The sequence below is a fragment of the Bos taurus genome, chromosome 1, assembly GCF_002263795.3.
Source record: "Bos taurus isolate L1 Dominette 01449 registration number 42190680 breed Hereford chromosome 1, ARS-UCD2.0, whole genome shotgun sequence".
NCBI classification, from domain to species: domain Eukaryota; kingdom Metazoa; phylum Chordata; class Mammalia; order Artiodactyla; family Bovidae; genus Bos; species Bos taurus.
Window position 1 is genome coordinate 148,288,265 of NC_037328.1, and position 131,631 is coordinate 148,419,895.

A 131,631-nucleotide genomic window follows, 5' to 3' on the forward strand; every position below is an offset into this window, starting at 1 on the left:
AATGGTTTTTCAGCAAGAGATAGTCTTCCAGGCTGGGCTGGTGGCCAGAGAAAGGATGCCCAGCTTTCCTTGTCTCTCCATTAGTGTATAAAGAGCCAGGCCTGGAGGACTAAACCATGTAGGGTTCATACAGGAGGGGAAAGGGACCCAGAGGCAGGAAGGAGGTCAAGACAAGTGCTTTGGGCCATTCTGGCTACTATGACAGAAATACCATAGACTGGGTGACGTAGTGAAAGTGAAAGTCACTCAATTGTGTCCGACCCTTTGTGACCCCATGAGCTATACAGTCCATAGAATTCTCCAGGCCAGAACACTGGAGTGGGTAGCCTTTCCCTTCTCCAGGGGATCTTCCCAGCCCAAGGATCAAACCCAGGTCTCCCGCATTGCAGGCAGATTCTTTACCAGCTGAGCCACCAGGGAAGCCCTGGGTGGCTTAAGCAACAAGCATTTAACGCTCACAGTTCTAGAGGCTGGGAAGTTTGAGATCAGGGTGATATCACAGTTTCTGGAGAGAACCCTCCTTCTGGCCTGCATCCATCATCTTCTTGCGTGTCCTCACACTTTGGAGGGAAAGAGAGGAAGCTCTGATCTCTTGGTCTTACGAGCACACTAATCTCATTATGGGGGCTCCGTTCTCACGACCTCATCTAGACTTAACCACTCCTCAAAGATCCAAAACCATCACTCTGGGGAGGTAAGGTTTCAACCTATGAAATTTGTGAGGAGGGACGCAAATATGCAGTCTAAACCTACAAGCCAACAGGTACACAATAGTTCAAGTGAGGATACCCACCCAGGATGGAGTTCTGGCCTCACTACTGGGTCAGGCTATGACGGAGTCAGCTTACAGGCTACCCTGCATTCCAATCCTGGGTCCAGACACGTTACAAAATTTGGTTGCACAAAAACATGATCATTCTGAAGGATGCCTTGAAGGTCAGCTTCGTGGGGCCAGTTTGAGAATCAGGCTCAGGGATCTGCAGACAGCAAAACAGAGAGAGCAGATGTATCCCAGAGGTACTGCCTGAGCATGAAGAACAGACTGTCACTTCCCCAGTTCCAGGCCGGAGAACTCACAACCCAAAGCCATCTTAGGGGAAAAGCCAAGAGAGGCTATTGGGCAAATTTCACTTTAAAGGAGCTATTTCAACACAACTGAAGCCTTTTCAATTAAATTGGATGTGACAAGATTTAAACTGGATAGAACCAGAAGCCAAATTTTGCCTAATAACCCACAGGTGGGTCCAGAGAAGGATCAGGTCACACAGCCAAAATGAAGGCATCACATTTTCTCTGCAGCAGGAGTTAAACGGATGCTGCTGTACAGCAGCCAAGCCTGATTGCACACAGAGGTATGTTTCATCCTGACAACAGCCCTCAGGCATCAGTGCTTATCCACATTTACAAATGAGGAGGAGGAGGTACAAATAGATATAAACTTTTCGTGGTCACAAAACTAGTGAGTGGTGGTGTACTAGGACCCAAACCCAGGTCAAGTTCAGTTCAGTCACTCAGTCGTGTCCGACTCTTTGTGACCCCATGGACTGCAGCACGCCAGGCCTCCCTGTCCATCACCAATTCCCGGAGTTTACTCAAACTCATGTCCATTGAGTCAGTGATGCCATCCAACCATCTCATCCTCTGTCATCCCCTTCTCCTCCTGCCCTCAATCTTTCACAGCATCAGGGTCTTTTCCAATGAGTCAGCTCTTTGCATCAGCTGGCCAAAGTATTAGAGTTTCATCTTCAACATCAGTCCTTACAATGAATATTGAGGACTAATTTCCCTAACTTCCTAAGCCTCTTATCAGTCTCCATCAGAGGGCAGACAGACTGAAAATCACAATCAAAAAATCACAGTCACAGGTCAAGGTTAGGGCCCAATCTAGAACCCATGCTTGTAATCCATACCCCACATGGCCCCTGATCAGAGTATAACTAAGCAAAAAGCTCACATCATCAGGAGCCCATTAAAAATCAAAAGGAAGATACCATGTGAAGCTTTTGTTGCAGGAAGAGTGTTGCAGGAAGGGGGACCCCCTTTCAGGGCCTGAGAGTGGGTTTTGTCTAACACGTGGAGACGAATTATCTGAGGAGACACACAGGCTGACATAGCAAGAGACTTTCATGGGAAGGAGCACCCATGCAGGATAACGAAACCCAGGACAGCTGCTAGCCACGTGACTCACAGTCTCAGGGTTGATGGTATTGGGATTCGTTTCCAGGTTCTTTCTGGCCAGTCACCTTGTTTGGCCCATGTTTGGTATGACTCAGGGTCCTTGCTGGTGGCTCAGGCCTCTCTCAGCAAAGATGGATTCCAGCATGAAGGATTCTGGACGGTTGGTAGGACATATGGACTGGTATCTTCCCTCCCTGCGGCCCCTCCTGAATTCTCCCGGGTAGTTTCCAGTTGCAGCACCATGTCCGGGACCTCTTTTGGCGAGATAACTCATGCAAGTGGTTATCATTGTGCTTGGCCAGGTGGGCAGTTTCTGTTCAAAGTTTCCCTAACAAATTTTCAAAAATACACTACCAGCCAGCAAAGGTACATAACTTCAAAGTGCCTCGTGCCTGGTGACACGATCCAACCTCAAAACTTAAAAATAAAAACAAACCTAAAAAATATACATATATATATAATCAGTGGCAAAAATTAAAGACGAAATGAACAATGAAGAGAAAAGGAATGTTGGAAGAGGTTGCCTGTGAGAGTTGTATTTTTAGGGAAAGAAAGGGAGAAGAATGATTTTTCTTCCCAAGACTGGATCAAACTCTGAGGTTTGAGTAAAGAAATGACCTTCAGCCATAGCAGAGAATAATAAAAGACAATTTCCAGTAAGTATGCTAGCTCGAATTAATGACTTACTTTTATTTTTAAGCTCAATTCAGTAGAGATTTACATGCATTAGGTTACAATGATTAACATTTGAAATCTGACCTTGAAATAATCTTTACATTGTAAATTCTTAATGATCAAAACAATGTTCTCAGTGATTAAAACATATTAGAAATTAATTATTAAAAGAGAATAATTGCAAATACACATTCCTAAAATCTCAAGGCTTTTAAACCATTTATACAAATGACTGAACATTTTTTACATTTACAAAAAAAAAGCCTCCATCTGATTCTCATTTTCATTGTCAATCCAACAAGAAAAATAGTACCTCTTTGCCTCTTCTTTTCTGTCATCTTGCAAACTAGAAATGAACTACTTTTGATCCCATCAAAGCCAAAGACGGAAAGTTGTTCCATAAAAATCTGTAACATTAAGGAATAATCCCAAGAACTTTCTTAAGATTAATAAAAGGTCAGCAGTCTTGATGATCATTTGTCTTTTTAAAAAATCACTTTAGAAAACAAACAGTTTAATAACATACAGTCAGGACACAGTCTTCCTGCCATACCAAACAACCACGATCGAGGCTCAAACTGGTAACAGGACAAGTGGAATTATTTAGCAAACTGCATTTGCCTGAACACTTTTTTCTGAGTAATAAGGTTTCAAGAAATAGTTATATCTCATTACATAGAAAAAAAAATTCAACCAGATATTGGTTCCATGTATTTAAGCAATCTTTCCCAATGCCATGGCTTTCCTTAACTTGAATACGCTTATCCCGAATAGATTTCCTTTTGATAGAAGGAACCCCCAAATGTGTACAAGCTGGTGCTGACTGTGGCTTCCACTGGCCAAGAACCAGGACGAGGGTCTCTCAGATGCACTGGCCTCCCAAGAGCTGGTCATACCTGGCCAGCTCTCCTGGGGAGATGAAAGAACATCCCCTATGCTCTCCTTGTCCTTGGGATCCCATCAGAAGTGACGATGTTTCATGCAAAAAAAAAAAAAAGAAAAGATAATTTGCTGGGGCATTTGATATATGCCCTTTCCTGAGTTGTTAAACATTACTTTTAGTAATTTACTTTATATTGATCATTAGCATATCTTTTCCAAAATAAAGGGGTAATATTTAAAATGCTACCTTTATTAATTTTTTACTGTTAAATAACAAATTATCCAAGCTTAGTGGTTTAAAGTAACACAGATGTATTATTTCACAGTTTCCATAGGCCAAGATTCAGCACATTTTAACTGGGTTTTTTGCTCAGGATTTCTGCTATGGACTGTTTGTGCCACCTCAAAATTAATATGTTGAAACTCTAATCATCCAAGTGATGGGATCTTTGGGAAGTAATTAGGATTAGAAGAGTTCAAGAGGGTGGGCCCCCATGACAGGATTAGTGCCTTAAAAGAAAAGGAAGCGACCAGAGCTCTCTCTCTCTTGTGATTACACAGCCACATGCAAATCAGGAGGAGGGTCCTCACCAGACACGGAAGCCACCAGCACATGGATCTTGGACTTCCAAGATCTGGAACAGTGAGAAACAAATGTTTGTTGTTTAAGCGACCCAGTCTGTGGTATTTTTGTTATACCGGCGTGAGCTGACAAAGACAGCCTCGCAAGGCTGAAACCAACTTGTTAATTGATTAACCAGGTGCATCCTCATTTGGAGGTTCAGTGATGGAAAATCCACTTCTAAGCTACCACAGTGTGGTGGCAGAATTCATGGCCTTTCGGCTGTAGACACAAGGTCCTCATCTTCTTGCTTACTGCCAACTGGGGGCTACTCTCAGCTACCAGAGGCAACATTCAAGCCTTTGCCATATGGCCTCCTCCACACGACCCCTTACACTTCAAATCTACCTCTTCAGGAAGGACTCAGTCCCTTTAGAGGGCCTGACTTAATCAGGCCTGATTACTCAATAAGTTAACTGATTTGGAACCTTTAAAATCCCTTCTCTTATGCCATATAGCATTACCTAACATGATATTCCGGAGAAGGCAATGGCACCCCGCTCCAGTACTCTGGAAAATCCATGAATGGAGGAGCCTGGTAGGCTGCAGTCCATGGGGTCGCTAAGAGTCGGACACGACTGAGCGACTTCACTTTCACTCTTCACTTTGATGCATTGGAGAAGGAAATGGCAACCCACTCCAGTGTTCTTGCCTGGAGAATCCCAGGGACGGGGGAGCCTGGTGGGCTGCCGTCTATGGGGTCGCACAGAGTCGGACACGACTGAAGTGACTTAGCAGCAGCAGCAGCAGCAGCATGATATTCATAGTCTTGTTCACACTTAAGAAGAGAGGGGTGTTGGGACTTTCCTGGTGATCCAGTGGCTAAGACTCCACTCCCAATCCAGGCGGCTTGGGTTCAATCAACCCCTGGTCAGGGAACTGGATCCCACGAGCTGCAACTGAGAGTTTAAATGCCACAACTAGGACCCCGTACAGCCAAAGGAATAAATTTTTTTAAAAAGACAGAGAGGGAGAGGGCTTGCCTGGTGGCTTAGCAGTAAAAGAAAAAAATCTGCCTGCCAATGCGGGAGACGTGGGTTCAATCCCTGAGTCAGGAAGATTGCCAAATAGAAATTTAAAAAAACAGAGAGAGAGAGAAGGGTGTTATATAGATTATGTACATCAGGGAGCAGGAATGTGGGACTGCCTCACAAGTCTATGGTTTAGATTCTCTGGAGAACCTTAACTAATACGCATGGTCATTGTATGAATTACAACTCAGGGCCTGCTGTATGTCACTCCAAACCCAATCAGTAACTTTATATTATCCACTGTCTTGCAGTGAGCAAAAATGGCAATCCCTTGAGGGTTTTTTAATGTCCATGACAGCTAAAGGGCCCTGGAAGAGCTATATTCCACATAACCTTGAAGCTGTACTTGATTTGCTTTATGCAGAATGCAGTGAATGTGTAGTCTCTCTTAGGATACCTTACTATAGGTGTTCTTTTATATATATATATATATATAAAATTTATATATATATATAAATTTATATATATATAAAAATTTATATATATATATATATATATAAAAATTTATATATATATAAAATGGGGGGGAAAAAAGAGAAAACAGGGAATGCTCCTGTTGCAGATGATACAATAATAACTATCAGGTAGAAATTTTCAGCTGCAAATAACTGAAAACCTAGCCAAAGGGGCTTAAGCAATAATAAAGACGTGTGTTACTTCAAATAATAAGAGACCTGGGGAGAAAAAGGGAGACTCCAGGATGGATCATTCAGTTGCTCATAATGAATGTGGGTTCTTTCCTTCTTTATACTCTGCCATCCTCAGGGTGTTGACTTGGAATGACTCCCCTCACAGTCCCAAAGAAGTTGCATAAATCCAGGCATCATGCAGAGATGATAACATCTAGATGCACAAAAGGACTATTCCTTCTTACTTGCTTCTCGTAACATTATAGAATGAAAGCTGAGGAGATCTGCATTCTGCTGCAAAACACAGTGAAAAGCACCAGTACTTTACAAGGTCTTAAGTCTTCCTAAGAAAAGAAGAGCAAACACTTCCAAACTCATTCCATGAGGTCAGTAGTACCCTGATACTGAAATCAGGCAAAGATATTACAAGAAAACTATAAACCAATATCCCATATGAACAGAAAAAACAAAAATCCTCAACAAAATATTAGCAACATATGAAAAGGATTATGCTCCATGATCAAGTGGGACTTATCCCAGGAAGGCAAGGTTAGTTGATATGAAAACCAATTTGCGATCCCATGGACTGTAGCCTGCCAGGCTCCTCTGTCCATGGAATTCTCCAAGCAAGAATACTGGAGTGGGTTGCCATTCCCTTCTCCAGAGGATCTTCCTACCCATGGATCAAACCTGGGTCCCCTGCATTGCAAGTGGATTCTTTACTACCTGAGCCACTAGGGAAGCCCACAACATAATACACATTATTAAGAGAATAAACGGATTGAAAGCAGGAGGAGAAGGGGGCAATGGAGGATAAGACAGTTGAATGGCATCACCTACTCAATGGACATGAGTTTAAGCAAACTCTAGGAGACAGTGAAGGACAGGGAAGCCTGGCGAGCTGCAGTCCATGGGGCCACAAGAGTCAGACACGACTTAGCAACTGAACAATGACAAGACAATAGAAGACAAAAACCACATGATTAGACGTGGAAAAGGCATTTGGAAACCCTCAATACACTTTTATAGTAAAATCATTCAAAAATGTAGGAGTACAATTGAACTTTCTCAACCTAATAAATGCTCTACAAAAACCCACAGTTAACGTCAGGCTTAATGGAGAAAGCCTGAAAACTTCGCCACTAATAGCAGAAACAGACAGGAATGTCCCCTCGCCACTTCTGTTCCACAATGTACTGGAGGTTCTAGCCAGCAAAACTAGATAAGAAAAAGAAATAAAAGGCATCCAGATTAGAAAGAAGTAAAACTTTCTCTCTTTGCAGATGATATACAGAGAACATCTTAAGAAATCCACAAAATAAATGGTTAGAGTTAATGAAGAGTTCAGAAGGCTGTAGGATGCAAGATCAGTTTACAGAAATTAACTGTGTTTCTGTATATACAGGGTGATGAGCAATCCAAAAGAACCCTTACATTTGCAATAACATCAAAAAGAATAAAATAGGCAGGAATTAATATAACAAAAGAAGTATAAGACATACACAGTGAAAACTACAAAACATCATTGAAAGACATTTTTAAAGATCTAAACAAATGTAAAGACATTTCATATTCACAGATTGGAAGACTTAACATAGTCAATAGTCATAATAGTCAGTTTTATGTGTCAGTTTGGCCAGGCTATAGTTTCCACCTATTAAATCAAATATTAATCAAGGTGTTGCTATGAAGGTATTTTTTAATAAATGTGATTATTGTCTATAAAGAGTTAACTAAAGTAAAGGAGATTATCTTAAATAATTTGGTGGGCCTGAATCAATCAGTTGAAAGTCCTAACAATATAACTGAGGTTTCCAAGTAGAAAACTGATTTCCTGGTGGCTCAGTGGTAAAGAACCTGTCTCCCAAAGCAGGAGACGAAGGTTCAATCCCTGGGTTGGGAAGATCCCCTGGAGAAGGAAATGGCAATCCACTCCAGTATTCTTGCCTAAAGAATCCCATGGACAGAGGAGTCTGGTGGCTCCCATGGACAGAGGGCTACATTCCATGGGGTTGCAAGAGTCAGACACAACTTAGTGACTAAACAATAACAACACTCCAAGTAGAAAATATTCTACCGTGGTCTGCAGTTTCCGCTCATGTCCCAGGGTTCTCCCCTGCCCTTTAGACACCCTGGCCTACAGATTTCAGATTTGCCTAACCAGTCCCCACAATTGCATGAGTCAATTTAGGGCTGTGTGTGTGAGTGTGTGCGTGTGTGGGTGAGTGTGTGTGTGTGTGTCTTGTCAGTTCTTTCTCACTAATAGAACCCTAACTGATATAATGGTTATACCTCTTAAATTCTCTACAAATTCAACACACTCTCATTCCAAATCCTGGCTGGCTTTTTTTTCAGGAATTGGCCATTGATCCTAAAAATCGTATAGAAATTCAGGAGACTCAGAATACCCGAAAAAATCTTGAAAAAAAAAATTTGGAAGACTCACATTTTCCAATTTCAAAATGTACTACAAAGCTACAGTAATCAAAATAGTGTGATCCTGGCATAAGGATAGACATTATAGATCAGTGGGAAAGAACTGAGATTCCAGAAGCAGACCCATACACTTATGAGCAATTAATTGACTTCCAACAGGGTGCCATGGCAATTCAATGCGGGAAAGAATAGTCTTTTCAACAATTGGTTTTGAGACCGTTAGATATTCATACACAGAAGAATGAAGTTGGACCCTTGCTTCACACCATATACAAAAAATTAGTTCAAAATGGATCAAAGATGTAAAAGCTAAAACTATAAAACTATTAGAAGAAAACATAGGTGTAAATCTTTGTGAGCTTCAATTAGACACTGGTTTCTAGGATATGGCATCAAAAACACAAGCAACTAAAGAAAAAAGTTGATTGAACATCAAAATCAAAAACTTTTGTGCTTCGAGTGAAAGCACTCAGTCATGTCCGACTCTTTGCGACCCCATGGACTACACAGTCCATGAAATTCTCTAGGCCACGATACTGGAGTGGGTAGCCTTTCCCTTCACCAGGGGATCTTTCCAACCCAGGGATTGAACCCAGGTCTCCTGCATTGCAGGCGGATTCTTTACCCGCTGAACCACAAGGGAAGCCCTTGTGCTTCAAAGGAAAGTGAAAATAGAATGGGAGAAGATATTTGTAAACCACATATCTGCTAAGGGTTGAGTTTACAGAATATACAAAGAGAAGACTTATAGCTCTACAGTAAAAAGACAAACAATCCAATTTAAAAATGGACAAATGACTTGAATAGATATTTCTCCACAGAAGATACACAATGGTCAATAAGAAACATGAAAATTTGCTCAACTCCATGGTCATAAGGAAATGCAAACAGAAAGCACCATGAGATACTATTTCATATTCACTAGGATAGCTATAATCGAAAAGACAGACAAAACAAGTGTTGGTGAGGACGCAGAGAAACTGCAACCCTCATACGTTGCTGGTGGAGATTGAAATGATGCAGCCACTTTTGAAAGCAGTTTGGCAGCTCTGCAAAATTCCACTCTACATATTACCCAAGGGAATTAAAAACATATATTCACATAAAATGTTGTACAGAAATATTCATTGAAGCCATATTCATAACAGCCCAAATGAAAGTAATACAATGTCCAATTGATGAATGAATAAACAAAAATATGATATATCCCTATAATGGGATATTCTTCCACATAAAAATTAATGAAGTACCGTGTGTGTGCACGCTCAGTCACTCAGTTGTGTGCAACGCTTTGCAATCCTATGTACTATAGCCTGCCAGTCTCCTCTGTCCATAGAATTTTCCAGACAAGAATACTGGAGTGAGTTGCCATTTCCTCCTCCAGGGGATCTTCCTGACCCACGGATTGAACCCTCATCTCCTGCATCTCCTGCATTGGCAGGTGGGTTCTTTCCCACTGAGCCACCTGGGCAGCCTCAGTGAAGTACTGATAGATGCCAAACCATGGATGACCTTTGAAAACATTATGCTAAATAAAAGAAGCCAGTCACAGAAGGCCAGCTACTATACAATTCCATTTGTATGAAATGTCCAGAATAGGCAAGTCTAGAAACAGAGAAGATTAAAGGTTAGAAGGGGCTGAAGGGAGAGGAAGTGGGGAGTGACTGCTAAGGGACCAGGTGTTTCTTTTGAGGGTGAGGAAAACTTTCTGGGATTAGACAGCACTGATAGTTCTACAGATTTTGAATATACTGAAAACAACAGAATTGGATATTTTTAAAGGGTGAATTTTACATGTGAATTGTATCTCAGTTTTTAAAAGTACAGCAAGAATTTGAAGTTCCTAAGAGTGTTCCCCCAAAAGATATAAGGGGAAGGGGGTGGAAAGGACGAGTGTTGCTAAGGTAATGAGAAGTAGGGGCTTCTGTATGCATGTGGGGTGGTGGGGGAGAAATGTTTGTTTTGCAGGAGAACTAGCGGAACAGAACCCAAGACAGAGGTCACAGAGAAACCAGGAAGGGGCCTCGGGGAAGGAGGGAGGAGTGGAAAGGTGTGGAAGCAACTTAGAAGGAAGAGAAAGGCACTCCTCCGAAGGACAGGACCCTGTGGAGCGACCTGGTGGCCCAAGGACTCAGACCGGAGAGAAGGCATGTTTGAGGAAGACAGTTCTTCTGGGCAAAAGAATGAGAGAAACAGAGCTTTCTTAGGAGCCACCTTGAAGTATATTCTTGTATCCATTTAAGATTCTTCTAAAAGCTCTAATAAAGACACAAAACTTTTGGGGCTGTGCTTCCTTACACAGCACAACTCAGGGCAGGATGTGAATACAAAACTCCTGGAGGATGCACTCTATCTAAACTATTATGAGTCCTAATTGATGGAATTTTACTGCATAGTCATTTAGAAACAGTTTCTGGACTCACTGCTCTTCTGAAGGTGAGCAAATCAATCTCACTTACTAAATGTGTCAGATGTGCAAAATGACAAAATAAGAAATACAGATGAACTGACTCCCCGACAGGCCTGGCTGGAAATTCAATCCACAGCCTCTCCATCCTAAATTCATTGTGTTTCCACCCACTCTTTCTTTAAAATTACTCAGTAAAATGTTGGACAACATTCCCCAAAGTCTCAAAGGTCTGCACATTCAACATCCATTTTAAAAATATGTAAGACATGGGCCTTTTTCTTTTCCTGTATTCAAAATATAGAGTTTATGCTCTTTATATATGGAGCCCAGAAAACCTGTACAGATGAACCTATTGGCAGGGCAGGAATAGAGAGGCAGACATAGAGAACTGACATGTAGACACCGTGGGAAGGGAAGGCTGAGACGGACTGGGGGAGCAGCATGGACAGGTATACAGTCCCATGTGTAACACAGGCAGCGAGTGCGGTGCAGCTGCACAGCACAGGGAGCTCAGCTCGGGGCTCCGTGACGACCTCGAGGGGCAGGGGGAGAGGCTCAAGAGGGAGGGATATATGTATACATACAGCCGATTCACTTTGCTGTGTAGCAGAAATGGACACAACACTGTAAAGCAGTCATATTTCAAAATGAAAGAAAACAAACCATAAAAGTACGCTCTTGTAATTAGAGGATGTAAAAAGTGTGTTTCTCCTTGGTAGTCACAGCGTCAATCATGAGAATTCACACTTTTGTGTGCAAGCGTTTCTCATACGTGATAAATGACTTCATTTTTGTGTATTACTGGTTATTTTTCAGATACATTACAATTGTGGGAAATATCCATTAGTTAGTATTTATCAAAATTTTGTTAGAAGGGCTGATGCTGAAGCTGAAGCTCCAAAACTTTGGCCACCTGATGCAAAGAGCTGACTCAATGGAAAAGACCCTGATGCTGGGAAAGATTGAAGGCAGGAGGAGAAAGAGATGACAGAGGATGAGATGGTTGGATGGCATCACTGACTCAATGGACATGAGTTTGAGCAAACTCCGGGAGTTGGTGATGGACAGGGAGGCCTGGCGTGCTGAGGTCCATGGGGTTGCAAGGAGTCGGACACAACTGAGTGACTGCACTGAACTAAACAGATTAACATTTTAGGGACTGATCAAAGTGATCAGGGTTTTCGGAATATAAAGGAAGCACTTGTGCTCTGAAGACAGTGAAGACATCTAATAGATCCTTGGCAAGAGAACAGTAAACAAGAATTTGGGGCCACCTATTACTGTCATTTGTTCTCTGTGAGTTTACCAGTCAACTCTTCACTTTTACCTAAAAGCAGTTCCAAACGCTAAAAAAGTCAAGGGGGGAGTATAAATGCAATCTAATGTTACAATAAAAATTCACCACTTAGATTATATCTGTGGTTCATCTTTGCTTTCCGTTTCCATCTTAATTTTTTCACTGGTGTCAGCACGCATTTCCTAGTTATTCATAGTAAATATTTACTACATTAACTGTTGAGCTTTGCAGGCCTGCGGGTCTTTGTTGCAACAATTCAACTCAGCCATTGTAAGAACAGTGCAGCCATAGACAATATGAAAACGGATGGGTATAGCTGTGCTCGTATAAAACATTTACCAAAAAATGAGCATCAGGCCAGATTTGGTCCATGGACTGTGGTTTGTCAGCCACTGGTTTACACTATGTTGTTTTCGTTCAGTCACCAAATCATGTCCAACTCTTCGCAACCCCTTGAACAGCAGCACACCAGGCCTTCCTGCCCCTCACCGTTTCCCGGAGTTTGCCAGCTTCATGTCCATTGCACTGGTGATGTCGTCCAACCATCTCATCCTCTGTCACCCTCTTCTCCTTCTGCTTATACTATACTGCAATCAAAAGTCATGATTTATGCTTTACAGTTGATACAGCTATTGTTGAATGATTATATTTCATATTTCTCCTAGTTCAGGGAGGTCATTTTTTTCTTTTCTTTGCACATTGCCAAATTATGTGGCAATGTTACATCACAGATTTGAAGGTGACACGCTTCAGTGGGAAGCAAACACGGTGATATAAAGATAGACATTGCTCCAACTCTCCCCAACTCTGTACTACCAGCTTTCTCTATCCCTCCAAGCTGTAGACACAGAGTTGAGCTCCCACGAAAACGAGATGATGGGGAAGGGTAGAACCATTTTCGGGTGGAAGCTGCGACATGATGATCAAACCCTCTGCTTCTCTTCCGCAGTTCTTAACTTCCGAGAGGATTCTGCATGGCAAGATCTGGGGAGGCGTGTTCTGAAATTGAGTGTGCTTTGGATCGGGAGCCAAGGTGGGGACCCAGGGCATGAAGGGAGCGCTGGTTTCCCCCAGTGTGATAGCAGGCCACAGGTCACAGGTCACAGGCCCTCCCCGTGTGCTCACCCTGCCCCTCCCTGATTACAGATGCTGGAGAGCCTGCTCGTTACCTTGAAGTCTTCTTATCCTAATCCTAACCTGTTCTCTTTCTCCATGACCCACTTCAAAAACCTCACCTAGAACTCCTGAGGCTTACTTTCCACCTCTCACAGGAAAGTCCTCTCTGCTTTGTTCTGCTCGCCCATCTCCAGAAAATGTAGCTGTAATTCCCGTTTCCACCGCTGTCTCTGGCTGGAGAAGAACCTTATTTTTCAACAGGGAGACGATCTTGCATATTTAAGTTCAACCTTCACATTATCCCAGGCAGCTCAACTTGTGAACAAATAACTTGTTATTAATAAAAATTTAACAGCTCTGATATAAAATTATTCTTTCCATAATTTAGAGTGGATTTAATGTTAGCCCTGAAATAATGTCTTCTGGGTTTTTTTGGCCATGCCATGTGACATATGGGATCTTAATTCCCCAACCAGGGATTGAACCCAGGCCCCCTGCATTCGAAGCACGGACTCTTATCCACTGGACCACCATACCTGGTCCAATGTCATTTTTTTTTTAATCAAGAGATAATGATACACCTTAGCACATGGAACTCTGCTCAGTGTTAAGTGGCAGCCTGGATGGGAGGGAAGTTTTGGGGAGAATGGATACATGTATATATACGGTTGAGTCCCCTTTACTGTTCACCTGAAACTGTCACAATATTGGGTTTTGTTTGTTTTTGAGGGTTTTTTTTTTAAATTGAAGGATAGTTGCTTTACAATATTGTGTTGGTTTCTGACATACATCAACATGAACCAACCATTCAGTTCAGTTCAGTTCAGTCACTCAGTCGTGTCCGACTCTTTGCGACCCCATGAATCGCAGTACACCAGGCCTCCCTGTCCATCACCAACTCCTGGAGTTCACCCAAACTCACGTCCATCAAGTCAGTGATGCCATCCAGCCATCTCATCCTCTGTCATCCCCTTCTCCTTCTGCCCCCAACCCCTCCCAGCATCAGAGTCTTTTCCAATGAGTCAACTCTTCGCATGAGGTGGCCAAAGTACTGCAGTTTCAGCTTTAACATCATTCCTTCCAAAGAAATCCCAGGGCTGATCTCCTTCAGAATGGACTGGTTGGATCTCCTTGCAGTCCAAGGGACTCTCAAGAGTCTTCTCCAACACCACAGTTCAAAAGCATCAATTCTTCGGTGCTCAGCCTTCTTCACAGTCCAACTCTCACATCCATACGTGACCACAGGAAAAACCATAGCCTTGACTAGCCGGACCTTTGTTGGCAAAGTAATGTCTCTGCTTTTGAATATGCTATCTAGGTTGGTCATAACTTTCCTTCCAAGGAGTAAGCGTCTTTTAATTTCATGGCTGCAGTCACCATCTGCAGTGATTTTGGAGCCCCCCAAAATAAAGTCTGACACTGTTTCCACTGTTTCCCCATCTATTTCCCATGAAGTGATGGGACCGGATGCCATAATCTTCATTTTCTGAATGTTGAGCTTTAAGCCAACTTTTTCACTCTCCTCTTTCACTTTCATCAAGAGGCTTTTTAGTTCCTCTTCACTTTGCATGAGGTGGCCAAAGTACTGGAGTTTCAGCTTTAGCATCATTCCTTCCAAAGAAATCCCAGGGCTGATCTCCTTCAGAATTGACTGGTTGGATCTCCTTGCAGCCACCAAGTTTGTGGTCATTTGTTACAGAATTCACAGGAAACTAATACATATGTGTTGTGGCAAGAAAAAAAAAAAAAATGATGATGCAGCACAGGTCATCAGCTGTAGGTTTTAAGGGAGAGAATGAACAGAACCTCATTACTGCTAGTTCAGGCCATTAGGAGAGCAGATTATTAGGGCCTGAAGAGTCTGTCTGCAGTTGGAGCATGATACCAAATACCAGGTACCAAATACCTAGTAAAGTGGGTACCAAACGCCAGGTAAGGAACTAGGCTCTGTTCAAAACCAGTGGCCAGGAGGAAGAATGTCCAACAGAACCACCAAAGAAAGTACACGTTTGATTAGATCCAGGGCATGCGTCAGCAAGCTTTCTCTGCAAAGGGCCAGATAATAAATATGCTCAGCTTTGTGAGCCATCCTGTCTCTGTCACAACTATTCAACTCTACTACCATAAACTCTGCCACAGACAATTGGTAAAGGAATAGATCCAACAGAGTTACAATAAAACTTCTTTAACACACACCTGGGTATATGCAAAAGAAGTAAAAGCAGAGATTCAAACAGGTACTTTCACATCCAAGTTCATAGCAGCATTATTCACAATAGCCAAGAGGTAGAAACATCCAAGTGCTCATCCACCAATTTACAGATAAACAAAATATGATATATATACAAACAATGGAATATTATTCAGCGATAAAAAAGAAGGAAAGCCTGAGACTTCCCTGGTGGTCGAGTGGTTAAGAATACACCCTCCAACACAGGGGACCCTTCCAATGCAGAGCTTGATCCCTGGTCAAGGAACTAACATCCCACAGGCGGTGGGGCAATGATGCCCCAGCTGGAGAGCCTGCACGTCCTGACTACCGAGCCTGCATACTCTAGAGCCCGTTCGCCATAATTAAAGAAGAAACCCACATGTCACAACTATAGAAGCCTGTGCACCATGACGAAAACCCAGCACAGCCAAAACTAACTAAAAAAAAGAAAGAAAGAAAGAAAAGGCAATCCTGTCACATACTACAACATGGAGGAACCTTAAGGACATGATGTTAAGTAAGCCAGACTCAAAAGGACAAACACTGCATGATTCTATTTATGTGCAGTATCTAAAGGAATCAAAATCTTAGAAACAAAAGCAGAATGCTGGTTCCAGAGACAGAGGGGAGAGGGGAAAGGGAGGCATGATTCAGTGGGTACAGAGCTTCAGGTTTGCAAAATGAAAAGGTTCTAGGAATCTGTTGCAAGACACGGTGAATATAGTTAACACTACTGCCCATACATTTTAAAAATGGTTAAGATGGTAAATTGTATGTTATGTTTTTACCACAATAAAAAAAAAAAGTGATGATACAAGGTAAGTTCTGGAGATCTAATGTCTAACACTGTGACAATACCATACGATGTTCTTGAAATTTGCTAAGAGGGTGGATCTTAGGTGTCCTCACCACCAAAAATAATAATAATTTTAATTTTAAAAAAGATGGTAACTACATGAGGTCATGGGTATGTTAATTAGCTTGATTGTGTGATTCTTTCATAATGTACATCCAATCATCGTTTACATCTTAAATGTATACAATGTTTAATTATCAGTTATACCTCAATTTGGGACTTCCATTGGAAGGACTGATGCTGAAGCTGAAACTCCAGTACTTTGGCCACCTGATGCAAAGACTGACTCATTGGAAAAGCCCTGGATGCTGGGAAAGATTGAAGGCAGGAGAAGAAGGGCACAACAGAGGATGAGATGATTGGATGGCATCACTGACTCGATGGACATGAGTTTGAGCAAGCTCTGGGAGATGGTGATGGACAGGGAAGCCAGGCATGCTGCAGTCCATGGGGTCGCAAAGAGTCGGACACGACTGAGCAACTGAACTGACCTGAAGGTGGAAGTGAAGTGAAATCACTCATTTGTGTCCGACTCTTTACAACCCCATGGACTGTAGCCCACCAGGCTCCTCCATCCATGGAATTTTCTAGGCAAGAATACTGGAGTGGGTTGCCATTTCCTTCTCCAGGGGATCTTCCCAACCCGGGGATCAAACCTGGGTATCCCGCATTGCAGGCAGATGCTTTACCATCTGAGCCACCAGGAGCTAGCAGTAAACAACCCGTCTGCCAATGCAGGAGACATCAGAGTTTGGGTTTGATCCCTGGATGAGGAAGATCCCCTGCAGGAGGGCATGGCAACCCACTCCAGCGTTCTTGCCTGGAGAATCCCATGGACAGAGGAGCCTGGCGGGCTACAGTCCATGGGGTCGCAAAGAGTCGGACACAAATGAAGCAACTTAGCATGCATGTGCGACCTTAAAAAGCCACCAAACGATGGCGTTTACACTCTGCTGTGTACCTAAGGGGGCCTGTCTAATACAGTGTGAAGACTTACAGTTTGGGAGCTGGTGAACATTCATTTCCGGGCCCTCAGATGGTTTGCTTCTGCTCTCTGGGCCCCAATGTGATGAGATGATTCTCATTTGCTGGTTACAAGATGCCCTGTACCAGAAAAACACATAGCCACCAAAGAGCACTCAAGAGAGGGCATTCCTGCATACTGACAGCCACCACTATCCTCAGGCATATTTTCACCCAGAGGAATAAACATCCTAGTAGGAAGAGACATGAAATGCGAACCTTGAAGTCATAATTCAATGTCTAAGGACTCACAAACCAGTTCAAGTTTATTAGATGGCTAATAAAAATAAATCATGGTCATGTTTTTAAAATGACTTCCCATGTGTTGTGGTTACTTCTTGGGCACACTGTAAATTAGCTGTGAAGGGCTACTTCCTGCTGGGACTTTTTTTTTTTTCTCCCTCAAATATAAAGGGTTATAAGGCTAAAGAATGCAGACGCGCATCATGTCTGCAGAAATCATTAAAAAAGATCAAATGTAATATGTACTTTCAACATGGACAACGGGCTTTGAGATTTTCCATTCAGGCAGCCTCGAACACTGCCTCCAGCGTTTGCCAATTACTTCTGACAAATACCATTTGGGCCTGAGTGATGCTGTAAGTGAAATAAAACAGTGGGAGGAAAAAAAAACAGAGCATGATAAAAGGCATTTTTTTTTGGTCTGCTGAGAACTTACTGTAAGTTATCCATTCACGGGGGAAGGCCTTGCTTCCTGCCAGGGACGGGCCCCATGCGATCCAGAGTTCTAAGGTGACTTTTGTTTGACAGTAATAGAAAGAGAAGACAAAACTCAGTTTTAAAGTCCCTTGAAAGGGAGTCCGCTCTTTTCTTCCCCCCCACAAAGGAAAATACTTCTATAAACAAAGGAAGGGATGGCAGGCACTGCCGCAACCCCCGTTCTGCACAATATGAACTAATGGATGAGAACAATGCTGTGAAATCAACCTGTCTCGGATCTGAGTGTGGAGCATGTCAGAACCTGCAGGGCACCAAGGCCGGCATTTAGGGGGCAGCTGACTGGTCCTACCCGCATCCTATCTCTCCCGAAATCTCCTCCACTTCTGAGGTCTTTCCATCCCAGAACCCATGGGTGGCCTCTGACACGTGAGGACCACATCCACCCCCATGACCACCATCACCTTGGTCTTTAAGACCCCAAGGAAAGTCGACCTTAGTGCTGAAGGGAATCAGAAAGTAGCTCGTGGAAATGGCCAGAAAGAAGCTGGATGGGTATAAGGGCTACCCGGAAGGGACTTCGCCTCCTGCTCCCCTGGGCTGGGCTTTCCCCGAGTATCGAAAGAACAGTACCCAGTGGGGAAGAAATCCATTCACACGTGGCACCTGTCTGGTGCAGTGCTGGCCCCTAGGAAGCATGCACTCCCTGGAACTCCTAAGTTAATGGCATAGCCCAGTCTGAAAAATCCCCGGACTCTTCTAGTCCAAGCCCCACAGCCCCTAGGCATCACAGTGGCTCAGCGAATTCAGAAGCACACTGCTGCACTGGGATCTATTCTTCCCCTGTGAACACGAGCCTCAGAAAAGTAAGAAAGGGAGACTGGGATTCCGAGGCTGATTGCCCAGCTGCTCCCAGCAAGGGGTGTGGGTGAGGAGCTGGGTGGCTTCTATCAGGCCACCTCCCCTGGCACTTCACAGGTATTTGAGAACTTCCATCCCTCAAACTCAAAGGGGCAAAACTGTGATAATCACCAAGAATCTGGCCTCCAGGGTCCTCCCAGCAGAGTCCCTGGGCCCTGCCTCACTGTCTGTAGGTGAGTGACTCCAACAGCAGCCTCATGTCAAGGATGGGCATCCCCTAGCTGTGCCAAATATCTGCTGATGGTCAGGCCGACTGGTCCAGAAGACTGGGAATTCTCTACCAAAATGGCCTGAAGTCTGCAGACAGCCACACTTCTGTTTTTGTTCTGTTTGTGTTGTTGTTGTTTTTTTTTTTTAATGTATTTATTTATTTGGCTCTGCGGGTACTGGGTTGTGGCATGTAGGGTCTAGTTCCCTGACCAGGAATCGAACCCAGGTCCCCTGTGTTGGGAACCCAGAGTCTTAACCACCGGACCCCCAGGGACGTCCCCAGCCACACTTTGAGGAACTGCTTCTCTAACTCTCAGCAGGTCCAGGGAAGGATCTGAGACTGAATTTCTCAAAAGCTCCTTGATGCTGTTGGTCTGCAGATCACCTTTTAAGAACCAGGGTCCTAAGGCAAGCGACCCCAGTAAAAGATGCTGAAAGGGCTTCTTTAGCTTCCTCAGGGACATTTTTGGTGGCAGAAGCCTCCCCCATAGATTCCTGCCAACAAGGAAACTATAAAAGATGATAGATTCCAACAGCTGCTCACTGCCAATATTTCACTCCTACTAGTATGCGAGATGCTGCCTTCTACAGACAGAATATTTCTTCTTCCATACAATTTCTGCTGATGGCTGTGTCCATGTGAACCACGGCTCCCAAGCTGGGCTGCAGTGGGGCTCCCTGGCCTGAAGGATGAACCACAACAATCACAAACCAGCGCTTGTCATCCCAACCTGAACACTGGGTGCAGTATCGGTTTTCCAAATAGCTAGCTACCTCTGGTAAGGAAACTCCAATCAGAGACACAGTCATCTATAGTTTTCTCCACTCTTCCAATTAAGGGAGAAAGCTTCAATACCACAGTAAAGGCCTCACCAGGTCATGCTAGCATGCTCTAGGCGAAATGCCCAAGAGAAAGCAAACACCCACTCAAGACAAGTCTGTGTGTGTTAATCACTCAGTCCTGTCCGACTCTTTGTGACCCCATGGACTGCAGCCCACCAGGCTCCTCTGTCCATGGGGATTCTCCAGGCAAGAATACCGGAGTGGGTAGCCATTCCCTTCTCCAGGGGATCTTCCCGACCCAGGGATTGAACCCGGGACTCCTGCATTGCGGGCGAATTCTTTACCATCAGAACCACCTGGGAAGCACAAGGCTGGGATATGTATAAATAGCAAGGGGAGTGGAAGGGAAAGAGGAGAAGGCAGAAACCATGACGATCGGAGCTCCCCTGGTCTGCAAGTTGGATTCGTCTTGATGGAAGGACAGGTCATGGGTACCCTGGGAAAGTCCAGCAAACCAAAGAGCTCATTTCAAATGAGACATCCCCTCCCCCGCCACACCCCACCCCCACTGCACAGTCACTAGGCCACGCTGTGCTGGGTCACATCCCATGCCCGGCCTTGCGGGGTCTGGAACCTGTCGGCCACCTGCAGATTCAACAGTTCAAGGGCACCCTGGCGTTGTTTTCATTCCACTTTGAAGCTCTGTCCTCAGATCAAACGTGGGCCTGTAACAGCAGACGGGCAGCCCTCCCCTGCTCTGGGAGAAATGGCTCCTTTCCAGCTCTCCACCGAAGGGACCGATTTCTAATTCGAGAAGCATCTGGCAGAAGAGGAGACACAGGAGTCACCAACACCCCTTTCCTTTGTGTGGGTGGTCAGTTTAAACTCCTTCAAAGGACCCTTGATCTGTTTGCCTGCATGTCAAGACCTGTCTACCAGCCGCCAGTGATGATGGAAATTAAAACCTGTGAGCCGGTGCATGAAAGATTCTTTCCTTCTCAAAACAAGTCCCAAATATCGACCTCTGTTTACAGCTTGTCTGTTGGCAGAGACCAGGCAGTTCCTGCCTCTTATCACAGGCCCCTCCTCTCACCCCCACCTCGGAGGGCGCCACACCTGGCCAGGTCCCTTCTCTAGCAGCCCTCACCTTGAACTAAAGTTTATCTGCCTGTGTTTCTCACCAAAGGAGATCTAGGGGCTCACAGGAGAATATGAAGTCTAACTTTATCCCAGAAGCAACGCACAGAGCAGTTTTTTGCCTTGTCTGGATCCTACTAACATCTGAAAAAAAGAACACACACACACACACACACACAAAAACCAACACGGTTGCCTGATTTCCACGGTAGCCTCCTGATCTGAGTCAGCATTCTCAGTTGGGTGGGCCTCGTGTGCCATCTAGTGTTCACAGATAGAAGTGTCTCAAGGTCATCGCAAAGTCCCCTACAATCAGAGATTCGGTTCATATTTTTCAGCCACCAACCACAACACTCGGGACACTCACTGGTGCAGCTTGTTTCCAAGGAGATGCGTGAAAAGAACTAAAGTGTACTGAGCACCTGTTCTAATCTGACCACCCTATTTAACCCTACTGATGGAACCGAACGCTAAAACATTTGTGCTTTGGATCCATCTGCGTGCCACGTGGATTGGTATTATATTTAAAAAATACTTAGGCAGCATAAACTTGTACAGCGGTATAGCAATTGGCGCTCTCTGTCCTGCCTTCCCAGATTACTGCAGTTATAGGTTTGAAAATCCAGAATGTTCCAGCTGGGAGAAGTTAAAAGAGTTTGGTCCTGTAGCCAGGAGACTCCGAGAAGGAAGTTTGCTGAACGTCAGAGTCACCTGGGAGCTTTAGGACCCCGAGGATCTCGGCACACTCCAGGCCAGTTCAGTCAGACCCTCTGGAGTGGGACCCCAGCCTTCTCAGTACTGAAAGCTCAACATGTGAGAAGGCGGTGACATCAGCAAGAGGGAGGGCTAGGAGGCCCCAGTGTTTATCTCTTCATAAAAACAGTAAACAACTGCAAACCGACTGGCTCAGGAAAGCTCTGGAATACAATGACAAAGCAGGCAAAACCCTGCAGAGCTCAACACGGGGATGGTCACACGGACAAGAACAGGAAGTGTTTCATGTGTCACCCCATGCTCGAGACAAGAGCTCGAGTGCTCACCACACGCAGGACGGGAGCCACGGCGGCCTGGAGCCCTGCTCTCAGTCTCTGCCCAAGCCTTGTGCCAGTACATACAAGTCAGCCTCTGGGTCCCGGGTCACACCTGACCATTCCCAGCCGCGCCCTGCTACCACCCCAGGCCCCACGCCTCGGTCCCCGATCGACAGTCTGAGCCATCACTGCCGAGACACACTGTCCTCGCTCCCAGCCCTGCCCCTGGGGCCCAGGTCAAAGCTCTGAACTGTCCTTGCCAGAGGCCAACTGTCATCGCCCTGAGCCCTGGTCCCTGGATCCTGCCACCAGGCTTTAACGGGCCACCACCAGGTAGGTGGCCCTCCACGGCATGGTTTAGCAGAGACATCACTTTGCCAACAAAGGTCCGTCTAGTCAAGGCTATGGTTTTTCCAGTAGTCACGTATGGATATGAGAGTTAGACTGTAAAGAAAGCTGAGTGCAGAAGAATTGATGCTTTTGAACTGTGGTGGTGGAGAAGACTCTTGAGAATCCCTTGGACTGCAAGGAGATCCAACCAGTCCATCCTGTAGGAAATCAGTCCTGGTTGTTCATTGGAAGGACTGATGTTGAAGCTGAAACTCCAATACTTAGGCTACCTGATGATGCAAAGAGCTGACTCATTTGAAAAGACTCTGGTGCTGGGAAAAGATTGAAGGTGGGAGGAGAAGGGGACGACAGAGGATGAGATGGTTGGATGGCACCATGGACATGAGTTTGGGTAAACTCCGGGAGTTGGTAATGGATTGGGAGGCCTGGTGTGCTGCAGTCCACGGGGTCGCAGAGAGTCAGACACGAGTCAGACTCGACTGAGCGACTAAACTGAACTGAACTGAACCAGGTAGGCGCTATCACCATCCTACAACTGCCCCTCAACTGGAGCCAAAGTTGGGACTTTGATCCACCATCTGGAGGCTGGGTGGCGACTGCACCCTGCACCCCGGGGCTGGGGACCTTGTCACTTCAGGACCTGAGCCTCTTCTGCACCAGCACTACCACCCCCGCCAGAGTCACTGTGGAGAGACCCCAGAGACCCGGACTTGGGGCCACAGGTGGTCTGCACACACGCCCACACCTTAGACAGCAGTGTCTCTGCCTCAGCAAATGGCCCCAGGGCTCCAGGTCCACTCCAGGTCTGCCAGCACACCAGATCACAGCCGAGAGGGACCCTGTTGGCTAGAAGCTCCTCCCATGGGGAAAACAGAACAGAAGACCCAGCAACCTTCACCTCCAAGGTTCCCAAAAGCCTTCGTTGCCAATGGTACCCAGAGGAGGACTTTCACACAGAGGACTCTGGCCATTTGCACCTCTCTGACCTGAGCCAACAGAGCTGCACAGGGACTACGCTGCTGGGCCCAATTTACGGTCAGGTCTGGCCAACACAGGGCTTCCGTGATGGCTCAGACGATAAAGCGTCTGCCTGCAATGCGGGAGACCAGGGTTTGATCCCTGGATCAGGAACATTCCCCTGGAGAAGGCAATGGCAACCCACTCCAGTACTCTTGCCTGGAAAATCCCATGGATGGAGGAGCCTGGTAGGCTACAGTCCATGGGGTCGCAAAGAGTCAGACACGACTGAGCGACTTCACCGCCCAACACTTCACATCAAGAGTCCATAGAATGATAACTGCAGGAAGCCCTGGTAAGACCAGGGCTCAGAGTTAAGGGCACAGGCCTCCTCTTTGCAGCCAACACCCCCTGAAATCCCCGAGGGGCTCAGCAAATACACATTTGTGGAACCGCACCCCCATCCCCTCGAGACTGACTCAGTGGGTTTGGGCTGGGCTCCTGCCCCCTGACGTTTCTGACGTGAGTCAGGGGACCCATCCTGACAAACGTGAGCCCTGCCTGCCTGTGGCGGAGGGCACATCACCCCACACTAACCTGTCCTCTGTCATGATCCTACTCTCTGCAGAGCCTGTTTCCTTTCCTACAGCCGAAGCCGTGCTGCGTTCAGTCGTGTCTGACTCTTCGTGATTCCCATGGACCATAGCCCGCCAGGCTCCTCTGTCCATGGAATTCTCCAGAGAAGAATACTGGAGTGGGGTTGCCGTTTCCTCATCCTCCAGGGGATCTTACCGACCCAAGGATGGAAGCCGCATCTCCTCCATTTCCTGCATTGGCAGGCGGATTCTTTTCCACTGAGCCACCTGGGAAGCCCAGGTTTTCTAGAAAATGTGACTCGTAACACACCCTCTTGGGGTCAGTGTGAAATCAGGGGCTCTGGTCTGAGCTTTCTTGTACGGAGGGCTCTCTGTCAAGGGGAGGTGGTGGTCCATGCCAGGAGGGAAGGTGCTCAGCAGCAGAACCGCAGAACCCAGCCCTCCATGTCCATCCCAGGGAGACCATTCCTCCCTGGGAGACCATTCGTCCCAGGGGACCATTCGTCCCAGGGAGACCATTTGCCCCTGGGAGACCATTCCAGCTGCGCTTGGCTCGCAGGAGGCTCTGATAGGGTGAGGGGAGGTGCCCACAGAAGCCGGCCTGTGTCTCACCAACAGTCGTGCAGCAGGAACCTTAGGAGGGTGGGGGTGGAGGGACTCCTAGCTGTGTGACCCCAGCTGTGACCTCTCTGAACTTCCGCTTCCAGATTTACAAAACCAGGAAGGTACTACCTCACAGATGGTTTTAAGGATTAAAGAGAGTGATAAACATCGTGCACAGGGCACAGGGCCTAACAGTGCCAGGGCGTTACCATCACCCTCAGGTTGACAGACTCTAGGCCTGGCTTCCCAGGTGGCTCTTGTGGTAAAGAACCCGCCTGTCAATGCAGGAGATGTGAGAGATGGATCGGGAAGATCCCCTGGAGAAGGAAATGGCAACCCACTCCAGTATTCTTGCCTGGAAAATGCTATGGACAGGGGAGCCTGGCAGGCTACAGTCCATGGGGCCTCAAAGAGTCAGATACGACTGAAGCAACTTAGCATGCACTCAGTCCTGCCTGTGAAAAAGTGTTAGCTGGGCATGAAAAGACGGCCAGAATTTTCCGATAAATACTAACCCTGTATTTTATTTATTCATTTTTTGACTGTGCTGGGTCTTCATTGCTGCCCACGGGCTGCCCACAGCTCCAGTTGTGATGCTTGGGCTTCTCGATTGCAGTGGCTTCTTCCGTTGCAGAGCAGGCCTCAGTCACTCTGGTGCACCTTCTTAGTCGCCCCCTGGCATGTGGGACCCTCCCAGACCAAGGATCCAAAGTGTGCCCCCTGCATTGGCAGGCGGACGCTTACCCAGTGGACCGCCAGGGAAGTCCCTAACCCTACATTTTTAAAAGTAGTTTTATTGAAATATAGCTTACATGCCATACAATCCACCCATTTAAAGTGTATAATTCAAAGGGTTTTAGTATATTTAGTTGTGCAATGATTACCACAATCAATTTTAGAATATTTTCATCACCCCAAAAAGGAGCCCCGCACTCTTGAGCTGTCGCCCTCCAATCCCTCCAGGACTCTGCCCCGCCTTCAATCTCTAGTCTACCTCCCACCTCTAGGGGGTGGTTTAGTCACTAAGTTGCGTCAAACTCTTGCGACCCCATGGACCGTAGCCCTCCAGGCTCCTCTGTCCATGGGATTTTCCAGGCAAGAAGACTGGAGTGGGTTGCCATTCTCTTCTCCAGGGCATCTTCCCGACCCAGAGATCGAACCTGGGTCTTCTGCATGGAAGGCAGATTCTTTACAGACTGAGCAACCAGGGAACTGCCCCCACGTCTAGGGATTTGCAGCTGGATTCTTCTCTTCAGCATGATGTTGTTAAGGCCCATCCATGTGGCCTGTGTCAGTGCTCCCCCCTTCTCTGGTGAGTAACACTGGTAGACCGCATTTGTTGATCCATTCATCCACTGACTGCCATCTGGGTTGGGGGCTGCTACGAACATTCATGCTCGTGCTTTGACGTAGACATACGTTCCCAATTCTCTTGGGTTTGCACCTAAACGGGGAAGTGTTGGGTCATAAAATAACGAATATGCTTATTAACTTTCTGAGCCACTGCCAAATTGTTCCCCAAAGCGGCCGCACCCCTTTCCTTTCCACCAGCAGCGTACGAGGTCCCGGCTTCTCCACATCCTCCACACCTGTTGCTACCCACCCTTAACACTGCTGTGCTAGAGGGTGTGAAGCGGTGCACTTACATTTTTATTAAACCGTACTCTATTTTTGTGAGCAGTTTTATTTTTAATTTAGTCATAGCCTAGTGTTAAAACTACATGGAACAGAAGGAAATTAAACAAGAAACCAACTCCTCAAGGAAAGGTTACGACAGAATGATAAACGACAGAAACGTCCTCTGCAAGGTGAGAGGCAACAGTCCTGGAGAGAGCAGATGGCGCTGCTGTACAGGGTACACGCCACTGCTGCCTGGGTACGACACCTGTGCGCACAGTACATTGCTGCCTGTGGTGCACTCACACTGCTGTGTGTGGCACACTGCATTACTGTATGTGGTGTCACAGTACTCTATGTGATACAAGGACACTGGTGTGTGGGGTGCGTTGCACGGTTGTGTGTGCTGTGACACTGTCTGTGGGACGATGACACTGGTGTGTGGGGTACACTGTCTTGTTGTATGTGGTATGAAATTGTTGTCTGTGGTGCAATCACACTGGTGTGTGTGTGTGTGTGTGTGTGGGGAACACTGCACTGTAGTGTCTAGTATGACGTTATTGTAGGTCACACCGGTGTGTGGCACACTGCTTTGCTGCCTGTGCTGCGACGACACTGCTGTGCGTGCTACACTGGCGGGGATGCAGAAAAGTACATCAGGCCTTCCTCCTAATCTTGTTCCCTGTAACTCACACGTGACCTCCTGGATCTGCAAAACTAAGCTCTTTTCCAGTAAACTCACACAGTGGCATTCCTGACAAAGCTCCACATTCAAACGTCAGCTGATAAACCAGAACAGGTTTTGTTATACTTCCTCCTCGGGACAACGCTTACTGCCCGACATTGATCTATCAGAGAATGTAGCTGCTGTTTACCAACCGAGGGGCTAAAGTAAACCCCTCACTTCTGTGCCAACGGCTCCTTCAAGGGGGTGTCCAGGTGCTTCAATGAAAGCCGTCTTCACGGAATCACAGCCCTGGTTTCCCGAAAGGTCATTCCCAGTCTCCACCTTCAGGCAGCAGCACTTAAAGTGCCCTAGTCTGAGGCGAGCCTCCTCTATGTCTAGCTTGAAAGATTCGAGCAACGCCTCGAACCATCCTTAACCTCTTGGCACCTGTCCCCTCGGGCCAGTCAGCAGCTGGAGCTTTACCGGCCACAAACTCTGGAACCAGACACCAACAAGGGCAGGTGTGTCAGGAACCTCAGGCCAGCCCAAGGTCTAGGAAAGAGAAAACAAAAAAGAGGGAAGGAGGAAAATGGCGACAGGGGAGGGGTGGTCAGTGAGAGAAGGGCCCAGACAGCACCGCTGGTAGGGGACACAGCGCTGCCCCATGGGGCAGACCCGCTGCGGCCCTCACAGAGACCAGCACGGACGAGCCCAGGCAGGCAGCACGTGGCCTGCCTGCGACCCACCCCGTGGGCCACACTGTCCACCAGGAGCCACGCGAGTCTCGCAAGGAGTCAGAATACATTTACACGCCATGCATCATCTGCAAACTGAGAGTCTTATAATACTGGGGTTTTTTTCAATTAATTTTTATTGGAGTCGAGTTGGTTTACAACGTCACGTTGGTTCCTGCTGTACAGCAAAGCAAACCAGTGATATGCAGACATGCATACATATATACATCCTTTTTTTTAAGATTCTTTTCCCGTAATAGTACAGAGGATTGAGGAGAGGTCCCTGTGTCCGCAGTAGGTTCCTATTAGACTACTGATTTCTTTTCAAACAAGGGTAGATGTGTTGCAGATGATGAAACAGTTCTCATTTGCAAATGTCTGAGTGGTTGTTTCTCGTCACTGTCCATTTTTTCTAATCGTGGACAACGAAAGCACACAATTACCACATGGGTCTATCAAGTTTTTCTTGTCAAGGGGAGGCTTTAGTTTCAAAAGGCACAAAGCATCTACAAGCAGGAATTAATATGTGTGCGCTCACTCACTCAGTCGGGTCCAACTCTTTGCGACCCCATGGACTGCAGCCCACCAGGCTCCTCTGTCCACGGGATTTGCCAGGCAAGAATACTGGCATGGGCTGCCATTCCCGTCTCCAGGGGGATCTTCCCAACTCAGGGATCAAACCCACATCTCTTATGTCTCCTGCATTGGCAGGCAGGTTCTTTTCCCACTCGGGAAGCCCAAGAATTAATATATTTAGGTCCTAAATGTCCACAGAGATGGAACAGGAAAATAAACGATGGTGCAGTCAGGGTCAGTGCACGGGGCCCGCGGCCTGAGTGGTGACTCAAGCTTCACCAGGACACACCACGCATTTATGTCTGCACGCCGCCCATGACTGCTGTGTCCTACAGCTTGGACAAATGCCCCGCAAGCTTCATTATTTACTATTTTACAGATATGTTTACAATTTTACAGAAAAAGCTGGCAAATGCATGGTAGAGCGTATTCTGAAACACACTGCAGCCAATAAAAAACAAACTCAACACCAACTACATCTATGAACAGGGAAGGGGTTCGCGATACAACAGTGAAGATGTTTTATTTCTAACTCTGACTCCCAAGGTGCCCAGCACAGTGGTGGCAGGGGTGGGTAGCATCCCTCCTCAACCTCAGGGCCCCGGCTTCTCTGAAAGTCCCCCCTCCTCTGACTTATCCAGGGCTCCCTGAGACCAAAGACTGCCGAGGCCTGAGGAAGGGATACGTCCCCTTCCCACCCCAGTCCTAAAAAGGCTAAGAAATACTGTTTGGGAAGGATTAAGGCTAAAGCATGCCCATTTGCCCTAGGTCAGTCTCCCTACACAGAGTCCCAGAACCAAGCAGAGGGCCCCACTGAGGCTGGGCTGTGCTGGGTGGGGCTGGGACCCCCAGGGAGAGCTGCAGAGGGAAGATCCCGGGAGTAGAGCTAAAAGAGCTGTGCGGGGTGAGCCCCAAGCACAAAACTTGATCTCTGATTCCTCGCAACACCCCCATTAAAATGAAGAAAAGCAGCAGAAGAAAGGAGTCAAAACCCCACCACAGACAACGGGCTTCCCTGGTGGCTCAAACGGTAAAGAATCTGCCTGTGTTGTAGGAGACCTGGGCTCAACCCCTGGGTCAGGAAGATCCCCTGGAGAAGGGAATGGCCACCCGCTCCAGTATTCTTGCCTGGAGAATCCCGTGGACAGAGGAGCCTGGTGGGCAGCAGTCCACGGTGTCGCACAGAGTCGGATGGAGGAGCTGACACACAAAGAATGGTAAAGGGAGGACACCGGCTGAGCAGAGATTCAAACACATTCTGGAAAAAAACTGTAAACAGAGGGAAGACTGGAGAAGGGGAGGGGAGAGGGGAAAGGGGGAGGGGATGGGGAGCACCCTGTGCCGGCTCCTCCACCCCGCTGCTGGGTGGGAGCGCAGGGAAACCCCCCTCCCCATCCCAGTCCAACAACCTCATTTTCAGATGTGCAATCAAGGGTGAAAAATTCAAAGTGAGTCACTCCAGCTCAGGGCGGCCGAGACCCGGGATGGCTGTGCGTCCCCCACAACCCCACTTCAAAAGCCGAAATGGTGAGGGGGTGGGGGGGCTCTGAGCATAAAGAAGCACAGCCTCTTGTTACCACACACGGAGCCCCGGGCTGACCCTGGCTCCGTCCCAGCCTCCCCTCCCCATTCCAGGTCGCACTTCGCTCAGACGTCTTCCTCCAGGACTGACTGTGAGTTACCCCAAGGGCATCAGAAGGGCTGCTGGGATGGACAGCACATCCCCCTCACCGACAGCTCCAGGGCCCTCCAGAACCACCCGGCCCCTGCAGAGCGCCTCCACATCCCCAAGCAGCCACCACTTCCCCCCACAGACAGACAGAAGCACAGGGATGGGACTGAACAGATAACTCTTCGTTGACTCTCAATGAGTCCATATAAAATAAACCTGAGTTAAAAAATGTTTGAAGAAGCCACACCCAGCAGAGGAGGTGACCTTACGCACTCGGTGAAGTGTGTTACGAAAAAGCTGTTTGCAAGGTGGTCAGGGCCTTGGCAGAGGCCTGGAGAATCTTCAGCTCTTCCGTTCGCAGTGTTTCTACCAAAGTCAATTGGTTCATCAAAGCCACTTCTTCATCCTTCATGCGAGAAACCTGGAAGTTATTTTTAAATGGTTTTTTTTAGTGTAGTAAAATACACCTAAGATTTAAGACTCTAACCGGTTTTAAATGTACAATTCAGTGGCACTAAGTACATTCACAGTGTGTGAAACCACAGCCACCATCTGTCTCCAGGACTTTTTCATCTTCCCAAACAGAAACCGCACCCATCAAACATTAACTCCCCACCTCCCCCTCCCCAAATCCCTGGGAACCTCTAGTCTGCTTTCTGTCTCCATAAATTCTGGAATACCAGATGTCTCATTTAATTTGAATCATACAGTATCTGTCTTTTCATGTCCTGGTTTATTTCACGCAACACAATGTCGCCAAGGTTCAATAAAATCATTTGTTAATCACAGTAATGTTTTCATTCAAATGAGCTGCTGCTGCTGCTGCTAAGTCGCTTCAGTCGTGTCCAACTCTGTGCCACCCCATAGACGGCAGCCCACCAGGCTCCCCCGTCCCTGGGATTCTCCAGGCAAGAACACTGGAGTGGGTTGCCATTTCCTTCTCCAAGGCATGAAGGTGAAAAGTGAAAGTGAAGTCGCTCAGTTGTGTCCAACTCTTAGCGACCCCATGGACTGCAGCCTACCCAGGCTCCTCCATCCATGGGATTTTCCAGGCAAGTGTACTGGAGTGGGGTGCCATTGCCTTCTCCCTCATTTAATTAAAACATTCACTACACGAACGGGAAAAAAGTACCTTAAAAATCTATGAAAAAGAATTCACGCACTAATTTACCTACTAAAAGGTGTGTGTGTGCTGTGTGCTAAGTCGCTCAGTCATGTCCGACTCTGTGACCCCATGAACTGTAGCCTGCTAGGCTCCTCTGTCCATGGGATTCTCCAGGCGAGAGTGCGGGAGTGGGCTGCCAGGCCCTCCTCCAGGGGATCTTCCCCACCCACGGGTTGAACCGTCTCTTACATCTCCTGCATCGGCAGGTGGGTTCTTTACCACTAGCGCCACCTGGGGAGCCCACTGAACAGTATAAACACATGTTAAGAGTCAAAAACACAGATTAAGTCAGTGTTTATTTATTAAGGCGTTAACAGCACCCCAATAAGGTGGACTATTCCTATCCAACAAGTACAAAACAACTTCTCAATCAAAACACTTAAGAATGAGATATTCTAGAATCATACCTTTCGAAGCACAGCATGAGTCTCCTCTATGAAGTAATGGCATATTTTCTGGGCTACGTCCAAACTTGCCTTCTCATTTGTATCAGAAATTATTTCCCCAAGAAGTACTTTTTTCCAGCACGTACTAGAACCAAAAATTTTCAAGGTCATTTCAGCAGGTTCTCAGAAATAAAGGCTTTTCCACTTCAACACTTGTCCTGTTTTTCCAAAAACACAATGAAACTCATTCCATCAGCGCATTCCTTCAAACCTCCTGCCAAGGCGCAGGTCCTGTGTTGAAGCAGACACAGTAGACAAGAAGGAAGGAACCCTGGGGATCAGAAGCAAGGGGCTGAGTTTCCTAGCATCACAGTCCTTTGGCTCACAAGCAAGTGGAGCCACGGCCACCGGCCACAGGGAGGGAAGAGAGGATGGACGAAAAGGCAAGCCCACAGCCAGAGGACCACAGACTAAGGAGCAGAGGCGGCGGGTTTCATTTTCTTCAAATCACAGCATCTCCTTTAAACAACAACAAAAAAAATGACAAACTCAACACAGGACGTGTTTCAGAAAGTAAAGTGCTCTACAGATGGAAAAGAAGTCTTTTTCACCATGCAGGTCATGCCAATTTTATACAAGAAAGTCTGTAGGAAAGGGGGCTCCGTGGGCTGGTGGGGACATGGTGGGGACAACTTCCTGCAGGCAGAACAGTGCTGCCGTGCCTGGACAGGCAAGACGCCGAGCCGGAGGCGGCCAGGCAGAATCGACACGCCGGTAGAAGCACAAAGATGAAGGAAGCGGGGTGGAGGACAGGTTCCGGACGCAGAGACTGTGGATGTGGACGCGGCGAGGAGGAAGAGGCAGGAGAGGGCTGCACCTTCCTAGTGCACGGCACGGGAATCGCTGAGAAATTCCCCACAGCCCCCAAGCCACACGCGCATACAGTCTCGGACGTCGTCTCTAGAGACGGTGGCAACCTCAGCAGCAGGCAGGTTCTTGGGAAAGGAGGGAGGGGAGGGAGAGAGGGGGAGCAAGAAAGAAAGGACATTCCTTTGCGCTGGGTGCAGTGTTTCCTACTAAACCACTATCTGTTTTAACCCTCATGACTGCCCAGCAAAGAAAGCATTATTATCCCCACCTTTTAGACACAAAGAAACTGAGAATCCAGAACAGTGAAGAACTGAGCCTAAGTGACAGAGCTAGTGAGAGGCAGAAATAAGCGTGCAAACACCAGTCAGGCAGAATCCCAAATGCACGCTTCCTCTGCCACACCACTCCAGTCAGTCAGAAAGAACTCCAAGGGACGGCTTCCCTGGTGGTCCAGGGATTAAGAATCCGCCTGCCAATGCAGGGGACACAGGTTCGATCCCTGTGGGCTGGGAAGATCCCATGTGCCTCAAGGCAGATACGCCTGTGTAGCACAACTGCTGAGCCCACGCTCTAGCACCCGAGTCACGACTACTGAAACCGCGCACCGCAACTACACAAACCGGAGGGCCCTAGAACCCGCTCTGCAACAAGACAAGCCGCCCCGATGAGAAGCCCACACCGCAACTCGACAGAGCGACCCCTGCTCTCCTCGACTAGAGAAGGCCCTCCTGCAGCAACCAAGACCCAGAACAGCCAATAATTAAATAAACAAAAAGTTTTCGATTAAAAAAAATAATAATAACTCCAAGGGAAGCAAAGAGGCCTCAGCAGGAGCCCTGGGAAACACCCAGTTGCTTTTTTTAATCCGAGGTTAACATGTCTTGAAAAAGCACTGGTACCTTTTTCCAAGGAAGATGCAAAGAAACTTACATGGTCGGTACACATGAGATAAAATGAAACGGAAGACAAATGGATGGGCAAAACAAGACAAAGGAAAGACACGGGGAGGAAAGATGAGATGGCGAGTCAGGGTTAGGGGCCCGTGATGACTCGCATGCCTTAAAATCCGGCACACTTGGACGGACCACAGATTAAGTTGCCTCAGTTTTCTAGCAAGCAACAAGACGAAGGAAGTGTGTCGGATACAGAATTCAGCGTCTGCTAAGAAAAAACGCACGGTTTCTGGCGTGGAGACCCGGGAGGGAGTTTTTTTTCCTCCCAGAGTCCCTACAGAAACGTAGGCAACGTCGCGAACAGGAACGTCGCAGGCGTGACGGAAGGAGCGCCGGCCGCCGAGCTGGGGACTAAGTCTCGGCGCTGAAGCACCGAGTCCCCGCCACAGCTCGAGGACGGTTCCGCCACCTGCAGGACGTACCCGCTCCGGTTTCTCTCAGCTGAGCTCCTGCTGAGTAGCGGGCATTACTCCTCCCCGACTCCCGCGCAAGGGGCTCCAGGGCGCGCAGCGCGTTCCTCTGACTACACCTGCCACGCTAAGGGGAGGACGAGCAGCCTCTCGGGAGTGCTGAGGACCCAACCTGGACGCGCGTCTCCAGCGGGGGCTCCTCTACCCGCCTGCCCTCTGAAGAGACCCAGGCCTCTCCTCAGTGGGGGTCGGGGTCTGCCCGCAAGACGGAACCGGGCGGGGTCCGTGCTCAGGAGCCCTGTCTGCTTCTGGGGAAAAACCTCCCTACTCAAAGACTCTCCTGTGACCAGCGTCAGTGCGCACACTTTCTGAAGTGTTCACCCTGAACAGCGAACTGCAGGTCACCCGGGTTGCGGGGCGAGAAATACCTGAGGAGAGGCCAGTTCTCAGGACCATGCACTCAGATTATGAGTCTAAAACAGATACTTCCAGAAACCGTAGAAAGCTATACATTCCCCCACGTGGGGCGAGTTACACAAAGAATGTACGTGCTAAGTCATATCTGTCAGTCGTATCTGACTCTTCGCGACCCCATGGACTGTAGCCCCCCAGGCTCCTCGGTCCATGGGATTCTCCAGGCAAGAACACTGCAGTGGGTTGTCATGCTCTCCTCCAAGGGATCTTGCGGACCCAGGGATTGAATCCGAGTCTCTTACCATCTCCTGCATTGGCAGGTGGGCTCTTTACCACTAGTGCCACCTGGGAAGCCCACACGGAGAATAAGCAGCCCCAGTATACAAGGGCATTTCTTTCTCCTCTGAAATGGGGCATTTGAATGTCGGCCAAACCAAAAGCCACAGTTACGTCCAAATTGTAGTGGCAGCGGGTGACCAACAGACAGGGCACTTACAATTCTTCAGCTTCCAGACATAACAACTTAAGAGCTGTGAGCAGCCGCCAAGACGGTCCATCCCATCCAAACGTCAGATTCCTAAAGCAGAAAAAGGACAGGTGTATGTATCGATCACTGAATCTCTGTGTCCTACACCTGAAACTAACTCAACAGTGTAAACCAACTACACTCCCATACAAACTAACCCTAACCCTAAAATTAATTTTTAAAAATGACGAATCTGTCACTGCGACACTTCACTGCACCCCAGTAAATGGCTCAGGGGCCACACATTTTTTTTAAAGGGGCCGTTAAACATGGTGCAGCCCACAGTCTCAGTCACAAAGACAAAAGAGAAAAATAGGTCTGCAAATACTTAAGTAGAAAGCTCTTTTGATCTGGTAAGAAGCTGAAGCTGGATGAGGAGACCACAGTGAGACAGATGAAGAAAAGTCCGGGTTGTCCTGAGGATCAAACCAAGGGTGGCATCACAGCTAGCTGGCCCTCACTCTGCTGCTGGAGCAGTGAGAGCTCAGTTTTGTCTAAAGCAGAAAATCCGCAAGGGGGAGAAGGGAGGGTCTCAAACCCAGTTGATCCCATTTGGTGTGGAATCACCTCAGCACCTCCCATCCCAGGAGCACGCACCCGGTTGCTGGTGACTGACGGCCAGGCTGACTTGCAGGACTAATGCCACGCTGCCTGACTGCATGACAGCAACAAGCACTCAGGGCCACCAGTCAGTACATACAATCATTTAAGACGTCAAGTTCCTATCTCAGGTCCCCAGAAAAGTCTCTTGACAAGTATCTTCCCCTCCTTGTGCCCCACCACACATCAAGCACAATGTACTATATACAAAGAGCTCAATAAATAGCTGTCTGTCACCAGATCTGAACCAGGAGGCCTCTCACACCTTTGAAAACCCGAATTCTCAATTTTTCATCAAAATTTCCTAAAGGAAAAATTTCAAGAGAAACACTTACTCTGTGAAGTCATGATCCTCCAAAATGGATATCTTTTTGTTCATCTGTTTAGCAGTGGATGGAAGATATTTAACAAGTATATCTGCATTAAAAAAAAAAAAAAAATCAGGCTGCGATATAGAGCATAAAATTCAGGCAAAAAGGGAGACCCTTCTCAGCTTACTTTCCATCCCATCAGCAATTTAGACACGTGTAAACAATTGTACCTCTTTCACATAAAAAAAAAAAAAAAATCTAGTCTTTTGGTCCAACTCAATGAGGTCACGACTTAGCCCTTGAAAGGATACAAGAATTACCAGACAGCAGACAGAACATCCGCTACCTCAGCTCCTGCTCCCACAAAGCAAACCAACCCACAAAGTCGGGGAATGAAGACATGACAGGACCAGTGGGAAGCCACACCCACTGAAGCACAGGCTGCAGACGATCATCAGGAAATGTTTCCAGGCTTCAGGTTTTTAAAAGTCAGAATTCAAAACTATCTGGATATTAATGATTGTAATCATAAAAAAACTGAAAATGATGATGCAAAAATTGACAAAGCTTTTTGGGGTAATAGGATAATGAAGGATTTTTCTATTTTTTATAAAATTTCTTTTTATTTTTTCTTACATGCAAAAATAAAGTGTGAATTTTGTTCAAAGTATTTAACAAATCAATACTGCATGGTCATCAATATTAAAAGTTATTCTGATAATACAGTGCTAGTCTCAAAGCTAGCTTTCTAAGAGACCCAGCAATACCCAGTTTTTGCTGTTCTATTTCATTTTGAAAAACGACATTACTACTCTAGCTAGAGGATGGAGTGGTAGCACTTTGACCAAGTTTCTATTTCCACTAGAACTTATATTAAAATTACTTCAAATTATACACTCGGTAAATCTCCAGCCATTTCTTCAACGCCTAGAAAACTGCTTCTCTGCTGCTTGAAGGGAAGGGAGAATACATCAGCCTTCCATGTATTATTTTTAATACTATATTTGGAATTTTTACAACTTTAATACGTATTTTTAAAATATGACGACGATGCTAAGTAACAAATGGAATCCATTTTTTTATCACGGCCTTAAACCCCCTCAAACAAGGGCTGTGTGTAACATATTTATCCTGTGATTGGTGCAGTGTGATTACACACAATGGGTGTTTCGTAAGTCCTTTTTACTTGGAACTCTCTCATCCTGCACTTTACTTTTTAGAGTGCTTCCATTCTTTCTTCAGTATTCCTTTACTTATTGAGCTGCACGAGGTCTTGCTTGCGGCACACAGCATCTTCACTGTGTCATGCGGGGTCTTCAGGTGTGGCGCATAGGCTTAGTTGCCCTGCAGCATGTGGGATCTTAGTTCCCCAATCAGGGATCGAACCTACGTCCCCAGCATTGCAAGGCAAATTCTTAGCCACTGGACTGCCATGGCAATCAAGTGCCCCCACTGCTCTATCTTTAGTGACAATGTCTCAGGACAAAATTTCCATTTCTCGTCATCTACAAGTACTCTATTTCCTAGGAGTTTTCCTTTGCTTTCATTCTACTGTCCGACCTAATGCAAAAAAACTTTTCTCAGTTCTTAACCTCATGGATCAAAGCTACGTTGCTTTTACTTCAACACTGAAATGACGTGGTCGGTAAGAACTGGGATAGCTCTACCTAGGAGAAAGTAACTGATACACATTTTAAGGTTTTGTCATTTTTATAAAAAAAGAACCAGATTGGTAGCAGGGAATCCAATTATCTTAGTGATGAAACCAAAGTCAGTTCCAACCTTTAGAGACATAAACACAAGCGTGAGGATTGCTGACGCAGACAAATCCGTACTCCAGGAGCAGGCGGTGGTTATCGTGGGGGCCGTAGCAGATGAAAACCTCCTTGTGTTTGCCACAGCGTGTAGCCGTTCTAATTTCATAACAGCGAGTTTCCTCATTAAATGCTGCTTTTACCTAGAAAAAAAAACAAATTGCAAAACATGTCTCTTAAAGCAAAGCAGAAAATCAAAAAGATTAACTGATTACATTCATTTAAGCAAGATGCAGCTTTCAAGTCCTCAGTACAGAATGTACCCACATGAATAAAAAAACGCCACATCTGAACTTCGGCCTCTTTGGTTTGCCTTAATCTCAGTCCACTGGGGATATAGTCATCTCCTTTAGGAGAGGGCAGAAGCCTGGGGATGAAGAGGTCTCTAGCTGACTCCCAAAGTGGGATCCCTTCTCGATTTCCCACAAACACCCATCCAGTCAGAACCTGTTGGCTGAACACCGCCTCCGTGCCAGGCCCTGTGCTGAGCACTGCGGTTACACCAAGTGCAAGGTCAAAGCCCTGTCCTCCAAGGCTACAGCTCAGGGGCAAGCAGCAAGACCCTCAGCGATCACAGCTGAACCCTGAGAGCGATGCCACCAAGTGTGGAAGGAAAAGAGACAGGAAAGCAAGTGAGGCTTTGGTCCCAGGTCTGAAAGGACGAAAAGATGCTGCCCCCTGGGGAGCTACTGGTTCAGACCCTCCAGGGGAAACGGCACCAGGCTCTGTGGGTCTGGAGAGCAGAGTCGGGAAATGGGGCAAAGGAAAAGGATGCCAGGAGGTGGAGACAGGGTCAGGAGGAAAGACAGGAGCCTACCAGACCTGACGGCAGGGAGGCTGACCAGCTGCCCCGTTCCCTGGGGCTCTGCTCACTACTCCGGTCACAGGTTCTACACAGCCCTATTGAAACCGAACCCAGGTCCCCCGGTGGATGTCTCACCTGGACGTCGGGGCTGTGGTTCAGCAGATCCAGGTAGGGGGCGAGTGCGCAGGTGTCTGGCTCTGGGGAAAGGCACAGCAGCGGTGGGCGCTTCATGTACACAGCCCTGGTGTTGACGGCGCACCAGGCCCACCGCAGGGCGCGGTAACTAAAGATGGTCTCAACGGCCTCAGAAAACAGAGGCTGCAGCGAGGAGAAAAAGCCTCGAGAAGAGGAAAAGAACTCCCACACGTGGCTTCTCTGCTCCCAGGCCTTTGTTTTCAAAGGGTTGGGAAGAAGATTCACCACTTCCGGCTCCAAACAAACTGGGCAGGTGTAGGCCTTTGGTAAAACCTCCAGGTAAGGCTTCCAGGGAGACCGATCCCCAGCATGCTTCTCTGACACTAAAAAGGTGCACAGAGCCAGCAGAGGAGATGGAGGAGGCTGCCACCTTTTAAAACGAAAATCCAGATTGGAGGAGTTACTTTGATTCAAAATATGGAATAAGCAAGAGATGCAGACACCTGAGGGCTTAGTTCTGCTTCCAGAGGGGCTGTGGCCAAGTGGTCAGTACACTCCATGTTCACCGAATGCATCCAAGAGAGGGTCTTCCTTCCTCAAGGGCTCCTCCCGGGACCACCCCCAGTACAGAGGCCATGAACAGGCCACACTGACACAAGAACTGGCTCGCTAACCTGAGTCCAGCTTTGTTTGCAAGAGATTACTTTCTGCAAAAACCTCTTTGCTTCCAACTCTGTTCTCCAGTTTTAAAGCTGTTGCTAGAATTCCACTTGTTCCACTTTAGTAAGGATATAAAATTGGGGGATATGGGGAGCAACTGATAGAAAGAACCCAGACGTTCCCCATTCGACACAGTACCCACTGGGCACCAGGAGCTATTCCAATTCTTGCTTTTTAGTTAAATAATATTGAAAATTCAATTCCCCAGTCATAGGAGCCACATTCCAAGTGCTCGTCGGCCATATGTGGCTACCATACAGGAGAACTCAACGTGAAATACTTCTATCACTGCAGAGAGTTCTACTGCGCAGTAATAACCCAGGCAGAAAAATGAATAAGCTCATTATATACCTGTTACAGTTTGGAAGTTTTTGGTCTTAAACTCCCCCATTCTATTGCAAATTATATACTGCAGTATTTTTGTTTATTACCAATAAAAAGAGCTCACGTGGCATAGGTGTACTTAGAAAAGTTTTCATTAATCCTTCAAAATTCAGGTTCCTATATAACCATGCATTCTACTCAAAACTCCAGAAGGATACAGAAAATGTTAATACCAAGAGCATCCTTGCCTCTACTCAGGCTCATGAAAATATATCAGCCTTCTTACAAAAGTAAGCCAGAGGGGCTTACCGTGGGTTGAAAAACAACATAATCTTTCTTCCTTTATCATTTAGAAACCTCTTATGCTGAGGACCTTCCTCAATCTGTCCTCGAAAACCCACCCAAAAGAAAGAGAGACCCCCCTATAACATCAGCCAGAAAGTAGTTTTCAGCTCCTATGTTGGCCTCTTCTCCTCTATGCCAAATCTAACCAGCTCCTTCATATTGTCAACAGCTCTTCATAGCTGAAGGAGAATTCAAGCAAGTACAGTAAGGGTAAAAATAAAAGCGTAAATAGCATCTGTCAAGACCCACAACAGTGGAAGAGGAGTGGAGTGCTGAGTCAAGGCACTCAGTTATGGTGTGTGTGTCTATGCTCCCATGTAATCCTCATTTTTTGGTAAGGTCAGCTCAGGATTCAAATCCACTTCCTAAGAAGCCTATTAAAACCTTAAAAATGCAGTTTACCATGAATTAAGAGCCAACTTCATAGAATCAACTTTTCACATCACTTCTGACATATACTAGCCACATGAAGGAACTGGGTCCTAAGGGACTATGTCTTAGCTGACATACTTTCTGACGATACAAACTTGAAAGGAGAAACACTCACGCCAGATGAGCTGGTGAGCGGTCACTTACTTAGCAATGTACGCCCCTAAGTAGCTTCTGATCACTGTGTCCGTGGTGAGTAGGCAGCTCTCAGGCAATGAGATAATCGTCTGTCCCTCCTTACCAGAAAGAAAGTAAAGTTTAGAACACCCGTGCTTGGGGGAGGACCTGAGTGAATCTTCTGAAGTCCCCGATTCCACAGTCATCTACTAAGAACCCAGTGGAGCCCAACCATAGACAACCAAAGAGCTTCCAAAGAGCCCGGGGACGGGCTCCCCGGGCCGAGTCAGCAGACATGGGCAGAACTGCTCCCACGCCGGGCACTACAACCCCAACGAGAGTCAGAGGTTAATGGTGTGACTGACACCCACCACCAGTCAACCTTCCATCAGAAAGGAATGCAGAAACACTATGACTCAAGTCACAGTGTTCCTTCATGTTCTTACACCAGCAAACAGTGCCACCTACAGGCAACAGACAGAAACCACACCAAAAATTTCTTCCAGTGAAATGCATGTGCCTGGTCATTCCCAGTAATGACCTATTCGCCATATAACCTGTAACAAGTAGCTGAATTTGAAAGGGCAAGGGTGGCCCCCCCAGCACAAGAATCCCACTTGATCACCTGCAAAAGTAGAGTTTTCAGTTTCTCCCACTGAGACAGAAACACAGGAAGAAAAATTAAGACACCAAGGAACAGACCAGTAGAAACAAAGCACTAAGAAGCCAGATAAAAGATCCTGCTTTCATCATAACTGACACCTAAATAGGGGTTAAACATCTTGGCCAAAAATCTCATTTCAGTTTCTGGTCTCCTCATCTGTCAATCAAGACTGAGCTGGGACTTTCCCTGTGGTCCAGTGGTTAAGAATCTGCCCGCCAGTGCGGGAGACACGGGTTCGGCCCCTGATCCGGGAGGATCCCCCATGCCACGGAGCAACTCAGCTCGTGCACCACAACGCCTGAAGCCACCACACTACACAAGGAGCGGTCCCTGCTCACTGCAACTAGAGAAAGCCTGTGCACAGCAGCAAAGACTCAAAAATTAAAAAAGAAAGACCAAAGACCAAAAAAAAAACAACAACAACAACAAACATTTAAAGAACGATTATCTTCACACACAAAAGACTGAGTTGGTATGGTCACTAAAATCCCTTCCTGCTCTGACATCCCATGTCAACAAAAAACCAAACAAACCAAAAACAACCCTCTGAATACAAGGTTCTATATCTTGATTGAAATAAATGTCTTCATCATCAAAACCCTATCAAACTGGACACTTAAAAATGTGTGTATTTCACTATGTGTAAAATATGTCTCAATCTTCAAAGTTTTTGCAAAAAAGCCACATTTGAAAGTACGTGTAAAGTAACTGCCAAGTATCATTTCCTGATCCAAGCAAAAACTACCCAGAGTCACCACTCTATTTATCAGAGGTATACTTCTCCCCCTCAAAGTCTGCTACAGAACAGTCATATACCTCCCCTCAAAAAGAAAGATACTGCACAGCAATGTGAATGGTGAATGTACTTAGGACTATTCAACTGCACACTTAAAAATGGTGATGATAATAAATTTTCTGTTGTGTGCATTTTACCACAATTAAAAATGAAAAAAAAATTATGATAGCATAATAGAATTACAACATTAAAAGCTACCATTCTTTAGGTTAAAGATACAGACACAGCTGGGTTTTATCTAAATTAAGGAGTAAACATAAAACAGTTTTTAAACAGAAAATTTAAATAATTACAAATAAGGAATGCATGTCTAGCTCTACAGAAAACTGTGCACTGGCTGTCCTTTAAACAGCACGGAAGAACTAAAAGAGACCTGGCAGAGCAGCTCTGTCATTTACTTGCTCACTGTCCAGCCTTGGAGACCGAAGCCAAGAGGGTCAGGGGCCTCGCTTGGCAGAAGGGGACTCCGGGACAGGCTGAGAGGTCCCCTCCCCTGCCTGCTGGGCTGCTGGGTTCTACCTACTACAGAGGCTCAGATTTGAGCGGATCCCCTCCAGCCCCAGCCCACACTCAGCACATTTAAAACATGATCAGACTTACAAACCTGCTGTGGCGGAGACGGCCAGTCGTGCACCCCAACGCGCTCTCCCTTCTCACCCTCCCTGGGCGCTGGCAGGTGAGATGTGGCTGGAACTTTGTGGATGAGCAGAAGCCTGCCCCTCCTCACCCCCTGCTCCCTCCTGCTACACGCTGGAGCTACACCCTGGTACTACACCCTGGAGCTCAGCTGATGGAGCCCGGACCACCACACCGGCTCAGGACCACCTACCCAGGCTCGTTGACCTGACTACCAAAGAAACGTGCGCTCCGTGACATTGGCTTTGTTTCTTGCACACAGCCAACAATTCTAACTGACAGAACTGTATGCAAACCCATCCATTAAGTTGAAAAAAAAAAGTATGTCTAAAATATTTTTAATTCATTTGACTTGAACCCCAAAACCAAGCAGAAAAATCCACTTTGGGTTTCAAGGTGAGAGAGAAATTCTCACCTGCAGGGACGTCTTGCTCATCAGTCCTCTTCCTGTACCTACAAACGCACAGAGAGAAAAAAGATAAATCCTATGACAGCTTCAAGGTCTTAGAGATACTATTCTGCATAAGAGATGTGGGTGAACTTCAAAATGACACAAAGCTGAAGCAGAGTGTGTCGCATCCTTTGACTCCCTGGGGAAACCAAGGATCAAGAAGCTATTCGGGATGATGTCTCAACCTCCTTTTGGGTTTATGATCCTTGAAGGGCAAAATCCGCCTTAGACACGACACCTAAAGATTATCGCCTTCAGGCAGCTCAGGTGCTGGGTCTTGGACGGGCCACCTGAAGCTGGACTCTCTCCCCTGGGGTCTCCTGGCCAAGGTGGGGGACCAACTCCCCAGGATGCCTACCCAACTTCGGAGGCTGGACCCGCAGGTTACTTCTACCCATTACCAGACCCAGCGTTCCGCAGGAATGATCTCCAGTCTTTGGCTGAATGACCACTAAAGCCCATTCAGGTGCCACAAAGCCTGGGGCTGTGCCCTCCCCTCCCCAGACAGGCAAGCCACGAGCCATGCTCTCTTTGACCTGACAAGCCATAAGCTGTGCTCTCCTTGACCTGACAAGCCATGAGCTATGCTCTCGACAGGATAAGCCACGAGCTATGCTCTCGACAGGATAAGCCACGAGCTATGCTCTCGACAGGATAAGCCACAAGCTGCGCTCTCCTTGACAGGACAAGCCACGAGCCGTGCTCTTTGACCGGACAAGCTTGGTGAGGTAGATCCAGAACCAGCTGCTCCCACGAGCCAAGGCCTTGACCAGAGCACAGTCATGACACTAGCTTCCCCGGTGGCTCTGGCAACACCACCAACATCCGTAAGTTTACCTTCCGTGCCCAGGGCTCCCCTCCTGCCAGTCCGCTGACAGCTTTTCTCAAAGAGATGGACACGATATGACCTGTAATCATTATATGAAATCTCTCTAGTCTTCTCAAAACCACAGTTTCTGACTTTTTTCTCTCTGCTGGTTGCTGTGGTTGTTCAGTCACTAAGTCATATCCGACTCTTTGTGACCCCACGGACGGCAGCACGCCAGGCTCCCTGTCCTTCACCGTCTCCCGAAGTTTGCTCAGACTCTCAGATGGGAAGGAATATAATACAGCAAAAGTCAATGCTTGTAGGCCTAATGGGAGATTCTGGATCATGAAGAGAATTCTTGACTCGAGTCTGGAATCAGGTGTCTGGCAAGTTTAATCTGATGAGTAGTCCTTCCTACCTAGAAGCATACTGTCTGCTCGAACACATGGCTCTGATTTTAAGAACTTAATTTCTTTTGTGTGTCCCACAGTAAAGTTAACCATCCCTGTGGGCCAAAACCTTTAAGAACCCTTAAACGGGAGTAATTTTTTCCTGTGGAGTCCCTGGTGGCTCAGCCAGTAAAGAATCCACCTGCAATGCGGGAGAGCTCGGTTAGATCCCTGGGTTGGGAAGACCTCCTGGAGAATGGAATGACTACCCACTCCAGTATTCTGGCCTGGAGAATTCTCTGGACCGCACAGTCCATGAGGTCGCAAAGAGCCAGACAAGACTGAGCAACTTTCACTTTCATCCTTTAAAAAAATCCATGTGCTAATTTAAGTGGAAATTCCTGTCTAATACATATATGAACAGAACTCGGCAGATGGAATAAATCCAGAAGGTACTTTACCTATGTGTCCCCTACATAGTGGTCAATAGACCAGAAAACAGATGACAGTAACTTGCACTTACTAAGGCAAGGTAGGAAGTGCTCGTTAGAATGTTATTAGACTACTCACTGCCTTATAATTTCTGCTGCTATCTATCCAAGAGGCCCAGATTTGGACAGTGCTTTTAGTGTTAAAAGGAAATATTAGGAAAAAATAAAATAAAAATAAAAGGAAATACCAGGGTCTGCCCCCAAAACATAAATTAGATCAAAGTCTAAAGATTGAATCCTGCTTTTAACTTGGAATCCTGCCTTGACTCTCCACAAACTAATTCCCCAGAATTTCATACATTTTGACAGAATCCCATGAACTTTCTCTGCTATCCTACACTGATTAAGAGCTAAAGATATAGAAAACACTTAGGGAAGGTGTTGTGGACTGAATGCTTGTGTCCCCTTAAATTCATATGTTGATTTCTTAACCCCCAATGCAATGGGTTTGGAGGTGGGGCTTCTGATAAGTGACTAGGTCATAAGGGTGGAGCCCTCACGAATGGAACTTGTGCCCTTGTAGGAAGAGAGAAGAGAGTTCCTCATGTGAGGACACGAGAAGATGGCAATTCACAAAGCAGGAATCAGTCCTCACTAGATACTGAATCTGCCGAAACCACAGTTTTAGACTTCTCAACCTCCAGAACTGTCTGAAATAAATTGCTGTTTAAGCCACTGGGTCTATGGTAATTGGTTACAGCAGCCCACACTGATGAAGGTTCCTTGCCCCCAGAATTGTAAGTGCAGGCCTCAGGCACAGCAAGTCCACTCTGGACACTGCTTTTCTCTTGATCATCTCAAAGAATTCCATCCGGGACTTCCCTGGTGGCCAGTGGTTTAAGGCTCCTCCTGCCAGTGTAGGGGACACAGGTTCAATCCTTGATCTGGGAAGGTCCACATGCCCTGAAGCAACTGAGCCCACGCACCAGAACTACCAAGCCACGGCACAGAGAGCCTGTGCTCTGCAACGAGAAGCCTGTGCCTACAGCTACAAAGTAGCCCCCCAGCCCTGATCGGTGCAACCTGAGAAAGCCTACGTGCAGCAACAGAGACCCAGCACGGCCAAAAATAAATACATTTTTTAAATACATTTATTAAGGGAAAAAAACTCCATTCAGTAAATCTAAGAGTATGTTTTTTTTACTAGGCATTCCCCAACACACAGCAACAGAAAGTTAAACACTGTGTTAGAGGCTAATAAATATGGTTCATCATCATAAAAATGGAGCAATCCTAACAGAGAATGGTTCAAAATCAGGTATGTTAGCCCAGTCATCAGGTATTACTAACACATAGGGAACAGCTTCACACACATCGCCTCACTAGACCAGGAGCACATGAGGTAAACAGTTTATCTTGAGGGCGGATGAGGAAGGCACTGTGCTCTGAGTTCCATTACCTAACGGGCACCTGAAAGGTCACTTTAAGGGCCAAGGGGAACCTTCAGAGGCTCACAACTCAAGCATTCTATAAGGCGAAACGTCTGCACCTGCCCTGTGATCCTGAACTTCGAGGCCCTCAGCTCACAACTGTCTCTGTGCTACAGCAAACCTGAAACCCATTTGAGGAGCACATCGGTCCTCTCGCTGGTGACCGCAAGCCCACTTGTGGACAGAGCTGGGTGGCCCTGTCCGCAGGCACATGCCCATAACTGCCAGCTCCCCGACTTCTGTGAGAAAATGTTCCAGAAGAGCATGCTGACCCAAACTTCATGACAAATTTCTCAATTTTCGGTAAATGTTAATCCAACCTCCACAGGGAAACACCTAAACTTTCAGAAAAGAATATTCACCCGTCCCTGTTCAGGTGGCTGTGGACGCCAGGGCCACAGAGGGGCTCCTCCTCAGTTAAGGCTTCCCTCAGGGCTCCTCTCCTCGAGCCACCCACCCAGGGAACAAGCACCCCCACTGCTTCTCTGGAACCCGCTGGCCTGAGAAAACTCCTGGGATATACCTGAGCTAGGGGATAATCCCATCAGCTGCATGGGCTTGAAAATCTCAGGAAACCACCACGAGCAGGTTGACAGGATCACAAGTCCCCACGTTACACAGTGTCTTCCCTACAAAATCCCAGTGAAGACATTTCCCTCACGTTTACATTCTAGAAATACCTATAGCTCTGATGAGTAAACAAGTTAGTTGTGCTTACAGAACACTAAGATTCAGATAACTGACCATGTACACTGGGCTGCTGGACAGAGGAGTCAAATTTGCAGCCCACCTCTGACAGGGGTACAGTTCAGTTCAGTCACTCAATTGTGTCCGACTCTTTGCCACCCATGGACTGCACCACGCCAGGCCTCCCTGTCCTGACCAACTCCCAGTGTTCACTCAGACTCATGTCCATTGAGTCAGTGATGCCATCCAGCCATCTCGTCCTCTGTCGTCCCCTTCTCCTCTCGCCTTCAATTGGGGGTACAAGATGTCATAATTATGGCTTTTAGGTGTTATCCTTATCCCTGCCTTCATCTTATTTTTCTATTCTCATTTCCCTTTTCTAACTTTTATTTCACCATTTCAGAATTTCTGTCCACAAGCCCCTTAAAACTCATTTTCCAAATAAGGTAAAGTGTAAATAAATATTGTACCTACAAGGCAGGAAGCCTGCCACACAACAGAAGACGTGCTCCCAGAAAGAATACAGCCCGCCTGCGAGAATCACCCTGGTTCTCCCATCACCTGGGCCCATGTGTCTCTCAGGAGACAGGTGAATGAATGCCAGATCTTACCTGGAAAATGGGCAGGTATCAAGGTTGTATCTTCAAACCTCCTATCTTTCAGCCACTTCTTAAGCTCTATAAATTCAGGCTTGTAGCTCTCATTCACTAATCAAGAGAGGAAAGAAAACCTGGTGACTAAAATCACTATATAATTGGATCACTCCAAACTGACAAGATGACTTTAAAATTCATATGGAAATACAAAAGACCTGGAATAGCCAAAAACACTTTGAAATACTGACCTCAAAACTTTTTATCACTAAAAATGACAGTAACTAAGATTGTGTGATACCGTCATCGAGACAGAAAAAGAAATCAATGGAATAGAAAAGAAAGCCCAAAATAGACCTACACATATGCTGACAACTGTTTTGTTTTTTTTTTTAATGCAAAGGCAATTCCATGGAGAAAGGACAGTTTTGTTTTGTTTTTTAATAAATACTGCTAGAACATTTGGAATAAACAAATCACGGACCATAATTCATGTTAAAACAAAGACCTATTGATATACGTTAACAACACAGAATTATCTCAAAATAATTATGCTGAGTAAAAGACAGATTTTTAAAAATACATACTATATAATTAAATAAAACCATAAAACACAAATCAATAGTGAAAGTCCGAAGATGGAAGAAAGGAGGGTTCAAAAAGGGGCCAGATCAAAGGATTACCAAGGGAAATGAGAAACTTCTTAGGGTGATAAATACCGTTCACATCTTGACCTTGGTAATGGCCTCCTGTGTGTATACATATGTCAAATTCTATCAAATGTGTGACATTCACTGTGGGTCAGTTATACCTCAATGAAAGTGTTTTCTTAAGAAACATATGATCCAAAATATAAGGCTCCTAAAATAGGTTATCACAACCTAGAGTTCACAGTAAGAGCACTGAATAAGCAACTACTACACTCCCAGCACTGCTAACCACCGTGGAGGACGTCAACATGCTCTTTACCCTCGAGAAGTTAATGTTCTGGTTGGGGAAATAAGACTTCCACAAAAACCAACTGGAAAACCAGAAGGTCCTGAAGAGTAATACCCAAGAAGCATGGAAACCGGGTGACATTAGTGAGAACTGGAAATGGCATTACCGAAAACATGAGACCTCAACTCAGTCTCAAAGGTTAGAGAGAAACGCAACAAGTTGGGAGAAGGGAAGAAAGCAGATTTGGCTGGAGAAAGACTACGAGGAATGGCAGATGTGGGGGACGCTGGTAGAGAACACACTTTTAGCACAGGGAGTGGCGGGGGGCGGGGCACTTAGAAAGGGAGCTGATGGCGAACAGCATACAAGAGACAATGAGGCTGGACTTCCCTGGTGGGCCCGTGGCTGAGACGTCACACCTTCCACTGCAGGCGGCATGGGTTCCATCTCTAGTGTGGGAACTAAGCTCCTGCATGCTGCGCAGTGCGACCAAAATAAAGAAGAAGACAAACAGAGGGTAATGGGTCTTTAAAATAAAAATAAAGACAATGAAGATCCTGGAAGCTCCTAAACCAAAGAGGCAACAGTCCCTTAGGAAAGTCAGACTGACGGTGGCAACTGGAACTACCAACAGGAAAGAAAAACAGTGATGTGATGAACAGCCGGCTGAGGTCACCTCTGGGTACAACAGAGAGGGAGAAGTTAACCTAAGAAAGACCAGGTGAGAGTGAGTGGGACATGGCCTACAGGGCAGAGAAGGCTACATAGTCAAAGACAGCCTCTGATGGTGCTGACGAGCTGCGGGTCAGCGGGGAGACATTTTGCTAACTTTCATCAAAAACAACAAGTGCACTTAACGCAGTCCTCTCCAGTGGGCCAAGGGCCTTCACATACAGTATCTCGCTCAGCCTGGGTGACACTGAACTTGAAATGATAAACTTATGTCCAAACACTGATAACCTATTGGTAGTGAGAGGTCAGGCCAAGAAGCAGAAACCTGGGAGTCATCCCCAGAGAAGACAAAGCTGAAGCAATACATTTGTAATCCCATAAGCGTTTAAAAGAATAAAATTGCACTATTACAAAACAGGATTCTCTAAGGGGGCTTCCCTGGAGGCTCAAATGGTAAACAACCTGCCTGCAGGGCAGGAGACCCAGGTTGGGAAGAGCCCCTGGAGAAGGGAACAGCTCCCACCCCAGTATTCCAAGTATTCTCTATGAACACCGCTTATGTGCCTTTGAGAAAAGGTCTGTGTATCTGTTAATATCAACCAGCAAAGGATTCCTTTTTTCATCACTGGCACCAAAAGAATCAAAACTGTACCTCCTCTTGATTCAGAACTTGTGAAGAGTTTTCGTCTTCTGATCCGGCTTGTTCTTCCTCCTCCGTTCTTCATACTAAAAATGCAGTTTTTGTTTAATTGTCCAAACTAAAACAAAAAGCATTTTCTTTGCTTTTCTTTCCAGTTGTATGACAATCACTGTTCTTTGTACCTGTAAGGATATAAATATATAAAACATTTCTCTAAAATGTTTTTGTATACAAATTGTTTATACTATGAGCTAAATCATGATCCCTGCGCAGTAACAGAATTACCATTATATTGGTCCCTCTAAAACAGTTTTATCTCAACTTCCTACTAAATGCTGATTAATCATGGAAATTCTCATTATCAAGTTCATAATTGTGTGCACATCTCAATGCTAATCAACGTTTACTAAGCAACAGCCTAACTGTACTCTGAATAAACAGTAGCCATGCACATGAAAAGATGCTCAATGTTACTAATTATTAGAGAAATGCAAATCAAAACTACAATGAGGTACCATCTCACACCACTCAGAATGGCCATGATTAAAAACTCTACAATGGAGAGGGAGTAGAGAAGAGGGAGCCCTCCTACACTGTTGGTGGGAATATAAGTTGGTGCAGCCGCTATGGAAAACAGCATGGGAGGTTTCTCCAGAAACTAAAAGCCGAGTTGCTATAGGATCCAGCAATCCCATTCCTGTGTATATATCTGAACAAAACTATAATTCAAAAAGATACATGCACCCCTACGTTCAAAGCAGCGTTATACACAATAGCCAAAGCATGGGAACAAGCTAAATGTCCACCTACAGATATGGCGCATATATACAATGGAGTACTAGCCACCCACTCCAAAAAGAACGGAATAATGCCATCCGCAGTAACATGGACGGAAGCAGAGGCTATCTAAGTGAAGTGAGCCAGAAAGGGAAAGGCAAATACCATGCAATGCCACCTATATGTTGACCTAAAACATGACATAAATGAACCCACCTATGAACGGAAACAGAGTCAGCAGAGAGAACAGACTTGCGGGTGCCCGGAGAGGGAGGCGAGGACGGATGGACTGCGTTGAGATGCAAACAGTTACATACAGAATGAACGAACAAGGCTTAGTGTATAGCACAGGGAACTATATTCAACATCCTGGATAAACTATAATGGAAAGGAATATAAAAAAGAATGTGTATGTGTGTTTATACATATAAATATATATATAGAATCACTTTGCCGTACAGCAGAAATTAACACAACACTGTAAATCAACTGTACTTAAAAAAAACAAAACAAAACAAAACAAAAACCATTGCCCCCATTTGCCAGGAAGTTGTACAGGAAGAAAAAAGGATTCTCTTTCAGTGTGAAGTAATAATTTGTTCTTAAAACCAGGATCCTGAAGTAAACATAAACTAAGTAGGTGGCTGCCAGAGATTAGGGAGAAAATGAGAAAGCAAAGAGATGATTATAAAATCTCCAGTGACCACTACAGTTTCTACATGATACTTCCTCAGAAATATAAAAATGAAATCCATGAATCACACTGGCATGATACAGGTAATGGAGTATTATGAAGCCATTAATTAAAAGTACCTATGAAGATAAAATAATATACAAGATATATTAAGTGAAAAAACAAAGTTGCAGAACAAATTCAAAGACCCCTTATTGGTCTCTGTTGGGCACATTTTCTGTTTACAAAACAGGAGGATTTTACGAAAATATTCAAAAACGTACAAGGGGAGGGGGCTTTTACTATTCCTTCTGTAACTTCCTATTCTGACGTGTACATATATATATATATACACACACATATATAAATACACATATATATATATATGAGTACATAAGTGACATAATCCTAATATTACTTATGTGCGTATTATGTGCACTTTAAGACTTCCCTGTAGCTCAGACGGTGAAGAATCTGCCTGCAAGGCAAGAAACCCAGGTTCAATCCCTGGGTCGAGAAGATCCCCTGGAGAAGGAAACACCAACCCACTAGTACTCTTGCCGGAGAATCCCATGGACAGTGGAGCCCGGTGGGCTACAGTCCATGGGGTCGCAAAGGGTCGGACACGACTGAGCGACCAACGCTACTAGTACTACGTGCACTTTAACCAAACCACTGTTTTTCTTAAGTTACTAAAAATTACCAGGCAGCCCATGAATAAAGAGACACGAATCCCAGGCTCTGCTACTGTACTATTCCTTCCCAGCGATGGAAGGTTCAGTATTTGATCGACCAGAAGGTGGAGTCGGGCCCCAGGGCTCACCCCGGCTCGTCCCCTCGGCGGCCCCAGAGCCACTGCAGCGCGCGGGCCGGGACGCCTCCGCGCGGACCCCCAAGACCCGAGGTCCGGGGAGCGAGGTGTGCACGTGGCGCCGGGGTGACCGCAAGGCTGGCGGCACCGTCCTCGCCCCCCGTTCTCCTACGCCAGACTTGAGGCCGCCCCTCCGTTGGCACACACTCCGCACCTACCCCGCCCCGCCCCACAACTCTGCCGCCGCCGGAGGACACAGGGCTGAGACCCCGGCCGCTGACAAACGCCCTGACTTAGGGCCCTTCGCGCCGAGGATTCTCGGGTCGACTTTCGCTAAAAGAACGAGCCCCAAATACTGGGGGGGCGTTAAGTGTAATGCGCAGCGGCATGGCAGAGGGTGGACGATCTGAATTCAGCTCTCTTTTTAAATAATAAAAGGGGAGCCCAGGAGAAAGCCGAGTCCCGTTACCCCGGCAACCGGAGGCCCCGCCCCGGAAGTTTGCCAGCGCACCTTGATACAGCTCCAAGATGGCGGTGGGTGGGCCCGAAGCGCGTGAACAGCCGGAACAGCACGCCAGTTGCTCGCGAGTTACAGAAGCGGGCCGCAGCAGCAGGGGGAACAGCCGAGCGCCGCCAGGCCCGCCTCTAGGCCACACTGACCCAAGTCCGTGGTCGCCAGGCTGAGCTCTCGGCGCCGCGGGCCTCCGCCTACCGGCTTGCACATGCGCATTCTTCCGGGGGGAGGGATGGAAGGGGACGGCACGGCTGACGGAGCTAGCTAGGGTCGTCCGTGGCTGGACTGCAGGTCCAGGAGTAAGGAAACCTTGTGGCCCGTGGACCAGGAGTCTACGCTCTGAAAGCCGACCTGGAGCTTCTTTCCTTCCGTAGTTCCAAGGGAGGAGCAGCCAAGTGTGCGTCTGCCAGGGCGGCCACCGGGCCCTCTCCGTGGCCCACCCACTTCCGCCTTGCCGGGCGGGGCCGAGGCCTTGCAAGGCCAGGCTAGCCCCCATTTCCGGGCTGACTTTGCTTCGACCCTCACTCAGCCTGTCCGTGGGCCAGAGTGCCCTGTCGCGTTCCTCTTCAGCTTAAGGGCACTTCAGATCATCTGGCCCAGTTGGCTGTCCCAGGAACAGCGTAACTTCTCCCTACAGAAGACGGAGTTCAATTGCTGCCCTACCCACTATTCAGTTCAGTCACTCAGTAGTGTGTGACTTTTTGCAACCCCGTGGACTGCAGCATGCCAGGCCTCCCTGTCCAACACCAACTCCCAGAACTTGCTCAAACTCATGTCCATGGAGTGCGTGATGCCATCCAAACATCTCATCCTCTGCCGGCCCCTTCTCCTCCCGCCTTCAATCTTTGCCAGCATCAGGGTCTTTTCCAGTGAGTCAGTTCTTTGCATCAGGTAGCCAAAGTATTGGAGTTTCAGCTTCAGCATCTGTCCTTCCAATGAATATTCACAACTGATTTCCTTTAGGATGGACTGGTTGGATCTCCTGGCTATCCAAGGGACTCTCAAGAGCCTTCTCCAACGCCACAATTCAAGGGCATCAATTCTTTGGTGCTCAACTTTCTTTGTGGTCTGTCACATCCATACATGACTACTGGAAAAACACTAGCTATTGGTTTATACTGACTATAGGGACTTTTGTCCGCAAAGTAATGTCTCTGCTTTTTATTGTGCTGTATAGGTTGGTCGTAGCTTTTCTTCCAAGGAGCAAGCGTCTTTTAGTTTCATGGCTGCAGTCAACCGTCTCCAGTGATTTTGGAGCCCCAAAAAATAAAATCTGTCACTGTTTCCATTGTTTCCCCATCTATTTGCAATGAAGTTATGGGGCTGGATACCATGATCTTAGTTTTTGGAATGTTGAGTTTTAAGCCAGATTTTTCACTCTCCTCTTTCACTTTCATCAAGAGGCCCTTCATTTCTTCTTTGCTTTCTGCCACAAGGGTGGTGTCATCTGCATATCTGAGGTTATTGATATTTCTCTCCGCAATCTTGATTCCAGCTTCTGCTTCATCCAGCCCAGCATTTCCATGATGTACTCTGCATATAAGTTAAATAAGCAGGGTGACAGTATACAGCCTTGACTACTCCTTTCCCAATTTGAAACCAGTCTGTTGTTCCATGTCCGGTTCTAACTGTTGCTTCTCGACCTGCATACAGATTTCTTAGGAGCCAGGTAAGGTGGTCCGGTATTCCCATCTCTTGAATTTTCCAGTTTGTTGTGATCCACACAGTCAAAGGCTTTGACGTAGTCAATAAAGCAGAAGCAGATGTTTTTCTGGAATTCCCTTGCTTTTTCTATGATCCAACAGATGTTGGCAATTTGATCTCTGGTTCCTCTGCCTTTTCTAAATCCACCTTGAACATCTGGAGGTTCTTGGTTCATGTACTGTTGAAACCTAGCTTGGAGAATTTTGAGCATTACTCTGCTAGCATGTGAGATGAGTGCAGTTGTGCGGTGGTTTGAACGTTCTTAGGTATTGCCCTTCTTTGAAATTGAAATGAAAACTGGCCTTTTCTAGTCCTGTGGCCACTGCTGAGTTTTCCAAATTTGCTGACATATTGAGTGCAGAACTTAAATCATCTTTTAGAATTTGAGATAGCACAACGGGAATTCCATTACCTCACTAACTTTGTTCATAGTGATGCCTCCTAAGGCCCACTTGACTTCACATTCCAGGATGTCTGGCTTTAGGTGAGTGATCACACTGTCGTGGTTATCTGGGTCATGAAGATCTTTTTTGTATAATTCTGTGAATTCTTGCCACCTCTTCTTAATATCTTCTGCTTCTGTTAGGTCCATACCATTTCTATCCTGTATTGTGCCCATCTTTATATGAAATGTGCCCTTGGTATCTCTAATTTTCTTAAAGAGATCTCTAGTCTTTCCCATTCTATTGTTTTCCTCTATTTCTTTGCATTGATCACTGAAGAAGGCTTTCTTATCTCTCCTTGTTATTCTTTGGAACTCTGCATTCAATGGGTGTATCTTTCCTTTTCTCCCTTGCCTTCAGCTTCTCTTCTTTTCTCAGCTATTTATAAGGCCTCCTCAGACAACCATTTTGCCTTTTTGCATTTCTTTCTTGGGGATGGTTTTGATCACTGCCTCCTGTACAATGTCATGAACCTCTCTCTGTCCATAGTTCTTCAGGCCCTCTGTCTATCAGATCTAATCTCTTGAATCTATTTGTCACTTTCACTGTATAATCATAAGGGATTTGATTTAGGTCATACCTGAATGGTCTAGTGGTTTTCCATACTTTCTTCAGTTTAAGTCTGAATTTTGCAATGAGTTCATGATCTGAGCCACACTGACCCCACCCTTTTTATCAGCTAGCCTCCAAAAGAGCCCAATATGGAAAAGAGGGGAAGGTAGTATTAACTTTATAGTAGAGAAACTTGGCCAATGCTAAATTGGCTGAGTAATAAAGAATAATAACAGTGATAAGTCATGTTGATTGCAGGTTTCCCATCTATAGGAAGGGTACTTGGCCTTTGTGATATTACCCTCCAAAACCCTTAACCTTAGTTCAGTAAAAGAAGAACAACCTGATTCTACGGTGTGTGTGTCCCTTTAAGGTTGTTTGTATTGTTGCCTGTGCTTAGTCATGCTGGCTCTGCACTCTTGTGTTGTTGAACAGAGAAAGAACTTTGTCCGTAGCCTGAAATATACATGTAATAGCCCTTTCCCAAGGCCCTGTCTCCCAGGCGTGAATTTTAAAGGCCTAACACTTTTCCTTTATGTAAAGATAAAATTGCTGAATTTGTTAAAGGTTATGCACAACTGCAAAAACAGAGGATTATCTCCCCCCTCCAAGTCTGGCTGAGCAACTTCACTTTCACTTTTCACTTTCATGCACTGGAGAAGGAAATGGCAACCCACTCCAGTGTTCTTGCCTGGAGAATCCCAGGGACGGGGGAGCCTGGTGGGCTGCCATCTATGGGGTCGTACAGAGTCGGACACAACTGAAGTGACTTAGCAGCAGCAGCAGCAGAGTTCTCTTTGGGCCACAGCTGATATTGCTAGAGGGCACTCCATCACTTGGTCAGTTATAATACCTGCTCTGACCCTGGCCATAAATATAATTTTTTCTTTAGAGCCAAGCAAGCTCAATCAGAACAACCAACTGAATCTCACTCAAAAATCATAACCTTCCTCAGTCATGGGATGGACTTACGTGGTTAACACCAAGCTACGGTCATTAAAGTTTAAAGGCTCCTTTGTGCTGTGATTGTGACATTGTAAAAACATTACCATTGAGGAAACTGGGTAAAGTATAAGGAATTTCTGTATTATTTGTTACTACTGTTCGTGAATCTACAATCATCTCATAAAGTTTTGTCAAAAAGCAGAGTTCTTTCCCTGATTATTAGTTTTGTTGTTTTTTTTTTTTTGCAACTGATTAGAAAAATTCCTTGAAGTTGTAATATAATTGGAAACTATCTAAAGCATAGCTGTTCAAAGAAAGTTTCTGCTGTGATGGAAAGCGATACATGCACTGTCTGGTACAGCCATCACTAACACATGTGACTCAGCCCTTGAAATGTGGTTAGTGGAACTAACAGACTGAATTTTAATTGTATTATTTTGATTAAAATTACATTTAAGTAGCCACTAGCTTCTGGCTACCATAAAAGAATGTGGACAAAGAACATTACCTACCATTTCAGTAAACAGAGGATATTGAAGCCATCGAGTCATTAGCCACTGCAGCCCACCCCAACGGTGCACCCAGAAAGGAATTCACAGCAGAGAAAAACAGGATACTGGCCCCAGATAGAGTTCAAGTGCACATCAAAGGAATAATTTCAGTAAGCCCAAACACTTATCATACACTGAAAACTGCTAAATTCATTAATTTGTGATGTTTTATTTAATTAGCAGTAATTGATGTTTCAGGACCTGGGTTTTTTGGGCTATTTTTGCAAAAACTCCTGTATATCCTGGCTCCTCCCTTACCTCTCCAGAACAATCCCTTAGAGGTATCTGAAGAGGCTATATCCCAGGCTTAAAACCTCAGTTCAGTTCAGTCGCTCAGTTGTGTCCGACTCTTTGCAACCCCATAAACCGCAGCACACCAGGCCTCCCTGTCCATCACCAACGCCCGGAGTCCACCCAAACCCATGTCCATTGAGTCGGTGATGCCATCCAACCATGTCATTCTCTGTCATCCCCTTCTCCTGCCTTCAATCTTTCCCAGTATCAGGGTCTTTTCAAATGAGTCAGCTCTTCGAATCAGGTGGCCGAAGTATTGGAATTTCAGCTTCAAAATCAGTCCTACCAATGAACACCCAGGACTATCTCCCCTAGGATGGACTGGATGGATCTCCTTGCAGTCCAAGGGACTCTCAAGAGTCTTCTCCAACACCACAGTTCAAAAGCATCAATTCCTTGGCACTCAGCTTTCTTTATAGTCCAACTCTTACATCCATGTAAGCCAGCCAAATAAAATGTAATTCTCAACTTTCGTGCTTAGTCACCTAGTCCGAATCTTTGTGACCCCATAGCCTGCCAGGCTCCTCTGTCCATAGGATTCTCCAGGAAAGAATACTGGAGTGGGTTGTCATGCCCTCGGCCAGGGGATCTTCCCAACCCAGGGATGGAACCCAGATCTTCCACATTGCAGGTGAATTCTTTCCCATCTGAGCCACCAGGCAGGCCCAATATAACAATATTTGACAGATTAAACCTGGGCACAATGAAAATATTATATTTAATGTTAATAACTCTTAACATGCTTATATTACTTAGATCAACAAGCAAACATTAACACTAAGTATTTAATACTGAATAATTCCCAGTTCATTGTGAACCTGAAATTCATTTTGGTTAATTTCTCTTGCATTTAGAATTATTTGCTTTGTAAGCATTTATTTTTCTGTAGGCCAATTAGATTAGAACTCATTTACAAACCAATCATAACAATATTATCCAAAAATATCTCAACTTTTAGTTTGTGCTTTTTCTTTCAGTGGACAGGACACAGCACAGAAAGGAAAATGATATTATAACCCCCTAATTCCTCTGTTTTAAGCACTAACAGGTAAGGAAGAAAATTAATTTCCCACCACTGAACTAATTTATGAACCTTCTCAGTCTCCATTTCCTCACTTTAAAAATGTAAATAAAAAGATGAATCCTAAGGCGCTACTTGAGTGGGAGAAAGGGCTGCAACGCCCCTTTGCACCTGTACACTTCAGGAACTGCAAACAAGTAACCTGACAACCCTGCAAATAAAGTGATTTAGTGAACACTCCTCACGAGGTAAAAATCAGCCAAGGCTAAGCCAGTAGCTTTGCTTTCATATTTACGGGAGAAACCAACAATTACTTGATCTCTACATTTTCTTCCAACTTATTCCACAACTCGGGGTTCCCAAGACTTCAGTTACAGTGATATTTTTTAAACACCAGGAGAAATAAAGTTAGTACATATGATTCATTTCTGCAAGCCCAACCGTGAACACGGGAGAACAGGAGGAAATCTGAGGATCACTTCAGCTCAGTTCAGTCGCTCAGTTGTGTCCGACTCTTTGTGACCCCATGGATTCCTGCACACCAGGCCTCCCCGTCCATCACCAACTCACGGAGTTTACTCAAACTCATGCCCATGAGTCGGTGATGCCATCCAACCATGAGGACGGGTATCAGTTTTAAACTGAGCGTTTAACGTTCTCTACGTTAACCTAGAGAACACGACCAATAAGAATGATTCTCTCTGCCTCCAGCCCGCAAGTCGCCAGCAGCAACTTTTCAAGAGGACTGTTCGGAAAACTCCGCAGAAGTCTTCTCTCTACACACGCCGCACCTCTGGGGGTCCCCAGGGAGCCGAGCCCCGAGGGGCGGAGCCTGCGTCTGCGCCTGCGCGCTCAGCCCAGGCGCCCCTGGGTGATTCAAGCCAGTGATCGCTCCGCGCACTGCTGTCTCGCTCAAACGCTGGGACTCGCCGCTCCCTATTGAAGGCAACTCAACGCCCTGCACACCGGCCATGTCGTCCTCCAACTGCGTGGCGCTGGTCACCGGGGCCAACAAGGGCATCGGCTTCGTCATCGTGCGTGACCTGTGCCGGCGGTTCTCGGGCGACGTGGTGCTCACGGCGCGGGACGAGGCGCGGGGTCGGGCGGCCGTGCAGCAGCTGCAGGCTGAGGGCCTGAGCCCCCTTTTCCACCAGCTGGACATCGACGACCGGCAGAGCATCCGCGCCCTGCGTGACTTCCTGCGCAAGGAGTACGGGGGCCTCGATGTGCTGGTCAACAACGCGGGCATTGCCTTCAAGAGTAAGAAGCGGCTGGGTGCTCCAGGAGAGGCTGTCACCCGCTCTGAGCATCTCGGTCCAAGATGGACCACATCTGTCGGGGAATCGCTGTAGAGGGGCTTCTCCCGCCTGTGGGGTCCAGAATGACTCCCTAGAGAAGGAGAAGGGAAAGGGGAAGAGGTGCGGCTAGAGGAATTGCGAGGAATTGGCTGCTCTCTAGCCGGAGAGAACTTTTAGTTTCTCTGGCTCAGAATCCCGGGCACCTTTTCCAGGTTGATGCACAGCCCCTTTCTGATGCACAGAGGTCCCATGTACCCTTTGTACAGCGCCGTGCCAGTGGTGCGTTCTTGCAGAACTATGGTTCATTATCAACCTGAGAAATTCACACGGGTCCAATACTGATTGTATTGTGCACAAAATTCAACCGATTTTTACCTTCACTAGTTGCACACAAAATTCATGAGCGATACCTTCTTAGGGAATGTTACCGCGCGAGAACTGTTTCTTGACTCCACTTTGCTTTTCTCTTGAAAGCTGCTGACACCACACCATTTCACATTCAAGCAGAGGTGACTATGAAAACAAACTTCTTTGGCACCAGAGATGTGTGCACGGAGCTCCTGCCTCTAATAAAACCGCAAGGTGAGTCTGATTGGAGCCCAGACAGCAGTGCTTCTGGCAAGATCTGGGCCCACCTGGCTCTGGTCTCATCTACAGGCCCCTGCCACTCCTGCTCAGCTTCCCTGCCCTCCACCGTGTCTCCACCCAGCTGGGTGTCCTGCACCCTGAGGTCCCTCCACACACTGCCCAGGTCCTTGGTGCTGTCTGTCCACCTGCTTTTTGCACATCTGGCTCTTTCTTCTCTTTCCCATCTTAGCTCAGAGGTTTCCTCCTCCAAGAGGCCCTTGAGCTGCTCTGTGCCCATCACAGGGGCAGTTCCCTCAGGAGTCCTTCCCAGACCTCTTTCTCCTGTCCCCCTCTTACTCAGGCTAGTGGCGCCTGCACCACCACCAGTTCATTAGTCCCCTTCCCCCCAAAGACTTGTCCTTTCCCCAAAACCTCTTGGTAACTAATCCTGTCATCCACGCACCAGGAAACTGGAGGGCACCCTGCCCATACGTGGGAAGTAAGCCTGCCCGCTTATTGTCATTACCAGGTCCTAAATTCGTCCAGCTGAGTTTCTCCCCAGCCGTCTGCCCCATCCTAGCTCTACAAACAGGCCCTCAGCTGTTGTTTCTAAACACTTGTAAACCCTCCTAAGGGACCCCTTGCCCTTCTTGAATCCTTTTCTTTCTTGACAGGTTCACTGCCCCTCCCATAAATCCTGCAAGTGTGAATGAAGTCCAAGCCCTTAGTGTGGCTAATAGAGATCTCTAATCTGATAACTGCCCTTCAGTGTGCTCGGTGTTCTGGACAAAACAAACTCATTCCTCTAGCTTAAACTACTGTAATGTTTACCCTGAAGCAAGGGGCTGCGAGAGGAACCACCCCCCATTAAACACACAAAGTAAGACAAGCAGATACTTTAAGAAGGATTCCGAGTGTGCCTAGAGATTGAGGACACGTGTTTACAGTTGACACTCAGCTTCTCACCTGTTTCCCTGTCCACTCCTGGAAGGTGCTACTCCTTCAAACTTGGTTCACTAGGACCTCAGAAGTCAGCTCCTAAGTGTCCCCTGATTCTCCGAAGTGATGTCTTTGCTTTTTAACAGCCTGTCTGCGTTTGTCATAGCTTTGTTCCCAAGCAGCTCTCACCTGATTTCATGGCTGGCTTCACCATCCGCAGTGGTCTTAGAGCCCAGGAAGAGGAGCTCTGTCACTGCTTCCACCTTTTGCCCTATTGGCCATGAGCTAATGGGACCAGATGCCATGATCGTGGTTTTTTAAATACTGAGTGTTAAGCCAGCTCTTTCACTCTCCTCCTTCACCCTCATCAAGAGGCTCTTTAGTTCCACTTCACTTTCTACCATTAGAGACCATCTGCATATCTGCGGTTGTTAATATTTCTCCCACAATCTTGATTTCCAGCTTGTTAACTCACCCAGCCCGGCATTTCACATGATGTGCTCTGCGTAAAAGTTAAACACGGTGACAATAGGGAGCCTTGTACTCCTTTCTCAACCAGTCAGTTGTGCCATACAGGGTTCTAACTGTTGCTTCTTGACCTGTATACAGGGTTCTCAGGAGACAGGTAAGAAGGTCTGGTATTCCTGTCTCTTTAAGAGCTTTCCACAGTTTGTTATGACCCACACAGTCACAGGCTTTAGTGTAGCCAGTGAAGCAGAGGTGGATATTTTTCTGGAATTCCCTTGCTTTCTCTGTGATTCAGTGAATGTTGGCAATTTGATCTCTGATTTGTCTTCCTTTTCTAAACTCAGCTTGAACATCTGAAAATTCTCAATTCACACAATGCTAAAGTGTCACTTGGAGGATTTTGAGCTAATGGGAGATGAGTATAATTGTCCAGTGGTTTGAACATTCTTTAGTATTCCCCAACTTGGGGCTGTGATGAGGATTGACCTTTTCCAGTCCTGTGGTCACTGCTGGGTTTTCTAAATGTGCTGACATGTTGAGTTCAGCACTTTAATAGCATCATATTTAGGATTTGAAATAGTTTTGCCAGAATCTCATCTCTCCACTAGCTTTATTGATCGCAGTGCTTGCTAGGGCCCACTTGACTTCAGACTCCAGAATGTCTGGCTCTGAATGAGAGACTACACCATCGTGCTTATCCAGGTCATTAAATCTTTTTCATATAGTTCTGTATATTCTTTCCAACTCTTCTTGATTTCTTCAGCTTCTCTTAGTCTTTACCACTTCTGTCCTTTATTGTACCCATCTTTGGATGAAATCTTCCTTTGATATTTCTGATTTTCTTGAGGAGATCTCTAGTCTTACCCTTTCTGTTGTTTCCCTCTGTTTCTTTGCATTGTTCATTGAAGAAGGCCTTCTTGTCTCCCCTTGTTATTCTCTGGAATCGGCATTCACATGGGTGAACCTTTCCCTTTCTCCCTTGCTTTTCGCTTCTCTTCTTTCCTCAGTTATTTGTAAAGCCTCCTCAGACAACCACTTCGCCTTCTTGCGTTTCTTTTTCTTTAGGATGGTTTGCTCACTGCCTCCAGTGTAGTATTAGGGACTTCTCTCCATAGATCTTCAGGCACTCTGTTTACTAGATCTAATTGCTTGAATCTATTCATTAGGTGCACTGTATAGTCATGGGGAACTGGATTTAAGTCGTGGCTGACCTGCCTAATGGTTATCCCCACTTTCTTTAGTGAAAGCCTGAATTTTGCTATGAAGAGCTGATGGTCTGAGCCCCAGTCAGCTCCAGGTCTTGTTTTTGCTAACTGTTACAAAGAATGTAATCACTCTGATTTCGGTATTGACCAATCATTTGGTGATGTCCATGTGTAGAGTTGTCTCTTGTGCTGATAAAAAAGGATATTTGCTATGACCAGTGATAGTCTCAGGGCATTCTCAGGATGCCCAGCCCAAGGTTAGAGCCTTGGTCCCACGAGTTAGGACTGGGTTGGAAAAGGAAGTCCTAACCTCCTAGGTACACTTACCAGGAAATGAACCTCTGCAGCAGGTAGCTGAGAAACAGGATGACATATGCTGATGTCATCTCCATCGTGGGAAGATCCCACAGCCCCTTGGCAGGGAGGGAGCCCTGCGTATGAGATGCAGCATTGCAGAGTGAAGTTTCCATTGTTATGGTCAGAAAGGAGGAAAGGAAGAAGCAGTCATGGTTGAACTAGATGCTCTCTGTTCTCACCTGCGTTATTGGAGATAGTCTGGGGGAAAAGGTTCATTTGCTGTATGCCCTAGGGACCATTTCCAGAGACTTTAAATGGTTGAGTTTTGAAAATAATTTTCACAAGTCATTCTGGGTGGTAGATTCACAGACTTCTTCCTTCGTGACTTATTTATTGAGTTTGAATGAAATATTTCATTCCTGTAATTTCTAAGATAATTCAGTTCAGTTCAGTCGCTCAGTCGTGTCCGATTCTTTGCAACCCCATGAATTGCAGCACGCCAGGCCTCCCTGTCCATCCCCAACTCCCAGAGTTCACTCAAACTTATGTCCATCAAGTCGGTGATGCAATCCAGCCATCTCATCCCCTGTCGTCCCCTTCTCCTCCTGCCCCCCATCCCTCCCAGCATCTTTTGATCTTTGAATCTTTTCCAGTGAGTCAACTCTTCACATGAGGTAGCCAAAGTACTGGAGTTTCAGCTTTAGCATCAGTCCCTCCAATGAACACCCAGGACTGATCTCCTTTAGGATGGACTGGTTGGATCTCCTTACAGTCCAAGGGACTCTCAGGAGTCTTCTCCAATACCACAGTTCAAAAGCATCAATTCTTTGGTGCTCAACTTTCTTCACAGTCCAACTCTCACATCCATACATGACCACTGGGAAAACCATAGCCTTGACTAGACAGACCTTTGTTGGCAAAGTAATGTCTCTGCTCTTTAATATGCTATCTAGGTTGGTCATAACTTTCCTTCCAAGGAGTAAGCGCCTTTTAATTTCATGGCTGCAGTCACCATCTGCAGTGATTTTGGAGCCCAGAAAAACAAAGTCTGACACTGTTTCCACTGTTTCCCCATCTATTTCCCATGAAGTGATGGGACCAGATGCCATGATCTTAGTTTTCTGAATGTTGAGCTTTAAGCCAACTTTTTCACTCTCCTCTTTAACTTTCATCAAGAGGCTCTTTAGTTCCTCTTCACTTTCTGCCATAAGGGTGGTGTCATCTACATATCTGAGGTTATTGATATTTCTCCCGGCAATCTTGATTCCAGCTTGTGCTTCTTCCAACCCAGCATTTCTCATGATGTACTCTGCATATAAATTAAATAAGCAAAAATAAATTAATTAATTAATTAAATAAGCAGAGTGACAATATAGAGCCTTAACATACTCCTTTCCCTATTTGGAACCAGTCTGTTGTTCCATGTCCAGTTCTAACTGTTGCTTCCTGACCGGCATAGAGATTTCTCAAGAGGCAGGTCAGGTGGTCTGGTATTCCCATCTCTTGAAGAATTTTCCACAGTTGATTGTGATCCACACAGTCAAAGGCTTTCGCATAGTCAATAAAGCAGAAATAGATTTTCTCTGGAACTCTCTTGCTTTTTCGATGATCCAGCGGATGTTGGCAATTTGATCTCTGGTTCCTCTGCCTTTTCTAAAAGCAGCTTGAACTTCTGGACGTTCATGGTTCACATATTGCTGAAGCCTGGCTTGGAGAATTTTGAGCATTACTTTGCTAGCGTGTGAGATGAGTGCAATTGGGCAGTAGTTTCAACATTCTTTGGCATTGCCTTTCTTTGGGATTGGAATGAAAACTGACCTTTTCCAGTCCTGTGGCCACTGCTGAGTTTTCCAAATTTGCTGGCATATTGAGTGCAGCACTTTCACAGCATCATCTTTCAGGATTTGAAATCGCTCAACTGGAATTCCATCACCTCCACTAGCTTTGTTCGTAGTGATGCTTTCTAAGGCCCACTTGACTTCACATTCCAGGATGTCTGGCTCTAGGTGAGTGATCACACGATCGTGATTATCTTGGTCGTGAAAATCTTTTTTGTACAATTCTTCTGTGTATTCTTTCCACCTCTTCTTAATATCTTTTGCTTCTGTTAGGTCCATACCATTTCTGTCCTCTATTGAGACCATATTTGCATGAAATCTTCCCTTTAGATGTAGCTTACTTTTGAAAAACATTAGAAATAACACGTTGTCACTTATAATAATAAAACACATAAAACCCTATGAGCAACCCCCTCCCAAAATACATTCCCTTCCTTCCCTAATGTCCTCTTTCAAAAGGTCAGGCCTGTCCCAATTGGGTATCATCCTTCTCGTGCTTGCCCTTCTATGGACTGATTTGTGTTGTATTTTAGGCAGAGTGGTGAATGTATCCAGCTTTGTCAGTGTCAACTCTCTAAAGAAATGCAGCCGTGAACTGCAGCAGAAGTTTCGAAGTGAGACCATCACAGAGGAGGAGCTGGTGGGGCTCATGAACAAGTTTGTGGAAGACACAAAGAACGGGGTGCACAGGAAGGAGGGCTGGCCCGATACCGCATATGGAGTGACGAAAATTGGAGTCACAGTCCTGTCCAGAATCCACGCCAGGAAACTGAGTGAGCAGAGAGGAGGGGACAAGATCCTCCTGAACGCCTGCTGCCCAGGGTGGGTGAGAACCGACATGGGGGGACCCAAAGCCTCCAAAAGCCCAGAAGAAGGAGCAGAGACCCCCGTGTACTTGGCCCTTCTGCCCTCAGATGCTGAGGGGCCTCACGGAGAGTTCATTTCTGAGAAAAGAGTTGTGCAATGGTGAGCTCATTCACAGCTACACCATGGATCCATTTATATTGCTGTCCCAGATTCACCAAACAGACACTGACAAAATTATCGCTGTGCAGAAAAAAAGAAAAAGGAATCAAAATATCCAGATCAAGTTCTCACTGGGAGAGGGCTGCTAATCTTGTAAAGAGTTTTCTGACTTCTTCTGTGATCCCAGGGGAAGAAAAGTGGGATGGGTGACAAATAATAAAAATAAATAATTCCTTATAAATGTCCCTTTGTGCAAACTCTTAAATGGTGAATCTGCTCCATTATCCATAATAGTTGAAGCTAGTTTGGTGGACATGTGGGTGTCGAGTATTAGTTCCACTTTTCTATTCAAAATTTTTCGGGACAAACATCTGGAACCAGAGAGTCCTGGCTCGGCCATCTTCCTGGATGACCTTGAGCCAAAATCCAACAGGATACTACTCCCTAACACAGGGAAACCTGCTCAGTGTTACATGACAGCCTGGGAAGGAGGGGAGATTGTAGAGAACCAATACGTGTATATGTGTGGCTGAGGCCCTGTGCTGCCCAGCTGAAACTGTGGTGACAGTTCAGAATGTTGTCAATCAACTATGAAAGTGTTAGTCGCCCAGTCCTGTCTAGGTCTTTGCGGTTCCATGCACAGCTCTCTGCAATTCCATGCACTGTGGCCCACTGGGCTCCTCTGTCCATGGGATTTCCCAGGCAAGAATACTGGAGTCAGCTGCCATTTATTTCTCCAGGGGCTCCTCCCAACCCAGAGATCAAACCTGGGTCTCCCCCCATTGCAGGCAGATTCTTTACTGTCCCAGCCACCAGGGAAGCCCTGTCCTCCAATATAAAATAAAAAGTTTAAAGGAAAAGAGGGCTGTGTCCTCTTTTTTGGCTCAGGATACAGCACAAGGAAAGATGTGGAACCAGGAGTGGTGTTTATTAACCTTACGGAACATTTGATCCCTCCTTAAGCAGAAAGAAGGCAGGGCCTCCTCCTTCTGAAGTAGTCACTGCACTGTATCCCAGGACACAGTTCTTTGCCTTCTGGACTGTGGCACGTCTCCACGTCCCACGCAGCACCACCCCATCAGTCTCCAGCCTTGTCAACTCTAATCCAAAGGGCCCTGTCCACAGGCCATGTCGTCCTCCACCTGCGTGGCGCTGGTCACTGAGGCCAACAAGGGCCTCGGTTTTGCCATCGTGCGTGACCCATGTCGGCGGTTCCTGGGGAATGTAGTGCTCATGGCGCGGGACAAGATGGGAGTCAGGCGGCTGTGCAGCAGCTGGACATTGATTACCTGCAGAGCATCCGGGCCCTGCGCGACTTCCTGCGAAAGGAGTACGGGGGCCTCGACGTGCTCCTGGTCAACAATGCAGCCATCGCCTTCCAGCTTAAGTGAGTGGGAGCTGGGGGGTTACAGCCACTGTGAGGGGAGCCAGATGGGGCGGGGCGGGGCTATTGCCTGAACCTCTGCCGTGGGATCTAGAACCCTCTCCCTAGGGATGGAGCACAGGGCAGAGGTCACAGGGAGAGCAAGTCCTCCGAGATTACAAGCTTTTCCAGCAAGAAGGCTTTACAAAAGCTTTGACCAGGGTACAGGACAGCGCCCAGATTTTCACAGTGTTGATTTCACTGAACTTTGGATGAGTTGGGTTAATTTTTAACTTCTGAAACCAATTTAAAATTGCAGAGTGAAAAAAAAACAATAATAAAATAAAATTGCAGAGTGGTACACAGGAGGTCACATGGGCTTCTTTCACTCAGCCTCCCCTGATGATGCCATCTTATGTAAGTATATAGCGTTCAGTTCAGTTCAGTTCAGTCACTCAGTCGTGTCCGACTCTTTGCAAACCCATGAATTGTAGCACGCCAGGCCTCCCTGTCCATCACCAACTCCCCGAGTTACTCAAACTCATGTCCAGCTAGTCGGTGATGCCATCCAGGCATCTCATCCTCTGTCGTCCCCTTGTCCTCCTGCCCCAAATACCCCCAGCATCAGACTCTTTCATGAGGTGGCCAAAGTATTGGAGTTTCAGCTTTAGCATCAGTCCTTCCAATGAACACCCAAGACTGATCTCCTTTAGAATGGACTGGTTGGGTCTCCTTGCAGTCCAAGGGACTCTCAAGAGTCTTCTATCAAACCGCAAAACACCCATTGGTGCAATACCGTTCACTAACACCAAACATTACTAGACGAAAACAGATTTGACCGAAAAAATAGTGTATCAAGTAGCCATTTTTAGCATATGGCTTTGTTTATTAGCCCTATTTTTTTTTCCTAAAAGTTGATATCCCACACCGATTGCAATTCAGGCAGAAGTGACCATGAAAACAAACGTCCTTGGTACCCGAGCTGTGTGCACAGAGCTCTTGCCTCTGATAAAAAGCTGAGGTGAGTCCAATTGAGCCCAAACTGCAGGGTTTCTGGCAAGATCTCAGCCCACCTGCATCTGGTCTCATCCTTCTCAGCTGCACTGACTTCCACCTGTGTGGTCACTCGGCAGGATGCCCTGTGGCCTCTGGTCCCTCTACACCCGGCCCGAGTCGTTGGTGCTCTCTGTCCATCTGCACTTTGCACATTTGGCTCTTTCTTCTCTTTCCCATCTTAGTTCAAAGGTCTCCTCCAAGAGGCCCTCCACGTGCTCCATGCCCATCACAGGGGGTGTCCTCTCAGGAGTCTTTCCCAGACCTTCTCTCTCCCGTGCCCCTCTCAGAGGGACCTGGTTTGGGTTTGTGGTGCTCATCCTACCACATTCATTAGACCCCTGAAGACTTTTCTGCTTCCTGCCAGCAGAGTGTTTCTTCCTATGGCACTGACATGGTGTATTACCAATACAGGTTTCTAGATGCTAAACCAAGTATACATACTTTGGTCTTTAAGGTTCAGGAAGTTCCCAGACCATCCTCAAGTTCAATAATTCACTGTAAGGACCAAGAACTCGACAAAAAGCTATGATATTCAAAAGGACATGATATTAGAAAAGCGAACAGTAGCTCAGTTCAGCAGTGGTTAAAGGTCTCATGGACCAGGGTCTAAGAAGCCCAGTATGGAACTGGGACTTGACGTCTCCCTGCAGATCCTGGATCTCCCCCAAACAGCCTGTGTCAGACACAAGGGGCATTACCAAGCAGCGGGCTCGACCCAGCCTTGATGTCCAGGGTTCTTGGTGAGGGGTGGTCACGCAGGAATGGCCCACTGCCCTCGTGGCGGGCCCTGCTCTCCAGCCCATCCAGGGGTCCAGCTGATACCAGCTAGGCCGAGGCCCCCACCATACTCACACGCGAACACGGATTAGGTAACCTGACCCTCGAACAAGTAATTAAGGACAGTCTTCTCAGGCAAGGACGTTCAGGCTTCACTATTACCTCCCAGATGTCCTGGAATAGGGCTGAAGCTTCCTCTGGCCAAGCTTAGCCCTTTACTTATAGAGAACACCCTCTGGACCTTCACTAAGACTCCCTTACATCCAAAGGATCATCGAGCATCTAAGTTTAGCCTAGATTTTATTTAACAGATACAGAAAGAGTACAGAAATAACATCTCTCATCGGGGGCAGCCAGACTGGGGTTTGAGTAGTTGAGAGCAACAGATATTCCAGTTTCTAAAGCCACTACTTCCATTTTCATGTGTTTCCACTGATACTAATTTGTTTTCAGCTTTTATCGGAAGATGGTCGCTTTGCAGTATTGTGCTGGTTTCTGCCATACATCAACATGAATCAGCCACAGGGATACCTACGTCCCCTCCCTCCTGAACCTCTGCCACCTCCCACCCCATCCACCCCTCTAGGTTGTCGCAGAGCACTGGGTTGATCTCCCTGAGTCACACAGCAGATTCCCCCTGGCTCCGTACCTTGCATGTGGCAACGTGTGTGTTTCCGTGGTCCTCTCTCAGTGCCTCCCACCCTCTCCTTCCCCCACTGTGTGCACAAGTGAGTTCTCTGCGTCTGCGTCTCCACTGCTACCCTGCAAATAGGCTCATCAGTACCATCTTTCTACTTTCCATACACCTGCCTTAATACACAGTATTCATCTTTCCCTTTCTGACTTACTTCAGTCTGTACAGTAGGCTCTAGGTTCATCCACCTTATTGATACTAACTTGATTCTCGCCTTGATCAACTGCTACTTGTACCTTCAGTTCAGTTCAGTCGCTCAGTCGTGTCTGACTCTTTGAGACCCCATGGACCACAGCTCTCCAGGCCTCCCTGTCCATCACCACCTCCCGGAGTTTACCCAAACCCATGTCCATTGAGTCGGAGATGCCAGACAACCATCTCACCCTCTGTCGTCCCCTTCACCTCCTGCCCTCAATCTTTCCCAGCATCAGGGTCTTTCCAGATGAATCAGCTCTTCGCATCAGGTGGCCAAAGTATTGGAGTTTCAGCTTCAGCATCAGTCCTTCCAGTGAACACTCAGGACTGATCTCCTTTAGGATGGACTGGATGGATCTCCTTGCCGTACAAGGGACTCTCTAGAGTCTTCTCCAACACCACAGTTCAAAAGCATCAATTCTTCAGCGCTCAGCTTTTTATTTAGCATAAAACTGTTTGTGCAGTCTATTTAGTATTGTTAAGAGAGAAAAAGAGGCAAAAAAAAAAATTATTTCAGTTTGAGACAAAGAACTCTTTGAATGGGAAATCACCAAACCAGAATTACTGAGCATGGCCCGGCTGACAGGCACTCAGGAACAGACTATTGTGGAGAAAAGGCTGAAGCAAAGTAAGGAAACTGTGGACTGTCTTCAACTTCTGGCCCAGGTGGCTCTTTGTGACTATCAGTCCTTAGGTTCCCATTTTGTCACCTTGAGGCATTTTCAGGCTTCCGTTTTGTTTTGCTTACAGAGGCCACCAAGGAATTAGAGCCAGCTCAGCCTAATGACCTCCGTGTTTCACTCATTTACATCATGGAAACTGGCTCATGGTTGGCTGTGCCGAGTTCTTCACCAACTAGTTATTTGCCATTAGTATTACATCCTGCAGAGACTTTACCTCCATCTCCCATCACACTTGGTCATCCCTATCGGTATCTTCCTATGGCTGCTTTACATGTGAGAGTGGACTATTACCAGCAAGGCCAGTGATAACCCCCATCACAGGACGGTAGGTAGAACATGTGACCTGAAGACTAAGACTCAAGAGATGCTGGCACCTGGCTAGAGAAACACTCAGTGATTAACGATTGGTTCAATCCATCACCACGTCTTATAAAAATATCCCACAGACATCCCAGGGCTTCTGCTTGACCTTCAGTTCAGTTCAGTTTAGTTCAGTCAGTCAATATGTCCGACTCTTTGCGACCCCATGGACTGCAGCACGTCGGGCCTCCCTGTCCATTGCCAACTCCCTGAGTTTACTCAAACTCATGCCCATTGAGTTGGTGATGCCTTCCAACCATGAGGATGGGGCTGTTTAAACGTAGAGAACACGACCAATCAGAATGATGCTCTGCTTCCAGGCTGCAAATCGCCAGCAGCACTTTTCAGCAGAACAGTTCTGAAAACTCGGCAGTGGCCCCGCCCTAAGTGCCCTGAACCGCCGAGGGTCAGAGAGAGCCCAGGCCCGAGCGGCGGAGCCTGCATCTGCGCCTGTGCCTCGGCCCTGGCGCCCCGGGTGATTCCTGCGGCTGATCGCTCCGCGCACCGCATCTAGCTCAGAGGCCGAGAGCCGCGGTTCCCTTCTGAAGGCACCCCGACGCCCTGCACACCGGCCATGTCGTCCTCCACCCGCGTAGCGCTGGTCACCGGGGCCAACAAGGGCCTCGGCTTCGCCATCGTGCGTGCCCTTGCCGGCGGTTTCCAGGGAGACGTGGTGCTCACGGCGCCGGACGAGGCGCAGGGTCGGGCGGCCGTGCAGCAGCTGCAGGCCCAGGGCCTGAGCCCCCTTTTCCACCAGCTGGACATCGACGACCGGCAGAGCATCCGCGCCCTGCGTGACTTCCTGCGCAAGGAGTACGGGGGCCTCGATGTGCTGGTCAACAACGCGGGCATCGCCTTCAAGAGTAAGAAGCGGCTGGGTGCTCCAGGAGAGGCGGTCACCCGCTCTGAGCATCTCGGTCCAAGATGGACCAAATCTGTCGGGGAATCGCTGTAGAGGGGCTTCTCCCGCCTGTGGGGTCCAGAATGACTCCGTAGAGAAGGAGAAGGGAAGGGGGAAGGGGGTGCGGCTAGAGGAATTGCGAGGAATTGGCTGCTCTCTAGCCGGAGAGAACTGTTTCTCTGGCTCAGAATCCCGGGCACCTTTTCCAGGTTGATGCACAGCCCCTCTCTGATGCACAGAGGCCCCGTGTGTGCACCCTTAGTACAGCGCCGTGCCACTGGTGCGTTCTTGCAAAACTGTGCTTCATTATCAACCTGGGAAATTCACACGGGTCCAATACTGATTGTATTGTGCACAAAATTCAACCGATTTTTACCTTCACTAGTTGCACACAAAATTCATGAGCGATACCTTCTTAGGGAATGTTACCGCGCGAGAACTGTTTCTTGACTCCACTTTGCTTTTCTCTTGAAAGCTGCTGACACCACACCATTTCACATTCAAGCAGAGGTGACTATGAAAACAAACTTCTTTGGCACCAGAGATGTGTGCACAGAGCTCCTGCCTCTAATAAAACCGCAAGGTGAGTCTGATTGGAGCCGACAGCAGTGCTTCTGGCAAGATCTGGGCCCACCTGGCTCTGGTCTCATCTACAGGCCCCTGCCACTCCTGCTCAGCTTCCCTGCCCTCCACCGTGTCTCCACCCAGCTGGGTGTCCTGCACCCTGAGGTCCCTCCACACACTGCCCAGGTCCTTGGTGCTGTCTGTCCACCTGCTTTTTGCACATCTGGCTCTTTCTTCTCTTTCCCATCTTAGCTCAGAGGTTTCCTCCTCCAAGAGGCCCTTGAGCTGCTCTGTGCCCATCACAGGGGCAGTTCCCTCAGGAGTCCTTCCCAGACCTCTTTCTCCTGTCCCCCTCTTACTCAGGCTAGTGGCGCCTGCACCACCACCAGTTCATTAGTCCCCTTCCCCCCAAAGACTTGTCCTTTCCCCAAAACCTCTTGGTAACTAATCCTGTCATCCACGCACCAGGAAACTGGAGGGCACCCTGCCCATACGTGGGAAGTAAGCCTGCCCGCTTATTGTCATTACCAGGTCCTAAATTCGTCCAGCTGAGTTTCTCCCCAGCCGTCTGCCCCATCCTAGCTCTACAAACAGGCCCTCAGCTGTTGTTTCTAAACACTTGTAAACCCTCCTAAGGGACCCCTTGCCCTTCTTGAATCCTTTTCTTTCTTGACAGGTTCACTGCCCCTCCCATAAATCCTGCAAGTGTGAATGAAGTCCAAGCCCTTAGTGTGGCTAATAGAGATCTCTAATCTGATAACTGCCCTTCAGTGTGCTCGGTGTTCTGGACAAAACAAACTCATTCCTCTAGCTTAAACTACTGTAATGTTTACCCTGAAGCAAGGGGCTGCGAGAGGAACCACCCCCCATTAAACACACAAAGTAAGACAAGCAGATACTTTAAGAAGGATTCCGAGTGTGCCTAGAGATTGAGGACACGTGTTTACAGTTGACACTCAGCTTCTCACCTGTTTCCCTGTCCACTCCTGGAAGGTGCTACTCCTTCAAACTTGGTTCACTAGGACCTCAGAAGTCAGCTCCTAAGTGTCCCCTGATTCTCCGAAGTGATGTCTTTGCTTTTTAACAGCCTGTCTGCGTTTGTCATAGCTTTGTTCCCAAGCAGCTCTCACCTGATTTCATGGCTGGCTTCACCATCCGCAGTGGTCTTAGAGCCCAGGAAGAGGAGCTCTGTCACTGCTTCCACCTTTTGCCCTATTGGCCATGAGCTAATGGGACCAGATGCCATGATCGTGGTTTTTTAAATACTGAGTGTTAAGCCAGCTCTTTCACTCTCCTCCTTCACCCTCATCAAGAGGCTCTTTAGTTCCACTTCACTTTCTACCATTAGAGACCATCTGCATATCTGCGGTTGTTAACATTTCTCCCACAATCTTGATTTCCAGCTTGTTAACTCACCCAGCCCGGCATTTCACATGATGTGCTCTGCGTAAAAGTTAAGCACAGTGACAATAGGGAGCCTTGTCGTACTCCTTTCTCAACCAGTCAGTTGTGCCATACAGGGTTCTAACTGTTGCTTCTTGACCTGTATACAGGGTTCTCAGGAGACAGGTAAGAAGGTCTGGTATTCCTGTCTCTTTAAGAGCCTTCCACAGTTTGTTATGACCCACACAGTCACAGGCTTTAGTGTAGCCAGTGAAGCAGAGGTGGATATTCTTCTGGAATTCCCTTGCTTACTCTTCAGCTTCTGTCAGTCTTTACCACTTCTGTCCTTTATTGTACCCATCTTTGGATGAAATCTTCCTTTGATATTTCTGATTTTCTTGAAGAGATCTCTAGTCTTACCCTTTCTGTTGTTTTCCTCTGTTTCTCTGCATTGTTCATTGAAGAAGGCCTTCTTTTCTCCCCTTGTTATTCTCTGGAATCGGCATTCACTTGGGTGAACCTTTCCCTTTCTCCCTTGCTTTTCGCTTCTCTTCTTTCCTCAGTTATTTGTAAAGCCTCCTCAGACAACCACTTCGCCTTCTTGCGTTTCTTTTTCTTTAGGATGGTTTGCTCACTGCCCCCAGTGTAGTATTAGGGACTTCTCTCCATAGATCTTCAGGCACTCTGTTTACTAGATCTAATTGCTTGAATCTATTCATTAGGTGCACTGTATAGTCATGGGGAACTGGATTTAAGTCGTGGCTGACCTGCCTAATGGTTATCCCCACTTTCTTTAGTGAAAGCCTGAATTTTGCTATGAAGAGCTGATGGTCTGAGCCCCAGTCAGCTCCAGGTCTTGTTTTTGCTAACTGTTACAAAGAATGTAATCACTCTGATTTCGGTATTGACCAATCATTTGGTGATGTCCATGTGTAGAGTTGTCTCTTGTGCTGATAAAAAAGGATATTTGCTATGACCAGTGATAGTCTCAGGGCATTCTCAGGATGCCCAGCCCAAGGTTAGAGCCTTGGTCCCACGAGTTAGGACTGGGTTGGAAAAGGAAGTCCTAACCTCCTAGGTACACTTACCAGGAAATGAACCTCTGCAGCAGGTAGCTGAGAAACAGGATGACATATGCTGATGTCATCTCCATCGTGGGAAGATCCCACAGCCCCTTGGCAGGGAGGGAGCCCTGCGTCTGAGATGCAGCATTGCAGAGTGAAGTTTCCGTTGTTATGGTCAGAAAGGAGGAAAGGAAGAAGCAGTCATGGTTGAACTAGATGCTCTCTGTTCTCACCTGCGTTATTGGAGATAGTCTGGGAAAAAAGGTTCATTTGCTGTATGCCCTAGGGACCATTTCCAGAGACTTTAAAGGGTTGAGTTTTGAAAATAATTTTCACAAGTCATTCTGGGTGGTAGATTCACAGACTTCTTCCTTTGGTCATGACTTATTTGTTGAATTTGAGTGAAATATTTCATTCTGGTAATTTCTAAAATAATTAGATATATCTTGATTTTTAGAAACATTAGAAATAACATGTTGTTATTTATAATAATAAAACAGAAAAAACCCACTGAGCAACCCCCTCCCAAAATACATTCCCTTCCTTCCCTAATGTCCTCTTTCAAGAGGTCAGGCCTGTCCCAACTGGGTATCATCCTTCTCGTGCTCGCCTTTCTATGGACTGATTTGTGTTGTATTTTAGGCAGAGTGGTGAATGTATCCAGCTCTGTCAGTGTCAGCTCTCTAAAGAAATGCAGCCCTGAACTGCAGCAGAAGTTTCAAAGTGAGACCATCACGGAGGAGGAGCTGGTGGGGCTCATGAACAAGTTTGTGGAAGACACAAAGAACGGGGTGCACAGGAAGGAGGGCTGGCCCGATACCGCATATGGAGTGACGAAAATTGGAGTCACAGTCCTGTCCAGAATCCACGCCAGGAAAATGAGTGAGCAGAGAGGAGGGGACAAGATCCTCCTGAACGCCTGCTGCCCAGGGTGGGTGAGAACCGACATGGGGGGACCCAAAGCCCCCAAAAGCCCAGAAGAAGGAGCAGAGACCCCCGTGTACTTGGCCCTTCTGCCCCCGGATGCTGAAGGGCCTCATGGACAGTTTGTCCATGAGAAAGAAGTTGTGCAATGGTGAGCTCACTCACAGCTCCACCCATGGGTCCGTTTATATTGCTGTCCCAGATTGACCAAACAGACACTGACAAAATTATCGCTGTGCAGAAAAAAAGAAAAAGGAATCAAAATATCCAGATCAAGTTCTCACTGGGAGAGGGCTGCTAATCTTGTAAAGAGTTTTCTGACTTCTTCTGTGATCCCAGGGGAAGAAAAGTGGGATGGGTGACAAATAATAAAAATAAATAATTCCTTATAAATGTCCCTTTGTGCAAACTCTTAAATGGTGAATCTGCTCCATTATCCGTAATAGTTGAAGCTAGTTTGGTGGACATGTGGGTGTCGAGTATTAGTTCCACTTTTCTATTCAAAATTTTTCAGGACAAACATCTGGAACCAGAGAGTCCTGGCTCGGCCATCTTCCTGGATGACCTTGAGCCAAAATCCAACAGGATACTACTCCCTAACACAGGGAAACCTGCTCAGTGTTACATGACAGCCTGGGAAGGAGGGGAGATTGTAGAGAACCAATACGTGTATATGTGTGGCTGAGGCCCTGTGCTGCCCAGCTGAAACTGTGGTGACAGTTCAGAATGTTGTCAATCAACTATGAAAGTGTTAGTCGCCCAGTCCTGTCTAGGTCTTTGCGGTTCCATGCACAGCTCTCTGCAATTCCATGCACTGTGGCCCACTGGGCTCCTCTGTCCATGGGATTTCCCAGGCAAGAATACTGGAGTCAGCTGCCATTTATTTCTCCAGGGGCTCCTCCTAACCCAGAGATCAAACCTGGGTCTCCCCCCATTGCAGGCAGATTCTTTACTGTCCCAGCCACCAGGAAAGCCCTGTCCTCCAATATAAAATAAAAAGTTTAAAGAAAAAGAGGGCTGTGTCCTCTTTTTTGGCTCAGGTTACAGCATGAGGAAAAAGATGGAGCCAGGTGTGGTGTTGGAACATTTGATCCCTCCTTAAGCAGGAGAAGAAAGCAGGGCCTCCTCCTTCTGAAGTAGTCACTGCACTGGATCCCAGGACACAGTTCTTTGCCTTCTGGACTGTGGCGGGTCTCCACGTCCCATGCTGCGCCACCCCGTCGGTCTCCAGCCTTGTCAGCTCTACTCCAAAGGGCCCTGCCCACTGGCCATGTCCTCCTCCACCCGCGTGGCGCTGGTCACCGGGGCCAACAAGTGCCTCGGTTTTGCCATCGTGCGCGACCTGTGTCGGCAGTTCCCGGGGAAATTGGTGCTCATGGCGCGGGGCGAGGCATTCGGTCGGGCAGCCACACAGCAGCTGCAGACCAAGGGCCCCAGCCCCCTTTTCCACCAGCTGGACATTACTGCCCTGCAGAGCATCCGGGCACTGCGCGACTTTCTGCGCAAGGAGTACAGGGCCTCGTCGCGCTGGTCAACAACGCAGCCATCGCCTTCCAGAGTAAGTGCGTGGGAGCTAGCGGGTTACAGCCACTGTGGCGGGAGCCTGACGGGGCGGGGCGGGGCTATTGCCTGAACCTCCGCTGTGGGATCTAGAACCCTCTCCCTAGGGATGGAGCACAGGCCGGAGGTCACAGGGAGAGCAGGTCCTCCGCCATTACAAGCTTTTCCAGCAAGAAGGCCTTCCAATAGCTTTGACCAGGGTCAAGGACAGCACCCAGATTTTCGCAGTATTGATTTCACTGAACTTTGGATGAGTTGGGTGAATTTTTAACTTCTGAAACCAATTTAAAATTGCAGAGTGGTACACAGGAGGTCGTATGGGCTTCTTTCACTCAGCCTCCCCTGATGATGCCATGTTATGTAAGTATAAAGCAGTATCAAACCAGAAAACACCCACTGGTGCAATACCGTTCACTAACACCAAACATTACTAGACGAAAACAGAGTTCACGGAAAAAATAGTGTATCAAGTAAGCATTTTTACCATATGGCTTGTGTTTATTAGCCCTATTCTTTTTCTATCCTAAAAGTTGGTGATCCCACACCGATTGCAATTTAGGCAGAAGTGACCATGAAAACAAACCTCCTTGGTACCCGAGCTCTGTGCACAGAGCTCTTGCCTCTGATAAAAAGCCGAGGTGAGTCCGATTGAGCCCAAACTGCAGGGTTTCTGGCAAGATCTGAGCCCACCTGCATCTGGTCTCATCCTTCTCAGCTGCACTGACTTCCACCTGTGTGGTCACTCAGCAGGATGCCCTGTGGCCTCTGGTCCCTCTACACCCGGCCCGAGTCGTTGGTGCTCTCTGTCCATCTGCACTTTGCACATTTGGCTCTTTCTTCTCTTTCCCATCTTAGTTCAAAGGTCTCCTCCAAGAGGCCCTCCACGTGCTCCATGCCCATCACAGGGGGTGTCCTCTCAGGAGTCTTTCCCAGACCTTCTCTCTCCCGTGCCCCTCTCAGAGGGACCTGGTTTGGGTTTGTGGTGCTCATCCTACCACATTCATTAGACCCCTGAAGACTTTTCTGCTTCCTGCCAGCAGAGTGTTTCTTCCTATGGCACTGACATGGTGTATTACCAATACAGGTTTCTAGATGCTAAACCAAGTATACATACTTTGGTCTTTAAGGTTCAGGAAGTTCCCAGACCATCCTCAAGTTCAATAATTCACTGTAAGGACCAAGAACTTGACAAAAAGCTATGATATTCAAAAGGACATGATAATAGAAAAGCGAACAGTAGCTCAGTTCAGCAGTGGTTAAAGGTCTCATGGACCAGGGTCTAAGAAGCCCAGTATGGAACTGGGACTTGACGTCTCCCTGCAGATCCTGGATCTCCCCCAAACAGCCTGTGTCAGACACAAGGGGCATTACCAAGCAGCGGGCTCGACCCAGCCTTGATGTCCAGGGTTCTTGGTGAGGGGTGGTCACGCAGGAATGGCCCACTGCCCTCGTGGCGGGCCCTGCTCTCCAGCCCATCCAGGGGTCCAGCTGATACCAGCTAGGCCGAGGCCCCCACCATACTCACACGCGAACACGGATTAGGTAACCTGACCCTCGAACAAGTAATTGAGGACAGTCTTCTCAGGCAAGGACGTTCAGGCTTCACTATTACATCCCAGATGTCCTGGAATAGGGCTGAAGCTTCCTCTGGCCAAGCTTAGCCCTTTACTTATAGAGAACACCCTCTGGACCTTCACTAAGACTCCCTTACATCCAAAGGATCATCGAGCATCTAAGTTTAGCCTAGATTTTATTTAACAGATACAGAAAGAGTACAGAAATAACATCTCTCATCGGGGGCAGCCAGACTGGGGTTTGAGTAGTTGAGAGCAACAGATATTCCAGTTTCTAAAGCCACTACTTCCATTTTCATGTGTTTCCACTGATACTAATTTGTTTTCAGCTTTTATCGGAAGATGGTCGCTTTGCAGTATTGTGCTGGTTTCTGCCATACATCAACATGAATCAGCCACAGGGATACCTACGTCCCCTCCCTCCTGAACCTCTGCCACCTCCCACCCCATCCACCCCTCTAGGTTGTCGCAGAGCACTGGGTTGATCTCCCTGAGTCACACAGCAGACTCCCCCTGGCTCCGTATCTTGCATGTGGCAACATGTGTGTTTCCGTGGTCCTCTCTCAGTGCCTCCCACCCTCTCCTTCCCCCACTGTGTGCACAAGTGAGTTCTCTGCGTCTGCGTCTCCACTGCTACCCTGCAAATAGGCTCATCAGTACCATCTTTCTACTTTCCATACACCTGCCTTAATACACAGTATTCATCTTTCCCTTTCTGACTTACTTCAGTCTGTACAGTAGGCTCTAGGTTCATCCACCTTATTGATACTAACTTGATTCTCACCTTGATCAACTGCTACTTGTACCTTCAGTTCAGTTCAGTCGCTCAGTCGTGTCTGACTCTTTGAGACCCCATGGACCACAGCTCTCCAGGCCTCCCTGTCCATCACCACCTCCCGGAGTTTACCCAAACCCATGTCCATTGAGTCGGAGATGCCAGACAACCATCTCACCCTCTGTCGTCCCCTTCACCTCCTGCCCTCAATCTTTCCCAGCATCAGGGTCTTTCCAGATGAATCAGCTCTTCGCATCAGGTGGCCAAAGTATTGGAGTTTCAGCTTCAGCATCAGTCCTTCCAGTGAACACTCAGGACTGATCTCCTTTAGGATGGACTGGATGGATCTCCTTGCCGTACAAGGGACTCTCTAGAGTCTTCTCCAACACCACAGTTCAAAAGCATCAATTCTTCAGCGCTCAGCTTTTTATTTAGCATAAAACTGTTTGTGCAGTCTATTTAGTATTGTTAAGAGAGAAAAAGAGGCAAAAAAAAAAATTATTTCAGTTTGAGACAAAGAACTCTTTGAATGGGAAATCACCAAACCAGAATTACTGAGCATGGCCCGGCTGACAGGCACTCAGGAACAGACCATTGTGGAGAAAAGGCTGAAGCAAAGTAAGGAAACTGTGGACTGTCTTCAGCTTCTGGCCCAGGTGGCTCTTTGTGACTATCAGTCCTTAGGTTCCCATTTTGTCACCTTGAGGCATTTTCAGGCTTCCGTTTTGTTTTGCTTACAGAGGCCACCAAGGAATTAGAGCCAGCTCAGCCCAATGACCTCCGTTTTTCACTCATTTACATCATGGAAACTGGCTCATGGTTGGCTGTGCCGAGTTCTTCACCAACTAGTTATTTGCCATTAGTATTACATCCTGCAGAGACTTTACCTCCGTCTCCCATCACACTTGGTCATCCCTATCGGTATCTTCCTGTGGCTGCTTTACATGTGAGAGTGGACTATTACCAGCAAGGCCAGTGATAACCCCCATCACAGGACGGTAGGTAGAACATGTGACCTGAAGACTAAGACTCAAGAGATGCTGGCACCTGGCTAGAGAAACACTCAGTGATTAACGATTGGTTCAATCCATCCCATGTCGTGGGATAAAAATATCCCAGGGCTTCTGCTTGACTTTCAGTTCAGTCCACTTGCTCACTTGTGTCCAACTCTTTGTGACCCCATGGATTTCAGCATGCCAGGCCTCCCTGTCCATCACCAACTCCCGGAGTTTACTCAAACTCATGTCCATTGAGTCAGTGAAGCCATCCAGTCCTCTCATCTCATCCTCTGTTATCCCCTTCTCCTCCCGCCTTCAGTCTTTCCCAGCATCAGGGACTTTTCCAATGAGTCAGTTCTCTGCATCAGGTGGCCAAAGTATTGGAGTTTCAGCTTCAGCATCAGTCCTTCCAATGAATATTCAGGACTGATTTCCTTTGGATGGACTGGCTGGATCTCCTTGCAGTCCAAGGGACTCTCAAGCGTCTTCTCAAACACCACAGTTTAAAAGCATCAATTCTTTGGCATTCAGCTTTCTTTATATTCCAACTCTTACATCCATGCTTGACTTTGGCAGGTCCTAAAGCAGGAGTGACCTTGACTGCAGGTTCCTTCACTCTATCAGGCATCTGGGATAAGTGAGCTAAAAGAGGCTATCACCTCCTGCTCTCAGAGTCATATTGATTTCTCTTATTGCATAACCCATTTAAACATCCTCAGTTCCATTCCCCCTCCTCCCCAAATGTCATCGCCTTTTACCCATACTTTCTCATCCTTCAGAGGGATGGTGAGTTCCGTCACTGCTCATGCTGACTGCCCTCACAATACTCGCCTAACAAGTGCCTCCCCTTAGTCCACCCCCATCACACAAGTCGGGTTACACAGGCCCAGACTGGTGGACTGTTTAAGCTGCTGACTAGACAATACAGCTGCAGTTGCTCTTCCTCCAAATTGGCCAGATAGGTGAAGACACAGTCCATTTCATCGGGCCCTTCAGAATTCTGACCAAAAAAAAGTTTATAGTTAACTTTCTTGCTTACCAGTTATCCCCTGACTTCCAGATCATAAATTGCAAATGGGTCCCAGAACTATAGTATAGCCAGAAAAACGAAGGTTGAAATGAAGTAGGGAAAAGAGTGTAGAGTCACCCTGGCATCCTCCACACCCCTTCTTCCCCAGAGGAGAGAGGAATCTATCTGGGGGCTTCTTCCAAGGCTCCCATCATGCTGATTGTGGGCATAAGCTCACAAATGTCTGTAAGCCAACGTTTGACACAACCAGTTTCATTTCCTGTCCCAGTTCTGTATCAAACCTCTACTCTGAGCATGAAAGTGTGTTCCCTGGCCTGAGGAATATACCTCCTCAGTCCAAATCATGCAGTGTCTTCTGCTCCAGTACCATAATACAACTTGGGCACAAGGATCTACTGCTGGGTACACGGAGCCATGCCCACAGACAGCATCGCACCTCATCAGGACATTTTCTACCTTCCCAGGGCTACTACCTGCAACTCACCTGCTCTGTGTCAATCCTTTGGCTCAAAGAATATGACTCATACCATGCAAAGACTTCTTCTCTCATGCTGTCAGATACAGCAGGAATGGGAGAGGCGTGGATGAACAAGGATCCCATCTCTGCATTCCTGCAGCACCCCCATTTGCACTCATTTCATGGGGCCAGGCCTCAGTTCGATTCCTGGGTTGGGAAGAGCCACTGGAGAAGGGATAGGCTACCCACTCCAGTATTCTTGGGCTTCCCTTGTGACTCAGCTGGTAAAGATCTGCCTGCAGTGCAGGAGACCTTGGTTGGATCCCTAGGCTGGAAAGATCCTCTGAAGAAGGGGAAGGCTACCCACTCCAGTATTCTGGCCTGGAGAATTCCATGAACTGTATAGTCCATGGGGTTGCAAAGAGTCAGACACGACTGAGTGACTTTCACTTTCATGGGGCCAGGTAGCACTTCAAATAAGCACACCTGAAAACACTCAGTGGTTCCAATTGCCTTCCAATTTTGGAAGTGGTTCTTCTGATGAGCCTTAAGTAGTTGTACTTTAATTCCTCCTAACTTCCCATTTGACTCTCAGAGTATCATGCTCATGTGACCGTCCCTTAAATAGTCTAGTTTCTGCTGCCTGCCTCTGTCATCATACAGCCAGGACTTGATTCACCACTCCCGAGCTGATATAAACCCAAACCCAAAGAAACAAGCATCAGTTCAGCCCTGTGAACTGAGTTAATTTCACCATCCTTCAACCTGATGCTCTCTGGTCAACTTGGAACTGCCATCCACAAACCCATCAGCCCTTTGCTGGTCAACAGAGGCCTGGCATAGAGCCCTGCCCAAGTGACCTAAGGTCCTCAGCTGGTTCCAGAGGAGGCCTTTGAGAAAAAGATGCTGTCTGCTTCTGAGTGCAGCAAGGAGTCCTCCAACCTATGGAGCTCTTTCCTCGATATACCATTTTCATTTTCTTATGGAAATCTGGGCACTACCCTCCCCATTATACCATGTCTTTCTCTTTAGTTACCCTAGGATCATGGTAGGGCAGGTTACAAGACTGTCTAATGCCCTTCACTCATAGTGAAGTGAAGTGAAAGTCACCCAGCTGTGTCCAACTCTTTGCAACCCCATGGACTATACAGTCCATGAAATTCTCCAGACCAGAATACTGGAGTGGGTGGCCATTCCCTTCTCCAGGGGATCTTCCCAACCCAGGGATCGAACCCAGGTCTCCCGCATTGCAGGTGGATGCTTCACTCACAGATGCAGTCTAAATTCATCTTGTAGGAAACTGGTACGTGGCTCTCCAGTGGTAATCGAGTCCAACATCTCAGCAAATTGGGTATTCATTATTCTCATACATACCTTCCCAAGTAATGGTTTGTGTTGCATTTTAGGCAGAGTGGTGAATGTCTCTAGTGCATGGGGCTTCAAAGCTCTTGAAAGCTGCAGCCTGAACTGCAGCAGAAATTGAGAAGTGAGACCATCATGGAGGAGGAGCTGGTGGGGCTCATGAACAAGTTTGTGGAAGACACAAAGAACGGGGTGCACAGGAAGGAGGGCTGGCCAGATAATAATATACATGAAGTGGTGAAAATCGGCATCATGGCCCTGTCCAGAATCCAAGCCAGGAAACTGAGTGAGCAGAGAGGAGGAGACAAGATCCTCCTGAATGCCTGCTGCCCAGGGTGGGTGAGAACCAACATGGGGGGATCCAAAGCCCCCAAAGCTTAGAAGAAGGAATAGAGATCCCCGTGTACTTGGCCCTTCTGCCCTCAGATGCCGAGGGGCCTCATGGACAGTTTGTCCATGAGAAAAAAGTTGCAAAATGGCAATTCTTGCCTGAGTTCTACCCATAGGCCCCACTTGGTTACCTGTCCTGATTAGACTAAGAAAACACAGTGTTCAAAACATCTCCCCATGAAAAAAAATGAAACATGCCTACCTCTATGTAAATTTCAAAGCCGCTTTGAAATGGCTACTATTCTGTGAGATCTTTTGTGATTTCTTTTGTGATCCCAGGGAATAAAAGAAGAATGGATGACAAATAATGAATAAACATCAATAGATGAATACATGGTTCTTTATAAATGTCTGTTTGTTCCAATTGATTATATGCAGAACCAGCTCAGAAGTCTAATAGACCAAAATGTAGGTCAAGGAAAGTGAGAGTACTACTTGGGGAAAGAATTATCATCAATAGGGCCAGATGGGAAATACTTTTAGTTTTCAGGTTCAAGTGGTCTCTGTGAGAACTGTTCACCTGCTCTCTTTTACCAAGAAAGTAGCCAGAGACAATATATAAGCCAACAAGCATGCCATATTGGGTCTGCCAGCTTTAGCTGACCAGCCTCTAGTATAACATGGACCACACCGTAAGGGAAAACATCTGCTCTGGTGCCTGTAAACACCAAACTCATTGGGAAAAAAAGCAATGTAAATGTGAAATGTGAGGGGGTGCTGGTATGAAAGATAACATCCTACAAGAATCTGAGACAATGGGGAAAACTGAGAATGGGTGGGTATGAGTGGGTATGAGAGATCACTGTCAAATCTCTTCAGCATGAATGTGTCATTTTTGTGGGATGAGGTGTCAGGAGGTCTGAAACATTAGCATGGTTCTGCAAAATACACACAGAAGTGGAACACATAACTAGAGTAACATATGCATAACAGCTGAACCTAGTTGGGAGGACATATGGGTGACCACCTTACTATGCTTTAGGTTTTCTGTTTAAAATCTTTGAACCGAAACAGCCTGGCTCTGCCCTTTCCTGTGCAGCCTTGAGCAAAATCCCACATCTACTCTATCCCCTAAATTGTAGAATGAAGAGAACAGTCATAGGATTGCTGTAAATTGTCCAGCTGTCGATACTGCTGAAATACATTGGAGGTGCCAAGTGTCCTATGTCAGGAGTCCCTGTAAGAGGGGCACAGCTGCACCCAGGGCCTTGATGAGAAGCTTCCTGCTGCCCAGAACTACGTCTGGGTCCCCAAGGCCCCAAAGACTGTCCGCCACATCGCCTCTTCACAGAAGCTCCGTGTTGTACAGATGCCCCTTCTGTCATGGTTACCTGACACTGTCCCCCTCTCATTGTCAGCCCTGGGGAAGTAAAAAGGGACAGCCCCTGAAGGCAAAGGCAGGGCCCTTCCTGAAGAGCCAGGTTGACTTTGAAAGGTTGTTGTTGAATCACGCGAATACACCGGGATTCTTGGCCCCCGGAGGAGAAGAATTCAATCCGGGGCCAGAGACAAGGCTTGATCACTCAGAGCTTTTGTGTAATAAAGTTTTATTAAAGTATAAAGGAGATAGACAAAGCTTCTGACATAGGCATCAGAAGGGGGCAGAAAGAGTACCCGCTTGCTAGTGTTAATAATGAGGTTATATAATCCAAAGAATGTCTGGAGGTTGTAAAGACCTCCTCCGACCTACTCCCATAATTTACATTTTAAGATAACAGAAGGTTGAATCCAAAGACTGTCCTTAGGCAGGATACATTATTGGTATATAATCCTAAGGAATGTGGAGAAAGAAAAAAGTTTGTCCTTTCTTCCTCCTTGAGAATTCCAGACCCCTCTCTCTTTGGGGACCCCTAGACTCCCTATCAACCTGCCTAGGAACTGACTCTCTCATTCCCCCCTTTTCTTTTAGGAGAATTATGTTGCCTAGGGAAAAGGGGCGTCGTTCTCGTTCAATAACTGCTTCCCAGCTGACAAGGGGCGTTGTCCCTAAATTGGTGAGGCAACATATTCTCCTAATCCTCATATTGAGGATATCTGATCCAGGGGCCCCAAATAGTAGCTGGAGGAAGCTACAGCAGTAGCAGGAGTTTGAGCAACCATTTGTAACTTAAAAGCTTTCATGCGGCTAGAAACAAATCCAGTTATACAATTACAGATGCAGGGAGCAAACAGCAAGAACAAAACAACCAGAATTATTGTAATTAAGATAGTTGTCCACCATGGGGAATTAGTTAACGTTTTCCAAAGTGAAGCAATTGAGGCTTCAGGAGTGTCCATGGCCCTAATCATCTTGTTCATGTGGTTAGTAAAATGAGTAACATTCGTGCTCATATCAGGTATATATGTACAGCATTGGGTATGAGTAATGGCACAAGTTCCTCCTTGTGCAGCTGTCAGAATATCTAGAGCCAATCTGTTTTGTAAAACCACCTTTCTAATTTGTGCTTGTTCAGCATTAAGAGCTGAAATAGCCTTTTGAGAATCCTGTAATGCCTGTTGAGTAAAATTAGTCAAAGCATCCACTCGTAACATAACATCTGTAGTTCCCAAAGAGGGAACAAACGCTGCAGCCAAATAATCATACCAATAAAATACAGACCTTGCCCACCGAGTTCTAAGGTGGGGTAAATTAGCAGGCTTTTCCGGAAGCTCTGAAAATATAAAGCCATGAGTAAAGGCTAGACCCAGGGTGCATCTCCCTATCCAACCAAGGGGGAGCCATGCCCATAGGTAAGAGCCACATATCCAATAAGTCCCGTTTGGAGCAAGCCAGCGCGACTGAGATATCCAGTCCCAATTCGTGCCTGGCCAGACAAAGGGAGAACCGGAACTGGGATTGGAAAACACGGGAATGATTACATTGCATGTTTCCTGAGACAAATATCCCATTTGTTTCCAATCATTGTAATTAAGTTGTTGGCTAATTTTTGGGGACGGCTCTGTTTGTTCCCAGCATATAGAGGCAGTAGATATTAAACGTCCTTTTTCAGGAGTTAGCCATGTAACCTCATCCCATATTTGATAAACGTCAGGTAAAAAGCCTTAGATCTAGACCTATTTACCTTATATGTAGCAAAATAGTCATTGAACCGAGACAATGTATAATCAAAATTAAAAGTCACATTATGTCCATAGTTAGAGTACAAAGTGTTGCACCAGTCCATTTTAGGGTTGGTAGATGTCATCAGATGACGAAGAGGCATCGCATGTGATTGTTGTCGAAGGTATTCACAGACTTGGAGAAAGTCTTTTCCTTGAAGTGGGGATGTCCACCACGGGAAGCCTTCCACTGACGAAGAGGGGAGCGCTCCGCAGACCCAGCAGTTAGACCGATTGTGGAATGCAGCATAGGAGTGAGCCCAGGACAAGAAGACATTGTCTTGAGGATCCAAGGGCAGACTCAGGATATTTGGAGTCAGCAGAAGTAGACTCACATAGATTATCAGGCCCATCCACTGCCCTGTGCTTAACTCTAGAGCTCGGGTCAGGGCCACAAGCTCCGCTAACTGAGCACTGGTTCCCTGGGGGAGAGATTTTGCTTCCAAAACCTGTTCAGCAGTCACCACGGCATAACCCGCTTTACGCTTTCCATCCTGAACAAAAGAACTGCCATCTGTAAATATTTCCATGTCAGGATTGTCTAATGGGGTATCCTTTAGATCCTCCCGAGCTGCATAGTTTAAAGTTAGGAATTGAGAACAATCGTGATCAGGTGTTTCATTTTCCTTCTCAGGAAGGAAAGTGGCAGGATTTAAATTTCCACAAACTTTAAGCTTAGTTACTGGTCCTTTTAACAACAATGACTGATACTTAAGAAGCCTACTGTCTGTCATCCAAATATTAACCTTAGAATTTAAGATTCCACTCACATCATGAGAAGTCAGTACAGTAAGGTTTCATCCATTAATTATTTTTAAAGCTTCAGGTGCTAATAAAGCCGCTGCCCCAATTACTCTTAGGCAGTGCGGCCACCCACGTGAAACTACATCTAATTCTCTGCTTAGATAAGCAATAGGTTGTTGGTGAGGCCCTCGGGGTTGTGTCAAAACTCCCAATGCCACACCTTTTCTTTCAGTGACAAACAAATTAAATTCTGACCCTGTGGGCAAGCTCAGAGCTGGAGCTTGCAGGAGAGCAGTCTGAAGAACCTTAAAAGCCTTTTGAGTTTCTGGAGACCAAACCAGTTTGTCAGTTTGGGCCTGCTGAGTTTCAGCTATAAGTTTATATAAAGGCCAAGCAAGTTCCCCATAACCCGGAATCCAAATGCGACAGTAACCTGTGATTCCCAAAAATCCTCTCAATTGTCTTAAAGTCATAGGTAGGGGGTGATTTAGTATAGGTTTAATTCTCTCAGGGCCTATGGCCCTAGTCCCTTCTGATATGATTAGGCCCAGATATCTAACCGATTGTTGACAAAGCTGAGCCTTTTCTCTTGATGCCTTGTAACCACAGCCTGCCAGAAAGTTTAAGAAATCTTCTGAGGCTCGCGAACAAGCTTCCTCTGTCTCAGCACAGAGCAAAATATCATCTACATATTGTAACACCACTGCTTCAGAGCTATTAAAGTTTTGTAGATCCCGTGACAAACTTTGTCCGAATAAGTGAGGACTGTCACGAAATCTCTGGGGCAAAACTGTCCAGGTTAACTGAGAAGCTGGCTGCGTAGGGTCTTCAAAGGCAAATAGGAATTGACTTTCTTCCGCCAAAGGCACTGAATAGAAGGCATCCTTTAAATCAATTACTGAGAAATATTTGGCCCGTTCAGGAATTTCAGACAATAGAGTATAAGGATTAGGCACCACGGGGTGTAAAGGAACTACAGCCTCATTTATTATTCGTAAATCTTGAACTAGTCTCCATTTACCATTTGATTTCTTTATACCCAAAATAGGAGTGTTGCAAGGACTGTTACAGGGAATTAATAGTCTCTGCTCCTTTAAATTTTCGATGATGGGTTTTAACCCTTCCTTAACTTCAGGTTTCAGTGGATACTGCTTCTTATGTGGAAATACGTGTGGGTCTTTGAGCTTAACAACTACAGGAATAGCATTTTGTGCTCGACCCACAGATTTTCCATCAGCCCATACTCTAGGATTTACATTTTGTTCAACTAAAGGGAGAGAAAGGGAGGGCTCCATATTCATGAAAACAGAGGCATGGACCTTGCTCAGTATATCCCTTCCCAAAAGGGGTGAGGGAGATTCTGGCACAATCAGAAACTCGTGTGAAAACAGCACAGAATCCCAGTTGCAAGATAAAGAATAACTGAAATAATACCTTTTGGCTCGTCCAGACAGTCCCATTACGGAAGCAGATCGGGAAGAAAGTGGGCTAGGGGCTTCAGTAAGCACAGAATAAGTTGCCCCAGTATCTAAAAGGAAATCGACGGATTGGCCCCCCCACAACTATTAATACCCGGGGTTCCTCAGGTGTAATTAGGATGGGAGCTTGTGTGGGGACCCCCGGGCACCTTCAGTCCTGATTGTCTTGAGAGTCCGACCCCAGAGACCTACGCCTCTGGGGGAATTCTCTCTTCCAGTGTGGTCCTTTGCAGACCGGACATGGAGCTGGGGGCGGCTTAGATGCCTGAGGGCAATCCCGCTTGAGGTGCCCCTCCTTTCCACAGCAGTAGCAAGCCCATCCCTTTTCACCTGGGCCCCTCTGGGCATTTTTCTCAGGCTGTTTAAGAATGTTTTTCATAGCCATGGCGAAGGCTTCCGCCTTTTCCTTTGTCTTTTTTTGCCTTTCTTTCTTTTCCTCATATTCCCTACCATAATAGACTGTCTGAGCCAGTTGTAACAGAGTATCTAAAGACTGATTTGGTCCATACGCCTGTTTTAATAGCTTATGGCAGATATCTGGAGCCGACTGAGTGAGAAATCTATCCTTTAAGATCACTTTTCCCTCTTCACTTTCGGGATCAATCTCAGTGAATCTGCGAAGGCCTTCTCTCAGTCTATCTAGGAATTTACCAGGAGCTTCCTTCTCCTCCTGTTCTATGTCTGCCAATTTGCCATAGTTTAAAGGCTTAGAACGCGCCTGCCTAAGTCCTTCAAGAATACATCTAACAAAATGACTCTGATCCCATCTTCCTTTAGCTGTGTTGTAGTCCCAGTCTGGTTCTATAGTTGGGACCCCCTGATTCCCAGTAGGGAGGGTCGATATCTCGTTCTCCCTCTTCCCTACTGATTCATTACCAAGCCACTCAAAGGAGTGAGGCTGGAATTGTTAGCTCCCATCTGTAAGAGAGAAAAAAAAGCGACCAGCGCCATTTTTTCTACCGGAGGCGTCCCTCCCTGCTCTAGATGGGGGTGTAGACAGACGTTACACCAAAAGCTTTTCCTTCCTGGTCGGACTTAGTCTGTCCCTTACCGACGCAGGCGCCGTACTCGTCCCTCCCGGTTCTACCACCGAGATGGGGTGGGGATGTACCAGGGGTAGACTTGAGAGCATCCCTACTTGACGTCCAGCTCTTCACCCTTAACCTTGCTTGCCTCTGATGTCACCCGGGGTGAATCAGAGTAACCTTCCGGAATGCCTCCCAAGCTAAGACCATTGTGGGAAACATTCGTCACCTGAGTGCCTGTGCACGACCCTGAGTATTTCTTGACCACAATAAGACCGATGCGAACATAAAAATGAGATGTTCTTTCCAAGCATCACCACACCAGTATAACAGCCTCTTCTGATCCACTAAGAGCTGGCATTACCAAAGAAAAAAAACCCCATCGCAGTCCCAATCTGAGTAACCTTTAACCTCAGAGATGTTCTGGGAGCTAGAGCTCCATCTAGCTTCCGAACTTTCGATTCCTAGCGAGGCTAGACACTTTCTTGACTACGAATCCAAGTTTGGGACCTAAGCCACAGTACACAGTAACAGTATAGATCACAAGTCCCTTGAAAGTCTATGATCCGATAGATTAGGTAAGTACTTCTAATTCCCAAGGAGTTATGAAATGGTCAAAGAGACCAAAAAGTTTGACCGAGAAAGGAGAGTTCGGTCCACACGCTTTGCCCATTTCTGGTCGGTTCCCGAAGGAGACATTGGGTGCCTCTTGGCATTGGCAGGTCGGTGCCTCTTGGCATTGGCAGGTCGGTATAATGCCCCGACAGGTTTCTGCCATAAGCTCTATGAGATCACCGTGGAACCGCAGAGCAGAGCTCCTTACTTGTTTCACGCAGGGCATGCCATTCATTCACACAAGCACACGGTAGAGTTAGTAAAGCACAGCAGAAAATGTGTTCGCCAAGAGAACAAAGAACTAAAGCTCCAAGCATCCTTACCTTGTCCTGACGGATCCCGGACGAGCCCCCAAGATGAAAGGTTGTTGTTGAATCACGCGAATACACCAGGATTCTTGGCCCCTGGAGGAGAAGAATTCAATCCGGGGCCAGAGACAAGGCTTGATCGCTCGGAGCTTTTGTGTAATAAAGTTTTATTAAAGTATAAAGGAGATAGACAAAGCTTCTGACATAGGCATCAGAAGGGGGCAGAAAGAGTACCCGCTTGCTAGTGTTAATAATGAGGTTATATAATCCAAAGAATGTCTGGAGGTTGTAAAGACCTCCTCCGACCTACTCCCATAATTTACATTTTAAGATAACAGAAGGTTGAATCCAAAGACTGTCCTTAGGCAGGATACATTATTGGTATATAATCCTAAGGAATGTGGAGAAAGAAAAAAGTTTGTCCTTTCTTCCTCCTTGAGAATTCCAGACCCCTCTCTCTTTGGGGACCCCTAGACTCCCTATCAACCTGCCTAGGAACTGACTCTCTCAACTTCACAACTGTAGGCCTTCAACTAGTCTGTTATTTTCCTCCCCCACACCCCACACCATATGACAGCAGAGGATCATCAATGTCTAGATCAGCAGTCAGCATCACACCTGCTAGTTTGGAAATGGACAGTGGAATCACAATGATCATGCACCCTTAGTTCCAGAAAAATAAAGCCCACGTGATAAACAAGTTGTTAACTGTGACCTAAGACAAATCAAAATGTATGCACTTTTGGGATGTATGGGATGATTTGGGAGAATGGCATTGAAACATGTGTAATATCATATATGAAACGAGTCGCCAGTCCAGGTTTGATGCACGATACTGGATGCTTGGGGCTGGTGCACTGGGATGACCCAGAGGGATGGTACAGGGAGGGAGAAGGGAGGAGGGTTCAGGATGGGGAACACGTGTATACCTGTGGCGGATTCATGTTGATATATGGCAAAACCAATACAATATTGTAAAGTTAAAAAAAAAAAAGGCAAAAAAAAAAAATGTATGCACTTTCAACAAACCTAGGGATATGTAACTTTTAAATGCAACATTCCAATTATGACCCTGCATAGTTAGAGGTTCATAAACAACCCTTCAATATGGGATACACTGAATTCCAGAGTCAGATAGCCTGCCCACACAGAAAGTCTAATCACAGGACCTATTGTCAAAAGCTGAGTTTCTATCAAGAGAGCAGGCAGAGCTGTGTCCTTAGAAGTAGTTGTATTGTTGCTCAGTCACTCAGTCATGTCCAACTCTTTGCGACCCCATGGACTGCAGCACGCCAGGCTTCCTGTCCTCCACCACCTCCTGGAGCTTGCTCAGACTCATGTCCATTGAGTCAGTGATGCCATCCAACATTTCATCTTCTGTCGCCCCCTTCTCCTCTTGCCTTCAGTCTTTCCCAGCATCAGAGTCTGTTCCAATGAGTCAGCTCTTTGCATCAGGTGACCAAAGTATTGGAGCTACAGCTTCCACATCAGTCCTTCCAATGAATATTCAGGGTTGATTTTCTTTCAGATGGACCTAAAAGGATTTGACCTCCTTGTTATCCAAGGGACTCTCAAGAGTCTTCTCCAACACCGCAATTCAAAGCAGTTACCCTAAGTAATTTCATTGCATCTTAGGAAGAAGCAACCATTCCAATTCTGCGGGTTTGATGGACCCAGCACAAGATAGTAACTGTACTCCTTCCTCTTTTTGGAGACCTACACGTGCATGCATGCAGCATCTCTAATGATTTTTATTCCTCTGTCAGGAATCCCTAGTCCCCTAATGACCATTCACCAAGCAGTTTTGTTTGGAGGACGCTCACCACTCCACCCTGCAAACCACAGTGTATCTGAGAGGTGAATCAAAAGAGGGCTGTGTCCTGGTTTGGCTCAGGATGCTGCACCAGGAAGGGGTGCAGTCAGGAGTGGTCATTAGGAACCTTCTGGAACATCTGGCCGCTCCTAGGAGGGAAGCAAAGGGGCGGGTTCTCCTTCTCAAGTAGTCACAACACTGGACCCAGGAACACAGTGCTTGGCTTTTCTGCCTGTGATGGGCCTCCACATCCCACTCTGCCCCACCTCGGGTGGCCCCAGCCTGGTAAGCTCTACTAACTGGAAAGGGCCCCGTGCACCCTGCCATGTCTATGTCCAGTACCCCCATGGCGCTGGTCACCGGAGCCAACAAGGGCATCGGCCTTGCCGTCGTGCGTGACCTCTGCTGGCAGATCCTGGCATGCTACCTGACACGCTGTCTCCCGGGCTGCAGTCCTCATTTTGCCCCAAATAAAACTTAACTCGCAACTCTCACATTGGGCATCTTTTTCAGTTGACAGGTTCAAACACATCTTTATTCATCAAAATAGGAACCACTACAATCAATACGTTTTTGCCAAGGATAAATAAGTTTGTTCATTCCTGTAGCATAATTCCGTGCTTCAGGATTCAGTGAACTCTTGGAAACCATTTTCTGCCTCTTCTGGTTGTGGAAGCGTTTCCTCTCTGATATTTCAGCCATGTACATGAAGTGCTTTAAAGTGAAAAGAAATTGGTGAAATTACTGTTCACATATTTTATTTAACCCACCACAACCAGAACATCATCCCTGTAATATGTACTGGGAATGGAAATTAGTGAGATAATTTATCATTTGTTGCAGTGAGTCTTTTTTTTTTTTCCGGTTGTGCTGTGTGTTTCTTGCTGCACAGGCTGTCTTTCGCCGCGGCGCTCAGGTTTCTCACTGTGGTGGCTTCTCTTGTTGCAGAGCACAGGCTCCTGAGCACAGGCTCCTGAGCACAGGCTCAGTAGTTGCAGTGCATGGACTTAGTTGTCCCTCAGCATGTGGGATCTTCCCATATAGGGGGTCAAACCCATGTCCCCTCCATTGGCAGGCAGATTCTCAACCACGGGACCACAAAGGAAGTCCAGTCTTGACATTTTAAGAGTTACAGCACATCACAGTTTAGACTGCTTACGTGTCAAGTGCTTGGTGACTACCAAACTAGGCAGCATGGTTTTTTTGTGTTTTGTTTTTTCCTTCAAAATAATGATGCAGTCTTTCGTCAAGTATGTGAAGATGTTACTCTACTAATTACAATTCTCCTTCAGGATTCAATTTTTAAGACTGACTAGTGATTGCTTAGAGAACGCAATGGCACCCCACTCCAGTACTCTTGCCTGGAAAAATCCCACGGATGGAGGAGCCTGGTGAGCTGCAGTTCATGGGTTTGCTGAGGGTCGGACTCGACTGAGCGACTTCACTTTCACTTTTCACTTTCATGCATTGGAGAAGGAAATGGCAACCCACTCCAGTGTTCTTGCCTGGAGAATCCCAGGGACAGGGGAGCCCTGGTGGGCTGCCGTCTATGGGGTGGCACACAGTCGGACACGACTGAAGTGACTTAGCAGCAGCAGCAGTGATTGCTAGTATACAAGTTCTAATTTTTTTTTCCAAAAGTTGAATTTTTGCCTTAAATGCACAAACTTTTAAAACATAGCTCAGTTGGTAAAGAATCTGCCTGCAATGCAGAGACCCCAGTTCGATTCCTGGGTCGGGCAGATCCCCTGGAGAAGGGAAAGGCTACCCACTCCAGTATTCTGGCCTGGAGAATTCCATCGACTATATAGTCCATGGGGTGGCAAAGAGTCTGACACGCCTGACTTTCACTTTCATACACACACATACACTGTACATTGTAAACCAAAATCTCAGAAACAAAACCTGAAATCAGGAAAGATTTATTAATATTTGGGGTTTGTTAGGACTGCATCCAGGAGACATAGATTCAAGAAGTACTTTAATTGTGTGCCACTAGACTACGAATCTGTCTGGCAAATTGTCGAAACCTGAAACCACTGACATGACCCTCAGGTCAGGTTCCCAGTAATTCAGATGGCTTATATTGGAGAATCCGTATGCTTCTCCTGTCTGGTTGGCTAACGTGTTCAAAATGGGATGTTCAGCTTTTCTTGTTCCTTGTTCCAACATGCCCGAGGAGGGTCAGATATCTTCCAGAACCTTTCTTTAGGTATTATTACTTCCCCCTTTCCATTTTTTTCTTGGCTATTGCTTTTGGAGACTTCCACGATCAAATAAATGAAGACATTTGCCATCAACAGGATTCCCAACAACTTTATTCTTCGACGTCCAACACTCATTTCTCACATCTTGTCCGGGAGCAGCTGCTCCTCGGCGGGGCGGGGACGGGAGATCGCGGCTGCATCCACATCCGGGCCGCTCCGCGAGGCTCAGCCCGGCGACCACCGCCGCTCTCGTTTCATGAGTGGCGCCCGCTAGGGGGCAGCCCGGCGGCGTCGGCGGCGGGGTGGCTCCGCCTCGGCTCGGCTCGGCCCCAGCCTCGGCTCAGCGCCGGCACCTGCCGCCTCGGCCGCTGCCTGGCTCCCGGCTCTGGCTCATTTGTTCCTGTGTAGATTTGATGTTGGTACATAGTAGAAAACCTCAAGAGATGATTGATACTTGGTCTTGGTTGCGGAGTGCTCATTTAAAATGCTGAATTATGTGCAAACTACATTTTACATAGAAACGTATCTCAAATAGTTCCCATTTGTGTTCTCTTCCATTAGAGGTCATTTCTATGTAAAACCATCAAAATTGCCTTTATAGGTCATGTCCATTTGACGGCCTCTAAACCCGTCAGTTCAGATGGTAAAGCGTCTGTCTCCAATGCGGGAGACCTGGGTTCCGATCCCTGGGTGGAGAAGATCCCCTGGAGAAGGAAATGGCAACCCACTCCAGTATTCTTGCCTGGAGAATCCCATGGACGGAGAAGCCTGGGGAGCTACAGTCCACGGGGTCACAAAGAGTCGGACATGACTGAGCGACTTCACTCAGACTACAAAATAGAAGGAAGCATATAAAGGCAAAAAAAAAAAAGGTCACAGTTACAGAAGTTGTTTGCCAAGAATTATGATTGGAGCTGGCGAAAAACTAAGGGTTTTGTTTTTGTTTTTTTCATTAGACAAGGATTGGTTGAGTTCTGCAATGTTTACAAAGGTGCAAGTGGGAATCTGAGAAAACGAGGTTGAGGGTAGCAGGTGTTCCCCTGGATTTGATACAGTTCAGAAAGATTCAGTTCTTAGTAATACAGGGACATGTCAGAGCCCAGATCCTCAATGGCTGCCAAACCCCATTATGTTTGTGTGAACTATGATTATTCCACTAGGACTCACATGGGTCATCCACACACAGATATAAAGTGTATTGTCAGGTCTTCCCTGGTTGTCCAGTGCTTAAGACTTCAAGCTGTCAATGAAGGGAACATGAGTTCCATCCCCAGTGGATGACATTCTACATGGCACACACCCAAAAAATGGATTTCATATGGTCCGTGCCATATTCTTTAAGTTCACACATGCAAATATTAAAAATACATATAAGACCAGAGTTGACCTAATCCTTACCTGATGATTGACGTCATATTATGTTGGGACTGTCAGTCTGGGGAGTCAGACGACTTTCCAACTCACAGTAGCCAGCCAAGATGGTCCCTTGACCCCCGCCGCCTATTCAAACCCTTTGTAGTCTCCTCCCACATTAGACTAGAATTGGCCTGTGTGACCAACAGCCATGGCAGAGTAGTGGTATGTAATTTATGAAGCTAGGTCATAAAAGACCCTTTTTGCCTTCTGTCTTTATCACTGTTCCCTGGATCAGTCACTCTGGAGGAAGCCAGCAGCAACATCTTGAAGATGCCCAAAGACCCTACAGAAAGGTCCACTTGGCTAAGAAGTGAAGCCTCCAACCAAGAGCCACATGAGCCAATAAACTTGGAAGGGATCCTCCAGCTGAGGTCGGGCCTTTAGAAGATACACTCCAACTGACATCTTGATTACAACCTCACAAGCCTTGAGCCAGAACTGCCCAGCTAAGCCAATACCAAATTCCTCATCTATGGAAACTGGGAAAACAAATGTTTCTTGATTTAATCACTGCTGCTGCTGCTAAGTCGCTTCAGTCGTGTCCAACTCTGTGTGACCCCACAGACGGCAACCCATCAGGCTCCACCATCCCTAGGATTCTCCAGGCAAGAACACTGGAGCGGGTTGCCATTTCCTTCTCCAATGCGTGAAAGTGAAAAGTGAAAGTGAAGTCGCTCAGTCATGACCGACTCTTAGCGACCCCATGGACTGCAGCCTACCAGGCTCCTCCATCCACGGGATTTTCCAGGCAAGAGTACTGGAGTGGGGTGCCATTGCCTTTTCGGATTTAATCACTAAGTTTCATTAATTTGTAATGGAATGAAAAGTTACCAATACACAGCTTTGATTTTAAAATTAAAATTGGCAATGGGGAATCTATATCTGTAAAATTTTGTTTAGATATAATTTACTTAAGGTACTGAAGACTTTTATAGGTTCACAAATTTGGTATTACAGAATACATATATTTTCAGTTCAGTTCAGTCGCTCAATCGTGTCCGACTCTTTGCAACCCCATGAACTGCAGCACACCAGGCCTCCCTGTCCATCACCAACTCCCAGGGTTCACCCAAACCCATGTCCATTGAGTGAGTGATGCCATCCAACCATCTCATCATCTGTCGTCCCCTTCTCTTTCTGCCCTCAATCTTTCCCAGCCTCAGGGTCTTTTCAAATGAATCAGCTCTTCGCATCAGGTGGCCAAAGTATTGGAGTTTCAGTTTCAACATTAGTCCTTCCAATGAACACCCAGAACTGATCTCCTTTAGAATGGACTGGTTGGATCTCCTTGCAGTCCAAGGGACTCTCATGAGTATATATTTTATACCAACCATTTCTTAGCACTTTAAAACAAAATTTTTATATTAAGTATTGATGAGCAAAATAGAACACTGAAATGTTTTATTAAGTAAAAATTCCGAACACTGAAATGTTTTACCTAGTTAAAATTCTGAAATTTTGACAATAATTATAATTACTCATAATTTTTAAAAGTGAATTCAAAAGCCAATATTCTATCAATTTCATTATGTTCAATTAATACCTGTTCAATATAAAATACCATCAAAAATCAGACTTGCTAAATGTGAAGTTCAAAAGCCAATGAGATTCTACAAAACAAGTAAACCTTAAAACACAACGTGAAAGAAATCATTTAGTCACAAAGAGCACATATGTTATGACTCCATCCATGTGAAGTGTTCCATATAGGCATAACAACAGACAGAAAGTAGATCAGGGGTTGCCTAGGGCTGGGGGAAAGGATGTAACTACTCATAGGTATGGGATATCTTCGGGGAGCGGGGCACAGGCGGGGTCATGAAACTGTCCTAAACCTGTGGTGATGGTTGCACAATTACGTGAACATATCAAAACCATTGAAATGTATGCTTTAAATGGGTGTATTATTCAGTATTACCTCATGATAAAGGACAGGTTCAAAGAATAAGAGTTGCTAAAAAGCAGAGGACAAATACATCTTTTGACAGCAGCACAAAGATTCTTCCCCAAGGAATATAATGTCTCTGGAAACTGCTAAAACAATCTTCTCTTTGATAGACCACTGATAACTGGAAGTACCCATCACCAGCTGAAACGGAGAGGAGCGGAAAACAGTGAGAAAGCTGTGAAAGAACATTAGTGTGGCTACCAAGATGCTTTCAAGTCTGCTTCCAAAAGGGGTCCCTCAAGTTTGGCTCCACTATAGAAAGCCTCCTGTCATAATAAGTTGAGCTGCAGTATTAAATGCTGGTCAAGAATCCACCTGCAATGCAGGAGACACAAGAGACATGGGTTCCATCTCTGGGCCAGGAAGACGCCCTGGAGGAGGGCATGGCAGCCTACTTCAGTATTCTTACCTGGAGAAACCCATGGACAGAGGGGCCTGGCGGGCTACAGTCCAAAGTGTCTCAAAGAGTTGGACATGACTACGCAACTCAGCATACACGCATTAAATGCTGAGAGCAGGAACTCAATAAAGATTATCTACCATTTTTTTAAAAGCCAGGAAGGGAGGGAAGGGAAAGAAAGCTAACAATCCAATCAAGTTTCTTTAGAGACACTTACTAATATCAGATAACAAAAAACATAAAGTTATGATATATAATTTCTATGATGATAGAAAACATGTAAGAGCAAATGATAGAAAAAGAAAACCAAACGCTATATATGTAAGCAAGAATCCTTATTTGTGAACCAAAATCACAACTAGCTGTTGAACAACCAACGACAGGCAGATGCTAAAGTGAAGTGAAGTGAAAGTCACTCAGTCCTGTCCAACTCTTTGCCACCCCATGGACTATAGAGTCCATGGAATTATAGTCCATGGAATTCTCCTGGCCAGAATACTGGAGTGGGTAGCCTTTCCCTTTTCCAGGGGATCTTCCCAACCCAGGGATCAAACCCAGGTCTCCCACATTGCAGGCAGATTCTTTACCAGCTGAGGCAGCAGGGAAGCCCAGAAGGATGCTGCTGCTGCTGCTAAGTTGCTTCAGTCGTGTCTGACTCTGTGCGACCCCAGAGACGGCAGCCCACCAGGCTCCCCCGTCCCTGGGATTCTCCAGGCAAGAACACTGGAGTGGGTTGCCATTTCCTTCTCCAATGCGTGAAAGTGAAGTCGCTCAGTCGTGTCTGACTTTTTGCAACCCCATGGACTGCAGTTCACCAGGCTCCTTCGTCCATGGGATTTTCCAGGCAAGAGTTCTGGAGTGCTGGAACCTACCAAAAAAAGGATACCCCGTGTCCAGAGGCAAAGAAGAAGCCACAGCAAGATGGTAGGAGGGGAACAATTATGATAAAATCAAGTCCCATACTCCTCAGGTAGGCAACAAACTTGAGAACGATAATACCAAAGAAATTCTCCCACTGTTGTGAAGGTTCTGAACCTCATATCAGGTTTCCCAGCCTGGGGATCCAACAAAGGGACTGGGAACCCCATGAGAATCTGCCCTTGAAGACCAGAGGATTTGATTACAAGACTTTCACAGGACTGGGGGAAACAGAGATTCCAGTCTTGGAGGGCTCAACAAAACCTTGCCTGAACCAAGACTCAGAGGAAAAGAGTAGGAGAGTGAACCAAACCAGCTGCTAGTGTTGTAGGGTCTCCTGTGGAGGTGTGGCTTGGCAGGGGTTCACCACTGGGATGGGGGTACCAGTCTGGGAAGGTCCCCTTTGGCATAAACCCTCTTGGCAGTCACCATTGACAACACAGCCTGTAAACCTAAGGTCGAGGTCACCTCAGGCCAAAAGAAATACCAGGAAGGGACCACAATCCCACCTCAGTTCAGTTGCTCAGTCGTGTCTGACTCTTTCTGGCCCCAAGAACTGCAGCACACCAGGCCTCCCTGTCCATCACCAACTCCCGGAGCTTGCTCAAACTCATGTCCATTGAGTTGGTGATGCCATCTAACCACCTCATCCTCTGTCATCCCCTTCTCCTCCTCCCTTCGATCTTTCCCAGCATCAGGGTCTTTTTCAGTGAGTCAGTTATTCGCTTCAGGTGGCCAAAGTATTGGAGTATCAGCTTCAGCATGAGTCCTACCAATGAATATTCAAGACTGATTTCCTTTAGGACTGACGGGTTGGATCTTCTTGCAGTCCAAGGGACTCTCAAGAGTCTTCTCTAACACCACAGTTCAAAAGCATCAATTCTTCGGCACTCAGCTTTCTTTATAGTCCAACTCTCACATCCATACATGACTACTGGAAAAACCATAGCCTTAACTAGAGGGACCTTTGTTGGCAAAGTCATGTCTCTGCTTTTTAATATGCTGTCTAGGTTGCTCATGACTTTTCTTCCAAGGAGCAAGTGTCCTTTAATTTCATGGCTGCAGTCACCATCTGCAATGATTTTGGAGCCCAAAAAAATAGTCTCTCATTGTTTCCATTGTTTGCCCATCTATTTGCCATGAAGTGATGGGCCCCGATACCATGATCTTTGTTTTCTGAATGTTGAGCTTTAAGCCAACTTTTTTCACTCTCCTCTTTCACTTTCAATAAGAGGCTCTTTAGTTCCTCTTTGCTTTCTGCCGTATGGGTGGTGTCATCTGCATATCTGAGGTTATGATATTTCTCCCAGCAATCTTGATTCCAGCTTGTGCTTCATCCAGCCCGGCGTTTCACTTGATGTACTCTGCATATAAGTTAAATAAGCAAGGTGACAATACACAGCCTTGATATACTTCTTTCCCAATTTGGAACCAGTCTGTTGTTCCATGATCGGTTCTAACTGTTGCTGCTTGATCTGCATACAGATTTCTCAGGAGGTGGGTCAGGTGGTCTGGAATTCTCATCTCTTTCAGAATTTTCCAGTTTGTTGTGATCCATACAGACAAAGGCTTTGGTGGAGTCAATAAAGCAGAAGTAGATGTTTTTCTAGCATTCTCTTGCTTTTTCGATCATCCAGCGGATGTTGGCAGTTTGATCTCTGGTTCCTCTGCCTTTTCTAAATCCACCTTGAACATCTGGAAGTTTATGGTTCACATACCGTCGAAGCCTGGCTTGGAGAATTTTGAGCATTACTTTGCTAGCATGTGAGATGAGTGCAAATGTGCGATAGTTTGAACATTCTTTGGCATTGCCCTTCTTTGGGATTAGAATGAAAACTGACCTTTTCCAGTCCTGTGGCCACTGCTGAGTTTTCCAAATTTGCTGACATATTAAGTGTGGCACTTTCATAGCATCATTTTTTAGGATTTGAAATAGCTCAACTGGAATTCCATCATCTCCACTAGCTTTGTTCGTAGTGATGCTTCCTAAGGCCCACTTAACTTCACATTCCAGGATGTCTGGCTCAAGGTGAGTGAGCACACCATCGTGGTTATCTGGGTCATGAAGATTTTTTTGCATAGTTCTTCTGTGTATTCTTGCCACCTCTTCTTAATATCTTCTGCTTCTGTTAGGTCCTTACCATTTCTGTCCTTTATTGAGCCCATCTTTGCATGAAATGTTCCCTTGGTATCTCTAGTTTTCTTGAAGAGATCTCTAGTCTTCCCCATTCTGTTGTTTTCCTCTATTTCTTTGGGTTGATCACTGAGGAAGTCTTCCTTAATGTCTCCTTGCTATTCTTTGGAACTCTGCATTCAGATGCTTATATCTTTCCTTTTCTCCTTTATCTTTTGCTTCTCTTCTTTTCTCAGCTATTTGTAAGGCCTCCTTAGACAACCATTTTGCCTTTTTGCATTTCTTTTTCTTGGGGATGGTTTTGATCACTGCCTCCTGTACAATGTCACAAACCTCCATCTATAGTTCTTCAGGCCCTCTGCCTATCAGATCTAATCCCTTGAATCTATTTGTCACTTTCACTGTATAATCATTAAGGGATTTGATTTAGGTCATACCTGAATGGTCTAGTGGTTTTCCCTACTTTCTTCAATTTAAGTCTGAATTTGCCAATAAGGAGTTCATGATCTGAGCCACAGTCAGCTCCCGGTCTTGTTTTTGCTGACTCTATAGAGCTTCTCCATGTCTGGCTGCAAAGAGTATAATCAATCAGATTTTGGTATTGACCATCTGGTGACGTCCATGTGTAGAGTCTTCTCTGTTGTTAGAAGAGGGTGTTTGCTGATGAGTGCATTCTCTTGGCAAAACTCTTTTAGCCTTTGACCTGCTTTGTTTTATATTCCAAGGGCTAATTTGCCTGTTAATCCAGGTATCCCTTGACTCCTACTTTTGCATTCCAGTCTCCTATAATGAAAAGGACATCTTTTTGGGGTGTTCCTAGTACCATTTGCTTAATTGTTTTTGGTTTATTTTCAGTAGGTAGGTCTTATCCTTCTCTTGTTTCCTGGCTAGAGAAGTTCCTTTAGCATTTGTTGTAAAGCTGGTTTGGTGGTGCTGAATTCTCTTAACTTTTGCTTGTCTGGAAAGCTTTTGATTTTTCCATCAAATGTGAAGGAGAGTCTTGCTGAGTAGAGTATTCTTGGTTGTAAGTTCTTCCCTTTCATCTCTTTAAATATATCATGCCATTCCCTTCTGGCTTGTAGAGTTTCTGTTAAGAAATCAGTTGATAGCCTGATGGGAGTTCCCTTGTATGGTTTTTGTCATTTTTCTCTTGCTGCTTTAATATTTTATCCTCTCTTGAATTTTTGTTGGTTTGATTACTACGCGTCTCAGGGTCTCCTCCTTCCTGGGACACGCTTCCTAGGTTTGGTTGACTATTTGCTTTCTCTTGTTCAGGAAGTTTTCAGCTATTAGCTCTTCAAATATTTTCTCAGGTCCTTTCTCTCTCTCTTCTCCTTCTGGGACCCTTATAATGCGAATGTTGATGTGTTTAATGTTGTCTCAGAGGTCTCTTAGGCTGTCTTTGTTTCTTTTCATTCTTTCCTCTATCTTCTGTTCTGAGGCAGTGGGATTTCCACCCACTGGATATCAGCTGCTGACACCACACCATTTCCTATTCAAGCAGAGGTGACTATGAAAACAAACTTCTTTGGCACCAGAGTTGTGTGCACAGAGCTCCTGCCTCTACTAAAGCCCCAAGGTGAGTCTGATTGGAGCCCAGACTGCAGTGCTTCTGGCAAGATCTGGGCCCACCTGGCTCTGGTCTCATCTACAGGCCCCCTGCCGCTCCTGCCCAGCTTCCCTGGCCTCCACCGTGTCTCCACCCAGCCAGCTGTCTTGCACCCTGAGGTCCCACCACACACTGCCCAGGTCCTTGGTGCTATCTATCTGTCCACCTGCTTTTTGCACATCTGGCTCTTTCTTCTCTTTCCCATCTTAGCTCAGAGGTTTCCATCTCAAGAGGCCCTTGACTTGCTCTGTGCCCATCACAGGGTTAGTTCCTCAGGAGTCCTTCCCAGACCTTCCCTCTCCCCTGCCCGCCTCTTACACAGGCTAGTGGCGCCTGCACCACCACCAGTTCATTAGCACACCACCCCACCCCCCACCACAATCTGTCAACTGCCTAGAAAATCCCCAGAGTTCCAGGCACACATTTTGTTTTCTTACTTCTCTGTCCTCTCCAGATTTCCCCCTTCCTCCCCTGAATTCCCCCATCGAAAACACATATTTCCAAAGACTCATCCTTTCCCCGAGGCATCTTGGTCACTGATAACCTCATCCACTCACCAGGCACCTGGAGGTCACCTTGCCTGCCCACTTATTGTCATTTAGCAGGTCCTAAAGGAGTGTGTCAAGGCTGTATATTGTCACCCTGCTTATTTAACTTATATGCAGAGTACATCATGAGAAACGCTGGACTGGAAGAAACACAAGCTGGAATCAAGATTGCCGAGAGAAATATCAATAACCTCAGATATGCAGATGACACCACCCTTATGGCAGAAAGCAAAGTGGAACTAAAGAGCTTCTTGATGAAAGTGAAAGAGGAGAGTGAAAAAGTTGGCTTAAAGCTCAGCATTCAGAAAACGAAGATCATGGCATCTGGTCCCATCACTTCATGGGAAATAGATGGGAAAACAGTGCAAAGTGTCAGACTTTATTTTTCTGGGCTCCAAAATCACCGCTGATGGTGACTGCAGCCATGAAATTAAAAGATGCTTACTCCTTGGAAGGAAAGTTATGACCAACCTAGATAGCATATTCAAAAGCAGAGACCCTTTGCCAACAAAAGTCCATCTGGTCAAGGCTATGGTTTTTCCTGTGGTCATGTATGGATGTGAGAGTTGGACTGTGAAGAAGGCTGAGCGCCGAAGAATTGATGCTTTTGAATTGTGGTGTTGGAGAAGACTCTTGAGAGTTCCTTGGACTGCAAGGAGATCCAACGAGTCCATTCTGAAGGAGATCAGCCCTGGGATTGCTTTGGAAGGAATGATGCTAAAGCTGAAACTCCAGTACTTTGGCCACCTCATGCAAAGAGTTGACTCATTAGAAAAGACTCTGATGCTGGGAAGGATTGGGGGCAGGAGGAGAAGGGGACGACAGAGGATGAGATGGCTGGATGGCATCACTGACTCAATGGACATGAGTCTGAGTGAACTCCGGGAGTTGGTGATAGACAGGGAGGCCTGGCATGCTGAGATTCACGGGGTTGCAAAGAGCTGGACACGACTGAGTGACTGAACTGAACTGAAGAGTTGTCCGATTGAGTTTCTTTCCAGCCTTCTCCTCCATCCCAGCTCTACACCCAGGCCTTCAGTTGTCATTTCTAGACAACTGTAAACCCTTCTAAGGGAACCCCTGCCCTTCCTGAGTCTTTTGCTTTCTGAGCAAGCTCACTGCCCCTCCCAAAAATCCTGAAGAGAAGTCCAAGCCCTTAGCATGGCTAGTAGAGATCTCTGTAATCCGATAACTACCTTTCAGTGTGCTCCATGTTCTGGACAAAACAAATTCATATTCCTTTGGGTTGAACTACTGTAATGTTTACATTGAAGTAGGGGCCAGGTGGGTTCCTCGGCTTCGTTAAAGCCTCTGCCTGCGTCTGCCTGCAATGGGGGAGACCTGGGTTCGATTCCTGGGTGGGGAAGATCCCCTGGAGAAGGAAATGGCAACCCACTCCAATATTCTTGCCTGGAGAATCCCATGGACAAAGGAGCCTGGCAGGCTATAGTCCATAGGGTCACACAGAGTTGGACATTACTGAAGCCACTTAACACACACATGCACAGCATAAATTGCTCCACAGATTGACCTTGATCCAAGTTAATTCAGGCTCTTGTGAAGGGTACCTTTTGTGGTCTGTTCTGAACCAAAAAGGGCTCTTATCCTTAACTTTCTCTAGCAAACTTACTGATGCAAATGATTTAGTCAAAGCTACCAGTCTCTTCCTAATTGCTTTTTAGCACAGCTTTCACTTTTTTTGCTTTTTCACTCAAAGAAAGAAAATGGGCCTTGGACAGAAAGTACAGTAGTACAGTTAAGAGTATGAAGCCATTTATGTACATTTTAAGTGAATATAAAAATGATATCATTAAGTGTTCAGAAATAAAAGTAATGGTTTAGGTTTCATCACCCTCCCACCCCTCTTCCTAATCTTCTCCTCCCTTTCCTCATGAATAGACCCAGTTTTTGATATCATAGCTGTTGTTGTTCAGTCACTCAGTCCTGTCCGACTCTTTGTGACTCCATGAACTGCAGCACGCCAGGCTTCTCTGTCCTTCACCATCTCCCGCAGTCTGCTCAAACTCATGTCCATTGAGTCCGTGATGCCATCCAACCATCTCATCCTCTGTCGTCCCCTTCTGATATCATAGTGGCCCCTGCTTTTGTGAATTCTGAGCTCTCAGCCATTAGCCAGGCTGTAACAGGACTATGTTCAACATCTAAGTTACATCTAGCTTTTGGAAATTATTAACAGAGCTGCTATAAACATCTGTGCATGGGTTTTCATGTAACAATAAAATTTCATTTATCTATGGTAGATGTCCTAATGTCCAATTTTTTCAACTCCGTTTGTTAAGACTTTTAAAAATAAAATTGACCACAAAATTATGGGCAATTGATATTTTACAGAGGTGTGCCTCTCTCTTGATTGTGTACCACGTCAAGATTATTCTAGCATCATAATAATTCTTGAGTATTTCTCTTTTCCAAAAATATTTTTGCTATTCTTGTTCTCTTGCAATTGCACATAAATTTTTGAATGTTTGTATGTACAAAAAGAACTTACTGAGATTTTGATTGAAATTGCATTAAATCATACAGCAATATGAGAACAACTGACATTTTACGCGAGTCTGTCAACTCTTGAAAGCAATGTGTCCCTCCATTTAGGTGTTTTTATTTTACCACCATCCACGGGATGCTCCAGGCTAGAATACTAAAGTGGGTTGCCATGCCCTCCTCCAGGGGACCTTCCCTACTCATGGATCCAACCCGAGACTCTAATGTCTCCTGCTTTGGCAGGCCGGTTCTTTACCACTAGAGCCACCTGGGAAGCCCCCACACTCTGGTTCAAAGAAATCCCATCCTTTTGGAGGAACTTTGGGCCTCTTGGTTTTTATGTCCTATCTTTTCCCCTTTCTTGTGCTAAATCTCTAAGCCACAGGTCTGAAGGTGGGGGCAGGGATGGTGACCCTTCTGAAAGGTTGCTGCTGTGAGCCATGTGTTATGCCTGGATTCCTGACCTCCCCAGGAGAGGATTTGAATTCAGGTCAGAGAGGAGGCTTGACACCTGGAGCTTCTTATGTCGCAAAGTCTTATTAAAGTATAATAGAGATGGTGCAAGCTTTTGACATAGACTCAGAAGGGGACAGAAAGAGTGCTGTCTTGCTAGTTTTTCGCAAGGTGTTTTGTCTCTTAGCAAGCTATTAATCAGATAAGAGAGATGCCTCAAGGCTGCAGGAGTTTCACCAGGCCCCTACCCCACAGTATGCGCTTTTGAGATAGCATGGCAGGAGGTACGTCATCCCCGCCCCCTTGCTCCCCCGCACTGGCAACAGGCGGCACCTTTTGAGGAAAAGGCAAATTCATTCCGAGGCAAATACATCGTTTTATTCACACAGCTTAAGAAAAACATTTCCATAAGAAAAACACGTTGGTTACCTCAAGGCAGAACCAGGTGTCCTCAGCACAGAATTAAAAGATGCCTCTTATTTTCTGTAGAGAAGAAAAAAATGCCTGCCACTTGCAGTTTGTTTACTCTTACCACCTGGGCACTTCTGGCCTTTCTACCTTTTCAGTTCAGTCTCTCAGTCATGTCCGACTCTGCCACCCCGTGGACTGCAGCACGCCAGGCCTCCCTGTCCATCACCAACTCCCAGAGTTTACTCAAACTCACGTCCATTGAGTCGGTGATGCCATCCAACCATCTCATCCTCTGGTGTCCCCTTGTCCTCCTGCCCTCAATCTTTCCCAGCATCAGGGTCTTTTCAAATGAGTCAGTTCGTCGCATCAAGTGGCCAAAGTATTGGAGTTTCAGCTTCAACATCAGTCCTACCAATGAATATTCAGGACTGATCTCCTTTAGGATGGACTGGTTGGATCTCCTTGCAGTGCAAGGGACTCTCAAGAGTCTTCTCCAACACCACAGTTCAAAAGCATCAGTTCTTCTGCGCCCGGCTTTCTTTATAGTCGAACTCTCACATCCATACATGACTACCGGAAAAACCATAGCCTTGAGTAGAAGGACCTTTGTTGGCAAAGTAATGTCTCTGCTTTTTAATATTCTGTCTAGGTTGGTCATAACTTTTCTTCCAAGGAGTAAGCGTCTTTTAATTTCATGGCTGCAGTCACCATCTGCAGTGATTTTGGAGCCCAAGAAAATAAAGTGTGCCACTGTTTCTGCAGTGGGACTTCCCTCATAGTTCACTTGGTAAATCATCTGCCTGCAGTGCAGGAGACCAGGGTTCAATTCCTGGATAGGGAAGATCCGCTGGAGAAGGAAATAGCAAGCCACTCCAGTATTCTTGCCTGGAGAATTCCATGGACAGAAGAGCCTGGCGGGATGCAGTCACTGGGTCACAGAGTTGGACATGACTGAGCTTACTTTCACTTTCACTTTCAAGGGGCCAGGAGGGGAACCACACCCATTGAACGGATTCTTTTAGAAAGATTAAGAGTCATCCTAGGGATCAGTAGACGTGTTTACAAGTTACACTCAGCTTCTTCCCTGTTTCCCTGTCTGGTCCTCCTGGAAAGTTCTACCACTTCTAAGACTTGGCTCACTAGGAGCTCAGGAGTCCACTCCTTAGCATGTCATGAGACTCTCCAGCCATCCCAACACTTGAGGGCAGCTGTGGAGTTCCCTGTGTCAGCTGAACGTTGTCCCTGTCTGCCTCTTGGACCTTGGGCTGATGACTCCTGCATGACTACTCTTCTTTCTTAACTGGCTGTTCCTTGCTGTGTTTGGGCTTTTTCCAGAAGGAAGAATGAATACTCTCTGGGTTTGCTAAGGCAGCCTCCTTTTAACACTTTATCTTGCCTCACTAAGGCTTAGAGTACATGGAAATTTAAGTACAGAGTCTATTCTCAGGTGAGTGCAAGATTTACTTGCCTTTTGACAGGGGAGAAGTCTTCTGTTGTGTAGGGAAAGCTATAGTGGATCATTTTCAGTTCAGTTCAGTTCAGTCGCTCAGTCATGTCCGACTCTTTGCCAGCCCATGAATTCCAGCATGCCAGGCTGCCCTGTACATCACCAACTCCCGGAGCTTGCTCAAACTCATGTCCATCAAGTCGGTGATGCCATCCAGCCATCTCATCCTCTCTCATCCCCTTCTCCTCCTGCCCTCAATCCCTCCCAGCATCAGAGTCTTTTCGAATGAGTCAGCTCTTCACATGAGGTGGCCAAAGTATTGGAGTTTGAGCTTCAGCATCAGTCCTTCCAGTGAACACCCAAGACTGATCTCCTTTAGGATGGACAGGTTGGATCTCCTTGAAGTCCAAGGGACTCTCAAGAGTCTTCTCCAACACCACAGTTTAAAAGCATCAATTCTTCGGCACTCAGCTTTCTTCACGGTCCAACTCTCACATCCATTCATGACCACTGGGAAAACCATAGCCTTGACTAGACGGACCTTTGTTGGCAAAGTAATGTCTCTGCTTTACAATATGCTATCTAGGTTGGTCATAACTTTTCTTCCAAGGAGTAAGCGTCTTATAATTTCATGGCTACAATCATCATCTGCAGTGATTTTGGAGCCCAAAATAATAAAGCCTGACACTGTTTCCATTGTTTCCCCATCTATTTCCCATGAAGTGATGGGACCAGAGGCCATGATCTTCATTTTCTGAATGTTGAGCTTTAAGCCAACTTTTTCACTCTCCTCTTTCACTTTCATCAAAAGGCTCTTTAGTTCTTCTTCACTTTCTGCCATAAGCGTGGTGTCATCTGGATGTCTGAGATTATTGGTATTTTTCCTGGCAAACTTGATTCCAGCTTGAGCTTCATCCAGCCCAGCATTTCTCATGATGTACGCTGAATATAAGTGAAATAAGCAGGATGACAATATACAGCCTTGACATACTCCTTTTCCTATTTGGAACCAGTCTGTTGTTCTAACTGTTGCTTCCTGACTTGCATACAGGTTTCTCAAGAGGCAGGTAAGGTGGTCTGGTATTCGCATCTCTTTCAGAATTTTCCACAGTTTACTTTGATCTACACAATCAAAGGCTTTGCTTTAGTCAATAAAGCAGAAATAGATTTTTTCTGGAACTCTCTTGCTTTTTCGATGATCCAGAGGATGTTGGTAATTTGATCTCTGGTTCCTCTGCCGTTTCTAAAACCAGCTTGTACATCTGAGGAGGGTTTCTTATCTCTCCTTGCTATTCTTTGGAACTCTGCATTCAGATGCTTATATCTTTCCTTTTCTCCTTTGCTTTTTGCTTCACTACTTTTCACAGCTATTTGTAAGGCCTTTACAGACAGCCATTTTGCTTTTTTGCATTTCTTTTCCATGGGGATGGTCTTGCTCCCTGTCTCCTGTATAATGTCACGAAACTCCGTCCATAGTTCATCAGGCACTCTATCTGTCAGATCGAGTCCCTTAAATCTATTTCTCACTTGCACTGTATAATCATAAGGGATTTGATTTAGGTCATACCTGAATGGTCTAGTGGTTTTCCCTAAGTAAGTAAAAGTAAAGTGAAGTCACTCAGTCCTGTCCAACTCTCTGTGACCCCATGAACTGTAGCCTACCAGGCTCCTCCATCCATGGGATATTCCAGGCAAGAATACTGGAGTGGGTTGCCATTTCCTTCTCCAGAGGATCTTCTTGACTCAGGGATTGAACCCAGGTCTCCCACATGGTAGGCAGACGCTTTACCGTCTGAGCTAAGTGGTTTCCCCTACTTTCTTCAATTTAAGTCTAAAACCACTGAATTTAAGTGGATCATCTTATTATGACTTAATCCAGGGTGTGATTCTGCTTGAGGAGTCTACAGTCTCACCGAGCTTAGGGGGGTGGGGTGCAAGGAGAGGGCTCCAGGTGACTGACTCCAGTCCCTGGGGACCTGGTCAGTGGGCAGGGCTGGCATGGAACACGTTGGGAAGAGGAAGCAGGAACATTCAGGAGTCTATTATCTGGACAGACCTTTGGATCTCCTGGTCAAGCTTCCTAGGTTGGTATTTTCACCATTGAGGTAGACTAGCTAATACCGAATAAAAAAGAGACTGTCATTTGATTATTGATTATAACCAACCTACAAGTTAATAGCTTTTTTTGCTACTGTGCAGATGGAAGACATGTGAAAAAGTAACTGCTTCCCAGGTGGCACTTGTGTTCAAGAACCAGCAGGACACATAAACAACATGGGTTTGATCCCTGGGACAGGAAGATTCCCTGGAGAAGGGCATGGCAACTCATTCCAGGATTCTTGCCTGGAGAATCCCATGGACAAAGGAGCCTGGCAGGCTATAGTCCATAGGGTCACACAGAGTTGGACATTACTGAAGCCACTTAACACACACATGCACAGCATAAATTGCTCCACAGATTGACTTTAATCTAAGTTAATTCAGGCTCTTTTGAAGGGTACCTTTTGTGGTCTGTTCTGAACCAAAAAGGGCTCTTATCCTTAACTTTCTCTAGCAAACTTACTGATGCAAATGATTTAGTCAAAGCTACCAGTCTCTTCCTAATTGCTTTTTAGCACAGCTTTCACTTTTTTTGCTTTTTCACTCAAAGAAAGAAAATGGGCCTTGGACAGAAAGTACAGTAGTACAGTTAAGAGTATGAAGCCATTTATGTACATTTTAAGTGAATATAAAAATGATATCATTAAGTGTTCAGAAATAAAAGTAATGGTTTAGGTTTCATCACCCTCCCACCCCTCTTCCTAATCTTCTCCTCCCTTTCCTCATGAATAGACCCAGTTTTTGATATCATAGCTGTTGTTGTTCAGTCACTCAGTCCTGTCCGACTCTTTGTGACTCCATGAACTGCAGCACGCCAGGCTTCTCTGTCCTTCACCATCTCCCGCAGTCTGCTCAAACTCATGTCCATTGAGTCCGTGATGCCATCCAACCATCTCATCCTCTGTCGTCCCCTTCTGATATCATAGTGGCCCCTGCTTTTGTGAATTCTGAGCTCTCAGCCATTAGCCAGGCTGTAACAGGACTATGTTCAACATCTAAGTTACTTCTAGCTTTTGGAAATTATTAACAGAGCTGCTATAAACATCTGTGCATGGGTTTTCATGTAACAATAAAATTTCATTTATCTATGGTAGATATCCTAAATGTCCAATTTTTTCAACTCCGTTTGTTAAAAAGACTTTTTAAAATAAAATTGACCACAAAATTATAGGCAATTGATATTTTACAGAAGTGTGCCTCTCTCTTGATTGTGTACCACGTCAAGATTATTCTAGCATCATAATAATTCTTGACTATATCTCTTTTCCAAAAATATTTTGGCTATTTAAGTTCTTTTGCCGTAGAAGGCAATGGCACCCCACTCCAGTTTTCTTGCCTGGAAAATCTCATGGGCAGAGGAGCCTGGTGGGCTGCACTCCATGAGGTCGCTAAGAGTCAGACACGACTGACAGACTTCACTTTCACTTTTCACTTTCACAGATTGGAGAAGCAAATGGCAACCCACTCCAGTGTTCTTGCCTGGAGAATCCAGGGACGGGGGAGCCTGGTGGGCTACCGTCTATGGGGTCACACAGAGTCGGACACGACTGAAGCAACTTAGCAGCAGCAGCAGTTCTTTTGCAATTGCACATAAATTTTCAAATGTTAGTCTGTATGTATAAAAAAAACTTTCTGAGATTTTGATTTAAATTCCATTAAATCATACAGCAATATGAGGAAACTTGACATTTTACCTGAGTCTGTCAACTCATGAATGCAATGTGTCCCTGCATTTAGGTCTTTTTTGTTAACCACCATCCACAGGATGCTCCAGGCTAGAATACTAAAGTGTGTTGCCATGCCCTCCTCCAGGGAATCTTCCCCACTCATGGATCCAACCCGAGACTCTAATGTCTCCTGCTTTGGCAGGCCGGTTCTTTACCACTAGAGCCACCTGGGAAGCCCCCACACTCTGGTTCAAAGAAATCCCATCCTTTTGGAGGAACTTTGGGCCTCTTGGTTTTTATGTCCTATCTTTTCCCCTTTCTTGTGCTAAATCTCTAAGCCACAGGTCTGAAGGTGGGGGCAGGGATGGTGACCCTTCTGAAAGGTTGCTGCTGTGAGCCATGTGTTATGCCTGGATTCCTGACCTCCCCAGGAGAGGATATGAATTCAGGTCAGAGAGGAGGCTTGATACCTGGAGCTTCTTATGTCGCAAAGTCTTATTAAAGTATAATAGAGATGGTGCAAGCTTTTGACATAGACTCAGAAGGGGACAGAAAGAGTGCTGTCTTGCTAGTTTTTCACAAGGTGTTTTGTCTCTTAGCAAGCTATTAATCAGATATGACAGATGCCTCAAGGCTGCGGGAGTTTCACCAGGCCGCTACCCCACAGTATGCACTTTTGAGATAGCATGGCAAGAGGTGCGTCATCCCCCCGGCCCCCCTGCCCCCCCTCGCCCCCCCTGCCCCAACCCCCTCCAGTACTGGCCTAAGGCGGCACCATTTGAAGAAAGGTAAATTCCAAAGCAAATACATAGTTTTATTCACACAGCTTAAGAAAAACATTTCCAAAAAAAAAAGAAAAACATTTCCATAAGAAAAACACGTTGGTTACCTCAAGGGAGAACCAGGTGTCCTCAGCACAGAATTAAAAGATGCCTCTTATTTTCTGTAAAGGAAAAAGAACGTCTGCCACTTGCAATTTGTTTCCTCTTACCACTTGGGGATTTCTGGCCTTTCTACCTGTTCAGTTCAGTCTCTCAGTCATGTCCGACTCTGCCACCCCGTGGACTGCAGCACGCCAGGCCTCCCTGTCCATCACCAACTCCCAGAGTTTACTCAAATTCACATCCATTGAGTCGGTGATGCCATCCAACCATCTCATCCTCTGGTGTCCCCTTGTCCTCCTGCCCTCAATCTTTCCCAGCATCAGGGTCTTTTCAAATGAGTCAGTTCGTCGCATCAAGTGGCCAAAGTATTGGAGTTTCAGCTTCAACATCAGTCCTACCAATGAATATTCAGGACTGATCTCCTTTAGGATGGACTGGTTGGATCTCCTTGCAGTGCAAGGGACTCTCAAGAGTCTTCTCCAACACCACAGTTCAAAAGCATCAGTTCTTCTGCGCCCGGCTTTCTTTATAGTCGAACTCTCACATCCATACATGACTACCGGAAAAACCATAGCCTTGAGTAGAAGGACCTTTGTTGGCAAAGTAATGTCTCTGCTTTTTAATATTCTGTCTAGGTTGGTCATAACTTTTCTTCCAAGGAGTAAGCGTCTTTTAATTTCATGGCTGCAGTCACCATCTGCAGTGATTTTGGAGCCCAAGAAAATAAAGTGTGCCACTGTTTCTGCAGTGGGACTTCCCTCATAGCTCACTTGGTAAATCATCTGCCTGTAATACAGGAGACTCGGGTTCAATTCCTGGGTGGGGAAGATCCCCTGGAGAAGGAAATGGCAACCCACTCCAGTATCCTTGCCTGGAAAATCCCATGGACAGAGGAACCTGGCAGGCTACAGTCCATGGGATCCCAAGAGTCTGACACGACTTAGTGACTAAACCACCACTGTTTCCACTGTTTCTCCATCTATTTGCCATGAAGTGATGGGACCAGATGCTGTGATCTTAATTTTCTTAATGTTGAGCTTTAAGCCAACTTTTTCACTCTCCTCTTTCACTTTCATCAAGAGGCTCTTTCTTCTTCACTTTCTGCCATAATGATGGTGTCATCTGCATATCGAAGGTTATTGATATTTCTCCCGACATCCTTGATTCCAGCTTGTGCTTCATCCAGCCCAGGATTTCTCATGATGTACTCTGCATAGAAATTAAATACAAAGGGTAACAATATAGAGCCTTGACATACTCTTTTCCCAATTGGAACCAGTCTGTTGTTCCATGCCCAGTTCTAACTGTTGCTTCCTGACCTGCATACAGATTTCTCAAGAGGCAGGTCAGGTGGTCTGGTATTCCCATCTCTTGAAGAATTTTCCAGTTTGTTGTGAACCACACAGTCAAAGGCATAGTCAATAAAGCAGAAATAGATATTTGTCTGGAATTCTCTTGCTTTTCTGATGATCCAGCGGATGTTGGCAATTTGATCTCTGGTTCCTCTGCCTTTTCTAAAACCAGCTGGAACATCTGGAGGTTCAGGGTTCACATACTGTTGAAGCCTGGCTTGGAGAATTTTGAGCATTACTTTGCTAGCATGTGAGATGAGTGCAATTGTGTGGTAGTTTGAACATTTGGCATTTCCTTTCTTTGGGATTGGAATGAAAACTGACCTTTTCCAGTCCTGTGGCCACTGCTGAGTTTTCCAAATTTGCTGGCATATTGAGTGCAGCACTTTCACAGCATCATCTGTTAGGATTTGAAATAGCTCAACTGGAATGCCATCACCTCCGCTAGCTTTGTTGCTAGTGATTATTCTTAAGGCCCACTTGACTTCACATTCAGAATGTCTGGCTTTAGGTGAGTGATCACACCATCGTGATTATCTGAGTTGTGAAGATCTTTTTTGTACAGTTCTGCTGTGTGTTCTTGCCATCTCTTCTTAATATCTTCTGCTTTTGTTAGGTCCATACCATTTCTTTCCTTTATTGTTACCCTCCTACCTGTTACCCTCTCACTTTTCTTTCAATGACACTCCTGTGTTAGGAGCTGGGAGAGGGCGCTGTAGCCCCTGGTCTTCCCAGCATGTTACTTCCCTTTGCATGCTACTTCTGCCTCACAAACAAGGGCAGTCCAGGCTCCAGCATTCTCAGGATGCCCAGCCCAAGGTAGAGCCTTGGTCCCACAAGTGAGGGCTGGGTTGGAGAAGGAAGTCCTAACCTCCTAGATACACTTGCCAGGAACTGAACCTCTGCAGCAGGTAGCTGAGGAACAGGATGAGAAATGTGATGTCATCCTCATGGTGAGAAGATACCACAGCCCCTTGGCAGGGAGGGAGTCCTGCATCTCAGATGCACCATCCCAGAGTGAAGTTTCCATTGCTACGGTCAGAAAGGAGGAAAGGAAGGAGCAGTCATGGTTGAAATAGATTCTTTCTGTTCTCACCTGAGTTATTGGAGATAGTCTGGAAAAAAATGTTTCTTCATTTGCTGCACACACTCAGGACCATTTCCAGAGATTTTAAATAGTTCAGTTTTGAAAATAATTTTCACAAGTCATGCTGGGTAATAGGTTCACAGACTTCTTCCTCTGGTCATGACTTATTTATTGAGTTTGAGTGAAATAGTTCATTCTGGTAATTTCTAAAATAATTAGATGTAGCTTAATTTTTAAAAACATTAGAAGTAACATGTTGTTACTTATAATAATAAAAAAGATAAAACCCTTTGAGCAACCCCCTCCCAAAATACATTCCCTTCCTTCCCTAATGTCCTCTTTCAAGAGGTCAGGCCTGTCCCAACTGGGTATCATCCTTCTCGTGCTCGCCTTTCTATGGACTGATTTGTGTTGTATTTTAGGCAGAGTGGTGAATGTATCCAGCTCTGTCAGTGTCAACTCTCTAAAGAAATGCAGCCCTGAACTGCAGCAGAAGTTTCAAAGTGAGACCATCACGGAGGAGGAGCTGGTGGGGCTCATGAACAAGTTTGTGGAAGACACAAAGAACGGGGTGCACAGGAAGGAGGGCTGGCGCGATACCGCATATGGAGTGACGAAAATTGGAGTCACAGTCCTGTTCAGAATCCACGCCAGGAAACTGAGTGAGCAGAGAGGAGGGGACAAGATCCTCCTGAATGCCTGCTGCCCAGGATGGGTGAGAACCAACAAGGGTAGGGGCAGACACAAAGCCTTAAGAGCCCCAAAAGAAGGAGCAGAGACCCCTTGGCTCTTTTGCCCTCGGATGCCGAGGGGCTCCAGTCAGGTTGTTTTCGAGAGAAAAGTTGTGTGTGCACTCACTGACAGCTGTACCCATGGGCTGATTATGTTCCTATCCCAGGTTTACCAATCAGACACTTACACTGTCGCAAATATCCCTACACAGACAAAAGAAAGGAAAAAGAATCAAAGTATCCCATCAGGTTCTCACTGGGAGGTGGCTGCTAATTCTGTGAAGCATTTTTGCCACCTTGTTGGTGATAGCACAGGAGGCTTCTCTGTCCATGGGATTCCGCAGGCAAGCACACTGGATGGGTAGCCACTCCCCTCTCCAGGGGATCTTCCGAAGCCAGGGATCAAACCCGGGTCTCCAGCACTGCAGGCAGAATCTTTACCGTTTGAGCCACCAGGGAAGCCCAATGCTCCAACATATAATAAAAACTTTAAAGAAAAAAACAGGGCGGTGCCCTGGCTTGACTGAGAATACTGTACACGCGGAAAGAGGTGGAGCCAAAAGTGGTGTTTAGTAACCTTACATAACATTTGATCCCTCCTTAAGCGGGTAGAAGGCAGGGCCTCCTCCTTCTCAAAGTAGTCACTGCACTGGATCCCAGGACACAGTTCTTTGCCTTCTGGAGTGCGGCGGGTCTCCACGTCCCACGCCGCGCCACCCCGTGGGTCTCCAGCCTTGTCAGCTCTAATTCAAAGGGCCCTGCCCACCGGCCATGTCGTCCTCCACCCGCGTAGCGCTGGTCACCGGGGCCAACAAGGGCCTCGGTTTTGCCATCGTGCGCGACCTGTGTCGGCGGTTCCCAGGGGACGTGGTGCTCACGGCGCGGGACGAGGCGCGGGGTCGGGCGGCCGTGCAGCAGCTGCAGGCTGAGGGCCTGAGCCCCCGTTTCCACCAGCTGGACATCACTGACCTTCAGAGCATTCACGCCCTGCGCGACTTCCTGCGCAAGGAGTACGGGGGCCTCGACGTGCTGGTCAACAATGCGGCCATCGCCTTCCAGCGTAAGTGAGTGGGAGCTAGAGGGTTACAGCCTCTGTGCGGGGAGCCTGACGGGGCGGGGCTACTGCCTGAACCTCTGCTGTGGGATCTAGAACCCCCGCCTTAGGCTGGAGGTCACAGGGAGAGCAAGTCCTTCGAGATTACAAGCTTTTCCAGCAAGAAGGCCTTGCAATAGCTTTGATATCAGTGTTAAGGACAATGCCTAGGATTTTTACAATATTGATTTCATTGAACTTTGGACCAGTTGGGTAAATCTTTAACTTGCTTTGAAACCAATAGAAAGTTGTAAAGAGTGGTAGAGTGAGAGATAGTGTGAGCTGTCTTCATTCAGCCTCCCCTGATGATGCCATCGTACACAAATACACGGCATTATCAAACTGTAACCGATTTCTTCCCTGGAGAAGGAAATGGCAACCCACTCCAGTATTCTTGCCTGGAAAATCCCATGGGCAGAGGAGCCTGGAGTGCTGTAGTTCATGGGGTTGCAAAGAATCAGACAGGACTAAGTGACTGAGCACATATCAAACCGCAAAATTCCCACTGGCACAATACTGTTCACTAACTCCACCCACCTCTTAGACTAAAACATTTCACAGGAAAAAATACTGTATCAAGTAAGCATTTTTACCGTATGGCTTATATTTATTTATCCTGTTTTGTTTTTTGCCCTAAAAGTTAGTGATCCCACGCCAACTCCAATTAAGGCAGAAATGACCATGAAAACAAATTTTTTTGGGACCCGGGATATATGCACAGAACTCCTGCCTCTAATGAAACCCCAAGGTGAGTCTGACTGAGCCCAAACTGCAGTGTTTCTGACAAGATCTAGGCCCACCTGCCTCTAATTCCCAGATCCCCTACATCCCATAGGAAATTGATAACTGGCTCTCCAGTGGGAATCAAGTCCAACATCTCAGCAAATTGGGTGTTCATTATTCTCATACATACCTTCCCAGACAATGGTTTGTGTTGCATTTTAGGCAGAGTGGTGAACATGTCTAGCGGATGGGGCTTCAAAGCTCTTGAAAGCTGCAGCCCTGAACTGCAGCAGAAATTGAGAAGTGAGACCATCACGGAGGAGGAGCTGGTGGGGCTCATGAACAAGTTTGTGGAAGACACAAAGAACGGGGTGCACAGGAAGGAGGGCTGGCCAGATAATAATATATATGGAGTGGCGAAAATCGGCATCACAGCCCTGTCCAGAATCCAAGCCAGGAAACTGAGTGAGCAGAGAGGAGGAGACAAGATCCTCTTGAATGCCTGCTGCCCAGGGTGGGTGAGAACCGACATGGGGGGATCCAAAGCCTTCAAAAGCCTAGAAGAAGGAATAGAGACCCCCATGTACTTGGCCCTTCTGCCCTCAGATGCCGAGGGGCCTCATGGACAGTTTGTCCATGAGAAAAAAGTTGCAAAATGGCAATTCTTGCCTGAGTTCTACCCATAGGCCCCACTTGGTTACCTGTCCTGATTAGACTAAGAAAACACAGTGTTCAAAACATCTCCCCATGAAAAAAACCAAACATGCCTACGTCTATGTAAATTTCAAAGCCACTTTGAAATGGCTACTATTCTGTGAGATCTTTTGTGATTTCTTATGTAATCCCAGGGAATAAAAGAAGAATGGACGACAAATAAAGAATAAACATCAATAGATGAATACATGGTTCTTTATAAATGTCTGTTTGTTCCAACTGATTATATGCAGAACCAGTTCAGAAGTCCAATAGACCAAAATGTAGGTCAAGGAAAGTGAGAGTACTACTTGGGGAAAGAATTATCATCAGTGGGGCCAGATGGGAAATACTTTTAGTTTTCAGGTTCAAGTGGTCTCTGTGAGAACTGTTCACCTGCTCTCTTTTACCAAGAAAGTAGCCAGAGACAATATATAAGCCAACAAGCATGCCATATTGGGTCTGCCAGCTTTAGCTGACCAGCCTCTAGTATAACATGGACCACACCGTGAGGGAAAACATCTGCTCTGGTGCCTGTAAACACAAACTCATTGGGGAAAAAAGCAATGTAAATGTGAAATGTGAGGGGGTGCTGGTATGAAAGATAACATCCTACGAGAATCTGAGACAATGGGGAAAACTGAGAATGGGTGGGTATGAGTGGGTATGAGAGATCGCTATCAAATCTCTTCAGCGTGAATGTGTCATTTTTGTGGGATGAGGTGTCAGGAGGTCTACAACATTAGCATGGTTCTGCAAAATACACACAGAAGTGGAACACATAACTAGAGTAACATATGCATAACAGCTGAACCTAGTTGGGAGGACACATGGGTATCCACTATTATGCTTTAAACTTTCTACTTAAAATCTTTCAAGATAAACATCTTGAACCAAAAAAGCCTGGCTCTGCAACTTTCCTGTGTGACCTTGAGCAAAATCCCACATCTGCTGTATCCCCTCAATTGTAAAATGAGAACTGTCAGAGGATTGTGGTACTGTAAAGGTTAACTGTCTGGATATAGCTGACAGTGCTGAAAATACATCAGAAGTGCCAAGTATCTTTTATCATGAGTCCCTGAAAGAGGGGCCCAGCTGCACCCAGGGCAGCTTCCTGCTTCCCTGTCACGGGCTTTGTAGACCGGAACCTAGGGACTGGAGTTGATGAGAAGAGGGACGCAGGGGACCCAAGTCTCAAGTGAAACAAGGGTGCTTTATTTTCAGAAATGCACGTTTATATATCTTCATACAAGGCAGCTTTAGGCAGTAACAAAATAGAGCAAAAACAAAGCCAAGCAAATAACAATCTTAAAAGGGCCAGAAAGCATTCCACATCCTGAGTAAGAGGGGCATAACTGAATAGACTACCTTTAAGTAAAAGGTCACTGAAGGGAGTCACTGAAAGGAATCCAAGCAGGTGCCTTTTCTCATGATCTCAGTCCTGAGAACTGCATGCAGCTCCGCTCATTCCAGTTTTCCAGGAACTGATAAGGAATAGAGTCCTTGAGAAACCGCACACAAAAGAAGAGAATAACATATTGGATCCCTTAAAGCTGAACGTCCCCTGACACTTCCCAACCCCATATCCGGCTCCCCAGGGCCCCAAAGACTGTCTGCCTCTTCACAGAAGCTCCATGTGGTACAGATGCCCCTACTTTCATGGTTAGCTGTCACTGTCCACCTCTGATTGTCAGCCCTGGTAAAGCAACAGCCCCTGAAGACAAAGGCAGGGCCCTTCCCTGAAGAGTCAGGTTGACTTCACAACTGTAGGCCTTCAACTAGTCTGTTATTTTCCTCCTCCCCCCACATCCCACACCATATGACAGCAGAGGATCACCCATGTTTAGATCAAGTCAGCATCACACCTGCTAGTTTGGAAATGGATAGTGGAATCGCAATGATCATATACCCTTAGTTCCAGAAAAACAAAGCCCACGTGATAAACCAGTTGTTAACTACGACCTAAGACAAATCAAAACGTACACATTTTCAACAAACCTAGGGATATGTAACTTTTAAATACAACATTCCTGTCAATGGCCCTGAACACAGTAAAAGTTTCATAAACAACCCTTCTATATGGGACACATTGAATTTCACAGAGTCAGGTAGCCTGCCCACACTGAAAGTCTAATCACAGGACCAAAGTCTTTAACAAGCTGAGTTTCTATCAAGAGAGCAAGCAGAGCTATGTCCTCAGAAGTAGTAGTTGTTGTTTTTCAGTTGCTCACTTGTGTCCAGCTCTTTGCGACCCCATGGACTGCAGCACGCCAGGCTTCCCTGTCCTTCGCCATCTCCTGGAGCTTGCTCAGACTCATGTCCATTGAGTCAGCAATGCCATCCAACCATCTCACCCTCTGTCGTCCCCTTCTCCTCTTGCTTTCAGTCTTTCCCAGCATCAGGGTCTTTTTCAGTGAGTCAGTTCTTCACATCAGGTGGCCAAAGTATTGGAGCTTCAGCTTCCGCATCAGTCCTTCCAATGAATATTCAGGACTGATTTCCTATAGGATGGACTGGTTAGATCTCCTTGTTGCCCAAGGAACTCTCAAGAGTCTTCTCCAACACCACAGTTCAAAGCAGTTACCCTAAGTAATTTCATTGCATCTTAGGAAGAAGCAACCATTCCAATTCTTCGGGTTTGATGGACCCAGAACAAGATAGTAACTGTACTCCTTCCTCTTTTTGGAGACCTACACGTGTATGCATGCAGCACCTCTAATGATTTTTATTCCTCTGCCAGGAATCCCTAGTCCCCTAATGACCATTCACCAAGCAGTTTTGTTTGGAGGACGCTCACCACTCCACCCTGCAAACCACAGTGTATCTCAGAGGTGAATCAAAAGAGGGCTGTGTCCTGGTTTGGCTCAGGATGCTGCACCAGGAAGGGGTGCAGTCAGGAGTGGTCATTAGGAACCTTCTGGAATATCTGGCCCCTCCTAGGAGGGAGGGAAAGGGGTAGGGCCTCCTTCTCAAGTACTCACAGCACTGGACCTGGGAACACTGCTGCTGCTGCTGAGTCGCTTCAGTCGTGTCCGACTCTGTGCGACCCCATAGACGGCAGCCCACCAGGCTCCCCTGTCCCTGGGATTCTCCAGGCAAGAACACTGGAGTGGGTTGCCATTTCCTTCTCCAATGCATGAAAGTGAAAAGTGAAAAGTGAAAGTGAAGTTGCTCAGTCGTGTCCGACTTAGCGACCCCATGGACTGCAGCCTACCAGGCTCCTCCACCCATGGGGTTTTCCAGGCCAGAGTACTGGAGTGGGATGCCATTGCCTTCTCTGGCTGGGAACACAGTCCTTGGCTTTTCTGACTGTGACAGACCCCCCCATCCCATGCTATCCCACCACTGCTGGCCCCCAGCCTGGTCAGCTCTGCTTGAAAAGGCCCTGCACGCCCCGCACCTGGCCATGTTCAACAGGTTCAGTTCATCACCACGTCCTATGTCCATATCCCATAGATGTTCCCAGGGCTTCTGCTTGACCTTGTCAAGTTTCAAGCAGGAGTGGTCTTGACAGCATGTAGCTTCACCTTACAGGCATCTGCGATAAGTGAGCTAAGAGAGGATGTCACTGCCTGTGCTCAGACCCTCCAGGCACCAGTAAATCTGGACACTGACCTCCCCATTGGAGCATTGCTTTCTCTGTTCTCATCCTAGACATCATGGCTATGACAGGCCAACAGGCTGTTTCATGTACTTCTATGGTATAAGCAGTCTTAACCAATCTCACAGAAACTGGTAACTGGCCATCAAATGGAAGTTAGAGGTCCAACAGCCCAGCGAATTGGGTACTCATCATGTTTGTGCGCACCCTTCTAGGCAATGATCTGTATTGTGTTTTAGGCAGAGTGGTGAATGTGTCAAGCAGAGTGAGCTTTGCAGCTTTGAAAACCTGCACATCAAAAACTGCAGCAGAAACTGAGGAGTGAGACCATCACAGAGGAGGAGCTGGTGGGGCTCATGAACAAATTTGTGGAAGACACAAAGAACGGGGTGCATAGGAAGGAGGGCTGGCTGGATAATAATATATATGGAGTGGTGAAAATCGGCATCACGGCCCTGTCCAGAATCCAAGCCAGGAAACTGAGTGAGCAGAGAGGACGGGACAAGATCCTCCTGAATGCCTGCTGCCCAGGGTGGGTGAGAACCGACATGGCAGGACTCAAAGCCCCCAAAAGCCCAGAAGAAGGAGCCCCCGTGTACTTGGCCCTTCTGCCCTCAGATGCTAAGGGCCGTCATGGAGAGTTTGTTTCCGAGAAAAAATTGTACAATGCTGAGCTCACTCACAGCTCACCCATGGGTCCCTTTATATCGCTATCCCAGATTCACCAAACAGACACTTACACTGTCACAAATCTCCCTACGCAGACAAAAGAAAGAAAAAAGAATCAAAGTATCCCTTTCAAGTTCTCACTGGGAAATGGCTGCTAATTTTGTGAAGCCTTCTGTGATGTCTTCTGTGATCTCAGGGGAGGAAAAGCAGGATGGATGATAAATAATAAAGAGAAATCAATAAATGAATAAATAGTTCTTTATAAATGTCCATTTGTGCAGACTGGTTATATGCTGAACCAGTTCAGAAGTTTGTTTTTTTTTTAATATTTATTCATTTGGTGGCACCTGGTCTTAGTTGCAACACGTGGGATCTTCTTTGCCACGTGCGAGGTCTTTAGCTGTGGCACATATACTCTTTGGTTAGGGCATGTGGGATCTAGTTCCCTAACCAAGGATCGAACCTGGGCCCCACTGCCTGGGGAGTCTGGAGTCTTGGCCACTGGACCACCAGGGAAATCCCCATCTTCCCTGGTGTAATATATTGCATGTAATATATCAAAAGGTAGGTCAAGAGAAAAGAGAGTAAAACTCGGGTGTACAACCTTTATAGACAGGACCGGTAGGAAATATTTTCAACTTTTCAGGTTGAAATAGTCTCTGTGGGAACTGCTCAGATCCGCTCTTATACCATGAAAGTAGCCAGAGACAATATATAAGTCAACAACCATGGCCAGATTGGGCCTGCCAGCTATTCTCTCAACTTTTCTGTTAGAAATTTTACAAGACAAACACCTGGTAGAGTCCAGGCTTTACCACCTTCCTGCACGACCTTAAGCCAAATGTGTCCTTCAACTGTAAAATGGGGGTAATAGGATAGGATAGATGCACAGATTAATTTTCTGGATATAAGTGATAGTGCTGAAAAGAAGTTAGAAGCGCCAAGTGTCCTATATCACGAGTCCCTGGAAGAGGGGCTCGGCTGCACCAGGGGCGGTGACGAGAAGCTTCGTGCTGCCCAGACCACACCCAGCTCCCCCAAGGCTCCAGGAATTGCTCACCACACACCTTCCCCTCACAAAGCACTCCATGCTGTATAGATGCCTCTACTGTCACGTTATTTGTCACTTCCCATGTAAGATTTCCAACCCTGGGGAAGTGGAAAGTGACAGCCCCTGAAAGCAAGTATGGAACCCTTATTTGAAGAGTAAGGTCTACTTTACAATTGTTACTCCTCAACTAAGCTGTTACTTTGCTCCCTATGATTATGTTTTTCTAAACATACACCAGAGGACTATCAATGCCTAAATCAACATCACAGCATCATATTAGCTAGTTTTGAAGTACACACTGGAATCACAAAGATCTTTTCTTTCTTAATTCTGTAAAATAATACCTAACTATATACACCACTTCATAACTATGATACAGGACAATACCAGAACAAAGGCACATTTAGCAATCCTAAGGTTGAGGTCGGAGAAGGCAATGGCACCCCACTCCAGTACTCTTGCCTGGAAAATCCCATGGATGGAGGAGCCTGGTAGGCTGCAGTCCATGGGGTCGCTAAGTCGGACATGACTGAGCAACTTCACTTTCACTTTTCACTTTCATGCATTGGAGAAGGAAATGGCAACCCACTCCAGTGTTCTTGCCTGGAGAATCCCAGGGGCAGGGGAGCCTGGTGGGCTGCCGTCTATGGGGTCACACAGAGTCGGACACGACTGAATTGACTTAGCAGCAGCAGCAGCAGCAAGGATGAGGTAACCATTAAATCGTAAGTTCTGGTTAATGACTTTGCACTCAATAGAAGCTTCATAAACAAATGTCCCGCCTGGAAGCATACTGGAAATGCCACACAGTTAGGAACCCTGCCCACTCTGAAAGTCTAACCATAGGATCACTTTTTTCTAACTCTGTCACGAGTCTTTTAAGTGAGCAACGAGAGCTATGTCTTCAGAAGCAATTAATCTAAGTAATTTCATTCCATCTCAGGAAATAGCCACCATTGCCATTCTGCCGTGGATAATGGTCCCAGCAGATAACAATTACTACTTCCTTTTTATCTGTTCAGGGTTCTTTTTTTCTCCTTTCCATGCAAGAAAATGGTTTTTGCTCATCTACCAGGAACCCCTAACCACCACCCCACCCTCCACCCCAACCCTTCAATAGCAGTTTTCCTTGAAGGAAGCAAACCTCTTTGCCTTGTAAACCATTGTGTTTCTCAGATATAGTATCAAAAGAGGGCTATGTCCAGACTTGGCTCACAGAGCAGCATCAGGAATGGGCTGGACGCAGTAATTGATCATTAGAAGCCTTCTGGTACATTTGGCCTTTCCTTGCAGGGAAAGAAGGAGGTAGCAGATGGGGTCTGGAGCAATCATAACCAGGGAAAAGAACCTACCGTGGGACACAGGTGACCCAGTTCCAGGGTAGAGCCTGGGTGAGGTGCCAGTAGCCATTGTTGGCACTTATTCAAGCAGCACACCAAAGCATCCCAGAACTCCGGTGGCAGTCACTCACAATACAAGAATCTCTGTGGGTCCCAACTGCCCTGCTCTGTGGCTCCATGAAAGTGCAGGGGGTCAGGCGGAAGTCTAGTGTCAGGGATTACCTGTGAGGGACAGAGTGAACTTACACCCAAGGCTGAGTCTGAGCCGACTGAAGGAAACAACCGCAGGCACCTGCACGGGCAGCACACTAAAGACAGCGAGGGGCCTCTGTCTGCAGTCCACACGACACGAGGACCCACACAGGCCGTGGGCCTCAGCACTTTGTCCCTCTGGGCAAGGATTCTGACGTGGGGAGAAGGGAATACATACACTTAAAGGGAAAAGAGCCAGCTTGGGCCAGACCCTCAAGGCTTCTGTCGCAGGAACTTGGGATCAGAACCTGCTCCCAGTAGTGCAGTGATGGTCACTGAGCAGAGTGGAAAGTCCACCTCACTCCAGCTGTACCTCTAGACTCTTCATCTCCAGCCACACTCAATACCAAGGTGAGAGATGCCAGCATACTCTAAAGAAAAATGTGACTTACGTTCACCTAATTCCAGCCCTCCCATTTAAGGCATTGGGCACACATAGCCCACACAGGGATACTCCCACAGAAGAACATTACTTCAAGACTATAGTACATAACTGTATAACCTGATTGACAGAGGCAGAGAAAGTTAACCAAAATGAAAAAGGCAGAAGAAATACTCTCAACTGAAACAGGAAGAGAAATCCTAGAAAAAAATAATGAAGCATAAACAAACAATTTTCCAGATACAGAGTTCAAGGCATTGGTCATAAAAATGTTAACTGAAGTAGGGAAAGAAAAGATCTACTGAAAAGATGTCACATGCAAGTAGAAAATAAGGGCTTCCCTAGTGGCTCAGACAGTAAAGCATCTGCCTGCAATGCAGGAGACTCGAGTTTGGCATATAAAAAGACCCAATCAGAAATGAAATAAAAATACAGTAAAGGAATGATTAGAAGACTATGTGATACAGAAGAAAATATACCTTATCTGGAAGATAGATAATGGAAATCACCCAATCAGAACAGTAAAAAGAGACACAAATTTTAGGGAATTCCCTAGCAGTCCAATGGTTAGGATTCCACACATCCACTGCAGAGGGCATGGGTTTGATCCTGCTTGCCTCAAAGTACAGTCAAAAGAGAAAGAAGAAGAAAGAAACACAAATTTTAAAAAATGAAAACAGCTTAAGGGGTTTTTGGGGTAACATTAAGAATACAAACATTCACATTATAAGGATCGCAGAAGGACAAGAGACAGAGAAGGGGATGGCAACTGTTTTTGACAAAGTTAGTTTTGAAAACATCTTGAATCTGAGGAAGGAAACAGATATCCAAGTACAGGAAGTATAGAGGGTTCCATACAAGACAAACAACCCCATACCAAAACGTATCAGAATTACGATAGCAGTAGTAAAGATAAGAAGATTCTAAAGTCAGCAAGAGAATAAAGAGTCATATACAAGAGAACCTCCCTAGGGCTATCAGCTGATTTCTCAGTAGAAACTCTGCAGGTCATAAAGGAGTAGCATGATACCTTCAAAGTGCTAAAAGTGGAAAAATCTGCAACCTAGGATACTCAGCAAGATTATCATTTAGAGTAGGAGAGATAAAGAACTTCTCAGATAAGCAAAAACTAAGGAAGTTCATCAAGAGTACCACTCTTTTAAGAAATGTTAAAGGGACTTCCCTAAGTGGGATGGAAGTAAGAATATTTAGGAAAGAGAAAATACCACCAGAAAAGGCAAATACATAGTAAACACTGGGGATCAACCACTGAAATAAGCTAGTGTGAAGATGAGAAAATAAAAAATTGTAAAAGGAATTATAAATACTACACATATTAAGGGATAAGCATGAAGATGTAAAATATGACATCAAAAAAATGTGGGGAAGGGAAGCAAAAATTTGAATTTAAATGACTGCCAGCTTAAAATGAGTAGGATGTAGTTATAGGACAACATATATGAACCCCATGATTATCACAAATGAAAAACCTACAACAGACAGTTTTCATTCCAAAGAAAGGCAATGCCAAAGAAAGTTCAATGTTCTATGTTCAATGTTCTACCGCTCAATTGCACTCATCTCACACGCTAGTAAAGTAATGCTCAAAATTCTCCAAGCCAGGCTTCAGCAATACATGAACAGTTAACTTCCAGATGTTCAAGCTGGTTTTAGAAAAGGCAGAGGAACCAGAGACCAAATTGCCAACATCTGTTGGATCACAGAAAGAGCAGAATTCCAGAGAAAAACATCTACCTCTGCTTCACTGACTACACTGAAGCCTTTGATTGTGTGGATCACAACAAACTTTGGGAAATTCTTCAAGAGATGGAAATACCAGACCATTTGACCTGTCTCCTGAGAATCTGTATGCAGGTCAAGAAGCAACAGGTAGAACTGGACATGGAACAACAGACTGGTTCCAAATTGGGAAAGCAGTACATCAAGGCTGTATACTGTTATCCTTCATACTTAACTTCTATGCAGAGTACATCATGTGAAATGCTGGGCTGGATGAAGCACAAACTAGAATCAAGACTGCTGGGAGAAAGATCAACAACCTCAGATATGCAGATGACACCACATTTATGGCAGAAAGCAAAGAGGAACTGAAGAGCCTCTTGATGAAAGGGAAAGAGGAGAGTGAAAAAGTTGGCTTAAAACTCAACATTCAGAAAACTAAGATCATGGCATCTGGCCCCATCACTTCATGGCAAACAGATGGGGAAACAATAGAAACAGTGACAGACGTTATTTCCTTGGGCTCGAAAATCACTGTAGATGGTGACTGCAGCCATGAAATTAAAAGACGCCTGCTCCTTGGAAGAAAAGCTACGACAAACCTGTGCTTAGTCTCTCAGTCGTGTCCAATTCTTTGCAACCCCATGGGCCCACCAGGCCCTTCTGTCCACAGGGATTCTCCAGGCAAGAATACTGGAATGGGTTGCCATGCCATCCTCCAGGATGACAAACCTAGACAGCATATTAAAGAACAGAGACAGTACTTTGCTGACAAATGTCCATCTAGTCAAAGCTATGGTTTTTCCAGTAGTCATGCATGGATGTGAGAGTTGGACTATAAGGAAAGCTGAGTGCCGAAGAATTGATGCTTTTGAACTGTGGTGTTGGAGAAGACTCTTGAGAGTCCCTTGGACTGCAAGGAGATCCAACCAGTCCATTCTAAAAGAAATCAGTCCTGAATATTCATTGGAAGGACTGGTGCTGAAGCCGAAGCTCCAATACTTTGGCCACCTGATGCAAAGAACTGACTCATTGGAAAAGACCCTGATGCTGGAAAAGATTGAAGGCAGGAGGAGAGGGGGATGACAGAGAATGACATGGTTGGATGGCATCACTGACTCAATGGACACAAGTTTGAGTAAACTCCAGGGAGATGGTGACAGACAGGGAGAGGCCTTGTGTGCTGCAGTCCACGGGCTCGCAAAGAGTCAGACACAACTGAGTGACTGAATTGAACTGAAAGGCTAGAAAACTAGGACACAAATAGGAGAGTTAGTGGGAAAACAGCCTAACCAGGGAAGTGGATGTTAATCTCAATAGTTAACATTTACCCAGTGCTTACTAGGTGTGTCTTTTTAGACATGTCTATGCAGATTCTTGTTTAGTCTTCCTAATATCACTGCTATGAGCTGGCACTATTATAGCCCCTATTTTACAGAGGAGGAAACAGGCTTCAAATGTAATAGGATGGTAAAGAAATTTAGGAAACTAAATGCGAGGGGTCTGTGTGCTGATGCCTACCATTATTCGTGTTTTGGTGATCCACAGTTTAACACTTGTGGTCCATTGCAGGGGCCTGGGGGTTCCATCCCTCTTGGAGGAACTAAGTTCCCACAAGAGTAAACAGCAGGCAAAGTCAAAACCATGTGACTAGGACTTATCAGAAAGAGTGAAAGGGCACCACCTAGTGACCCTCTGGTTCAATGTATGTTTGTTTTTAGTAAGAGAACTGAACTGAACTGATTCATTGTAAAAGTCCCTGATGCTGAGAAAGATTGAGAGCAGAAGGGGAAGGGAGTCAGAGGATAAGATGGCTGGATGGCATCACCGATGCAATGAACGTGAACATGGGAAAACTCCAGGAGATGGTGAGAGATCAGGGAGACCTGGTGTGCTGCAGTCCATGGGGTCTCAAAGAGTCAGACACGACTGGCAACTGACCAACAACAAATTAAAGACACACAGACAAACAATACAACACTGATGAACTACCGCACAGCTTAAGAGCCTTAAAATTTTCACTTATGGTAAATAAATACAAGCACACTGATTAAAAATCAAAATGATCAGAAGGGTATATATGCAGTGAAATGTCAGCCTTCCTATCCCCTGGCTACCCAGTTCTCCCCAAACACACCAGTTTGTTATGTGCCCTTGCAGACACAGTATGTTTCAATATTTTTTACACAAAATGGTAGAGTAATACAGTAGTATAACACCTCCTCCCCAAGAGGCCCACTCCCTAATGCCCAGAACCTGAGAACAGGTTATGTTACATGACAAAAAACGATTTTGCAGATGTCATTAATGTTAATAAGCATTTTAAGATGGGGAGATTATCCTGAATTATTCAGGTAGGCCAGTGTCATCATATTAATCCTTAAAGATGAGAACCTTCTTAGGCTGTAGTCAGAAGAAAAGGTGACTACGGAAGGATAGTCAGAGATGCAATGTTGCTTGCGTTGAAGATGCAGGAAGCCAAGGAATGCAGTCCGCCCCTAGAAGCTGGAAAAAAGCAAAAAATAAAAATAAAAAATTTCTTCTTAAAACCTCCAAAATGGAATGTAGCCTGGCTGACACCTGGATTTTAGCCCAATCAAGACTTGCAACTTGACTTGGATCAAGACCATCCCCAAGAAAAAGAAATGCAAAAAGGCAAAATGGCTGTCTGAGGAGGCCTTACAAATAGCTGAGAAAAGAAGAGAAGTGAAAAGCAAAGGAGAAAAGGAAAGATGTAAGCATCTGAATGCAGAGTTCCAAAGAATAGCAAGGAGAGATAAGAAACTCTTCCTCAGCAATCAATGCAAAGAAATCAAGGAAAACCATAGAATGGGAAAGACTAGAGATCTCTTCAAGAAAATTAGAGATACCAAGGGAACATTTCATGCAACACACACACACACACACACACAGAAGTCTCTCAGTCATGTCCGACTCTTTGTGACCCCATGGATTGTAGCCCACCAGGCTCCTCGGTCCATGGGATTTTCCAGGCATGAATACTGGAGTGGGTTGCCCTTCATGCAAAGATGGGCTTGATAAAGGACAGAAATGGTATGGACCTAACAGAAGCAGAAGATATTAAGAAGAGGTGGCAAGAATACACAGAAGAACTGTACAAAAAAGATCTTCACGATCCAGATAATCACGATGGTGTGATCACTCACCTAGAGCCAGACAGCCTGGATGCCAAAATGCTCAAAATGCTCAAAATTCTCCAAGCCAGGCTTCAGCAATACATGAACAGTGAATTTCCAGATGTTCAAGCTGGTTTTAGAAAAGGCAGAGGAACCAGAGATCAAATTGCCAACATCCTCTGGATCATCAAAAGAGCAAGAGAGTTACAGAAAAAGATCTATTTCTGCTTTATTGACTATGCCAAAGCCTTTGACTATGTGGATCACAACAAACTGTGGAAAATTCTAAAAGAGATGGGAATACCAGATCACCTGATCTGCCTCTTGAGAAACCTGTATGCAGGTCAGGAAGCAACAGTTAGAACTGGACATGGAACAACAGACTGGTTCCAAATTGGGAAGGGAGGACGTCAAGGCTGTATGTTGTCACCCTGCTTATTTAACTTCTATGCAGAGTACATCATGAGAAATGCTGGGCTGGATGAAGCTCAAGCTGGAATCAAATTTGCCAGGAGAAATATCAATAATCTCAGATATCCAGATGACACCACACTTATGGCAGAAAGTGAAGAAGAACTAAAGAGCCTTTTGATGAAAGTGAAAGAGGAGAGTGAAAAAGTTGGCTTAAAGCTCAACATTGAGAAAACTAAGATCATGGCAT

At 46.2% G+C, this 131,631-nt stretch overlaps 4 protein-coding genes and 3 pseudogenes across 8 annotated transcripts; 6 read left to right on the forward strand and 1 right to left on the reverse strand.

The window, feature by feature from the left end:
* Positions 1 to 30,173: 30,173 nt before the first annotated feature.
* Positions 30,174 to 52,628, reverse strand: SETD4 (SET domain containing 4). 5 transcript variants are annotated; one of them, XM_059886024.1, is made up of 12 exons: positions 52,193 to 52,628; positions 50,414 to 50,486; positions 49,433 to 49,602; positions 47,188 to 47,283; positions 42,736 to 42,773; positions 40,255 to 40,343; positions 38,290 to 38,719; positions 37,318 to 37,492; positions 35,560 to 35,641; positions 34,595 to 34,675; positions 31,473 to 31,596; positions 30,174 to 30,321 (listed from the first exon to the last, which is right to left on the reverse strand). In XM_059886024.1, exons 3-12 carry the CDS (start codon positions 49,503 to 49,505, stop codon positions 30,187 to 30,189), a joined length of 1,323 nt encoding a protein of 440 aa, XP_059742007.1. In that variant the 5' UTR covers positions 49,506 to 49,602; positions 50,414 to 50,486; positions 52,193 to 52,628; the 3' UTR covers positions 30,174 to 30,186. The 5 variants fall into 5 exon arrangements, with proteins under 5 accessions (XP_059742007.1, XP_024847071.1, XP_059742009.1 ...); XM_024991303.2 differs by lacking the exon at positions 50,414 to 50,486 and having other exon boundaries at positions 30,174 to 30,306; XM_059886026.1 differs by lacking the exons at positions 50,414 to 50,486; positions 52,193 to 52,628 and adding an exon at positions 51,900 to 52,161.
* Positions 52,629 to 58,575: 5,947 nt separating this feature from the next.
* Positions 58,576 to 65,371, forward strand: CBR1 (carbonyl reductase 1). Its single transcript, NM_001034513.1, has 3 exons — positions 58,576 to 58,965; positions 59,478 to 59,585; positions 64,851 to 65,371. The coding sequence occupies exons 1-3, from the start codon at positions 58,677 to 58,679 to the stop codon at positions 65,285 to 65,287; spliced, it is 834 nt and encodes a 277-aa protein (NP_001029685.1). The 5' UTR covers positions 58,576 to 58,676; the 3' UTR covers positions 65,288 to 65,371.
* A 258-nt stretch (positions 65,372 to 65,629) lies between these two features.
* On the forward strand, positions 65,630 to 68,033 carry LOC112448060 (carbonyl reductase [NADPH] 1-like; annotated as a pseudogene).
* Positions 68,034 to 70,820: 2,787 nt separating this feature from the next.
* On the forward strand, positions 70,821 to 75,644 carry LOC112441473 (carbonyl reductase [NADPH] 1). Its single transcript, XM_005202070.5, has 3 exons — positions 70,821 to 71,274; positions 71,788 to 71,895; positions 74,966 to 75,644. The coding sequence occupies exons 1-3, from the start codon at positions 70,986 to 70,988 to the stop codon at positions 75,400 to 75,402; spliced, it is 834 nt and encodes a 277-aa protein (XP_005202127.2). The 5' UTR covers positions 70,821 to 70,985; the 3' UTR covers positions 75,403 to 75,644.
* An 873-nt stretch (positions 75,645 to 76,517) lies between these two features.
* Positions 76,518 to 83,677, forward strand: LOC100337155 (carbonyl reductase [NADPH] 1-like; annotated as a pseudogene).
* Positions 83,678 to 116,923: 33,246 nt separating this feature from the next.
* MGC127133 (20-beta-hydroxysteroid dehydrogenase-like) lies at positions 116,924 to 118,994 on the forward strand. The gene is given in 3 exon segments (NM_001035086.2): positions 116,924 to 117,349; positions 118,023 to 118,130; positions 118,328 to 118,994. Coding segments are annotated over 3 exon segments (861 nt in total). The 5' UTR covers positions 116,924 to 117,060; the 3' UTR covers positions 118,792 to 118,994.
* On the forward strand, positions 122,637 to 123,140 carry LOC100337384 (carbonyl reductase [NADPH] 1 pseudogene; annotated as a pseudogene).

Excerpts from the sequence above, each read along its gene's own strand:
- SETD4 (XM_059886024.1), bottom strand. The coding sequence starts at position 49,505 with ATGAAGAACGGAGGAGGAAGAACAAGCCGGATCAGAAGACGAAAACTC. Across the intron at positions 35,642-37,317 it reads TTGTGTTTATGTCTCTAAAG|ATATACTTGTTAAATATCTT; the intron begins GTTGGAACTGAC and ends TTTTTAATGCAG. Across the intron at positions 34,676-35,559 it reads GAGGATCATGACTTCACAGA|GAATCTGACGTTTGGATGGG; the intron begins GTAAGTGTTTCT and ends TTTCTGCTTTAG.
- CBR1 (NM_001034513.1), top strand. The coding sequence starts at position 58,677 with ATGTCGTCCTCCAACTGCGTGGCGCTGGTCACCGGGGCCAACAAGGGC. Across the intron at positions 58,966-59,477 it reads CGCGGGCATTGCCTTCAAGA|CTGCTGACACCACACCATTT; the intron begins GTAAGAAGCGGC and ends TTCTCTTGAAAG. Across the intron at positions 59,586-64,850 it reads GCCTCTAATAAAACCGCAAG|GCAGAGTGGTGAATGTATCC; the intron begins GTGAGTCTGATT and ends GTTGTATTTTAG.
- LOC112441473 (XM_005202070.5), top strand. The coding sequence starts at position 70,986 with ATGTCGTCCTCCACCCGCGTAGCGCTGGTCACCGGGGCCAACAAGGGC. Across the intron at positions 71,275-71,787 it reads CGCGGGCATCGCCTTCAAGA|CTGCTGACACCACACCATTT; the intron begins GTAAGAAGCGGC and ends TTCTCTTGAAAG. Across the intron at positions 71,896-74,965 it reads GCCTCTAATAAAACCGCAAG|GCAGAGTGGTGAATGTATCC; the intron begins GTGAGTCTGATT and ends GTTGTATTTTAG.